General features: G+C 50.0%; 6 protein-coding genes, 1 long non-coding RNA gene and 1 other non-coding gene across 14 annotated transcripts; 5 read left to right on the top strand and 3 right to left on the bottom strand.

Annotated features, from left to right (window-relative positions):
- Window positions 1–16041: 16041 nt before the first annotated feature.
- GLYCTK (glycerate kinase) lies at window positions 16042–21538 on the bottom strand. Of its 3 annotated transcripts, none has more exons than XM_047096396.1 (5): window positions 21383–21538; window positions 18815–19230; window positions 18440–18591; window positions 17627–17802; window positions 16042–17291 (listed from the first exon to the last, which is right to left on the bottom strand). In XM_047096396.1, the coding sequence occupies exons 2-5, from the start codon at window positions 19189–19191 to the stop codon at window positions 16425–16427; spliced, it is 1572 nt and encodes a 523-aa protein (XP_046952352.1). In that variant the 5' UTR covers window positions 19192–19230; window positions 21383–21538; the 3' UTR covers window positions 16042–16424. The 3 variants fall into 3 exon arrangements, with proteins under 3 accessions (XP_046952352.1, XP_046952353.1, XP_046952354.1); XM_047096397.1 differs by having other exon boundaries at window positions 21411–21538; XM_047096398.1 differs by having other exon boundaries at window positions 21424–21538.
- A 19901-nt stretch (window positions 21539–41439) lies between these two features.
- WDR82 (WD repeat domain 82) lies at window positions 41440–60645 on the top strand. The gene is made up of 9 exons (XM_047096326.1): window positions 41440–41648; window positions 46128–46225; window positions 49205–49271; window positions 54301–54400; window positions 54887–55003; window positions 55257–55412; window positions 55851–55920; window positions 56714–56856; window positions 57845–60645. The coding sequence occupies exons 1-9, from the start codon at window positions 41488–41490 to the stop codon at window positions 57872–57874; spliced, it is 942 nt and encodes a 313-aa protein (XP_046952282.1). The 5' UTR covers window positions 41440–41487; the 3' UTR covers window positions 57875–60645.
- PPM1M (protein phosphatase, Mg2+/Mn2+ dependent 1M) lies at window positions 58884–75453 on the bottom strand. Of its 5 annotated transcripts, none has more exons than XM_047096324.1 (12): window positions 74946–75453; window positions 67318–69356; window positions 66530–66653; window positions 66139–66393; window positions 65561–65673; window positions 65149–65233; window positions 64924–65042; window positions 64699–64762; window positions 64362–64469; window positions 64104–64252; window positions 60038–60161; window positions 58884–59618 (listed from the first exon to the last, which is right to left on the bottom strand). In XM_047096324.1, the coding sequence occupies exons 2-11, from the start codon at window positions 67539–67541 to the stop codon at window positions 60041–60043; spliced, it is 1362 nt and encodes a 453-aa protein (XP_046952280.1). In that variant the 5' UTR covers window positions 67542–69356; window positions 74946–75453; the 3' UTR covers window positions 58884–59618; window positions 60038–60040. The 5 variants fall into 5 exon arrangements, with proteins under 5 accessions (XP_046952280.1, XP_046952277.1, XP_046952278.1 ...); XM_047096321.1 differs by lacking the exons at window positions 58884–59618; window positions 60038–60161 and adding an exon at window positions 62800–63732 and having other exon boundaries at window positions 67318–68411; window positions 68696–69356; window positions 74946–75450; XM_047096322.1 differs by lacking the exons at window positions 58884–59618; window positions 60038–60161 and adding an exon at window positions 62800–63732 and having other exon boundaries at window positions 67318–68411; window positions 68731–69356; window positions 74946–75450.
- A 198-nt stretch (window positions 75454–75651) lies between these two features.
- On the top strand, window positions 75652–86177 carry TWF2 (twinfilin actin binding protein 2). Its single transcript, XM_047096325.1, has 9 exons — window positions 75652–75793; window positions 79416–79493; window positions 81765–81943; window positions 82324–82419; window positions 82632–82736; window positions 82881–83006; window positions 84735–84885; window positions 85020–85141; window positions 85577–86177. The coding sequence occupies exons 1-9, from the start codon at window positions 75769–75771 to the stop codon at window positions 85742–85744; spliced, it is 1050 nt and encodes a 349-aa protein (XP_046952281.1). The 5' UTR covers window positions 75652–75768; the 3' UTR covers window positions 85745–86177.
- Window positions 86178–87498: 1321 nt separating this feature from the next.
- On the top strand, window positions 87499–93557 carry TLR9 (toll like receptor 9). The gene is made up of 2 exons (XM_047095530.1): window positions 87499–89416; window positions 90314–93557. Exons 1-2 carry the CDS (start codon window positions 89198–89200, stop codon window positions 93404–93406), a joined length of 3312 nt encoding a protein of 1103 aa, XP_046951486.1. The 5' UTR covers window positions 87499–89197; the 3' UTR covers window positions 93407–93557.
- A 6126-nt stretch (window positions 93558–99683) lies between these two features.
- On the bottom strand, window positions 99684–113876 carry ALAS1 (5'-aminolevulinate synthase 1). Its single transcript, XM_047095682.1, has 11 exons — window positions 113745–113876; window positions 112538–112757; window positions 109375–109602; window positions 108421–108570; window positions 107782–108004; window positions 106443–106627; window positions 105708–105887; window positions 105193–105357; window positions 102413–102681; window positions 101573–101735; window positions 99684–99992 (listed from the first exon to the last, which is right to left on the bottom strand). The coding sequence occupies exons 2-11, from the start codon at window positions 112734–112736 to the stop codon at window positions 99832–99834; spliced, it is 1923 nt and encodes a 640-aa protein (XP_046951638.1). The 5' UTR covers window positions 112737–112757; window positions 113745–113876; the 3' UTR covers window positions 99684–99831.
- TRNAQ-UUG (transfer RNA glutamine (anticodon UUG)) lies at window positions 100033–100117 on the top strand. The gene has a single exon. It is a non-coding gene; the product is annotated as a tRNA-Gln (tRNA).
- A 120-nt stretch (window positions 113877–113996) lies between the features above and the next one.
- LOC124523797 (uncharacterized) lies at window positions 113997–116654 on the top strand. The gene is made up of 2 exons (XR_006965099.1): window positions 113997–114190; window positions 114517–116654. It is a non-coding gene; the product is annotated as an uncharacterized LOC124523797 (long non-coding RNA).
- The last annotated feature ends 22230 nt before the right edge of the window (window positions 116655–138884 follow it).

Here is a 138884-nt window from a genome sequence, read left to right as displayed (position 1 = left end):
CAGAAGCAGAGAGCCTGGGGGCAGGAGCCGGCTGTGGACACAGCTCCTGGAATGAGACAGCACAGAAGGAGGGTCACAGGATGGCTTTAGGGACTAGGCTACAGCACCACTTGTCCTTCTGTCCCGGGCTGGCTTTTCTGATTCTTCAGGGGAGTCAGGGATTCCTGCCCCAGGCTCCCCACACGGCAGTCTCATGGCAGGAGTCTGGTGATGATCCACACAACTGCGCCTATTAGGAATGAGCTTCTGCTGGGACTGCCCCCTCTGTGGGACCCCGGGCTATGCAGGCGCCTCAGGCTGAGGAGAGACCCCCTCCACCAGGACAGCCCCAAAGACACGACAGGGTCTAGTGATGTGTCCCAGAGATGCCTACTGGCAGACAGGGTAGGTCTGCGTCCCTCCTTCTCAGCCACCACCCGTCCCCCTGAGAGACTTGAGGAGAAGGGGGCAGGAGAGGAGGCACCAAGGCTGCTCCTGCAGCTGGAGTGAACACTGAGCAGAGAACCAATTCACACCAGCAGGGCAGGCCCATAACTCAGCACCACTTGGTCATCTCGTGAAAGTGTTACTCCCTCTTCCCCATGAACATCGTCCTCTGGGATTAGCCCTGTGTCTGTGTTGGATGTGAGAGGGACACAGTAGAGCCTGCTACCTGAGGCCAACAGGTGAGTTCTGGGGCCTAGGCTGAGGCTACATCACTGGGCAGCCCACACCAGGAGGAGGACAGTGTCCACCCATGTAGTTATTCACGGTTGTTATCAGTTAGTGACCCATTATTGAGGAATTGGTGTGTGTCGTCAGGTTTATGCACATCAGGCCGTGAATCCTCACACCAGCCCTAGAAGGTGCTGACTAGTATTGTTTCCCCTTTTACAGGGATACTGAAGCTCAGAGATGTTAAGCTGTCTTGGGAAAGGGGATCAGCAGACCCACCAGAGGGGTGGGAAAGAGTCAGAGGCAGAGCTGAGGCCACTACTGGGTAGAAGACACCGCAAATCTCCAGGTTTGGGGGCTCAGGGTGAAACATTTTTTATAATGGCTGGAGCCAGAGGACTGGGTGCCCAGGTGGCAGGGAGCTCCCTGTCATAAGTGGCATGCAGGAAGAAGCCGGATGGGGCACTTGTCATCCTGCATCAGAATGGAAATGGAATAGCTGTCCAGAGGATATAATATCCTAAGGGGTCAATCCCAGCCCCACCCCAGCCCTGGAGGGTGCAGAGAAGGCAGCATCTCCCAAGTAGGGATTAAAGGGGGGAGGGGCGCCTGGGTGGCTCAGTTGGTTAAGCTTCGACTTAGGCTCAGGTCATGATCTCTCTCTTGCGGTTCATGGTTTCCAGCCCCGCATCAGGCTGTCTGCTGTCAGCACAGGACCTGCTTCTTATCCTCTGTCCCTCTCTCTCTCTCTGCCTCTCCCCCTCTCAAAAATAAACATTTATTTATTTTTTTTTTCAACGTTTATTTATTTTTGGGACAGAGAGAGACAGAGCATGAACGGGGGAGGGTCAGAGAGAGAGGGAGACACAGCATCGGAAACAGGCTCCAGGCTCCGAGCCATCAGCCCAGAGCCTGACGCGGGGCTCGAACTCACGGACCGTGAGATCTTGACCTGGCTGAAGTCGGATGCTCAACCGACTGCGCCACCCAGGTGCCCCAAAAATAAACATTTAAAAAAATGTTTATATACTTTAAAAAAAAAATTAAGGACAAAAGGAGACACCCTGTCCAGAATTATCCTCCTTGCTCCTCCCTAGAGGTGGCTTCCACATTCTTAGTGAGAAATTTCAGAGGGATGGGGCACAGATGGGGACACAAGGCCGGGAGTGAATACCCCCAATTTTGCATCCTAGGCACTTCACTTGCCTCACCCTAGTCCCAACCCTGTGGGGTCTCAGAACCCAAGCCCACTCCCAAAGCCCCTCCTCAGGGGGTCCGGGCTCTTCTTTCCCCACCCCTACAGCCAACCAGTGCACCACGACCAACCCTTTCCATCCCCAAACATCCCTCAAGTCCAGCCACTCCTCCCTGGCCTCCCAGCCACCAGCTAAGAGTTACCAGTTCCTTTCCTACCCCGGAGCCCTGCTCAGACCCTTCCATGGCCCCCCCAGATCTGGCCCCTCACTCTCTACACTCCCTCCCACCAAAAGGAGGCCCTTTTAGCTTCCGGCACACCCCAGGTACCTGACCCCCGCCTCTCCTGGATCATATTCATTGCAGCTCAGACATCTTTCCTCCTGGGTTGGGAGTAAGCACACCTGTGCTCCACTAGCCGTCACAAAACCATGTGGCCAGGGCGATTAGTATGTCTGCCTCCTCAGAGAGACCAAAGGTGCCATGGGGCAGGGTCCAATCTAGCCCACCCAGCCTTGTGTCTCTAGCCCTGGCTCTGCTGGCTGGCACAGAGGAGATACCTAGTGAGCGACAAACGGATGAGTGAAGGGGATGTGACCAATGATGAAGTTTTGGGGTGATCAGGGATTCATGGGGTTTGGAATTCTTGAAAATGCCCTTGGTGCAAAAAGGTAATTTTATTAAAGCATGGGGACAGGACAGGGAGAGCTGCACTGGGGTCATGATGGGTAACTCATCATTATACCCTCAGGTTGGGAGGGGGTCAGTCAGGGATAGAGTAAGTCTCCAAGGAATTTTGGAAGCAAGGTTTCCGGGATTTTGAGGGGCTAGCTGTTGCTAGGGAAACACCATTTATTACCGTTTAATAAAACCTCAGTCATGAGACCCTTCAGATGTATACTGGGGGCCATAAGCTTGGAGTATGATTGCCAGCATATATCTTGGGGCAGTTGAGATACAGTAGACTTACAGGATCCTCGAGGTTGGGATAATGTTAAGCTAAGATGCTCTTTTGCCCCCAGCAAAGTGTCATCCTTGAGGCAGCTGAGCTCCTAGAGGGAGGTCACTCTGCTGGTTTCAAGGACCTGTCAATGGGCTGTAGGCATAAGGGAATTTAATTTTTCATTTGCCTTAGTTTCCCACATCACCATGGCAAACACCTAAACCCCTTTCCTTTGTTCTTGGGTAGCCAGGAGTGTCCGAGGAATATCACACATATTCCCCCCGGTGGAGGGGGCCGGGGTGGGGGGCAGCGTGCTGTCAGCCTGTATTTGCCCTCAGCTTGCCCCATGCTCCCTCATCAACCAAGGCTGGGAGGGCTGTCCTACACAGGTGAGTCCTGAAGCTGCGGCAGGAAGTGGGTTTGGGGAGACATCTCGGGCAGGAGACTGATGAGGCCAGCAGGTCCCCTGCAGAGACCCCAGACTTGTGTGGCCCCACTCCTGCCTTGAATCGCAAAGAGAGGGTCTCAGAGCCACGCACCTGCAGCAGAAAGGAACAGGAGTTAGAGACTCGAGCCAAATGGAGGGGGTGATTTAGGTGGATTCCTATAGGTCTCACCACCGCCTCGGAGTCACACATTCCCCTTTAGCAAAGCCATTTGCCAGTCTTCCTGGGGACCACCATGGGTGTGAGGGAATCCAAAGGACAAGCCACGATGCACCTGCACCCGCCACTCTCAGCGGGGAGGATGCCTGTTGGTGGCCTTGTACTCCCCCCTCCCCTGGCTCCCCCAGCCTCCCACCACCCCTGCAGAGAGTGCAGGTTTCCCTGGGCCCTGCTGACCTGGAACCTCTGGCTATACAGCTCTCTGTGGGTGGTCCAGGCCTGCTTGGCTCCAGACCCCTCCCCGACCTCCCTGGCGGGCTTCCAGGCCTCAGAGGAAGCCACCGCCTTTGCCACCACAGTTACCACCGCCACCGCTGCTACAGCGAAAATGCAATTACAGCAAACAGCCATCGCCTCACTTGAGCCTCGCCATCCACACCTGGAACTAATTAACTTAATTAGGCCTTAATGAGCTACACTGGTCGGAAGGCCTATTTTTACTTAATTATCCCCTAATGTGCTTGGCATGGAGGAGCGAGGGACCTGGAGGATGGCTTTGGTGGTAGCAGCCACCTCCTCTCCCTGCAGAAGGGATACCCAGGAGTAATGCCCGTCTGCCATGAGTGGGCCCCAAGGAACTGAGAGTCTGGACAGGGGAGTGAGGCAGGGGCCATGGGCCACATGTGTAGGGACAGTGCCCCTCCCCCAGCCCCATCATTCTGGCTGTCCTGCCTCAGCTGAGGCTGAAGGGATTACTCCTCCAACTGCCTCCAGTGGGGAGGCCGATGCCCAGAGACGTCAGTGGCTTACTTGAGGACGCACAGCTAACTCGTGGTGATAGAAGTGAGTAGTCCCAGACACTCTGAAGGAGCATTTTAAGCCATGGTGGGGTCCTGTAAGGGTGGGCTCTAGACCCTCCCACACCAGGCCTGGTAGGGGAGGGCAGAGGATCACCTGGACAGCTGGCCTCCAGGGTTTCCAAGGCAACACCATCCAGCCCATTTGGACCTTGGCTCAGAAAAGCCAACTTTGTGGAATCGGCTTACTTCTGCAGCCTTGGGGTGAGCTGAGGTGGTCTTGGCTCACCCGGCAGATATGAAGGAGGCATTGAAAGCAGGGTCCTTCCCAGCTGGCCCCTGCTTTGGTCCTTCTGGGGGCTTCCAGATGGTTGGCTCATTTGAATCTCTGGGCTCCTGGGGCTGGATGGGAACCTTGGTTCTTGTGTCTCTGCTAAAGATGAGTCAGCTCCCTTTGTCTCTGGAACTCCAGACTTAAACCTGACAACTATCTCCTTGGTGCCTCCAGCCCTATCCAGCACTCGATCTACCTCTCGCTAACCAGTTCTTCCCACTATTCCCCTCTTCGGAAAATGGCCACACCATTGGCTCATGTGCTCAAGCCAGGAACCGAAGAGCTGCCCTGACAACCTTGGCACCCCACAGCCAACCATCAGGAGTCCTGTTGGCCCTGCTTCCAAACCATATCCCAGGTGCCATCTTCCTGCCCCCTCCCAGCAAGCACCCCAGTCCCGGCCGTCATCCTCTACCATCTGGACAGCCGTGCCCTGGTCTTCCAGCCTTCACACTGCTGCCACGGTGATTTTTAAAAATCAGTTCCCAGTTTAAACCCTTTAACGACTTCCCATCACGCACAGAATAAGTCCATGGGCCTCAGCCTGAGCTGTAGGGGCCTGCCTCCCTGATCTCATCCACCTCCTTTCTTCTCTTTTCCTTGCCCCAGTTATGTGAATTGTTCTTCAATGCCTCAGGGACTTTGCACTTGCTGCTCGTCTGCCTAGAATGCTCTTCCCCAAATCTCTGGATCCCTAAGATCTTGGCTTAAATGTCACCGTAGCCTTCCCTGGCCCTATAGCCTAACGTGTCCCCCAGCCCTAGCACCACACTCTGAGCAGTAGGATCTTCTGCATCACACTTGCATGATACTGTTCCTGTCTCTCACAACTGAAGTATAGGCTCCAGAGGGCAGGGATTGCATCTGTCTTGGTCCCTACTGAATTCCCAGCCTAGAACACCATATGCCTAACACGTGAAGGGGACTTTTTGTTGAATGGATGTTAAGAGAATTCCTTGACCCTCCCACAAACAGCCAGAGTCCCCAGCCCCTTCCTCCAGCTCCCCAGAGCCTACCCGAATACCTCATGCCTGAGGATGGCATCCCCTCACCTACTCTGGCCTCCCAGCCTCTACTCACACTGGTACCCGAAGTACATCTTCTGTGGACTGAAAGCCTTGCCTCCCCCAGGCCTGGCAGGTGCTGCTCTTCCTGACCAGAAGGAGAGGGTCAGATCTCTACTCAGTGTGGCCCTTAGTCTTGGCTCTTCCTGGCACTTATCTTTGCCTACCCTTTGGAGGACACTCCTTAGGCCTGAGTCTGTCTGAACTCTGAGGTCATAATCCCCTGGAGGTAGTTACCCTCACCTCTGTCTGCCCATCCCTTCCCATCCCTGCCCCAGTAGCCAGGCCCAAGGTGTTTGGTCCATAGTCAGCAATTAGCAAACAAGTCAGCCCCACTCTGACCACACTGCTGTAGACCTAGGGAGGAGGTCAGATAAGAGCAGAATCCAGCCATCTGGGGGTATCACCTATAAGATGGGGCACCACTGATTGGGAGAGTCTAAGATGGCCCCCAGAGCCCAGGGATTCCCCAGTTCAGAAGGGCAGGAAGCCCAGCCTGGAACAGGCAGAATTGCCAGTCAGAGCTGTCTCCCCAGGGGCCCCGACCACTAGGCAGGGCCCAGGTGGGACATAAAGGGGAGGGACAGCTATGATGACATAATTTAGAAGGAGGTTAAACAGATGTCAAGGTGGGCCCCACCTTCCCGGGGGGGGTTCTGGACAGTCCCAGGATGTGTGAGACCATGGGTCATAGACTCTCTCCTTTCACACAGGGAAACTGATGCCTGGGGGAGAGGATAGCCCAGGTGACTGAGCCAGGCAGGGAGGAGGATTGCTGAGGCCTGATTTAGGTTCCTCTTGGTGGCCCCAGAGCCTCAGTTTCCCTACTGGCACAATGGTGGCACTGCCTCCCATCTTCCCTCACTTCCCTGCTCCCACTGCCCAGGAAAGCTGGGAGGCTCACTAAGGGGAAGGGAAAGCCATGGATGGTCTCCCTGCCTCCCAGCCTTGTGCAAGGGAGGGGAGGCTGAGGGAGCAGCAGTCTGGGGACCCCTATGATTCTCTGCCCCCTCTCAGAAAAAGGAGCCTATGGAGCAGGAGACCTCCCTGAGGCTGAGGGTGATCTGACTGGGCTTGAGAAGTCTCCAGCCATGCTGGACTGCCTCTTAGGGTCAGCGCTGCCATGATTGGCTCTACCACCTCGCTTGCTCTGAGCCTCAGTTTCCCTACTAGTCCAATGAGGATAATAGTAGTCATTCCAGTCCTTCCAGTCTGTGGCCTCATAGGGCCACCATGAGCAGCCACCAGGCCAGTGGATATGAGACGGTGGCTCCTGTGAGCAGCAAAGCCCTGAAGAGAGAAAACACATCCTGCTAAGGGTGGCATCTTAGGGGCAGAGGGGCCTGGAGTGCTCAGGCTCCCAGTCTCATTCACCCCAGCCAAGCCAGAGCCCCTGCCCTGCCCTGGGGTTCTGGGGGTGATAGCATCTGTAAGCGATGGGAGAGGCAGGGTTGGCCAGGGACACCCTCAGCCCTGGCAACTGCCATTCTGCCCCCCCACCCCCACTGACTCTCCTGTCCTATGCTGTCTGTGGCTGCCTACAGTCACCCCACACACACAGTGGCTGCTGCCTGCCTGCCTCCCAAGCAGAGGCAGCTGCTCCGGCCTCCATGCTGAAACCAAAATTGAATGAGTTTTTCCACAATGTCGCCTCCCGCTGACGGCTCCTAATTGCATGTTGAAGCCATGTGATGGAGCCCAACTTACACTAATTATGTCATTACCCTAATTAAGTAAATAGTGTATGTGCTAATTGGCAGAAATCTCTTTGGGGGATGGGCAGGGGGAGAGGAGGCCGGTATACCCTGGGCTTTCACATGGGTGGGCTGGAGGTAACAGAGGTAGGGGATGCATTTCTTCCCTTGGTTCTACAGGTCCTGCAATCACCCAAGGGTTTGGGGAGCGCCCTTAGCCTCCACCCCGGACAGGCTTGCCCGTGCTCCAGGGGAAGAAGCACAAGGTGCTAAATAGGTGGTCGGAGACCCAAGCCGGAGGCCTGCCGTTGCCCTAACAGGCTTAGCCTTAAACAAGCCTTTTCCCTCTCTCGGGTAGATCCCCTTGCCCAACCCCACCACCACCTCAGCCAGCCCAGAGCCTGTGGACTCTCAGACGGTGGGCACAGGGGCATCAGAGAGAATCAATATCCTGGCAGGACTAACCATGCCACTGCCATCCATCTATGGGGCATCAGTTATATGCCTGGCCTGGGGCAGCAGGAAGGAGAGAGGCTGATGACAGAGCAAAGCCCTAGGCCCTGATACAGCACCAGTGTGAACCAGTAAAGGAACAAACAGGGCTGGCATTCCCCAGAAGTCGTGTGATGTGGGAAGATCTAAGGAAGTCTGGAGGGCTTCATGGAGGAAGAGGAATTCACCTATAAGGGAGAGGAAATCAGGGCTTCAGAGCTCAGATCATCTTTCACCATGTGATTTCCCCCCCCCAAATTTATAAGTTTATTATTATGACATTCATTTAATTTCATTTTATTGTACTTGATACAAGAGGTTTTAGTTGTTGTTGTTGTTTTTTTTTAAGTAAGCTCTACACCCAACATGAGGCTTGAACTCATGACCCCGAGATCAAGAGTCACATGCTCCACCAACTGAGCCAGCCAGGTGTCCCTCACCATGTGATTTTTTTTTTAAGTTTACTTATTTATTTTGAGAGAGAGAAAGAGAGAAAGAACAAGAGAACAAGTGGAGGAGGGGCAGAGAAGGAGGGAGAGAGCCAATCCCAAGCGGGCTCCATGAGTATAGAACCCGACGCAGGGCTCGAACTCATGAACCAAACCTTAAGATCATGACCTGAGCCGAAATCAACTGTCAGATGCTTAACTGACTGAGCCACCCAGGGCTCGAACTCATGAACCAAACCTTAAGATCATGACCTGAGCCGAAATCAACTGTCAGATGCTTAACTGACTGAGCCACCCAGGCGCCCCTCACCATGTGATTTTTAAATGCCACACTTAACTGTAACCTTCAGATGGGGGTTAGGAGGGATAAGAGAGAAGTCATCTGAAGGACAGCTCCACATGGAACTCCAACCCATGTGAGGGCACTGGGGGACAGAAGGAATGCCATCCCTGTGTCAGAGACCATCGCATGACCAGGGCCCCCATTCTGCCCTATCTAAGCCAATTAGCATGGATCAGCCTACAAGTGGGGGCCCCTATCCCTGCCCTGTCCCTCATGGGGCTGTGGAGAGGGTCCAAAGGCAAGAATTCAAAGCCGTGGCACTGGGCCTGGGGCTAGGGCCTCCAGCAGCTGAGGCTTCTCAAGCCAGGGAGTGGCTTCTCCACTCCCTGAGAGCCAGGATGGGCTTCTCAAGCCCATCTCCTGAGTGTGCCCAGCTGCCACAGCGTGGGCATCCCTGCTCTCCCAGCTTTACCCCACCCGCCTCCTGCCAGCTCCACAGACATATGCTGCAGCTCCACACCCAGCAGACACCACAGGCTTGCTCTGGTGGGCAATGGCTTCCTGCTTCTCAGGCCGAAGGAGCAGAAAATGAGTGGTGCCTAGCCCTGGACCAGCCAGACTCTCAGGTGGCCTTGGCGAAGGGCCTCCAGTTCTCCAGGCCTCGAGCTCCTAGTAGGTGATGTCCGCTCATTCCTTGCCTGTTCCAGACCTTCATTCACTCCACACAATGTGGTCTGGGCTTCCTCAGACTGGCTCCAGGAGCCAGAAATAGATAGGAAACCATCCTTTCAGCCATCATGCCTGTAACTTTACTCTCAAATGGTCAAGAAAAAAATTATGATCTCTTTCTCTCTCTTTCTTATACACACACAGATACACACACACACACACACACACACACATACACATACACAGAGAGAGAGAAAGAGAGAGAGAGAGAGGGCAAATACATACAGAAAGCAAGTGAAGCAAAATATTAACAATAGTTGCATATGGCCAAAAAGGGTATATGCGTCTTAGACTATTCTTATTTTGACAACTTTTCTGTAAGTTTGAAATTATTTCTAAATAAAAAGTGGAAGGAGGGAACAAAGGATGGAAGGAAGGGAGGGAGAGAGGAAAAGGGGGGAGGAAGATTCTTTCCTTTCTCTAGATTCCAGGCTACTGGAAGGTGTAGCTAGACCAGAGGCAGCTGGGTTGATGCGGCCCTGCTTGGTGGGGCTAGGTGGGCTTCCCTGAGGCGGTGGTAGGGAGTAGGGCTATGCAGAGACTAAGGGGCATGTAGCTCTCACCCTTTCCGTGCAGGGTGGGATGGGGGGGGGGTGCTGAGTGTCTTCCTCTCTTCCAGTCATAGCATCAGGCCAGCCCACGGCTCCCTCCCCTTCTCCTGCTCTCCAGAGAATGAAAGTGCTCTGGAATTTCTATAAGGAGTCTCCAGTGGGACAAGAAGAGGAACTTCTTTTGGTCAGAAGGCTTAGGAGGGCATTCTGTGCCTCTGGGCATGAAAGGAGACTGGGCCAGCCCAGGGCACCGTACCCAGGACCAGAGAGGGATGGGACAGCTCTGGTTAAGGCCAGCCGGCCTTCCCTGCCCCGCTGCAGCACTATCACAGACTTGTGCCTGAGCAGCCCATACTAGCCTCCCTGGTGCCCTTGGCTGTCACAGCAGTGCTTAGAAGGGAAGTGGCTCATTATCCTCTCCCGTCCCTGGCAGAACTGTGGGGTGTGCAGAGGGAGGCCTTTGCTGCTGATGGGCCTGTTGAGGGGCAGAGCTCTGGACCTGCCCGGCCTCATCCCCGAAATGTCCCCAGCTCCCCACACCCTTCATCTCCATCCCTCCCCTTCCCCCACGGTGCCCACCACTCCTCCACCTCCCCTGCATCCCCAAATCCCAAATGCTTTTCCCTAAAAGGGGACTTGCCCCACCCAGCTCTCGGGCCAAGCTTCAGACCCCATCAACCATCCCCTCCCGCAAAGAGACAGCAACGCGGTCATCCTGATATGTGGTCAGTCCCTGCAGCCGCTGTGTTCCGAACTCTCTCAGAAGGAAGGGGCCCTGCCCACTCTCATAGCCCATCCCCTCTTCCCTTGACCTCAGGCTGCCACTTCAGAGCCTGGACCGCCCCAGAGTGGACCTGCCCTCCATTCAGGAGACTCTGTCCAGGACGCTCAGGACTGCGGCACCCAGAGGTCAGCAGGGGCTGATTCCTCCACTCGGACACCTTTGTTCTTCTCCCGCCTTTGTCCCCAGGCCCGGTCCTCCCAGCCAGCCCACCCACCAGCCCAGCCCCTTAGCCCTCGCCTGTCGGCCCACCTCTCCCTCCCATTCCTCTTCGTGGCCTTTGCCCACCCAAGTGCCAGAGCAGGCAGAGGACGGGTGGGGCCCCCTGCCCACCCCACCCGGCCCAGCCCCCAGCCCGCAGCCGCCCGCAGTCCTGCCTGTCACCCGGCTCCCTCTCTGGCCCACGCCCCTCACTGCGCGGCCCCTTGAACAATCTCTCCCCTTCGGGTCCCCTCCCCACTTCCTTTCCCCTCCGTGCCGGCCCTACAGTCCCGGGAGTCAGGCGCGATCTCCCTGCGTTCCCCTCCCTCCCGACTCCTCCCTCACCCTCTCCCTTCTCTCCTCTTCCCCTCCAGCCTCCGCTCCTTCCCGCTCACTCACCCTCTCCCTCTCCCGCTGCCCCCCTCTCTCTCCCCCACCTCTTTGTTTCAGCGGAGAACTGGCTCCTCGGGACAGTTCCCACACTGCAGTGCCTCTGGTGCGGAGACAGCGCCACCGCCACCGAGGTGAGCGGGGAGCCGGGACGCCGGGCGCGGCAGCCAGAGCTTTGGGGGGCGGGCAGGTGGGGACGCCGGCAGTCCGGTGCGGCGCCTCCCGGCCAGGGGCAGCAGGCACAGCAGTTGGAGTGCCTGATGCCCTGGCGGTCAGCAGGACCCGAGGGCAGAGGGGCAGCCAGTTGGCTGCTAGGGGCAAAGCTGCTCGGGAGCTGGCAGGCTCTTTCCCTGACCTGGTGCCTGGCTTCTGCCGGTGGCCTTGGGCTGAGGGGGACCCGCAGAGGGGCCTGATTGGGTGGGCGGGGGCTGGTCTGCCCGGAGTAGCCACTCCTGAAGGTTCGAGTGTATGCCCAGTCCTGGAGTCCAGGGCTCTGAACCCTGCCTCTGGCAGGGCTGTGGCTGTGAGGTTGCCCACAGGGCTGTGACCCTTGAAGTGTCTGTCCCTGCTGGGGTTTTGGTTGCTGGTCAGGGACGTGCTGGGCTGCTCCCACTGCCCAGGTGGGGGGTGTGGGCAGAGAAGGAGAGATCTGCCCCCTGCCACAGTCTGGCTGTTTTCACCCCATGCTCCTGACCACCAGACCCACAGAGGTACATGCGGGGAGGGGCACTTCTCCCTCTGCTAGGGGTCTCTGACCAACTCCCTCAAAATAGGAACCCCAGGATGGCTTCACCCACCGTAGCGAGCAGTAGGGATTCAGGCCAGAGCCCAGAGATGTTCCTGCGGTCAGCTTCCTGAACTGGACAGGGAGGAAAGTGGGGGGCAGGGGGAGGAAGAGAATAGGTGGAGACAGAGCCCTGGCTCTTTCGTGAGACTACAAGTGCAATTACTGGAGATGACCCAGGGCTACCAGGAGATCCAGAGACCCTGAAGCTGGGCAGGTGGGTGGGAGTGGATGGAGGGGGCAGAAGCCACTGCCGGGGCCCCGCCCCCTTCTCAGCTGGAGCTAGGGATGGAAAGGCAGAGCTACACGGGGACAGAGTGTGTTGCTCACACTTCTCCAGAGAGGCCAGCAGGGTGGCTCTGCTGGCTGCCAGAGGAGAGACAGGAAAGGCTGGGAGTATGCAGGGGCCAGGGGGTGGATCTCTGCAGTGGGATGCATCCTGGGGGTCCAGCCTCTGGCTATCTGGCCAGGGCAGAGCCAGGTCCTACAGCTGCCTGAACCCTCAAGGAGTCAGCAGTGGACAAGATTGTGGGGGGTAGTGACCCATAAGGCAGAGCTGCCAGTGGTATTTGTCCCCCTAGGACTGGTCAGATGGGGTACTTGTTTCCAGGAGCTAACTCTCCCTTGCCCTCTTCCCTAGCCAGAGCCTCCTCATCTGAGCAGGCAACAACCCCAGATGGACCAACATGTACAGAGAGGTGGAATCAGAACTGTGGCCATCAAGTATCAAGGGCCCAGGTGGTCCTCCATAGCCCAACCCATCCAGCCTCTACAGTCTCAAGGGCAACCCAAGCCAGGGGAAGTAGGAGAACAAAGCCCCAGGACTGGTCCCAGTGATTACCCAGAGAGCAGTCATCCCTGTCTCAGGAAGAAAGGCCACTCTTCCTGGCCTGGACTCAGCTGACCACAGCTCTGTGACCCCACTCTCATGCAGTGGCCTGCCTAAGCCACTGGCTTTACCCTGAGTGGTCTGTCAGTATCCCCCCACCCCTACACACCCCCTGCTCTCCCCTAGCACACCCCAAATTCTCTCACTCAGCTAGGGACTCCTAGCCTGCAGTGAAGCCAGGTCTCCCCCACTGCAATCTGGGCCTCATCATGTCCCTCACACGTGCTCCAGATCCAGAGGGATCAGACTGCCCTCTCCATTTTTTTTTCTGAGACACGAGGGGGCTCTCTCCCAGGCTGGGTCAGCTTACTCTAGCCTCAGCTGACCGCCCCACCCCCCGCCACCATACATTGGTTCTGTGACCTCTCAGGACACTGTGCACCCCAGAAGCCATTTAAAACTCAAATACCAGCCCCTGTGAGTGCCAGCCCAGTGCCAGAGGGCCTCAGTCAGTGAGCACCAAGGCCTTACTGAAAGGATGCACCTCTCCCTCACCTGTGGCACCTCCTCCACCTCCCTGCACATCCCCAGGCATCCCCCACCCCTGCAGTAAGGAAGGCCTCAGCATCTGTCATGAAACAGCCTCCCAGCATCGCTCCTTGCCAAAATCCCCATGAGGCTTGCCACCACTGTCAATGTGAAGTCCAACCTTTCAGCCAGCCAGGCACACAAGGCCCTTTGCCAATTGGCCTCTGCCAGCCTTTATGGCCTCCTTGCTTGACCAGATCTCCAGTAGGTAACCACACCAAACTGTGTCCTCACCCTAGGGTGGAGCAGAGCATGACTCAGAGGCCTGTTCAGGAACTGGCTGTGGGTTGAGCTGGACACACACGTGCCCACACGTGTCCCCCCCACACACACCCATATGGATATGCATATGAATGCACACGCACACCTGTGTAGAAGCCCATCACCCAACTGCACGTGGTTTTCTACCAAATTGTACCCGCAGTGGAATGTGGAATCTGCACCAGGAAGGGACTGACGAATCTGTTTTATGGTTCCCAAGGGTAGTCATGTCACCATCTGCAAGCCCTTGAGAAGCAGCAGGGAAGCAAGAGTGGATCCCTGACTCTGGCTGAGCTCTCTCTGGGTCCCAGGGTCTCTGAGCCCCTGTGAGTGGGCAAGCAGGTCCTGACCAGGCTTTCCTTCTGGTTCTGTGGCAGACTTGCTGTGCAGCCCCAGACAAGCCACCTTCCCTCTCTGTTTCTCCAGCTATAAAACAAAGGGATTTGGGCTAGCTGATACCTAAGGGCTGTCCAGGTACACTGCCCAGCTGTTTTCAGTTCATGCCAAGTACAGGGAATGAAAGGGCCTATAAAGGTGGCAGCAGTGGGGGAGGGGGGCACCCTACATAGCAAGTGCCTCCAGCTGGGAATGGAAATGAGGTGGGCACAAGGGCAAGAGGAACCTGAGCCAGGACAGACAGAAGCAAAGAACCACAGGATGGGAGCAATTATGACCCATAACTGAAATTTATGGAGCAAATGGTTAAGTCCTATTGAACAGTCACCATACAGCGTTTATCTCGTATTTGCATCTAGATTGAGGCCAAGTACATCTTTTCTCATCTTGGGGATACCAAATGAGCAAATCTAATGGGCCAGGCCCAATCCAGCCCCTGGCCTCCCAGCCCCCACAAACATAGGTGTAGGTCAAGGGCCAAAGCAGCACAGGAGAGACCTCCGGTGAGACCCCACCCACACCCAAACCCCTCAGCAGGCATGCAACAGACCTAGTGTACAAAGCAGCACATCCCTATCCCCGGCCACCCACATCTGTGTGCTCACATGCCAACACACACACACACACACACACACACACACACACACACACACATGCCGTAGACAAGGCAGACAAGGCCCTGCCCTCCTATCCTGCTCTTGCCTGGAACTTGACACCAGCACCAACAGTCATGTCCGCATAGGCAAGGATTGACACAGACAGGGCATATCTAGAGGTTACCAGAGGAGCAACAAGGCACAGGCATTGCCACGTGGGGGCAACATTCCCTAGACTATGGCATCCCCCCCCTCCCCCCCCCCACCGAGTCAGTGGGAACTCCATGCCAATACAGAAAGAAAGGAAACGGTGCCCTGCATCACAGAGGGGTGCAAACTCCCCTCTTCCCTAAGCCTCCCTGGCCTCCAGAGCCTGGCTCACATTGTTGACTTCACCTTGTCCCCAGGTCATGAACAGTCTGCAAGCTGGGCTGTCCAGAGCCCAAGTGGGTAAGGGAGGCTCTTCCCAGGGGGAGAGCATGCCAGCCTTGGCCCAGAGCCCCTCACACCCTCAGAGAGGAAGGGATAGCTGGGGTGGACGAGGGGGCCAGCAGGAGCAGCCCCAGGCCTCGCTGTTCTCTATGGCTTTTTATTCCTATGTGATTCTACTGCTCACTCATATAGGGATTGGAGCCGTGGCGCACGGCGGGGGCGGCCAGCGAGGGCTCGGATCCTGAGCAAGGGGGCCCAAAGAGAGGTAGCTGCTAGCCTAGCCAAGGGAACCTTTCCTCTGTTGCTCTCCCTACCCCCACCCCCACTGACCTCTTCCCTGGCCAACTGTAACAGGAGAATGGGCAGGTGGGCTGCTTGATCCCATCAGTACTCTGACCCACTATCTCAGCGCTGGAGACCACCACTGCAAGGCTGGCACTGGGAACTGGACTGTGTCCCAGAGGAGCAGCTAAAGGAACTGGGATGTTCCACCTGGAAAAATGGGCCTGACACAAGAAAACAAGGTCCAGAATCCTATGTGGCTGAGAGTAGCCCGTGGGCAAACAAAGGGCAGATCAACCAAAGAAGGTGTGGTCTGTGCCTAAGGGTTTTCCAAACACAGAAGGGAAGGACAGACTTAGTGAGTAGTAAGCATTTACCCAGCAAGGCACAAAGCAAGCAGAAGCTGGAGATTGCAACAGGGAGGCCACAGGGGAGCCACAGTTGGATAGGTGGCCAGTTGCTTTCAGACCCCACAGTCTGCAGTCCTTAGGCCTGTCCTCCCTCTCTGCTTGTCCCCATTGAATGTGTCAGAAGCCAGGCTCAACCTTCCTAGGCTCCTGTTTAAGTGAAGCAAGTGCTGAGTATACCCTGCAGAGCGGGGTGTGGGGAACTCCTGTAGGGTCTTAGCGCTGGGGCTGCAGGCTGATCCCACTCCCCTTCCCAGCAGTTCTGGGTGAGTCTTCGCTCAGAGGGAAAACACATGGAGAACCCATAGTGTGGTTCTTTTTATTTGCAGTCCTTGCTTTACCCCACAGAAAGGACACTCAAGAGCTCAGCAGAGGGGCTGCCTGGGGGTGGGCGGGGAGAAGACTGGGAACAACAAACTGGCTAAGGGGCTCATCCCAGTCCTCAGAGATACCTGCTATCTGTCCACAGCAGAAAGTAGGGAGAAGAGAGCCCCCATCTGCCAGTCCGGTTGGCGGAATGAACACAGAGCAGAAGCCATGGGTGTGAGGTATAAGGGCCAACCAAGCAGCCTGGGCCAAGGAAAGAAGGAACCCTAAGGCCTGGTGAGGCCTTGGGGACCAACCCTGGTCGGCCCCAGGATGCTGTCCTGTAGGCCTCCTCTGTACTCCTAAAACACAACCTACACCATCACCGTGGCCGCAGGAACAGGAGGTGGGCGTCCATGACATTGGTGCCAGTCAGCCCTGTGTGCAGCAGGTGCACCCCACCACGAAAGCAACGGAAGAAGGTATGTGAGTCATTGTGAGATAGGAAGGTGGCCACGTCCAGGCCCTCAGCGGCAGCCTGGCTGGCCAGCTCAGGCATGACCCAGGCCCCAGCGGCCTCTGTGGGGCCATCCTGCCCATCGGTGCCGCCACTTAAAAACAGCACATCTACAGGCCCCAGTGGCCGTCGTCCCAGCTCTACTCCAACACGCAGGGCCAGTTCCTGGTTCCGGCCACCCTTTCCTGAGCCCTGCAATTGCACTGTGGGCTCACCACCAGCCAGCAGGCAGACGGGGCCCCTGGCCCTCACCACAGCCTCCAGAGCCTCCTTCAGCTGCAGGTCTGGGAGCTGGAGCTCAGCTGCCAGCTCACGGAGTTGTTCAGCCTCCTCCGCAGAGGCTCCAGCCCCAGCCAGAGTGAGGCGGGTTCCAGCCACCTGGGCGAGCAACCCGTAGAACCGGGCTATACTTTCCACATCGCCCTGCATGGCTGCGCTCAGCACCACAGCCTGGTACCCCAGCGCCTCAGCCTGCCGCTGGGCCTCGGCCAGTGCCAGCGCGTTGGAGCCAATGATCACGTTGAGTACGTGACCACAGGTGTGTGGCCCATGAGGGTCAGAGTCAGCCCGAGCCAGCACAGTCTTCACGGAACGTGGCAGGGCAGCACGAAGGCCGTAGCGATTGAGGATGTGCAGGCAATCTTGCACGTTGTGGACGCTAGCCACGGTGGGGCCGCTGGCGATCACCTCCACAGGGTCCCCCACCACGTCTGACAGAATCAGGCTCACCACCTGGGGTGGGGTCGCAGAAGCAAGGCTCAGTCCCTCCTGGCCCTCACCGTATAGCCACTGAGGATAAACCACCACACGCCCCCTACCATGTATTCACACACCCTCACACTGCCCAGTGCATTTTCTTACCCACTTCTAACCCCTCTCAAGGGGGTTTGTAGAACGTGTGGCCACTTGGACCCCCCCCCATTCCTCTCTGAGGCCCCTCTCAGCTAGCCCTGTGGACTCCCACACCAGGCCCCTGCCAATCTGTCTGCTGTTCTAGGCTTTCATCTCCCTGGTGCATGTGGGCTCCTCCAGCCCAGGGCTGCCTGGGGTAGAAGCAACCCATGTACCTGGGCAGGGTAGGCAGCCCGAGCCAGCCCCCCACCCTTGAGCTGGGACAAGGCCTTCCGGATTGTGTTCAGCTCCTGGATGTTGGCTCCACGGGCCGCCAGCAGTTTGGTGAGTGTCTGCTTTTCCTCCAGTGTGACGGGTGGGATAGGGGCTGGCAGCAAGGCTGAGCCCCCACCTGCAGAGACAGTGAAGAAGTTGGGCAGATGGGACAGAACTGCAAAGGAACCTCCCCACTCAGGGAAGCAGGCAGGCAGTGCCCACATTAGGGAAGGGGATGCTGGAAAGGTGGGGTTAGGGTGCCCCCGTGTGGACATGCAGTGACCATGTGTACAGTCACCACACCCTGGGCCCCTGAGGCTGTGCCCTGCCTTAGGGTAGCCTAGGTCCCAGCAGGCACTAAAAGAACTATTCCGTAAGAACTTGGAATAGGGGCTGCCCCTCATCCAGGAGGAGACAGTGAGACCAAGGAGGAGCTCCGTGGGAGCTAGAGACCTGGGTTCTAGCCCCAGATCACATTGGTAAGAGAGCAGCAACAGCAGGGACATTTTCCCTGCAACACCCTGAGTTAGATGTTCCCTATGTACCCCCTCATGGTCACCCAACAGGGTCAGTCAGGGGAGGACCCCACAGCTCCAGGGAGGCCAGATACAATACCCAGGGCCACCTGGGGGTCAGCCATCCGGGTTCCTTACTGCCTCCCTTGCTCTTGTGACCTCGAGGGCTCAGACCAACCATCTCTCACTGACCTGGTATTTGGAACCACCACCACCATCCCCCAAACTGTCCTGAATGAGCCAATCTGGCACCCATACCTGAGATGAGCACAAGCAGTAGATCGTCAGCCGTGAGGCTTTCAGCCAGCTGCCGGATGGCCAGTGCGGCCCGGAGTGCATCACGGTCTGGGAGGTTGTCCTCTGCGCCCTCAAATACCTGGACACAGCTGTGTGGCTTCAGCAGCATCTCCCTGAAGAGACAGAACAGACAGCAAGAGATGGGGTGAGCTCCTCTCCTTCCACCTGATTTCCCAGCTGTACAGGTGAAGGATGCCAACTGGCACCCATCCTGGAGCCAATCTAGACCCAGAAGGAAAGGGATGCTGGTGAGGAAGGGAGGCCCGATGGGGCCTGAGTTTGGCTTAGCTTCCCTGCCCGATGGACAGTGGGCAGCAGCCCCCCAAGGCTCCTTACTGTTTGCCAGCATGCTCCATGGCAGCACAGATCCCCTTGGGAACGCTGATCACACCCTGCACGAGATGCTGGCCCAGTAGCTCCTCAGCTGCAGCTGCCATGCCCAGCACAGCCTTGCCAAAGCCCACCAGGTAGAGGTTTTGCCGCAGCTGAAAGCTCCGGTCCCGCACCTTCAGCTGCCCACCACCAGGATCCAAGGACAGTGCCCGGCGCAGCATGGGGCCTGGAAGCACGGCACCCACAGCGCTCTCAAACAGCTGCCGTGCCTGCTCCGCGAGGGCCATGCCACTGGCCAGCCGGACCACTGCGCCACCCAAGAGGAGTGGGCGCAAGGGGGCTCGGGCCAAGCAGGGCAGGACCTGCAGGACTGCAGCCATGCCCCACTGTTCTCAGCACCACCTGGCACCCATGGCTGCCTAGGGGGAAGAAAGCACCAGTAAGGCCGCTGCAAGACCAGAGTCACCCCCACCACCACCACCACAGCTACCTCTCTGAGGGCTTGGGGCCGCTGGACCCCACAGTGGCTGCTGCAATGGGCCATCTGCCAGTCCAAGACTTTCTGAGGCCCTCAGCTGCCTCATCTAACTCCAGTTCTCGGAGCCCAAGCCCGCCACCTACCATGTCCTTCTCTTCTGCAGGCTCTACTCTGGCCCTCTGGACACTCTGCCCCGGGTCCAAAGGTCCTGTTAGCTGAGCCCTCCCCTAGGCCACCCGCTTCGCTTCGGCTGAGAGTTAATCATTCATAGAGGGAGCAATTCCTCTCATTGGGCTCCCGCCCCACCCCTTTTCCACCCCCTTCACTTCTAAGCCCTCGTCCAGGAGCAACACCCCTTTCTGGCACTCCTTCCTTGCCTGTTTACCACTTCTGTTGCCAAGAGGCTGCCGGCTGTCCCACCAACTGACCCTGAGCCCGATGACCTGTAGCCTGCTCAATTTCATTAGCTCATGGATCTGGTCTGGGAAGCCTAGGTCTGTGTGGGGAGGCTGTAGGCTCACAGGAGCACTGACAGGCAGACCCAGAGCACATCCTCAGGACACACACCCTGAGGAATCCCAGTGCTCAAGGCCAGTCCAGCAAAAGGTTTGGGTTCAAGCAAGAAATGGCAGCAAAGACTGGCTCATGATGGAACCGCAGATAAGTCCCTAGACCCCACAATAAGGCCATATACCTTGGGGCCCACACTGCAGGACAAAAAAGGACACCCTTCCACCTACTTGGCTAGCTAGACCCACCTCTGCTAAGAACATGCCTTTCACTCTGACCTAACAAGACAAGTCTTGGGTCACACCACCCACAGGAGTGAGAGCCGAGTGTCTGGAGCAGGAAAGGCCAGGCTTCCAGAACTGAGGCCAGTCATTTTCCCCACTGGGCAAGGTAAAGGCTAAAGTAGCCTCAGGGTGAAGGTCAGGAGGCTGTAAAGGAATTCAGGGACAATAAAGCCCCAAAGAGCTCATCTCTAAAAAAGGCATCTGCTTTAACAATGCCCACCATAAATGCTGACTGCACAAGTATGCACAGAGCAGGGGAAGGAGGCTGGGAATCAGGCTTCAGCTCTACCAAAGAGACAATTCCTTTTCTCTCACTGGACCTCACATACAAAATGAGAGGTGGGATGAGAAGATTAACGCTTTCCACTTGACATCCTTGGTCTCTCTGAAGCTGCCCACTGTTAACACAGAAAACCTGAGCCCCACTTTATCCCACACTCAAAAAACCTAACAATGTGTAGTCCTCAGCCACTTAGCCAGCATGGTTCTCAGCTTTCCCGTAAGACCAACGCTGCCTGACTCCAGCATTAAAAGGAACACAGAGGGTGCTGACATATGGACTCTGAAAAATGGGCTCAACTTTTGCCAGGAAGCCCCTGGGGATGGCCCATTAGGCTAGGAACCAAAAGCGGCTTAGAATCTAGCAATAGCCTGACAGCCTGCATGAACTTTGTACCTCTTTCCCAGATGGACACAGGCCTTGCCACAGTACACCAGAGCTCGGGGGAGGGAGGGGGAGAGGGGTGTTCAAGGCAAAGGTTGCCAGTTAAAATATAAGATGTATTTGAATTTCAAATAAATCAGATCTTTTCTTTCTTTCTTTCTTTCTTTTTCTTTTCTTTTTTTTTTTTTTTTTTTTTTTGAGAAAAAGAGAGAAAGAAAGAGCAGGGGAGGGGCAGAGAGATGGAGAATCCCAAGCAGGCTCTGCCCTATCAGCAGAGCCTGACCAGGGAGCTCAATCTCACCATCCTGAGATCATGACCTGAGCTGAAATCAAGAGTCCTACGCTTAACTGACGGAGTCACCCAGGTGCCCCTCAATTAGAGATTTTTAAAATACAAGTATGTTCCATACAATATTTGAGGCACACCTACACTAAAAAAAAATGTTACCTATCTGAAATTAAATTTTAACTGCACGTCCTGTATTTTTACTTGCTACTCTTTATTCACACACCCTCTCTCCCTAAAACTCCCAGGTACTCCAGAGATAAATCCGGAAACACCGAGAAGACCCTCCTTGACTCCTCCTCGCCACCAAGTGGGGCTGGAGCCACTTCCGGCCTTTTCCTGCCCGCACATGCTCCGGAAGTAATGTCATCCTCTACCGGCGCCTTAGACCTTTCCGAGGGAACTTCGCTGCCGCGTGATGTCCGGTAGTGACCCGAGAAATAATGGCCCGCCACCACCTGGACCCGCCACTGCCCGGCCCAAGGACTTCTTCCATGGGCCCTCGCGCCGTGGACTCACCGCCCCACCGCTCTGGGTCGCGGCTTCCGGTGCCGGAGACCGGAAGTACTCGCGGGTAGGGCGGAGCGGAATCAGGAAGTGTGGGGTGAGAGGGGGCGGGGTTGGGGTGCTGCCGGGCGCAAGCTGCCGTGGGAGGGGGATGTGAGGTTTGTGCGAGTGGGAACTAAGGCGTTTCCTCCGCTCGGACTTTTGGGAGGCTTGGGTGGAGCCACCTTCAGGCTGTATTGCTTTCATCTCTGCAACGGGGGCAATAATCTCTGACTCACCCAATTGCCGTAAGCGTCCCCTCTATCCCGTAGGATCCCATCAGTCAGCAAATACATTCCTTCCTCCTGTTAGGTGCCCGGCAATAGACTGAGCAAAGGGACTGAGAATTACGATTTCCCCACAATTCACCCTTTCTGGAGCCAGATTAAATCATCCCGGCTCCTCTCCACCTCTGTAATCCCACAACTCTTTTGTGTTCACCCCTCTCCTCCGTGGCCAACCAATTGCATGAACCTCGAGCACACAAGCTGCCTGTAAACATGAATGACCCTGGGTCTCCCTTACTCTCTCCATTCTCAGCCTGTGTCCACCCTTGAGCCTGACTTGATGCCTTCCCGCATTCAAAAGACAAGTCCTGACCAGACTCCAAAGACACAAAAGAGTTGTTGGTTTTTTTTTTTTTTAAACTGATATTCTCCTGGGGAGATGGGGGGAGGGAGTTACATCACAAATCACACAGCAGACTTTCTAAAAATCTTAAAACATATCCCCACCACCACCACCACCACCAGTTTCCTTTTGCAGCTGCCACATCTCTCCATAGGTCTCCAAACCATGCTCTGTTCTCATGAACTCCTCCTAACCCCTTCCCAGCTGTCTCCCTGGATTTTTCTTTCCAATTATAACAGAGGACCTTTTATTCCCTGTCACCCTCTCCCAAACTTCCCTTCTCCATCATCAAAACAAAGGCACCTTCAGGAGAATCTGCCCTCCTTAGATGTGGGGAGATTGTCAATACTTAAAATTTCAGTTTTTCCTTGCTGATAGTAAGTAGTCTTGGTTCAGCTTGCATTTATTCATTCCTCCAGCATTCAGCAGACATTCCCTGACTTTCTATGTAGGTCAAATGCTACAGCTACTGGGATGAGTAAGAAGTGGTACTTTGAGTTGAGAATTTTACTCTGCTTTCGTAATTGCAGACCCCCATTACGAAGGAATGTATATTTGAGCACCTCTCTCATTATTTAGTGCCAGAGACTCATGAACAAATACCATTTACCATGCCAATGCTGTTCTGTCAGACTGTAAGCAGGAAGACTAATTATACCCATGTTTTAAATCCTTCTCCCACCCCACTACTCACAAGATGTATTTAACAGCAAGGTTTAAATGCCCACTGGACTCTGAGTTCTTGGAAGGTGGTGACTTGGTCTAATTTATATTTGCATCTCTACTGCCTTGCATAGGACCAGGCACTAATAAAAGCTGGAATTTCTATATTTTTTATCTCCCACCCCCACTTTCTTCCTTTCCTTATTTTTTTAACGAATTAACAAGAGAACAGTGAAGTAAGCACTCAGCTACAAAGTGCTGCAGACCCAAAGTAGAAAATATTTCACAAAAGGAAAAAAAATGGGGCTCCTGGGTGGCTCAGTCGGTTGGGCGACTGATTTCGGTTCAGGTCATGATCTCACAGCTCGTGAGTTCAAGCCCCGTGTCGGGCTCTGTGCTGACAGCTCAGAGCCTGGAGCCTGCTTCAGGTTCTGTGTCTCCCTCTCTCTCTACCCCTCCCACGCTCACGCTCTGTCTCTCTCTCTCTCTCTCTCTCAAAAATAAATAAACATTAAAAAAAATTTTTTTAAAGGAAAAGAAATAATGGTAATAACAAGTAGAAGCCTTCATGAAGCAGTGGGATTTAGATCTAAGAAAACAATTGGGCTCATCAGAATGCATACACATACCTTGATAGTAGGCATGAATATGCCTATAGTCTTTTTAAGTGCACTTTGACAGTAAGTATCGATGTCAAAAATGAGGGGGCGCCTGGGTGGCTCAGTTGGTTAAGTGTCTGGCTTCGGCTCAGGTCACGTGTGAGCCCTGCATCCGGCTCTGTGCTGACAGCTCAGACAGAGCCTGGAGCTTGCTTCGGATTCTGTGTCTTCCTCTCCTTCTGCCCCTCCCCCACTTGCGCGCGCGCGCGCGCGCGCGCGCGCGCTCTCTCTCTCTCAAAAATAAACATTAAAAAATTTTTTAAATTAAAAAATGTGACAGGCAACTTCAGTACAAGGAAATAACTGGTTGTGTAGACAAAGATGATGTAGGGAAGGAAAAAGACTTTGTCCTCTATTCTCTTAGTTTCAGTGGTTGAGGCCCTAGGAACTAAATTGACAGAAGACAGATCAACAGAGGGAAAAGTTTATTTCATATGTATATGAGGGGCTCAGAGAAATGAAGTAAAAACCACAAAGAGGCCAATAGGCCTGAGAGCTTATATATATATATATATATATATATATATATATATATATACCAGTTTAAACAAAAAGCAATAAATTTGAAAGATGTGACGAGACAAAAGGGGTTCAGACTTGTGCGGGTAATAAATTGTGGGAAAGTGTATATATATTATATATAATATATGTATATGTATATATATAATATATATATTATATATATATGGAAGATATATATATAAAATATATATATATTATATATATGGAACTAATAGAAGATAAGGATTGCTGTTAGTAAGATTTGTTTGTATGATTCACCTTTGGCATTGGCTCTCCCTCTCCTGGTACAGGGAGGACTCTTTCTCATTGGAAATTTATATCCTGCTTTTATGGAGGAAGGAGGAGGGCAGGGAGCCTTTTCTGCATCTGTCCTGAAATTTCTTCAATTCAAAGTAATCTTTATGCCAAAGTGGCATATTTTGGGATGGCATATTCTGATCCCCTTTAAATGGACATGAGATATCCAGCCCAGAGTTGTTGTGAGTATAGAGCAATCTAAATATCCATTGAGAAGATAATTTATACAAATAAGTTATAGTACGTCTAAACAGGTATTTAAAATGGTATTCTAATATTATTAAGGCTTACATATGTGTTACTTTTTGCAATGCTATTCTATGTTTAAAAAAAACTGTTGAAAAGATAATTTACCGATTGGGTGGCTCCATTGGTAGAGCATGTGACTTTTGATCTCGGGGTTGTGAGTTTAAGCCCCACATTAGGCATAGAGCTTACTTTAAAAAAAGAAAAACAACCATTTAAGTCAAATATATAAGCCTTATGCATTACTAGAGCAAGCTGAAGGAAAGAAGGCATGTACTGGGGTACATTACTTATACCCTATTGAGGGAGAATTTACTGAATTTATTCATCAGATTAAGCTTTAATTAAAAATTTTTTAAGTTTATTAGTCTTGAGAGAGAGAGGAGAGAGAGAATCCCAGGTAGGCTCCCCACTCTCAGTACAGAGCCCAACGTGGGGCTCGAACTCAAGAACTGTGAGATCATGACCTGAGCCAACATCAAGAGTCGGATAATTAACCAACTGAACCACCCAGGTGCCCCTGGATTAAGCTTTAATTTGAATGTTCCCTTTTAAAGTTTTTTTTTTTTAATGTTTATTTATTTTTGAGAGAGAGAGAGAGAGAGAGACAGAACACGAGTGGGGGAAGGGCAGAAAGAGAGGGGGAGAAACTGAATCTGAAGCAGGCTCCAGGCTCCGGGCTGTCAGCACAGTGCCCGACTCAGGGCTCAAACTCACGAACCGTGAGATCATGACCTGAGCCTAAGTCAGACGCTTAACCAACTGAGGCACCCAGGTGGCTCTAAAACATCCCCTTTTAGAGCAAAGGAAGAGGTTGTTCCTGGGTGAGGTTAGGTCATCAGTGACCAGGGGAAGATGGCAGTAATGGTACCCATCTCCACTAACAGTGCTGAATCTCAGGAATTCAACATGGGTGAAGTACTTGGTCCCTGTAACTCTGAAATCTGCACACCACCACCCCCCGCCCCGCTCCCCGCACACAAGCTCAAAGAGGTCATCAGGGTAGTGAATGGTACAAATTTGTGAGATCAGTGCTCAGTCTTGGGCTTTCTGACCTTGGAACTTTGCTGTAAATAAGCCCTGCTTGTTGAGAAAGCTGATCACAAATGATTGCTGCCGTTTGAGGTTTCAGATGCCCGTGGAGGTTTGGAGTGTTAGTGCACATTGCCAGTCCGGCAGAGTCAGCAGCCGTCCCCCTCAAGTCCCTGTCCCTCTATCGACATTCACCCTGTTATCCTCCAACCTCAAACCATGGTGGTGTGTGCTAGTGCTATTTACCACCTAAGTCCAGTTCTCTCCCCTTCCAGCACTTCCTGGCCCTCTTGTGGTTGAGAAGAGTCATTCAGCTAGTTATGGCCAACCGGTGGCATAGCGAGTAGAAGTGGTGTGGTTCATTTCTGGGCAGTTAACTGCCCAGGTGAAACCTTCCTGAGCATTTTCCCCTTGGGCTTAGCAACTGACAACCTTCAAGATGGTGGCTTTTTTGCCAACCTAAAACCTGAGTGACAGATGGGAAGAGCCATCCTGCTAACCCACAAAGGACAGGTATTGAAAATAGAAAGTGAACCTTTGATGTTTAAAGCTACTAAGATGTTGGGGCACCTGGATGGTTCAGTCATTTGACCATCCGACATTGGCTCAGGTCATGACCTCACAGTTTGTGGGTTCGAGCCCCGCGTCGGGCTCTGTGCTGACAGGGTGAAGCCTGCTTTGGATTCTGTGTCTCCCTCTCTCTCTGTTCCAGCCCGACTCATGCTCTCTGTGTCTAAAAAATTTAAAAAAAATTTTTTTTATTTTAAAAAAGCTACTAAGATGTGGGAGTTTGTGTTATTGCACCATAACCTAGCCTATGCTGGTTGATATGTACACTTTATCCTGTTGCAAGTTAGTTTCAGAAATCAAGACCTGCATTTTGGAATCTTGATCTACTTTTGATATCAGATCATCTGGAAAATGTTGGTTCTCACTGGCATTCATCTTGCTAGATGCACCAAGAGATCAAGAACATCTTGCTGTATATTCAAATTCAGGAGAGTCTTGTACACTAATCAATACCACAAGGCAGGAGCACAAAGCAGAAAGCAACTTTCATGAGGAGAAATTCTTTGCATCAGTCTTGGGATTCTGTGGTGGGGCAGATTTTTATTCCATCAGTTCATGTGGCCTCTAGGGTTCTCTTCCTTTACTGCATTTTAATTGTGACTAGACAAAGGTAAATGATTGCAAGAATTCAGGACCAGCAAGAAATGTAAGATTGATGTAGAACCAAAAATAAAAATAGTGAACATGAACATGTTCCGTCTTTTCTCCAATAAGATATACTCAGCTTGGTTATTCAATGTAAAAACTATTGTGAATTATTATACTGCATCCATAAGAGAAACCTTAAAATCCGCTGTGAAAATAAAGCAGTGATTTTTTTTTTTAATTTATGCAAAACCTGGGATAAATCAGGCTCTCCATCATCAATTCCAAACTGGAGGCAGCTGCCTTCTCAGGGAGGCACTCCTGGTTTCCATGGCCTCCCTTCCACTTATCCTTGACATCGTGGACCTCTTCCTTAGCATTCAGCCCCTAATGCCTCACGGAGGTGGCACCAAGGGGTAAAGAGATCCCTTTTGGGGGCTTCCAGGGCCAGCTCTACAGTGAGTTTTCAGGAGCCTCCTCTTCCACCCTCCACCCCTGCTTTTGTCTCTGCAGCACTAGACCCTTCTCCAGGTCAGGCCCAAGGTGGGTGCTCTGGGAGACCCCAGAGATACCAGAGCTCCGATGTGGGGATGGATAGGGTCCTGAGGCCGGAAGGAGTGGTGTTTTCTTTTTCTTTAAGTTTTTAAATTTTATTTATTTTGAGAGAGAGAGAGCATGAGCCGGCAGAGGCAGAGAGAGAGGGAGAACCACCCAGGGTTCAAACTCAGGAACTCAGATCATGACCTGAGCTGAAATCAAGAGTCGATGCTTAACTGACTGAGCCACCCAGGCACCCCAGCAGTGGAGCTTTCTTAGGTGAAAGCTGTGAAACACCATAGGCTATTTTTCTTGCAAGGAGGGGTGGGGGGTATAAATAACGCTCCCAGAAGCAGCACTGCTGTGACAGATCCGGGGTTGCCAAAGCACTGCAGGTTGAATTGTCAGAAAGGATTTTTAAGCCTTTTAAAATAGTTCTGTATGTTTAGAGGCAGAGGCCCTGGGCCTCTAGGCAATTCTTCCTGGATCTGAGCAGTCTAGGTTTATCTGGGAAGAACCCATCCCTTCCTTCCAGAACAAAAAGGCATTGTTTACCAACAATGGACTTTGTTAAATGTGAATGACTACCTACCCTTTGCCCTAGAAACTGGGCTGGAACTTTCCAGTCAGAAGCAGAGTATGAATCCAGACTCAAGGCTTATTGGCTGTGTGACTTTAGGAAAGTTATTTAACCTCTCAGTCTTCATCATTAAAATGGGGTTAAGAGCATTAAATAAACAATATGTTTCTAGTGCATGTAGACAGGCTCAAAGTTGTGGCTGGGCCAGCTTTGTGGGTGTGGGACCTGTGTAGTCACACAGGGAACCAAGGTCAGAAGGGTCCTGCACTCGAAGATTGAATATTGTCAAATATTCTACCGTTGCTGTCTAGCATTTCTTAATGATTTTTTGAGGAGGGGCCCATATTTGTATTTTGTACTCGGCCCTGAAAATTATGTAGTCGATTTCAGACCTCCTCTTTTCAGACCCCCTGGTCCTAGGGCTCAGGACCTCTCTGAGGAATTCCAGTAGGTGGTCACATGTTAGGAGGACCAGTGTCCAAACTGGGGGCAGGGCGGGGGAGGGGGGGAGCAGGGGTGGCACTGTGGTTCCTGGGCAGTACTGAGGCTGTAATGAGAACATCTGAACTCCCCCGCTATGACAGGCATGTCCTGGCCACTGGGCCCAGGAGAGCTCTTTAGGCAAGAGACCTAGAAACCCTCCCTCACTCAGTAGCTGAAGGCCACACTTGGGAGTCGTCCACAGGCTGATCCCTTGGGGGAAACTGAACACTGCATGTAATTCAGGCGTGGTACAAGCCACATGAATTATATGAAATCAGCCCCGGGTTCCTTGGAAAAGGAATGTTACCTCCATGCATGGCCATCATTATTTCCTATTGGTGGTCGTGAAATGAAGCATTCATTTAGCAAAAGCAGGCAATTTGTCAGGTGAGAAGTGTTCTATGTGAACTGAGTGTGACAGCTGAAATGTGCTATACGGAGTCACCGTGGGTTGCAATTGTGTTCCAACATTCTGCTTTTCTCTGTGGTGATTATGTTCACACACACACACACACACACACAGACACACACAGCCTTCCCAAAGAAGAGTCACACAACTGTAGTTATTGTGAGGGCTTGTTTAAGAAGTTGAGGGGGAGTAGAAAACACAACCCCAGAGTGTGCCACTTGGGCATGTAGATTGTTTTGAACTGAAGGAAATTAAGCTGACTCAGGAAAACCGCCCAAGGAATTCAGATAGAGGGCCTGTAACAGGAAGAGAGCTGTTACCAGAGATAACTGTTTACATCAGAAAGACTTATCTGTGGGGTGCCTGGGTAGCTTAGTCCCTTGCCCGTCCAACTCTTGATCCCAGCTGTCGTGATCTCACAGTTCGTGGGGGTAAGCCCCCGTGTTGAGCCTCACGTTGACTGTGCAGACCCTTCTTGGGATTCTCTCTCTCCAAACAAACAAACAAGCTTTTTAAAAATGCTGTTTAAAAAAACAGAAAACTTATCTGCCTCGCGTGACAAACATTTGTTTACCAAACATTTGCTCTTCTCATCTTCTTATGAATTGTCTTTCTCCCCATTGAAGCCCTAGCCCCCCACCCTTTTCTCCATGGCTCAGCATATGGTATACAAACCTCAATTGCCAGGGCACCTGGCTGGCTCAGTCAGAAGAGCATATGAGTCTTTTTTTTTTTTTAATGTTTATTTATTTATTTTGAGAGAGAGCTAGCAAGCTCCCATGTGAGTGGGGGAAGGGCAGAGAGAAAGGGACAGAGAGAGTCCTAAGCAGGGATTCTGCGCTGTCAGCACCAAGCACGACTCAGGGCTTGATCTCACGGTTCATGTGATGATGACCTGAGCTGAAATCAAGAGTCAGACACTTAATCTACTGAGTCACCCAGGTGCCCCAAGAGCATGACTCTTGATCTCAGGATGGTGAGTTTGATTCCCACATTGGGTGTAGAGATTACTTTAAATGAATAAATAAAAACTTAAAAACAAAACAAAAAAACCCCTCAGTTGCCTGACTGCCTGAAGGGGCCAAGGGCAGGCTACCCCCAAAACGTGCCACTTTGGTATATTGATTATTTTAAGTAAAATTTACTGAAGAAACAGCCTATGCAAGAAGGACACTCAGACCCTCCTCTGTCCCCCTGAAAGCAGAAAATAAATCTCCCAGGTGAAAGGTACCCTCCCTGTACCAGGAGCTAAAGAGACACCCTTCTCACCAGAGATGGGAAATTCAGAGCCCAGAAGGCTGTATAAATAACTCTTGTTACTTTTTACTAATTTATGACCCCAGCCCAAATTCTGTTTAGAATTTCTTACTAATTGAGGCTCCCAAAGTTAAGTTTTCTTTGTTCCGTCAATTCCTCACAGATTTATTGTCTCTTTGTCTAAAGAGTATGAAAACTGCCTGCCTTCATCATTTCTTGAAGTCTCAATTCCATAACTGGACTTCTGTACACGCGTAATGAAACTCTGGTATTTTTTCCTGTTCGTTAATCTGTGTCATGTCAATTTAATTCCTAGTCCAGTTGGAAGATGTTGAGAGTAGAGAAGAATTTTTTCTTCTCTTCAGTTGGTGTAGTTGGCAGGATACTTTAATTCACTGGACATCGCTCGCTCCAGACACTGTAGCAGCTGAGAGATCCTGGACATCCAACATCCAACATCCAACTGGCAAAAGGTAAGATCTCTTACCATGTCAGCCTCCTGGAAGCTCTACAGAGTCCAATGGAGACAGAGTGGTGAGAATCTTTTTTTCTTCCCGTAAATTTAGATTAGCAGGAGAAAATATTGTGGAACTAGCTCCTTGGGCAACTCTCAAGCTGACCTCAGAGACTGTTGAGTTAAAGAGACTGGCCATCCATTTAAACAAACTTTGCTGTGGATCCTCTATGTAAAAACAGAATGAGGTTTTTCCTTTTGTTCTGTGTCCTAAGAGTTTGGCTTTGTGACCCATGAGAACATTTTCTCTGATTTCTGCCTTCAGGAGGGTACACTTACTGAGGTCCACTTTGGTGGCCTGTCAAATAGAGACGCATAGTTACAATTTGCACTCTGTCTGGCCAGGCCAGCTTGCAGGGGAATTTGTCATAAAAGGTCCCAGACCATAAGGGGCCTTTGTTGTCCAAGCTTTGTTGCTTGGCAGTGCTACAAAAATCCCATCCCAGTAGCACCCACCCAGTGTCACAAATTAGAGGGTCTGTGACTGGAGGCATCTCACCATTTCATGAGAGACCAGAGACATCCTTATCTCCTGTGCAACAGAGGTCTTTGTTCTAAGACTAATTTTGGGAGTGAACTTTTGGATCATGGGGGTTATATCATATATGCCCTCTCTGGACATCCCTTGTATCTTTGGTTAAACCATTAAAAGGCTTATTGGTTTGAGTCCCTATTAATAGATCCTATTCATCAATGGCCAGACATTGACTATATTTGAAAAAATATAAATTGACTATATTTGAAAAAAAAAATCCTGTATAAAGGACTCTCAGTTGTCTTATTGGAATAATAGCTAGGCTTAAGGACTGCTTTGACAAGATAAAAATTAGACTTAAGACAAATGACCACATCTAAACTAAGTTTCCTTTCTTAAAATCCAGATCTCAAATCTGCCTATTTTAACTTCCCTTCCCCTACAAGATTTGCAGAGAGCATTCCAGCTTCATCTCTAGGTTCAAAGTATACAGGCTACTCTTGTAAATGCTGAAGGCCAAAAAGTGAATTTAGCAGAAGCAACTGGGACAGGCAGTAGGGCTCACTTTGCTGTAATCAGGTCTGCCAGCTTCAGGCATTTCTATGCAATAACCTTCGCAGATGTATCCTAGACACTCCCCCCCAAACCATGCCCCCCACTTCAAAGAATTCATATCCCTTGAACAGCAGCGGATCTTTTGAATTATAAAGCCCTTTTTCCTCCACTTTCAAAAGATCCTACCAAATTTAGAGAAGAATTAGAAAGATTAATTGCTATTCACAACCCTACTCACAGAGACCTTGACTGGCTGCTAAGGGGAGTTCTTCTGACCCAAGATTAAACCGGTTATTAGACAGGCCAGACTAGCCCCTGAGAAAACCCCTTCCACAAAAGAAACAGGTGATCCACATTTCTCATAGGCCCTCCTATAAATGATCTGCAAAAGGCCAGTATTCAGAGTCAAATAGAAGCCTAGGTTAAACTGTGTACTCAGTACTCAGAAAGAAGGCTTTTGTTAAAATGCTTTATGCAAACTTTACAAAGGCATAAATCTTTTGATTCTCATTTTAGTTAAAAATCTCTGTGATATAAAGAAACAAATTTAGTTTAAAAGGTGGGCTAATCCCTTAATATTCAGGCTATAATCCAGTTCTTTGGGGAATTAAAAACGCCTCTGTTTTACAAATATATATATAAAATGAGAAATTCAGCCTAGAAACAAGTCACAGCTGACCTATCTTTACAAACCTCACCTATTTCTCTTAAAATGTTGATGGATATCGTACTTTTTTTTTTTAATTTTTTTTTTAACATTTATTTATTTTTGGGACAGAGAGAGACAGAGCATGAACGGGGGAGGGGCAGAGAGAGAGGGAGACACAGAATCGGAAACAGGCTCCAGGCTCCGAGCCATCAGCCCAGAGCCCGACGCGGGGCTCGAACTCACGGACCACAAGATCGTGACCTGGCTGAAGTCGGACGCTTAACCGACTGCGCCACCCAGGCGCCCCTACGTAGGCTCTATACCCAACATAGGGTTTGAACAACCCTGAGATCAAGAGTCACATGCTCTGCCAGCTGAGCCAGCCAGGCACCCCTGTTTATGGATAAAAGATCAAGCTACTGGAACAAAATTGTCCTATACTTAGAAAAACAACAACAACAACAAACAAATTTGTGCTCTTTCTCTGCCCCTTAAAGTTATTAATCTTCTGTCCTTGAAATGACATAGCCCACAACTGCCTAAGAATAAAGGGAAAAAAGGAGGGTGGGGAGTAGACCTTTTAAAATACAAGCTGCTAAAAGGGCTCTTTTAATGGCACCTCTGATATGCTCCAAATACCCACCTTAGAGAAAACATGGATACTTTCTCTGTAAATTTTCTACCCCCATCTTCTCTGGGACTTAAGAGCCATTCATTGAAATTCTTCGTTTTTTAAGTATATTTGTTTATTTTTGAGAGAGAGAGAAAGAGAATCCCAAGCAGTCTCCAGGCTAATAAACAGCATGACAAGGGGCTTGGCATGGGGCTCCATGTGGGGCTTGAACCCACCTACCATGACCTCATGACCTGAACTGAAATCAAAAGTCAGAGGCTTAACCGATGCAGCTACCCAGGCGCCCCTCCATAGGTCATTCTAACTCAGAAATTTATCTCCAAGAATTGGAATTCATAAGGAGCCCTCAGTTTTAGAAGCTATATTGTTTAGGAGAGGTTCCACTTTAAACTGTATAGCATGAAATTTAAAATTTAATAAACGGGCCAATCTTAACCCTATTGTGGTATTAATTTCACAAAATGTAAGTGTATCAAGTCATCAGGTTGTACATGTTACTTAATGTTATATGTTAGTTATATCTCAATACAGCTGGGGGGGGCAACTTTCTAACTAGCTTAAACAATAAGGAATAATTGTTATTTCATGTAACAAGGGATTTCAAGGTAGGACGCTGTAGAGTTGGTGTGCAGGTCACAAAGACCCTGGGTCAGTGTCCTAGAGCTGCTCTAACACGCACACAAAGTGGGTGGCCTAAAACAATAGGGTTTTATTGTCTCAGTTCTGGAGGCCAGTAGTCCAAAATCAATTTGTCACCAGGGTCATGTTTCTCTGAAACCTATAGGAGACACTCCCATCTCTACTTCCAACTTCACAGGGCCACCTTCTGTCTCTCCCCTCTTCTCTCTCTCTCTTTTTTAAGTTTATTTTGAGAGAGACAGAGAGTGCAGGCAGGGGAGGAGTGGGGTGCATACAGAGGATCCCAAGCAGACTCTGTGTTGACAGCGGAGAGCCTGATGTGGGACTTGAACTCACACACCGTGAGATCACGACCCGAGCTGAAGTCAGATGCTTAACTGACTGAGCCACGCAGGAGCCCCTCTCCTCTTCTCATAAGGACACCAGTCATATGGGATTCAGGGCCCAGCCTACTCCAGTATGACGTCATCTTTACTAATTACATCTGCTGCAACCCTGTTTCCAAATTTGGTCACATTTTGGGGTGCTGGGGGTGGGGACTTCAATATATCTTTTGGGGGGGGGACACAATTCAATTCATAACGGACCTTTTTCATCTTTCTGCTCTGCCATTCTCATCCTGCTGGCTTGCCTTTAGGCTGCTTTCCTCATGATCAGACTTGGCTACAGGCATCACATCCAGCACAACAGTGTCCAATGGATGAAGAGGGATCATTTCTTCCTTGTATTTCTTTTAGAAGCAAAGAAACTGTGAGGTGCCTGGGTGACTCAGTCGGTTAAACATTTGACTCTTGGTTTCAGCTTAGGTCATGATCTCACAGTTCGTGGGTTCAAGCCCCTCATCGGGCTCGGGGGCCTGCTTGAGATTCTCTCTCTGCCCCACTCCCTCTCCCCCCCATCCCACAAATGTGCACTCTCTCTCTCTCTCTCTCTCTCTCTCTCAAAATAAATAAGCATTTAAAAAATAGATAAGCATTTAAAAAAAAAAAAGAGGCAAAGAAATCTTCCAAGACCCCTTCCCCCGCAGACTTCCTCTCATTTCTCATTAGCAAAAATACCATCACACTGGCAAGCCTAATCCCATCACTGGAAGGGAAACAAGACCACCCATCATGATTGGTTTGGATCAAGGGTTCTCAAATTCCAGTATGTATCAGTATCACCTAGAGGGCTTGTTAAAACAAATTGCTGGGCTCCACCCCCAGAGCTTCTAGTTCAGTAGGTGTGGCACAAGATCTGAGAATTTGACTTTTTAAAAACTTTTATTATTTTTTTAAAAATTTTGGGGCACCTGGGTGGCTTGGTCGGTTAAGCGTCCGACTTCGGCTCAGGTCTTGATCTCACGGTCCGTGAGTTCAAGCCCCGCGTCGGGCTCTGTGCTGACAGCTCAGAGCCTGGAGCCTGTTTCAGATTCTGTGTCTCCCTCTCTCTCTGCCCCTCCCCTGTTCATGCTCTGTCTCTCTCTGTCTCAAAAATAAATAAACGTTAAAAAAAAAAATAAAAAAATAAAAAAATTTAATGTTGGGGCACCTGGGTGGCTCAGTTGGTTGAGCACCCGACTTCGGCTCAGGTCATGGTCTCGCGGTTTGTGAGTTCGAGCCCCGTGTCAGGCTCTGTGGTGACAGCTCTGAGCCCGGAGCCTGCTTCGGATTCTGTGTCTCCCTCTCTCTCTGCCCCTCCCCTGCTCACGCTCTGTCTCTCGCTCTTTCAATAATAAATAAACGTTAAAAAATTTTTTTAAATAAAAAAAATTTTTAATGTTTTATTTATCCTTTATTTCTCTCTCAAGGATAAACGTTAAAAATTTTTTTTAAATAAAACATTTAATAAAATTTTTTTAATGTTTTATTTATCCTTGAGAGAGAGAGAGACAGAGCATAAGCGAGGGAGGGGCTGAGTGAGAGAGGGACACAGAATCCGAAGCAGGCTCCAGGCTCTGAGCTGTCACCACAGAGCCCGATGCGGGGCTCGAACTCACAAACCACGAGATCATGACCTGAGCTGAAGTCGGACGCTAAACCCACTGAGCCACCCCGGTGCCCCTTGATTTTTTTTAATGCTTACTTGTGAGAGAGAGCAAGTGGGGGAGGGGCAGAAAGAGGAAGAGACAGAGAATCTGAAGCAGGCTCCGTGAGGTTAGCTCAGAGCCTGATGTGGGGCTCTAGCTCACAAACTGTGACAGCATGACCTGAGCAGAAATCAAGAGTCGGATGCTTTACCGACTGAACCACCTGGGTGCCCCAAGAATTTGACTTTTTTTTTTTTAATTTTTTTAAACGTTTTATTTATTTTTGAGACAGGGAGAGACAGAGCATGAACAGGGGAGGGTCCGAGAGAGGGAGACACAGAATCCGAAACAGGCTCCAGGCTCCGAGCTGTCAGCACAGAGCCCGACGCAGGGCTCGAACTCACGGACCGCGAGATCATGACCTGAGCCGAAGTCGGCCGCTTAACCAACTGAGCCACCCAGGCGCCCCAAGAATTTGACTTTTTGACAAGTTCTCAGGCAAGGCTGATGGCTACTGGTCCCAAGACCACACTTTGAGAACCAGTGGTTTAGACTGAGGATTTATCTCAGAGGACTAGGGTCAACTCTTGGAAAAGGCATTGCTATCCAGAGGAGGGAGGAATACCTGAACAAAATCAAGATTCCATCAGAAAAGAGCCAAGAGGGGCACCTGGGTGGCTCAGTCGGTTGAGTGGCCGACTTACGCTCAGGTCATGATCTCGCGCTCCGTGAGTTCGAGCCCCGTGAGTTTGAGCTGTGCTGACAGCTCAGAGCCTGGAGCCCGTTTCGGATTCTGTGTCTCCCTCTCTCTGACCCTCCCCTGTTCATGCTGTCTCTGTCTCAAAAATAAAAAAATAAAAATAAAAAAAGTAAAAAGAAAAGAAAAAAGAAAAGAGCCAAGAGGAGGAAGCTATTGAGCAGGCAACCACACAGCGGCCAAAGAACAGCTAGGAAGAGACAAGGAGTGTGTCCAGTCAGGTGAAAAGAGTCAGAACAGGAAGATGTCAATGGAGCCATGGAGAAGAGATTAGGGAGTGGTCAACACCATTAATGTCACAGATAGGAACAGGAAGGTAAGCACTGAACAGTGACCATTGGATTGGACCACTAAAATATCTTTATTGATGTCAGAAAAAGCAATTTTATTTTGAAGACAACACGTAGGAACAGTTATACAAAATGCAAAATATTTACATATCATTATCTGCTACTGATGCCAAGTGGTAGCACTAATTTCTAGGGCTGGGATTGGTTTTTCTGGAATCCAGGTAACTAGGTGATTAATAAGAGACCATGGAGTTTGGATTTACTGCTAAACAATAAAATAAGTTTACTGAGACAGAACTCAGTATTCTGAGCTCAAGTTCAAACATAGCCACATCCTGAGTCCTAAGTTAGACGAAAGGCCATGATTGTGGGGAATGGTTTGCATATCCTCATCTATTTACCTCATCTCTTTGTCCACACATCTGTCTCTGCATATGTTCAGATATGTCTACTAATCCATCAACTCCCACCTACTCCTCTCTATGCACATTTATTGTCAAGCTTCACATATATACATAGGTATCTACAGACAAATCCAGGTTCTGCCACTTGCTACTGGAATACCTCTCTTGGCCTCCATTTTCACATCTATAAAATGTAGATAATTGCATCTCTTATAGAGTTGTGAGGATTAGGTGAGAGATCACGTGTATAAATAAAACTGCATATGTATGCAAGGCAATCGTTATTATGGCTACACACCCTTTACTTTCTCCACATGTAACATTGTCAGCTACGACTGATTTCCAAGTGTTGGATGGCTACGGTTTTTAAAATATATTTATACTGATTCCAACCATGTTACATTCTGGAAGAAGGAAAACTATGAAGGCTCTATAAAGATCAGGGTTTGCCAGGAGTTATGGTGGGGGTGGTAGGGATGAATCGGTGGAGCACAGAGGATTTTTAGGGCTGTGAAAATACTCTGTAGGATATCATAATGATGGATACTTGTCATTATACGTTTGTCCAAACCCATACAATGTATAAAACCAAGAGTGAGCCCTAATGTAAATTATAGTTAGGGAGATTTTGATGTATCAATGTAGGTTCATCCTTTGTAACAAATGTATCACTCTAGTGGGTGTTGTCGATAATGGGGGCTGCTATGAATGTGTGGGGACAGGGAGTATACCCGACATTTCTGTATCTTCCTCTTTTGATGTGAACTTACAACTGCTCTAAAAAAAATTAAGTGTTAGAAGAAAAAGAGAGAAAATGGAAAAAAGGTAAATGGGCCAATCAAATATCTGAAATCCTTTGGCTAAATTCATCTATTCAATTAAAAATACAAATTGAGCCAGGGGTGCTGGGTGGCCTAGTCGGTTGAGTGTCTGACTCTTGATTTCAGCTCAGGTCATGATCTCAGGGTCATGGGATCAAGCCCCTTGTTAGATTCCGAGATGGGTGTGGAGCCTGCTTGGGATTCTCTCTCTCTTCTCGCTGGCCCTCTCCCCTGCTCACTCTCTCTCTCTCTCAAAAAAAAAAAAAAAAAAAATTGAGTCAGACCCTGGCCGGACCCTAGATAAATTGGGAAGCAAAATTACTTCACAAACACATGATGGAATCATATGTAGCCACTCAAGATGTTCTGTACTCATTGACCTAGAAGATAGATGTTCATACTATTGGATGAAAAGAGTAGGTTATAAATATTAAATTATGAGCCCATTAAAAATATATTTCAAGGAAAAATCTGAAAAGTTCTACATCAAAATGGTAAAATTTATGTCATGTATATTTTACCCTAACAAAAACCAATGTAACAGCAGTTACTTCTGGATGCTAGGTTTGTTTTTCTTGTTACTAATTTGTATTTTTTAGTGTCTCTGCAATGAATATGTATTTGCTTGTGTGAAAACTAAGTAAATAAATAAAATAATGATTTTGTCTTAAGTTTATTTCTTTATTTTGAGGGAGGGGGAGAGGGAAAGAAAGGGGGAGGAGATCAAGCGGGGGAGGGCAGAGAGGGAGATTCCCAAGCAGGTTCCGCAGAGCCTGACTTCACAAACCACAAGATCACGACCTGAGCCGAAGTCAAGAGTCGGATGCTTAATGGACTGAGCCACCCAGGTGTCCCGATTTCTTTTTTTTTAAGTAGGCTCCATGCCCAATGTGGGGCTGGAACTCACAACCCTGAGACTGAGAGTCACACACTCTACGGACTGACCCAGCCAGGTGCCCCAAATGAAATAATGATTTAAAAGAAAAGGAAAAATAAAAAATTAAGTCTGACGCTCTTCAAGAAGTTTGATGCACTTCTGACTGCAGCAGTCCCGTCTACCCATCCCCCACTGGAGCCAGCCTTTCTGGGTCACCTTTTAATGTCCAGCCTTTAAGGCACTGTTGGACTGGAAGCTAGGAGAGCCCCACTCTAACAGGGCAGGAAGCCAGACGAGGAATGTGAAACAGGCTGAACCATTTCAGGACACTCTTAAAATATGAAAAAATGACTTTTCCATCCCAAAAATAATTCAGGGAGTCAAGTCTTGGGAGGAAACTTCAGTCTTAACAGTGAAATCTGGGAAAGGTATAGGGAGTACAAAACTAGAAAAGATTTTCTTACAGCTGACAACATTCAGTTGTTTCTATCTCTGGTTGTTTTTGTTTTCCGTGGGTTAAAAGAATTCAAACAAATGGTATCTCACTTGATGTATTCAACTTCTTGGAAGTTCCAGGACATGGCACCAAATCTGTCCTTATTGCCATTTAACCATTCAAAGCAGACTCTACATCAGCCTTTCCAGCCTGTGAAATAAAGGAGGAATTGCTGGGAAGTGAGAGCTCCAGGGCACAGAGGACTTTTCTTCTATTGCTTCGCAGTTTGGAAAGTTGCCATCCATTCAGGTTTCACTCAGACAGGCTTTTGCCAGATCCCAGAACAAATTGTAGCCAGAAGTTCTGCTCTTTGTGTGAAGGCAATTGCAGCTCAGACTTAGCCATGATCTTGCCCTCTCCCTTCAAAGAACAACTTCTTTTTATCTGTAGGGATCCTGGCTTTCCTTTTACCCAGGGACGTCCCTTAGTTCTTTCTAGAAAGATTCAACAATCCCAGGGTTTCTGCTGTCTTTTTACCATTGTCCAGGTTATATCTGGATCTCTGGATATCACATCTTCTTTTTTTTTTTTAATTTTTTTAACGTTTATTTATTTTTGAGACAGAGAGAGACAGAGCATGAATGGGGGAGGGTCAGAGAGAGGGAGACACAGTTTCTGAAACAGGCTCCAGGCTCTGAGCCATCAGCACAGAGCCTGACGCGGGGCTTGAACTCACAAACCGTGAGATCATGACCTGAGCCGAAGTCGGACGCTCAACCGACTGAGCCACCCAGGCGCCCCTCACATCTTCTTAATATCAGTGATTTTAATGTTTAAGTCTTTCCTTTTCCTTTTTCTTCCTCTTTAGCCACTGCAGTTTAGCAAAGCAAAATAAACAGGCCTGTCTCCATTGTTAGAGACCTCAGGCAATTAATCTTTGAGTTGCTGCATGCAACTTAGAGATCTATGAACTCTCATACGCTGCACTGAGTTTGACCTCTTGCACAGAAAGTTAAAGCCAAGGTGCCTGCCTGGTACCTATTTTGTGATCAGATATCGCTTTCCTTCGTTAGGGATCAACTTTCCTTCCTTTTAAGGCAAAAAATCTTTTAAACAAACCAGAGGGTAATGCAGCTGTTTTACATCTTGAACGTGGTGGTGGTTGCACGACTGAACATGGGTGTCAAAACTTATAAAACTACCCATTTAAAAGGCCAGTTTTTACCGTACATCAATTATACCTCAATTAAGAACACCACCAACAATTTGGTTTACTACCCTGGAAAAATGTGCAATATACAATACTAACCTGGGGGGAAGTGATGGTTGCATTTATAAAGTTTATGTAGATATATGAATAAAGGAGGAGGAAACTGGGAGAACTTAATTTGTTGAATAAGAGATAACTTTCCTTTTTAAGAATTTCTTTGTAATCGATGCTATTAATTTTGAGGCTGTAAATACATCTTGAAACTTAAAGGTGAGTGATTATAAAAATGTGTGGAGCTATACACTTAAAATTAGTCCACCTTATTATTCACTTTACGTTATATGTCAATTAAAAAGTTTTTATAGAAGTCTTAAAAGAAAGTTCTGGGCAGTAGTTACAAGGGTGTATATCCAAATGAAAAAAAATCACTTAAAATTTGTGCAGTCTATCGTATAATACAGCTCAAAAAAACGAACAAAAAATCCCCCAGACCCTGAAACTGAAACTATGCTTGCGCTGTGGTGCACTAGCAGTCAAAGCCCGCCAGCGGTTAGCGCACTAACTCACCCCCAGGCCGCCGCTCCAGTGGCGTAGCCGACCCTCGCAGTACCTGCTCCCAGTGGCCTGCGATCCCGCACAAAAGCCCACGGCTTCCGGGCACCCTCGGCCTTCCGGCCCACCAAAGGGAAGGCCGTGGACATCCCCGCCCCTCGCGCCCTACTGCCCGTCAGGGAATCGCAGCCTCGGGCCACCCCGCCACTCCATTCCTCGGCGGCCGCACTGACGTCACCGCCCCACCGCCCCTTCTCGCGCTGCCGTTCCGTCCCGCCCCCTTTCCCGGCGTGCGCTGCGGTGAGGCTCCTCGCCCTCAGCTTCTGCCTGTCGTCCCAAGATGGCGGACACAATGAGCCGGCGCCGCGCCGGTTGGCCTTGAGGCGACTGTGAGGAGGAAAGGTCCGCGAGATCCCGCAGTCCCGGCAGAAGAGCGCCGCACGTGCAGGAGGAGGAAGGGGTGGAGGCGGCCCGACTGTCGGCCGCCTTTCCGCTCGCCGCCGGCGCGGCGCCCGCCCCGCCCGGGTCGGCCCCTCGGCAGCCAGCCCGCCCGCCCGCCTGCTGCCGGGCCCCGCCCCAGCCCTGCGCCGCCGCCACCGCCTCCAGCAGCCGCCGCCATGAAGCTGACCGACAGCGTGCTGCGGAGTTTCCGCGTCGCCAAGGTGTTCCGCGAGAACTCGGACAAGATTAACTGCTTTGACTTTAGCCCCAACGGCGAGACGGTCATCTCGAGCAGCGACGACGACTCCATCGTGCTCTATGACTGCCAGGAGGGCAAGTGAGTGCGGCGGTGGCCCTGGGCCCGGGCCCGAGTCTGTCCGTCCCTCCCTCTCTCCCTCTCGTGGCCCAGCGCTCGCCCCGCCGCCCGCCCCCGGCCCCGCCGCCCTCTCCGGCCTGTTTTGCACTCGCTGCCGCCAGGGCCGCTTCATTCCGAAGATGTCCAGGAGACCTTTTTAAAAATAATAATAGTGAGAGTGATACTACCATCGTTATTATTTTGCTTGCTTTCGGCCTCCTGGAAAAGCGCTTCCGTATCGCTTGCCAAACCCCACCTTGACCTTGACCTTTAAACGCCCGGTCCGCCCACCTGGGCCCCAGCAGGTAGCTTTTCCGCTCCTCCGACTCTGTCAGAGGTGCCGGTCGGCTCTGGCCCCCCGCGCGGAACCGCAGAGGCTGCGCTCCTGCCTCAGTCAGCAGCGTCACAGCTCGCTCTCTCTGCCCTCCTCGGTGACCTCGATTCAGCCCTGGCACTCCGCCCATCCCCTGCCCCTTAGCTTCCCGCCGCCTTCTGCCGGAAGGCCGCGTGGGTTGCAGTTCTTAGCTGTCAGGATTTATTTGTTGTGCCTCTTTGGGCCCCCTGTCTTTTTCTTTCGGTTCCAAATCATTCTTTTACTCCCTCAGACCCATTGCCCACATTTGTAGTTAACTTTTTAACAACATCAGAAACTTCCTTTTTGCCAAAAAAAACTAACTTGGCTGTCCCATCCCGACCTGAATGGGAACCTACTAGGAAAACATAGCATCCCAAAACAATTTTATGTTTCCTCTTATATATATTTTTAAATTACACTTTATGGTCCAACTGGAATTACCAAAATTCAGGGTCTGATCGTGAAATTTCTGTGTTGCCACTAAAGTCTTATAAGCACATTTTTGCCTTTTTCTCTGGGGACCGTGTCAGCTTCACCTCACCCTTTATAAACCTGCTTTGCTTTCTCGTTACTAAATCGTGAACTCCTTTGGAGCAGAAAGTGGCTTAGGCTAGATTCGATTTCCCTCAGCCACCTTCTTCAAGCAGGCTTGTGGCTATTTGGTATAATTCAGTGGCTAGTGGTTTTGTCAGATTTCATTTTGTTACCTAATTCCAGATCTTATTTTTTGAATCGTTGGGGTTTTCTCTGTCTTTTCCAACTGTTCTTTTTGCCTTTTGTTTTGTTTTAAAACCGATGTCTTCTGTAAACTTTCTTTGGAACTTGTCTCTTCGTTTGTGAATTCGGTTATCTAAAGTAATGTTGTTTTGGTCTAAGCTGTATCTTCTTCCCAATTTTTTCCCACGGGGGCTATGGAAAAGTATTATGTAACTGGCTCTGGATCTGCCTGCAGTATGCAGACGAGTGGCCTAGAGTGGTGGTCCTAAGGGAAGAGAGCATTGTTAGCTGGACCAGTGCTGACTTGAGTCAACGTTACTCATTTAGTAGATGTATTTCTGTCCAGGTTTGGTCATTTGAATCAGTTTGGAAGAGAGAGTATCATATAGAGCTGGAGTTGGGATTAGGATTGTGGGTTCCTGGGACTAGAAGTAATTTGAAGCTGACTGGCTTGAAATGTTGAGTGCTTGTGCACAGATTGGAACCTCTACCTGGAACCTTGATGATGGAGATGTGTGTTCTCATTCAAACGAGATGAAGGTTGTGATAGCCTTCTTAGTAGTTTCTCTCTAAGTGTGGCATAATTTCTACTTGTTGGGAGCAGTGACAGTTTACTTGAAAGTAAAATGTTAATTTTATGACATGCAGTTTATTCACTCATGTAGCTTTTTACATAATTACAAACTTACAGGAAAGTTAAACAGTATTTCAGAGATCCATATCGTCCAATAATCAGTTACATTTTACCTCTTTTGCATTACAGCTCTCTGTTAAGTATTTAGGTATGCATTTTTTAATGAACCGTTAAGAGAATAAGTTGGAGGTATCAAGCCCCTGATCTCCAAACACTTCAACATGGATTTCCTCAGCACAAGGACATTCTTTTACACAACCAGAGCACAATTATCCAAATTAGCAAATTTAGTATTGATATAATAGTATAGGGCATTCTCTTTTAAATTTTCTCTTATCAATTAATTGTGACCTTATTTCATTGTGGTCTGTGGCAAGGGAGTGGCTTGGTAGTTAGGAGACCTGGGTTCTAGTTTGGCTTTGTGACCAGGTATGTGACATTGGTTAGATCACTTCTCTGAGTATTAGATGACCTCTTTTGCCTTTAAGAGTCCATGATCCTAAGGGGTAATGTGAGGAAAAAATGTGCCACTAGTATAAGTCAAACCAACATTGGTAGAAGAGTACTGTTTCCTTGGAAGTCATAGTATCTCTACTAGATGGTACTAAATGTTAGAATTTGGGAGTTTGAAGATGGTCAAAACAAGATTCTTTATACTTAATATTCTCCAGTTTTTTGTTCATTTTGTCCGTTGTTTTTGTTCATCCGTTGAGTGATTTTTCAATTTGAAAGACTTATATATTATCTGCTAGGTGATGAAAATTTTTCATAATATTTTTTATTCATGCCTGATCACCAGAATCGTAGTTTGTGGAAAGAAGCTTACCAAAATATTCATGGAAAAATGTTGTGCATGGGCTTTGTAAAGATCCTCTGAAATGGATGCAAAAATTAGGATCTTGTTTTCAAACTAGGAAGTGATATGAGGTAAAAGATTTCTGTTATTAAAAATAAATCTCAGGGGCGCCTGGGTGGCGCAGTCGGTTAAGCGTCCGACTTCAGCCAGGTCACGATCTCGCGGTCCGTGAGTTCGAGCCCCGCGTCAGGCTCTGGGCTGATGGCTCAGAGCCTGGAGCTTGCTTCCGATTCTGTGTCTCCCTCTCTCTCTGCCCCTCCCCCGTTCATGCTCTGTCTCTCTCTGTCCCAAAAATAAATAAACGTTGAAAAAAAAAAAATTAAAAAAAAAATAAATCTCAGGGGCGCCTGGGTGGCGCAGTCGGTTAAGCGTCCGACTTCAGCCAGGTCACGATCTCGCGGTCCGTGAGTTCGAGCCCCGCGTCGGGCTCTGGGCTGATGGCTCAGAGCCTGGAGCCTGTTTCCGATTCTGTGTCTCCCTCTCTCTCTGCCCCTCCCCCGTTCATGCTCTGTCTCTCTCTGTCTTAAAAATAAATAAATGTTGGGGAAAAAAAATTAAAAAAAAAAATAAATAAATCTCAGGTTAGTGTTTGAGACAAATAGGCCATACATAAGTGGAACTAAAAACTTTCCTTATTCCATACCCTTTAACATTGGCTCTTCAGGATATGTCTTCACTATTTTAGACTGAATTGTTGGGATAAGTAAGCTTCTTTTTCCACTTGTAGAAGTAAAGTCAACTATTTTTTGAGAGCAAGAACACATGTATGTGCATACATGTGCTCGCTGTTTACCACACAGTAACCCCACAGCAGAGCCCAGGGTAGGGGATTCAACAGGGTAGCCTTTGAACTGATCTTTTTAACTAAGCTTTCAGTTAAAGGTGAGAATGGAAAATTCAGTGCATTTGGAAAGAGAAGCTTGTTTGGAAATGAGTTTTGGGTAGGGAAACCCTTGACCTCACTGACATTAACAAAAATTGAAAGTGCAAATATTTGAGTTCTTAAAGCTGCTTGGGTAATCTGATTGTTTAGCATCTAGGCTTCATTGAGAGGGCGAATTTTTTTCTTTTTCAAAATTGGAACTCTTTGTAAACATTGGTATACAGTTTATAAAATCCTCCTATACCCAAATGTAGAACATTGTGAGCTTTTGGTTAAAGATTTTACTGAGATCAGTTTCAGTTTGATCTTTGATTTTCAGGGTCCTATAGAGGAAGACATTGAAGGAAAAGGAACTTCATATGAATTTGTAACTCCTAGCTTAGAATTATGTGATTTTACATTAAAAAGAAAAGAACTAATGACCAGTTTTTTTCTAGGGAGAATCAGCCTTGCCTTCTAAAAGCCTCAGTAAGTGCTTTGGACTTGTAGAATAGGAAGGATAGATAGCTTCTGCAACTGCAGGTTATATTAGGAAAGACAAGCAGTTTTACATCTGGTTTCAGTTTTGATAAATCATTTGTTTCTTCTTGAGAAAAGATCTGGTTTCTAAGTGAATGGCTCAAGAAAAGTTTGGGCCTCACTAATTTAACGTATTCCCATATCCCTCTTTGTTATAAACTGTGACTTGTGTTTTGTATGCCTTTCTTTTCCAAAAAGATGTACTTTTTCTCAAAACTTACTTCTGAACATTGTAGTAAAGACTCAGTTGAGCCCTCAGATTTACTTCCACTTCCTAACCTCAGCATTTGTTGTTCAGAGGTGAAAGTCTGTTGCACTTGATTGATTCCATTTGTTTTCTCTCGTTTGGAAGAAATTGTGTTTCTTTCCAGTGTTAGAGCTTCCAAAGAATTCTCATCCTTGCCACATCATTCAGATTCTTCTGTTTATATGAAGATCCTAGGTTTTGGTGATGGAGGATTTTGATGGTTTTCTTTCTCTGTCCATTTCCTCATCAGACCAAAGAGAACCCTGTACAGTAAGAAATATGGTGTGGACCTCATCAGATACACCCATGCAGCAAACACAGTCGTTTACAGCTCTAACAAAATAGACGGTAAGCAAGCCTTCTTTTTAGGAAGTAATGGTTATGATTTCTTTTGTTAAGTAGTTCTTGGAATCTTTGTGACGATTTCTGCTTTGCTTAGAGTTTCTGTAATTTAAACATATTTTCTTAAGATGTTAGCAATTGTTATGACTGAAGGGATGCTGGAAACAAGCCACCAATACTTTTGAAGGACTTGAAATGGAGTATGAAAGGTCTCTAGATTAGAATGGAGAGTGGGTATAGGAAGCAATGAATTATATTTATAGTTTGTACTTCTTTAAACTTGAAAGAATACTTTTTGAACAAATAAAAGGAAAGACTATTTGACATACAGCAAGTGGCAAATAACCACGAATGTTTGAGCTGTGGTAGTTTAGGGACCTTAGATGAGTTTTTGGTGTATGCTCTACCTTTCATGGTCTGTGTCATGAAGGACAGTGTATTGACCTTAATTATGTTTAATTTTAGGGACCATTTTTAATCTGAATTTTGTCCCTTTTCCATTTTATTTTATTTATTTTTAAAGACTTTATTTGTAAGTAATCTCTATACCCAATGTGGGGCTCGAATTCACAACCCTGAAATCAAAAGAGTCACATGCCCTTCAGACTGAGCCAGCTAGAGGGCCCTTCCCCTTTTAACTTTTAAATAAAGTTAATGGCTTTAAAGAGTAAAGAGTTATTTTTATAAATTAAATTTGTGAATTTCTTTATCTAATAAATGATCTTGATCTTGTTTTTACCTGCATTTATTTCCCCTGGGATAAGTCATTCTCAGTTGACAGTTCATCTTGGTAGTTGAGAACTTTCACCTTAGGACTCTTTTTTTTTTTTTTTTTTTCCATTTATCTCACTGATTTATTGATTGTCTCGCTTTTTATAGTAAGTTTTTTTTTTCTTTTTTTAAAATTTTAATGTTTATTTTTGAGAGAGAGACAGAACATGAGCAGGGGAGGGGCAGAGAGAGAGAGAGGGAGGGAGACACAGAATCCAAAGCAGGCTTCAGGCTCTGAGCTGTCGGCACAGAACTCGATGCGGGGTCCCAGCCCACAGACTGTGAGATCATGACCTGCGAGATCATGATCTGAGGTGAAGTCGGCCACTTAACCGACTGAGCCACCCAGGAGCCCCTGCAGTTAAGATTTTTCTAATGTCATCCACAAAGATCACTTAGACTGCTGTTTTGGCTATGCTTATCTCAGAGCAGATGGGCGGAAGTCCTTTTTTTTTTTTAAATGAGACTTTTCTGCCTGTACTGATTTTTAGTAAGTATATCATTTCTACTTTTCATGCCTCTATTTCAGAAGTGGTTTTCTAAGTAAGCAGTGCAATTGATGCTTTTGGACAAGAATATAAAACATTAGGATCCTGAGGAAACATATCTATGTGATCACCTGAATGACTGGTATACTTCTTCTGTTGGGGTGATTAAATGTGAGGATTCTCCAAATATGGTGCAAAATGAGGCAAATGTGTGGCACTTGCAGCTTTGCTGCCAGGCCTCTGCTGGGAGGATGTTGCCTTTCCTGTCTCGAGTGCATCCTGAAGAGTTCCTCCAACGCTCCGTTTCCTTTTGCCTGATTCCAGGCTGAGGTAGTAGTTTGTACAGTTTGAGGGTCTATGATACCACCCGGTACAGGAGATAACTGTACAGGCCACTGCCTTGCCAGGAACAGTGCACCAGCTACTGAGTGGGGCGGAGAGGATGGCGACTCCCTGCTCATCTCTGGGAAACCAGGTAATGGGGAGGAAAGTCTTTTTTCTGCTTAGGGCAGGTGAGTAGTTACTAGCAATAGAACATCCAGGAAGACTTCATAGTTGTCATTCTAGAACTTTGAAGATTTTCAAGGAAAACTATATAGAGTTCAGTTTTGGAACATACAAAGAGTGTGGTTTTCCCTCTCCCGAGTTAGACGCCCTGTTACTAGAAAGTACCCCTGTGAACAACTGGAATGACTTGGTGCTTTCAGCCTCTTTGTTTCTGTGTCTGTTTGCCTCTAGAATGTTCTTTCTATGCTTTCCTATCTATATTGGCACCATTTCCTATTGCCTTTTTCGCAACAATTGCTTCCTACTCCTAGTCTTTTGCAAGGCATAGTACTTTGTAGTTCTGTTCTTTATGGCACTTCATTCCCTTTCCACCGCCATCTTTTTGTTTACTTTTTCAGGTAGAATCACTTGGTTTTTAAGAGTGTTTGTCTTTTTCTCCCCAAGCACAAATCTCTATGATTATTCTTTTCTTTGATATTGACAGAATCTCGCTGCTGTGACTTACTGATGTATTTATGAGTTTAATTTTTAAATGTTTTAAGATCTTTTTAACCCAATTTCCTGATTTGTTCTTTTGGACACTTTATTATTATTATTATTATTATTATCAACTGACTTCTCTCTGATGCACAAAGTACCAGTGGATAGCTGGTTAACTTAAAAAGTAGTAGGACGTTACTTCTGTTTCCATTTGTTTAGTTTTGATGTAGATTATATACCCAATTAAAATTTAGGTCCCTAACACGCTGTTGGAGAACCCTGGACAAAAATATTATGCCAGAGTTCAGCCTGATCCTCAGTTTAGCATGGCTACTTAATTCTTTGAACCTGTTTCCTTAGCAGCTAAATGTTTTCCTTTAAGGCTTGCCATTCTGTGAGCACTGAACCTATTGTGCTTTGTGGGGGTGGTGCAGGCAGGGTATATTTGCAGGACGGGTTGCATTGTAACTATGCAGAAGCCAAAGATTGGTGGTAACAATGATTTTTAAAAATTGCTGTATATGCTGTCAACTTAAGAATGAACTCTGCTTTTGAATTATGTGAAATCTGTAGTGCCCATTCTTCAGCTGTGGAGAGGAATTACTCAGCCTTACTTATTCACACCTTGCTTGAGTTATGGAAAACAATAAATTTTTTGGCCTTGTTTTCAAGATGAAAATGTACAGTAATTCCTTTAAAAATAATAGGGTATCATCATGCCTTATTTGTCTTCTTGCAGATACTATTCGTTACCTGTCTTTGCATGACAACAAATACATCAGATACTTTCCTGGACATAGCAAAAGGTAAGACCCAGATGTTACAGAAGTAGTTCTTTTACCCCTGAGGTTACCCAGAGACTAGGAGAGTAGAGAGATTTTATTAGTGAACTAAAGCTAGTTCCTTACTGCTGTTTGGCATTCCTCTTAGTCTTCTCTTGTTAACTCTCCCTAAAACAGTCAATACTTGATTTACTGAGGTTGTGGAGGCAGGGGTAGGACTTCATAGATAAACTGAAATCTCAGTTAAAACATAATTGGGGAAAAAGTGTATTAAAGACACTCAGTGGAAACCTATGTAGTACAAATTACATTTATCATTGAGGAACCCCAAATATTAGATGTCCCTTAATGAAAGGACCATTTATATGTGAGGCCTCTTCCAGTACTGGTGGCCCCATTACAGCAGGCCCCTAGTCTTCATAAACATGTTCCATGTGGAGATCTTAATGAGGATGAAAAAAATAATAATAAATAAAATTGTCCTTTGTGACTTTTGAAAGTCCAGAAGCTTGTTTCCTTATTCTGTTTTGTAATGCATTTTGTTTCCCTCTGTCTCGTACCCCAGTTCCCCCAGTGTTTTTTCTTCAAATATTCAAGTTTGGGTTGAGTGTTAAACACATTTTCCTTTGGATGATTTTTTAATCACTGAGGGTATTTCCTCCTGCTTATGTTTACAAACATACATTAACACAGTACAACTTGGAGTGGTACAGAACCTTAACAGGAGATGGACCAAGAGCACCCTGTTTTAGGCTGCACTTTTGATTGGGCAGAGCATATCTATGTTGCTGAAGGTGAGAGCTGACAGCTATTGGTTACTGGTCCCAAACAAACAAATGATGGCTTGTGATAAGTAGATGTTTTTGCTTGTTTGTAGTCAAATTAATGTTCACAAATGATTTGATTGTAGTTCTTTGAAATTCTTTCCAATCTTCCTGATTATCCAGCTTTTTGATGTCCTGATTCTCAGGAGATAACTTTTTGCCCTTTTTTTTTTTTTTTTTTTTAAGAAAATCAAGGCCATCCAAAATGAGTTCTTTTCAACTTCCTTGGAACCCTTTCCTTGAAAAGAAGCATCCTTTCTTCCTTGACAAAACCAACCTCCTTCTTTCTACTTGTTTCCATCTTCTTAACTAGACTTTTCCTTGCTTCCTACAAACTTACTTGGTCTTCCTTATCTTAAATCTATTTCTTGAACTTATCTCCCACTCCTTTTAACTGTCAAACATGAAAGAATAATCTGCATACTCCCATCTCCACCTCCTCTCTCATTCACTGTTTAAATCATTTGGTCTAGTCCCGGGATCATTTATGGGGCTTTTTCCATGCTGTTTTACTCCTCTTTCCCTGCTGTCTCCAGTTAAAATCTGTCTTTGGGGGTGGGGGGTGGGGGTTGGTTTTTGGGTTTTTGGCTTTTTTTGGTGTTCAACTTCTCAGTGACTTTTTTTTCCCCCCTTTGGCAGTCTACTTTCCCATTTTGGTTTCACTCTTGCAATTCTTGGCCTTTCTTTCTCCTTTTGACTCTAAAATAAGTAAGATTTCACCCTAGCTTTTTTCCTGTCTTGATATTTTCTCACATCTTCATCACTAATTTCATTTACCTCTACTCAGATGACTTCCCAAATCAATATTTTTAGCTCATGTCTACCCTGATTTCCAGACTCCATTTCCACCTCCAGGTTTTATATACATCTACATGGATATCTCTTTCATGCTCCCACCTGACAGGTCCAGCATACCATCCCTCGTTACATGCTGTGGGCCATATCCTCTCTGTCGGCCTCATGTTTCTTTATCACTGTCCCTTCTAATTATCCTAACTCAAAGCCTCTGTTCCCTGTTCGCTTTCTTTCCCTTGCTTTCACATCTAGTAAGTTGTTAATCCTATTGATTCCACCTAGGTTTAACCTAGTGTGTCACTCTCCTTTTCTTCGGTCCTGGCTCATGCACTGTAAAGTGAATTACAGTCAAATCCTAATTAATCTCCCTATCCCTCATCATCCTTCTTTAGCATCCTGTATTACAGTTCCAACCACTTCATAGTCTATCTATATCTCTGTGGAGAACTTTAATAGTTCTCCATATCTGTCTGCCCCTTCCCCTTGGAGTGAGGCTTTCCTCCCTCTGGTTGTGACTCATTTTCCCAACATTATCTTCCACCACTCAAGTTGAGGTGAATTCTGGGCTGCTTCCTAGACATGGGCCTCATGCCTTCCTGTCTGGCACTTTTTCTGTAAAGACATCTCTCATTGAAATCCTGTCCACCACATGTGGTGCTTCTTCCAGAAAGCCTTCTCTGACCCTCTCTTGGAGTTCCCTGGACTGGACAGTTAAGCTTTCTTAGAGTTGGGCTATTTTCGTGTTGTTGTTTGTTTCTGTTTTTGTTTTTAAGTTTATTTATTTTGAGAGAGAGAGAATAAGCAGGGCAGGAACAGAGAGGGAGGGGGGCAGAGGATCCAAAGCAGGCTGTGTGCTGACCGCAGAGGGACCGATACGGGGCTAGACCCATGAGATCATGACCTGAGCCAAAGTTAGACCGACTGAGCCATTCAGGTGCTTCTAGAGTTGAGGTTTTACTCCTCGTTGTATTCTCTTCACTTCTCAGCATAGAGCCCAAGATAGACTTTCTCTGAGCTTTTGACCTGAATACAGTGACCTAAAATTACATGTACATATGCATTCTGCTCACTGTTTTATTACCGCCTCAGCATTCCCAGGAAATTTTGGCTTACGGTATCTTTAAATGTTTAAGTTGAGGAACTAGTATGGATGTTAATTGAGTTATATTGGAAGAAATTTTTCTTTAGGTAAAAATTTAAAGAAAAAAAAAGTACATTTTCTCATTTTCTATTCATGGCATAAATTTGAATGCTTTCCAGTGGAACTAAAACCTTCTGAACCCCTTTCAGTGTCATCCAAAACTTGAACCTACTCTATTTCTATATAAAAGATCCATTCACAAATGAGCTGTGCAATTTGGTCATCTTTTTGACTTCAAACTTTTATCAAATGAAACAGCACAACACCAACATTTCCTTTATAATCTTCATCTGTGACACCAGCTTCTATATCTATGAAGTGTTTTACGGCCAAGCCAGAATTCAGAACTACTCTTCCATAGTCCAGAAGGAAGAGTTATCCAAGTGTCTATTTCCACAAGGGCCTTCTCTATAGGTGGTAATATAGACTCATAGGCATTATATATACAGGTCATAGCTTGTGGCCCTCAATGAAACTTCACTTGGGGCTTTGGTAGAGCCACATGCTGTCCTTCATTGCAGGCCAGGCCCAAATGCTTGGGAGGTGGCTGGTGTCTTCATAGCAGAGTGGCAGAGTGAGAATATGAGCAAAGGGGACAAGAGAGCTCGGGAGCCCTTGGAAGAAATGTTTTCTAGTGAGTGACTCTTAGTGGTATAACCATAAAAGGGGACTCATATCAGAAATAACAGTTGCTATTAGCACAGGCCTGTGGCTTGGCTTAGTAAGTAGTGCCCAAACCAACAGCCTCACCATCACCTGGGAGCAGGTTCTCAGACCTACTGGATTAGAAGTTCTGGGAGTGGATCTCAGTAGTCTGTTTTTTTTTTTTTTTTTGTTTTTTTTTTCAACGTTTATTTATTTTTGGGACAGAGAGAGACAGAGCATGAACGGGGGAGGGGCAGAGAGAGAGGGAGACACAGAATGGGAAACAGGCTCCAGGCTCTGAGCCATCAGCCCAGAGCCCGACGCGGGGCTCGAACTCACGGACTGCGAGATCGTGACCTGGCTGAAGTCGGACGCTTAACCGACTGCGCCACCCAGGCGCCCCTCAGTAGTCTGTTTTTAATCCACCCTCAGATAATGCTGATTGTACTCAGGTTTAAGACTGTTAGTATAGTCCACAAAATTCTAGTTAAGTAATTAAGGATTTTTTGGTAGGTTTTGTTTTTTAATTGAGATATAGTTTAGTACCATAAATTCACCTTCTTAAAGTACACAGTTCAGGTTTTTAGTATATTCACAGAATTGGGCAACCATCACCACTAATCCAGAACACTTTCATCACTCCCAAATAGAAACCCTGTATTCATTAGCAGTCACCCCCCATGCCTCCTCCTATAAGTTCCCAGCAACCACTAATCTTTCTATATCTATAGCTTTGTTTATTCTGGACATTTTTTATAAATGAATGAGACAGTTTGTGCCCTTTCATGTCCACTTCTTTCACTTACCATGTTTCCAAGGTTCATAACATGTTGTAACATGAATCAGTACTTCATTTCTTTGTATTATCAAATGTTTCATTGTATAGAGACACCACATTTTGCTTATCCATTCATTAGTTGATGGGCATTTGGGTTTCCACTTTTTTGCTATTATGAATAATGCTGTTGTGAGCATGTGTGTACCTTTTTGTATGGACATAGGTTTCCATTTTTCTTGGGTATATACCTAGAAGTGGAATTTCTGGGTCATATAGTAACTACCTTTCACTTTTTGAGGAACTATAAATCTTGCAAAGCACCTGCACCATTTTACATTCCAACCAGCAATGCATGAGGCTTCTGATTATTCTTTTTTTTTTTTTTTTTTTTAACGTTTATTTATTTTTGGGACAGAGAGAGACAGAGCATGAACGGGGGAGGGGCAGAGAGAGAGGGAGACACAGAATCGGAAACAGGCTCCAGGCTCTGAGCCATCAGCCCAGAGCCTGACGCGGGGCTCGAACTCACGGACCCGAGATCGTGACCTGGCTGAAGTCGGACGTTTAACCGACTGCGCCACCCAGGCGCCCCGACTTCTGATTATTCTAATAGGTGTGTAGTGGTGTCTCCTTGTGGTTTGCTTTGCATTGGAGGCTTAACATTTTTATGCTGTAGCTCGAAGTTTGTTTTTTCATTATATTAGATGCTTTTGGTTATTCCAGATTGTTTATATGTGTATGTTTCTTAAAACGGCAGTGTTGGGAGAACAGGTATATATAATGTAGCTAGGCAGGTAGAGTGGTTTAGAGTTCACATCCAATTTTTGCAAATATTATGCTTCAACTCCTATTTATCTTGATGCATTGCAGGGTGGTGGCCTTGTCCATGTCACCTGTGGATGACACTTTCATTTCTGGGTCTCTTGATAAGACCATTCGACTCTGGGATCTCCGGTCTCCTAACTGCCAGGTAATGGTACCTCACAGTTAAAGTTTTCTATGGTAGACACTATCATCAGCTCTTTCTGTCAAGGAAAGGAGAAAGTACTCGTTCCATTCTGAGATCCCAAAGTCTTTCTAAACTTTGGAGAAAATCTGTTTTCCTGGTAGGTGGCTGGTAATTAAGCTAATACCCTAATCCAGTGCATATTGCATTATGCTCTGTGGATTTTTGCTTTCAAAACCATTTTCCTGAAACCTGTGAGCTATAGCTTTTACGCTCAAAGAATTTGTTTTTATTTGGATTCAGTGTCTATAGAGTTGTACAGTTAGGGTTGATGAAACCAGTTGTATGGAGACCTGTTTGTAAAAAGCCTTATTTTAGTTAGGTTTGTTTGCTTTTTCCATTCTCTGGGTAGGTATCTGTTTGTGTCCTTTCTTAGTTTTCATTGGAAAAAGTAAATTACATGGTGGTAAGATCCTGGGTTCATTAACCTTTTTTCTTATTTTTTCATAGGGCCTCATGCATCTACAAGGCAAGCCAGTTTGTTCCTTTGACCCAGAAGGGTTAATTTTTGCTGCAGGTGTCAATTCTGAAATGGTCAAACTTTATGACCTTCGCTCTTTTGATAAGGTAAATCTTTGAATCTTTGAGCTATCTTCATATCATGGAGGTTTTGAAGGGTAAGATGAGAGCCTTTTCCATGATAAAAGGAGCCTTTTCCATGTCTACCTTCTATGTGGTAGACACTGGCGAATGTCAGAGCAATAGTTCTTCCTTGCTTTTCCTAGCCAAAAAGGAATCTAAAGGGACAGAATGAGAGTTGGCTCTGGCAGAAGGAATATTGATGGGCCTTGGGCTGGGGCTGCTGTTTTTATCATTTCAGGGGCCATTTGCGACTTTTAAGATGCAGTACGATCGGACTTGTGAGTGGACAGGACTTAAGTTCAGCAATGATGGTAAACTCATCCTCATCTCCACCAATGGCAGCTTCATCCGTCTCATCGATGCATTCAAGGGAGTGGTGATGCACACCTTTGGGGTGAGCTGACAACCTTTGAGCATGGCTGTTTCCATGCTTCTCCCTCCTGGGCTGAGAATTGTGGTAGCTGGTTGATGGAGACCAGTGGTTATCCTTGACTCACTGATGGAAGCATGGACATGCATTTTCATTCTGAACATGAACTAACTTCTCTTGGATTCTGAGACATTCACTTCTCTCACATAGTGTCCCAAGTTTGGAATTTAGATACAAAGTAATTCCTTGCCATAATAATTTTCTAGTTGCATTGAATATGGAGTTGGGGATGGGGGTGAACTGTAAAGGGTGGCAGCTGAGTTTGGAACCTTGGTGGCACTTTGCATGAAGAGGAGAGGGTTTCATGGAAAGGAAGGTGATGTGTGTGCTGGGTAAGTGTTTATAGGCAATTATTTTATATTAATAGGGCTGTGATAAGAGAACTGTTCTGCTTTTTTTTAGGGTTATGCCAACAGCAAAGCTGTCACTCTGGAGGCCTCATTTACTCCAGACTCCCAGTTTATTATGATTGGTAAGCTTTCTTTATCCCCCTTGGGGGGTTATTTCTCTGTACTGTGTATTTTTTTGTTTGTATTTTTGTTAGTTTTAACTAATTGAAATACTATCTATTATCCTCTTGATGGGTGTTCTCACCTATCTCACCACAATGTGTAGTCTTATGCCAAAGGTGCAGTGTCTTTATCCTGATTTTGACTTCTTTACTGGGACCTGGCATTAATGTTGGTTGGACCAGCATAAGAGTTAAACTCCACAAGCACAGTCTTACTAATAATACTAGCTTTCTGATTTAACCCTGCATTCGGTTTTCAGTGGCTTGGTGTTGGTGGGATGTGATGGTATTTAGCCCCCTCCTTTTTTAAAAAATTTTTTCCTTTAATGTTTATTTTTGAGAGGCAGAGCACAAGCAGGGAAGGGGCAGAGAGAGAGGGAGACACAGAATCTGAAGCAGGCTCCAGGCTCTGAACTGTCAGCACAGAGCCTGATGTGGGGCTCAAACCCACGAGCTGTGACATCATGACCTGAGCCAAAGTCAGACACTTAATCAACTGAGCCACCCAGGTGCCCCGTAGCCCCCTTTTTAAATGAGAAAACTAAAGTTAGAGGGGAAATCACTTGGATGGGAACAAATAACTAGGGTTAAGGTCAGTTTCCAAAGTGTCCTTTCTTCACTGCCCCTTCTCCCTCAATTTCAGATGAGGGCCAGGTCCTGAAGCTTGACTTTTCTCCAGATGTCAGTCTGTCTTTCCCACTTTTCTTTGCATTGTGCCTTGAGCTGTTGTATTTTCCCTTATCATTCTCTTTAGGTTCAGAGGATGGCAAGATCCATGTCTGGAATGGAGAGAGTGGTATAAAAGTAGCTGTGTTGGATGGCAAACACACAGGCCCTATTACCTGTTTGCAGTTCAACCCCAAGTTCATGACCTTTGCCAGCGCATGTTCCAACATGGTATGTGAACACAGGAGATGTCTTCCACATAAGGGCCCTTTCCATTTGGGGTGGTGGGTGCTTCAGTGAACTGTGTCCTAAATAGGTTCCTGATAAGCATCCAAGTTCATGTTTCTCAGCTGGTGGCTTCCCTGGTTCACCTCCTATTATCTGATCTCTGGTTGGACTTGGCTTTCACTTTCACCCTTATTTCTATGATCTGGGATCACCTGTAAGCTCTGGGAGACCTCAGGCCCATTTTTGCTATAGCCCCTGGTTTTATGACCAAACTACTTGGGACTATGCCTAACAATTTTTTGGCTTCTTAAAATACTTCGAACCAGCCTATTGTGGCTGCAACCTCTCTGTTTGCCATTTCTTTCAGTTTATGCTGAATTCCTGAGAAATATTTACAGTTGATCATAACTCACTACTTAGCGTTTCCTCCAAGTTCCTTGTGTTTCTAGGCAATGCTAGGAGAACAAAGCGTCCGTGTGTCTCAGCCTCAAGTTTCTTTTTAGCATCTCTTAAGTATACCTGGGAATTTGAGGATGAGGGATTTCACTACTAGCCTACCCAGAACACATTGCCCCCTCGCTCTTTTTTTGTTGTTGACACTGAGGAAACGATGTCAGAAAGAAATGCAGCAAAACCACCTCAGTCCCTGTCACTTTTTTACAGCTTGAGAAGGAGAGGGCATGTTGGAGGTCACCTGGCAGATTGGCAGTAAGGCCAGATACCCACCTCCCCAGACAGCTCTTTTGTTTTTCCTTACCACTGGACTACGAAGGTAGACAGTGTTGGAGACAGAACCAGCTTACTTTTGCACAGAGGGGGAATGTTTTTCCACAGATTGTCAGAATCGGTTGGTCATGAGGGAAGGCCACCAGCCAAAATTCCTCCACTGTTGGGGTTGGGCACCTTGATGCTGGGGGCACGGTGGTGGTAAGAACCCTGAGTGAGGAGAGAGGCTTGGCTTTTAAAAGTTGATTTATGTTTCTCCTTCCAGGCCTTCTGGTTGCCCACCATCGATGACTGACCTTGGTGCTGCTCGGCTGTTTCTGTACAGTGAGGGTGGCCAACAGGAAAAAACTCAGAGGGGACTGAGATAATGGATCGGATCGTTTGACTGGGCTGGAGAGCATCCTTCCACACGGCCTTCCCATGGATGTGCTGTACATCTGCTCAGAAGAAAAAAATTACTTTGCCGAGCTTCTTCAAAAAAGACTGTTGGTGTGGCAGATTCTGTCAGGACTTAGATTTTCCCGCTGTCACTGCACTGAGCTCCTCCAGAGGAGTGACCAGATTCATGATTAGGGTATACTGGGGCCCTCGAGACGCCTTCAATTTTGAATGTATTTGCTGCTGAGGAGCCGGTGAAGTTAATTCTGCACATCCCTTCTCCCACCCCCATAAATGCATGGGAAGCCACAGTTCTGGTTTTGAGATGCTAGGGAAGCTCAGCACCCCTTGCCCGCACCCTGCATGTCTTGTTACTGGGTCTCCCTGTGTCATTGTGGCAATATTCCACACCCATCATGTTACTTAGGTGCCAAACATTTACAGAAATAAGTCTTCATATATCTGGGGGTCAGAAAGGGACAGATAAACAGAAAAGGACCTTGCTTGCCAGGAAGCCTAGCGAGTTAGTCACGTGAAGGTGGGTGATCTGGGCACGCCTCAAGGCTCTGAGTGTTGGATGGGAGATGGCCCAGGAGCCTGAAGGGGAGGGAAGTGGGGGTTGCAGGTGAGTTCCATGGCTGGGAGGTTTAGCAGTAGCCTGGTGTGATCCCCCGTCATGAAGACAGACCTGCGGTCTTTCTGGGTGCCTACCAAGCTTGGTTTTGTACAAAAGCAAGGTGGGAGTCTATTTTTGTACATGAGATACATCATGCTTTCCTGTGGGCCAGTATTGTGGAGTGAGTCTGAGTTGTTTACACTGATGCCTTCCCTGCCCACCACAAATTGTGTACAGAGTCTCCAGATGATACCACCCCTTCCCCAGCTCCCAAGCAAGAGCTGGCTGTAGGCCTGTGTTATATGTTATATTTAGCCTTTTTATATATGACATGGGGTTTCTGTTGTTTGTATTTTAGCACAGTGTGTACACCTTCATTTAAATATATCCGTGTGTGCATACATATATATGTATATGTATGTATGCATATATATATATGTATATAAAATATCTGTCATTTCTCAGAGTTCAGCAGAAAGAGGTCGAGTCCTGCAGCCCGAGAGAAAGACTGCATCCTTGCTAATAGTGTTTGCCACAAGTGTTAGTGACTCTTCCCTATTACCCTTTTTTCCTTTGGGAGACAGAATGAAGCAAAGCTTCAAGTGTTTGCTGTTCCCACGGCAGCTAACTGAGGGTCTTGGGATAACTTCCCTTGTATTCCTCAAGCCGCACTTTGGGGCCCTCTCTGCAGTATTAGCCCCCTTTTTGCTCGGTGATGCTCTGTCTGCGCTTGTACGTGTGTGACAGTCACTTTTGCATGCCCTTTGTGCCTGGCTTCCGGCATCTGGGGACAAGATGCTGGAACCAGAGCATTTTCAGTTTGTCTGAAGCTTCTTTTCCAATTACAGGTCATTCCTGTTTACCTGGTATGTCTGCTTTCTTCTTTTCCTTGCCTTCTCTTGGAACAGGGAGAGGTCTTGATCAGGGTTGAAATGAGCTACAGCTGGCTCATGGCCTTTCCTTCCCCTGCATGGCCTTCTTAGAGCAGTACCAGTGGCATGTTATTTCACGAAGTTCTCAAACATTTAAGTAGGTCATAGGTTCTCTGCAGATACAGAAACAGGCTCCACAAGGTTATGACTTGCCCAAGAGTACATAGTTGCTAAGGGGGAAGCAAGCCATGAACTGCCTTTGTTCAGCAGCAGAAATAGGCTGTAAATTGCCAGCAATTACTGTTTTGTTTTGTTAGCAATTACTTTTGACTTGTTTCTCAGAGGGCAAAGGGCATACATCTTTCCAAAATGTCGACTGGAATCTGCAGCTTTTCTGCAGTGCCACCCACTGTATATAGCTCTGCCTTATCAGAATGGAGAGACTTCTAGAAACCAGATGATCTATTACTGCCCACTCCTGGCTCTCCAAAGTAGAAAATTCATGGTAGGAGTAACTGTTCAGAGTGCTTGAGACTGGGTTTATAAGAAGGGCTGCCTAATAAACATACCTGCAGCCAGAGCAGCCACTTGCCTGTCAGCAAGGAAGAGGATTCCTCTCGAGAGTTCTTGTGTGTCCAAAGCTGAGGTACCACGTTCTTTGGAATAGGCCCGTCACTGCCCCTCTTTCTAGGGACCTGTGGCTACAGAGCTGGCTCCTAAGTTGGGAAGGAAAGGGGAAAGCTACAGCTGGAAGTGATTGGACGTGATGTGGTAAGAATAAGGCAGGATAAAGGGAGCAGAGGGGCTGGGGCTGCAGGGGTGGAGCCAGTGGTGTTCTAAGCTCTCTAGGATGGGAGGGGCGCACCACACTTGAAGAGTCCAGGCCAAAGCCACCGATTTATGTGGGACACTGCACTGCTCAACCACCAGCCAGTGGGGGATTTTTTAATTTTTATTTTATTTTTTTAGATAAAACTTCCCTGTTGCAATCATAATTAATGCTTATTGAGGAAATTTGGGGAATTTTAAAGTGAATCAGTTTGCCACCCAAATGCTACCACTGTTAATCTTTTGGTGTTAAATGTTCCTCTAGAAATTTCTGTGCATAGATTTTTGGTGTGTTTACATAGTTGTTATTCTACTGTATATACAATTTTATGTCCCTTTTGTACTTAACATATAAACATTTTTTCCATGTTACCAGTCTTAAACAGAGTTTTATGGTTGTAGCTTTTCTGTTGAGTTTCCATAGCATTGTTTGCCTGGTTCCTAGAGTTGGAGGGAGGGATGGGTTGTCTCCTGTTAGTCCTCCTGATTCCCTTTGGGACTCTGGTAATGCTGTGTGGATGGATTGTTGGGCTCCCTGGGACTGCCTCTGCCTGCCCCTGGTGACCAAGGCCTGTCAGCTGTTGGGAAGAATCCCTAGACCCAGACAGACCTCAACGCATAGCAGCCTGGGTCTCCTCAACAGCAGGCTCTAATAAGCAGCCACAGGGCCAGAAATGAGGGACTGGGAAGGGCCAACCGGTCTTGGTCTGCAGACTCTCTGGCACGTACCTCAGGCTGCCTCTCATCCCTCATTGTTACCTCGACACTTGATCAGATTGGCAGCCTGTATCTAGAATAAGGTTTGTCCTGCTAGGTCCCGGCTTCTGTGGGGCAAGGGTAATGGAGCCTCTTCTTTTGAGGCTCTTGCACCAGTTCTAGCAGAAGGCCTGGCCAGTAGCTTGATAACCCACTGCTTGGCTGGTGAGTTGGCAACTCCTATAGCCTGTGCACCAGCTCGGTATCCTCAGAGCTGCGGGACCTGCCGCCTGCCACTTTGGCCACGGTCATCAGCCAAGGATCATGAAGAGCAGCAGAGGGAACATCCCAGCTTGTGAGTGATAGGCTCACAACGTCAAGGAGGAAGCGTCCCAACCCCCCCCCCCTTCCCCCCTTGCCCAGCCTGGTGGGAGGGCTGCTGCAGCATTTGGCTCTGCTGAGACGCACATGGCTGACCCTGCAGTCGCTCCTGTCATTTGTGCGTGCTTGCAGGTGAGAGACGCACCGCGCCCACTCCGGGGGCCTCAGCCTTGTGTGAGGAGTGAGAGCAGGCAGTGGGCTGGATCGGAAGCAAAGCCAGCAGGCTGCAGGGGCGAGCTGCCTCAACAGTTGTGGGTGAGGCAAGTGCGGGATGCTGCCCACACTCTGCTGGGGGGCAGGGTGGTTGCTGAAGACAGAGGAAGTAAAACTGCAGGCCTGTTAAAGCACACTCCTGTGTCTGCTAGCCGCCTAACTAGAGCAGGCCCAGAGAGGCTGCCCAGTGGTTCTGGGGCCACCAGTTTGTCGGGACCTCACTGTGGAGAGACGGAGGCCCAAGAGTGCTGGGCTGTGGGACAGGACTGTGAAAAAGGGGAAATTTCTTCCTTTCTCTTCCCTGGAAAAGGTATATAGGAAATGGAGTCTAAAATGAGTTAATTGGGAGGCGCCTGGCTGGCTCTGTCGGTAGAGGAGACTCTTGATCTCAGGGTCATGAGTTCAAGCCCCACACTGGGCATGGAGCTTAAAGAAAATAAATAAGATGGGCAAATTAAGAAAAATAAGGGGCGCCTGGGTGGCTCAGTCGGTTAAGCATCTGACTTTGGCTCAGGTCATGATCTCATGGTTTGTGAGTTTGAGCCCTGCATCAGGCTCCCTGCTGTCAGCACAGAGCCAACTTCAGATTCTCTCTCTCTGTGTGTCCCTTTCCCACTCCTGCTCCCCCTCTCTCTCAGAAATAAACATTAAAAAAATAAATGAGTTAGTGGACAGGAAAGGGGGTCTGAGAGCCTCCCCAGTTAAGTTAAACACTAGTTTTATGGTCAGTTGTGCTGCCACCTAGCCCATGTCCCTCCTGGCCCCAGGCTAGGGTTGTGAGTTGCCTGGTTAGAATTCATCTCAGTTGTAAACTAAAGTAGGAATGTATCAGGGGAGTTCAGTAAGGCTGAGGTCAGAAAGGTGGACACCTTGTAACTCAACAAATACTTCTGAGCACCTGAGCTTTGGCAAGTGCTAGGTGATAACAGTCTTGCGGGGAAGGTGAAGAACCAAGCTGCTCATCAAACACCGAGTGACTTGTCTCTAGCTAATTCTCGCTTTATAGAAACTGGCATTCAAACCCAAGTTAAAGGCACCCCTTCTGGTACATCAAGCCCAGAGCTCACAGATGGTGGTACAGACCTTTCTGTTCCCTGGACCACAGTTCTCTCACAGGGGCTCACCCCATACCAGGAACTAGGGAGGCCCGCAGAGAAATGCAGTCCTGACTACAGGCAAACTTGCAAGGTGGAGCAAAGACTGATTCTTTGGAAAATAACAAGAAAGAGCAAAAAGTATACTATAATGTCAAGCTTTACAGCAATTCATGATTCACAAGGGCTCTTCCACACAAACATTTAACAATAGGGAGGTGATGGGGGGGCGGGGGCAACAAAACCAAAGGCGTTGGGGCATCAGCTGAGGGCAGGGCTAGGGCCAGAGAAGAGTGGTCAGAGGACATCCCCTGCTCAGCAAACTCTGGGATCCTCTTGCTTCTTTCTGTTCTGCCCCAACTTTAGTCCCAGGGCCTGTGCCTCACCTCCAGTGGCAGAGGGAAGCAGGGCAGGACCTGAGCTGGTCTCCCCAGGGGCTGATATGGGTTCAGCAGATAGGAAGCTGCCCACAGCTTTCCATAAGGCACCATGCATGGGCTTTGGTGGTTACTGAGTAGATACCCTGACATTTATGGTTTAGGAGACCTGAATCCAAACAGGCTTTTCTGCCCCTCCTGGCATTCTTAGCCAATGCCCTTAGTCCAGCTGTCCCCATCTGAGAATAACACTGGGCTGCTAAGGACCCTGTCAGAGGAGCCTCACGTGGGTTTCCTACGTTGTAAAGGGATGTTACCATTGATACTGTGCTCTTTCCTGCCTGCCAAAGAGGGGACCTGAGGAGCTGGGCTCTCCGTACTCTTCCAGCTTTGACTGCCTGGTATAAATGCTCCCCATGAAATGGGTGGGGTTGGGGGGTGTCAACCCATTGTGTCTGGCGGCAGGGCAGGTAGGCCTGCTGTGGACCATGGTGGAGGGACGCCCAGGCTACACCCGGCCCTGGAGTGGTTCTGGGATGTGGCGTCTGAATCCTCAGTGGCCACTGCTCCTTTGGCCCTGGCTGTGCAAGGGAATCACGAACACAGAGATGTCATCGTAGGACACCTGCCCTTCCTCTGTGAGACCGTCGTCCTTTCCCTGTGTGCTATGTATCAGCATTTGGGCCAGCTCCGAGAACCTGTAGGGACCAACTGCAGATGCACTTCGGGGCCAAAGCAAAGAAGCAAAGCCAGCCCTCGGAGAACTTGCTGCACAGGGCTGGATAGACACATGGGGACCCAAACAATGCGGTCCAGCTGTGGGGCCAGGCAAGCCTCAAGCATGGGAGGGCCACAGGTCGGACCATGGAGATTTTTAGTCTCAGGGATTTCTGAACCCAGAGATTTTGGAGACCCACAGTCACCCCGCAGAAGCTTGAGACAGCCCCGATCCTGACCACCTGCCCTGAGATGAGTTCATTGTCAGTGCTGTCTCCTCAGCCATAGCTACTTCCTGGTGTTGCTGCTGGTACCGACCCAGGCACAGGCAGGTCCCCAGAAGCTACAGTACCTGTGTGGGTCCTCTCGGTTGCCAGGGAGGAAGCTCCGCACTAGCCGTGCCACCTGCTCATTGGATAGGACATCCCAGAGCCCATCAGTTGCCATGACAACCACATCCTCCTCCTGCAGCTCCAGCTGGTCCACATCCAGGACAGTCACCTGCAAGTTAAGCCTGAGGATCCTTAGCACTCCCTTCCCGGGCTCCTGCCAGCCTCATCGTCTGCCTTTCCGGGCAGACGGAAGCTGGTGTGGGCTATTGCCCACTCACCTGTGGGACAGAGAGCAAGAAGGGCTTGAGCTGAATGTTTGTGTCCAGGACTCTGAGCTGATGGTCTCCCAGGCCCCGGGAGACGGCCAGTGTTCCCAGTAACCGAGCCTGGGGACAAGGGAGATGTGAGGTGACAGCAAACAGCCCCAGAGAATGTGCAAGTAAAGCACACAGAAGTGTACTGTGGCCCTTGGGTGCCCTGGGTTGAGGGACAAACATCCTGTAGCCTTGGAGCAAACCCCATGACCCCAGCCACAGCCCCCAAAAGGGACAAAGGAGCTCCCACTTCTGCAGGGGGCAGTTTAAGAGGGGCTCTTAGAGGGTGCCATTCACTGACCTGTCTACCCTGCCCATGGATCAGTGGGTACTTGAGATCCGACTTCTCCACACACTTGTAGCTCCTACCAGGAGCAGACCCAGCATCAATCCAGGCCCTAACCACCCCTCATCTCCCCGCAACACAGAGCCCACCCTGTCCGCGGGGAAGAGGACTGCCCCAAGCCCACACACTGGGCCTGACGCTAGGCCTCTCCCCACTGTCTCCCAAACCCACCCCGCTCACCAGCCTCTCATGTGGTGATCCCGGAACAAAACCTTCTGCCCTAAGTCATCCCCCTTCAGTCGCCGAGGGAACTCCAGTCGGGTGAACTCACCAGCCAGAAGCTCAGGGTAGACAAAGGCCTGGGGGTAGGAAGGCATGCTCAGATGAGGCTCTCTCTGGTGGCTTCTGGTGACCCTAGATTCAGGAGTTGGGGCTCCATAACCTTCCTCTGCCAAAGGCACCTACCAGCTGCTGAATCCGCTGCCGCTCAGTCTCCGGGGTGAACTCAGAGCTCAGGGGCCGAACCTCATCTTTCCGTACCAATATGGCCCTGGATGGGGTTGGGGAAGAGAGGGAGAGGCCTGTGGAGCAGGCTCCACCCTCACTCATGGCCTTTCCCAGCCACCAGGGACCAGCTCAAAGCCCCCCATGACTACCGACAGCCTGCAAAGTAAAAGCTCAGCCCTTGGGCCTGGCGCTTGAGCTGTCTGCCCTCCCTCAGATTTGCTGTCCACTCATACCTGACACACCAGGTACACAAACAACTGAGCCAGTCAATCCCTACTTCCATCCCTCCACGTCCAGCCCCCTTTCACTGTCCCCACCACCTCTGGTGCCTGCCTGCCAACCCCACCCTGCCTATCCTCCAGGTACTCACCTGCTATCCCCGGCATTGGCCACATACAGCTTTCCCTGCAGGGACACAGCCACCAGGGCTGTGCAGCCGCCCATCTGGCCTGAGGCCTCCAGCTCCCGCCCGATCACCTCATCCTGGGGCAAACCGAGGCCACTTTAGCTGCTGCTTGTACTGCTACCATACCACTCTGTCCCCGATCCCCACCCTACCATTCACTTCCCCACCAACAAGCCTAGTAGTCACACCCAACCCAAAGTCTGGCTATGACTCCAGGATCCCTGTGGTTAGGAGATCTAGATGTATTCCTTGGGAGGGAGGGAAGTCCTATTCAAAACTGAGGAAGGGAAACCAGCCCCTGCACCAAAGACCATCAAGGTGCACAACGTACGATGCAGGTAAAAGCCCCTAGCACATACTAGGCACTGGATAAGTGGGAGGGGTTAGTGATGGCAATGATGACCATTACTAACAAACCAACCAACCCAATCTTGTCCTCCCAGTGCAAAGATCCAGGGAGACCACCACTGTGTGCAGGGATGCTCCACAACCCAGCGTCCCACAGGTGCCCGGTCCCTTCCCCAGCCAAAGGCCACACTCACACATTCCTGGAAGGCACTCTCCAGAGCCCCGATCACCAAATCTTCCGCCCTAATGCCCTTCTCTTCCACAAACTGGGGATCACTGGGACAGATGCTGTGGCCGCTGAGGTGCATGGGGGGCTGAGTGGCCACCATGCCCTCTACCACGGCCTCCAGCTGCCGGCGGAGGCAGGAGTGCAGGGTGTTGGCAGCCAGGATGGCTGCAGCTGGCCCACCATGCCCATCAAACAGTGCCCAGTAATGACCTGTCAGGAACTGTACAGGAAGGGCTTGGTGTCAGGCTCTGCCTGGCTTCCCCAGTTGTCCCCCCACCTGGCATGGGAAACTAGAGCAAGAACCTGCAGTCCCGGTCCCAGCCTGTTAAGACCGGCTCAGGCCCAGGTGCACTCACCTCCTCTGGGCACGAGGTCAGCCACTCCTGGTCCTCTTCAGCCCCAAACTCACATCTCCGGATGCACAGCTGCCCACAGGCTGCCTGATCCTCATTGAACTCAGATTTCTCCGCATTGATGATCCTGAGGCCAGTAAGTGATCAGAGACCCTTCAGGGACACACCCATGTCCCCACGGGCAGAGACCAAAGCTGGTACATAAAGGGAGGAGCCCTACCTCTGAAGCAGCAGCCCCTATGCTGTCCCTAACACACACCTGGACAAACATAGTGTAAGTTTCCTAACTGTTCAGTAACCTCAGGGTAAGACAAAACTCAGGGCCCAGCGCCTCTGTGCTGACCTGGGCTGAGAGGTGAGGGTGCGGCTGTCTGAGGAGATCTGGGGCTCCTTTGCCAATCCTCCCCCCCATCTCGGCCAGATTCTCTGTCCCATACAGCACAGGCCACAACCCAGGGTGAGATGCTGCGTGCGTGTGAGGGGTATCTCCAAAGCCCGCGCGCAGTGTTGGAACTCCACCCAGGGTCCCTGTCTCATCTTGGAAGCCCCAGAGGTGCAGGTCCTTCCCAACTAGTGAGCCTCTCTGAGGGAGGCTGGAGTCCCCAAGAAAAGGCTGCGGTGGGACCGGGGGAAGGTGTCAAGAGTCCCAGATGAGGGCAGAAGGGAGGTAGCCACAAGGTTGGGGGACGGGAGCACTGGCTCAGCTTAGGCTGTTTTCCAGGACGGCCCAGCAGGGCCGGCACGGAGGCCCGGGATCGGGGTGGGGGCGGGGGCCGCGACGGGGCACTCACTCGGCGTAGCCTGCGTTCCACGGCAGTGCGCGGCCCCGCGCTGGACTGCGCACGGGCCGGACGTCGGGGCGGCGCGGAGCGTCGGCGGTGCCGGGGCCCGAGCCGGAGCCGCGCAGGAAGCGGGGCCGCCGGTAGGGCACGGGGCTGGAGCGCGGCCTGGGCGGCCGCGGCGCGGGCAGCGGACCCCCGGGCAGGAAGCGGCGCCGGAACCAGCCGGCGGACATGGCGCGGAGGCAGGGTGCTGCCGCGCGGGAGGAGGAAGCGGGCCGGGGGCGGGGACGGGCCGGGGAGGGGCGGGGCGGCGACGCCCCCAAACTCCAGCCTCCCGCGGGGAGTGCACGAGCGGCTCGGGCGCCCTCGGGCTTACCGGGGCCCCTGACGACCCCAAGAAGCAAAGGCTGTTGGCAACCCCACTTCACAGGCAAGAACACTGAGACCTCCAGAGGCGAAGTGGCTTGCCCGCGTCACGCAGCCACCCGAGCGGGCGTAGTGCTGCGCCACACGCGTGGGGTGGTGGCCTTTGCAAGGGAAAAAGTCCTCCTCGTCACCCAGCGAGGTGATGGGGTCATTCCGAACGTAGCCGAGGCCTGGAGGCTGGGTCCGCGTCCGTGGGGGAGCCTCCGGCCTCCTCCCACTGGGCCCGGACCTTGCGCAAGGGTTAGATGGGAACAGGATGTGCCTGGAGGTGTCAGACTGACACGTTGAGTAAGAGTCTCAGAGCACAGGGTTCCCTCGGGTGGCCCTTCATTTCCCGCCCATGCAGCCTGTCACCGTCCACCCCCACATGAGGCTTGGTGGCCACCCTGGCGTTCCTCAACCTGAGACTCCTCTCCACACTTCAGGGACAGCCTCCCAAACCACTGCCCCTCCAGTCAAGATGTCGTCTCTGGACAGACAGCAGGATTCTGACTAGAATGTTCGTGACTGGTAGACAAGAGGAATTCATGGTCCCCAGAAAGCTCCAACCAGTCCAAGTTCAGACCTGGAACTAAGGGAAGTGAAAGAATTCATCCCTGCTGGAGGCAAGATGCTGCAGTCTCTTAACCCCTGACCAGCTGTCACCGTGCGGTCAGCAGCAGTGTCTCCCTTCACACCTGCAAGTTAACAGAGTGCTCTGTCACCCTTCTGTCACTTAAGCCCAACTCCCTGTGCAGCACTGTTATTTCTGTCTCTTGAGGAGGACTCTGAGGCCCACAGAGGGGAAGTGTCCTGATGCCCAGGGCTCTGCTGTTTCCATTATGACAGTTCAGCTGACTCAAACTCCCCACAGGGGATTTCTCTTCCCCTTTCCTCTTCCAAAAAGGCAGGCTTGCCAACTCAAAGCCCCTGAGGCCCAAAGCCCAGGGTCCCCAGGGAGAGCTTCAGGAGGAGTCCCTACCTTTGTCTGGGCTCCCAAGCCTAGCACATGCTCACATGCTGGGTGCAGCAGTGATGGAGGTTGAGTCCCAGCTCTGATGGCGAAGGCCTGGTGGATGGTGCTTGTTCCAGCTGGCAAGGGGGTGGGGGCAAAATCAGAGAAAGCTTCCCGAAGGACACCTGAGCTACGGTCTATCACCGGGACAGAAATGGACCAGGGACCCAGGGTGGGGCAGGCCCAATTCAGTCTGTGGGGTCACCTCTTCATCCCTACCAGCCAACAGCTCAGAGGTTTTTAGTCTAAAATGAGAGGAAACAACACAAGCACAGTCTTTTCTCCATGCCAGTGCCTTGGACTTCGTGGGTGGGATGAATCCTGTCCTTTGAAGCGTATTCAGAGAAGCTCCTGAGATGTCACAGGTGGTCTGTTGCTCAGTGTAGCTGTGGAGCCCTATGGCAGTCCCTTCCTCCCTGTTCCAAGGAGGCCTGAGTGTCCCTTCAGTGCCACCGAGGCTCCTCTGGCTTCTAGGTGGCTTCTGGGAGCCTCTGCTCTGGCTTGGATCCCAAGGCTGACTTTCTTAGTTTTCGACCTAATTTTGCTGAAGCACATCCTCTAACAACTCTCCAAGAAAGGATGACTGGAAGGTCATTTCCTGGATCCTCCCAAGTCTGAAAGGGTTTGCCTCAAAAAAAAAAAAAAAATTTTTTTAAAGTAAGCTCTACACCCAACATGGGGCAAAATCCTTTGTTTTTGACTGATATTTTAGCTCAGAGTCTGACTTCTCTGTTCATTGTCTTTTGACTGTTGCTTCTGCTGCAGTCTAGGGCCCCTCTCATTCCCAGACCTTTAGATTGGTTGTTTGCCTTTTTCTTTCTCCAGAAGTTTCTAATCTCTTCTGTCTCTGGTGTCTGAAATTGTAGGGGAGGTTCCTTGGGGTGGGTCTCTCTTCATTCTTGGGCTGAGCCCTCCCTGGGGGCCATGCAGCCCCCCACTTCCCAGTGACACCCTTCTCCTAATTGTTCCAATGAACGCAAGCTTGCCCCGCTCCTGGCCTGACACCTCTCCTCAGCTAACTCCGTCCGCATGTGACAGTTTGGAGTGGGGAGGAGCAAGTTTAGCAAAAAAGAAAAAGATTTTTATGCTACATTTTTTTTCACTCACAAGGAGAATAGTTTTTGTTGAGTCCCATGACTTAAAATTCAAAAGGTGGGGCTCCTGGCTGGCTCATTTGGTGGAACATTTGATGCTTGATCTTGGGGTCGTGAGTTTGAGCCCCACTTTGGGCACAGAGATTACTTAAAAAACAAAAACAAAACAAAAACTTTTTTAAAAACCCACAAAATTCAAAAGGTGTAAAGTGTATTTAGTAACAAGTCTCTCCCACAACCCCATCCCCTGGCCATGCAGTTCCCCTCCCCGGAGACATCTAATATTACTAGTTTCTTGTGAATCCTTCCAGAAGTGCCAGGTGTTCTGTAAAAATTCAAGCCAAAAAAAAAATTACCTATAAGACAAGAAATAATGAGTGTTGGCAAGGATGTGGAGAAAAGGGCACTCTTGTGCACTGTTGGTGGGAATGTAAACTGGTTGCAGACACTATGGAAAACAGTATGGAGGTTCCTCAAAAAATTAAAAATAGAACTATCATATGATCTATCAATTCCATTTCTGGATATCTATCTAAAGAAAGTGTAATCAACATCTTGAAAACATATCTGCACCCCCATTTTCACTGCAGCATTGTTTACAACAGCCAAAACATGGAAACAACCAAAATGTCTACTGTCAGATGAATGGTTAAAGACAATGTGGTACACAACCACACACACAGGAATATTATTCAGCCATAAAAAAGGACAGTCTGCCATTTGCAACAGCACAGATGGACCTTGAGGGCTTTATGCTAAATAAGTCAGACAGAGGAAGATAAACACTGTATGATCTCACTTATATGTGGAATCTAAACAAAATTTCAAATCCATAGGCACAGAAAATGGACTGTTTGTTGTCAGAAGTGTGGGGGCGGGGTGGACAAAATGGGTGAAATTGGTCAAAAGGTATAAACCTTCAGTTATAAATAAGTGCTGGGCGGGGGCACCTGGGTGGCTCCGTTGATTAAGCATCCAACTTCAGGTCATGGTCTCAAGGTTCATGAGTTCAAGCCCCATATGGGGCTCTCTGCTGTCAGCACAGATCCTGCTTCATTCAGATCCTCTGTCTCCTTCTCTCTGCCCCTCCCCTGCTTGCTCTCTCTCTCAAAAATAAATATATATTTAAAAAAATAAGTTCGTTCTGTGGGTGTAATCTATAGCATGGTGACTATAGTTAATGCTGCTGTATTGCATATTTGAAAGTTACTAAGAGTAGATTCTAAAAGTTCTCATAAGAAAAATAATTATAACTATGTGTGGTGATGGATGTTACCTAAACTTATTGTAGTCATTTCACGATATATACAAATATTGAATCTTGTTGTATACAATGGGATTTGTAAATTATATCTCAATTTAAGTAATTTAAAAATTACATATATATAAAATCTTTCCTTCTCCCCTCCTTTTCTTTCCACAAATGATAGCATACTCTGTGCCATATCCTATACTTGAAATTTTCATAAAAGATACCTCTTTTTTTGTTAGTCCTCGAAAAGCTGCCTTATTGTTAAGGTTACAGAGTAGTCTCTGCAAAAATGCAGACTTTATGTAGCTAGCCCCCCAGTGATGGACATTTAGATTGCTTTCAGTTATTTGCTTTACAGTTTTTTTGTGGGGGCGATATTGATAGGATCAGTTCCTAGTAATGGAATTGCTGGATCAAAGGCATTTGTTGTTCATAGCAGCACCATTCACAATAGCCAAAAGTGGAAACAACACAAATGTCATCAGCTGGATGAATGGATAAACAAATTCTGGTATATATGCACAATGGAATATTATTCAGCCATAAAAAAGAACGAAGTACTGATATGTGCTACAATGTAGATGAACCTCCAAACAATTATGCTAAGTGAAAAAAAGCCAGATATAAAAGGTCACATGTTTTATGCCTCCATTCATATGAACTATCCAGAATAGGTAAATCCATGAAAATAGAAAGAAGACTGGTGGTTGCAGGGACCGGAGGAGGGAGGAATGGGGAGTAACTGCTTAACAGGTACGGTTTTCTTTTGGGGTGATGAATTTTTTTTTTTTAAATAGGCTTCACACTCAGCACAGAGCCCAATGCAGGGCTTGAACTCACAACCCTGAGGCCAAGACCTGAGCTGAGGGGAGCCTGGGTGGCTCAGTCAGTTAAGTGTCCGATTCTTGACTTCGGCCCAGGTCATGATCTTGCGGTTCGTGAGTTTGAGCCCCTCATTGGACTCTGCACTGACAGTGTGGAGCCTGCTTGGGATTCTCCCTCTCTCTCTCTCTCCCTCCCTCTCTCTCTGCCCTTCTCCTGCTTGTGCTCTCTTTCTCTCTCTCAAAATAAATAAACATAAAAAAAAAAAAGAGCAGAGATCAAGAGTTGAACACCTAACCAACCGTGCCACCCAGCACCCAGGCACCCCAATGAAAATGTTCTAGAACAGGAGATGGTGGTTGCACAACATAGTGAATGTACTGCCTTGATCCCTTTAAGATGGTTAATTTTGTTATGTGAATTTCACTTCAATTAAAAAAAAAGGGGGGGTATACACATTCACAATTTTGTAGATATTGTTCTACATGAAGGTTTACTCTTCCATCAGCCTATTTTCCCATAGTATTTCATTAAGGTTTTTAATCTTTCTCTATAGATAAAAATATGGAAGTCTAAGTTTGATTTCCATTTATCTTATTAAGAAGGGATAACCAATTTCTATAGGGCTGAGAGACCTATTTGTATTTCTTTTTCTGTGGGTAGTCTGTACTCTTTTACCCCATTTCTTAGTGAGATTTTGGGGTTTTTTCTTATTGATTTATGAGAGCTCTTTACTTTGAAATGAGTTACAAGTATGTTGTTTGTAGCCAATTACAGTTTATTGTATTTTGACTTTGATGGTGGCTTTTTCCATGTAGACTTTTAATTTTTTAATGTTTATTTATTTTTGAGAGAGAGAGAGAGAGAGAGAGCGAGAGAGAGAGCAATTGGAGGAGAGGCAGGAGAGAGGGGACAGAGGATTTGAAGTGCACTGACAGCAGACAGCCCAATGCGGAGCTTGAACTCAGAAACCATGAGATCACGACCTGAGCCGAAGTCGGACGCTCAACTGATGAGCCACCCAGACACCCCTAGACTTCCAATTTTTTTTTTAATTTAATATAAATGAATTTACATATTTTATTTTTTTTTCTTTTATGCCTTTTGAGTTTGGTGACATACTCAGAAGGCCCCCTTCACTCCAAGATTCTACAAACTTTTCCCTTTTTTCTTCAGTATTTTTATAGTTCACTCTTGTTGTTGTTTTTAACATTTAAACTTTTGATCCACATGAAAAAACCAGTATGTCCTAATAATTTCGATGGCTGACTCTGTGTTGAGAAACATCAGAAAGAATGGAGCAATCAACCTGTTTCTGGATACTGTGTTCATCCCAGGACTCATCTGAGGAGCCATGTGCAGCTTTCTCATCTTTCTGCCTGAAACCAGATCTCAGCCAGAGATGGAGTCTGTTTGGGTACTCTGCTGGCCCTTGGGCTCCCTGCCTGCATCCCAGGCTCTGAAGCTGAGTGGGACTGTCTCCCAGTGCGTTTCCTTCCCTGGTCAAACCTTCATCATTGAGGTGTGAGATTGTGATGGAAGGCTCAAGGGCCACTGAACAAAAGGATTTCTCCTCCTTTGTTCCATATCTTGAGTATGGAAACTCAAGGAAACTAAGGAAACTAACCTAAGGAAACTAAGGTTCTTGTGGACACTCACTACCTTGTCGACCTGCATCAAATCACTTCATCTCTCCAAACCTCAGATTCTTCAACTGTAAAAGAGAGACAATAACACCTACCTCCTAGGGTTGTCAGGAGGATTAAATGTGTCCAGTGCATAGTAAGTGTGCAACATAAAGACTCTAATTATTTTTAAGCGGACTCTATGCCCAACATGGGGCTTGAACTCATGACCCTGAGATCAAGAGTTGCACGCTCTACTGACTGAGCCAGCCAGGTGCCCTGAGACTCTAGTTGTTTATTCATTTGTTTAGTTGGCAAATAATTCTGAACACTTACCAATGCTGAGCACTGTTCTAGGTGTTGGGGATACAGCAGGAACAGAACTTAACTACTGGTAAAGGGAAGACAATAAACAAATAAGCAGGTAAGTATATGTATCAGGCAGTGATGGGGAGCCTGGGTGGCTCAGTCAGTTAAGTGTCCAGCTCTCGATTCCAGCTCAGGTCATGATCTCACGGTTCTTGGGTTCAAGACCAGTGTCGGGCTCCATGCTGATGGTGCAGAGGCTACTTGGGATTCTCTATATATATCTCAAAATAAATAAACTTAAAAGAGAGAGAGAGGGAGAGAGAATGATGTAGGCAGTGATAAGCCAGGCAACAGGGAGACCTTACAGTTAAGGTAGTCACAGTTCATTCAGTGATAGACATTTCTACAGGGAACATAACTTTATTGTTTTTCATTAACCTGTTTTCTTGGCTAATTCCTATTTCCAAGAAGTTGATGCTCTTATGCTTCTGTGGAATTGCCAAGTGCTCTGATGGAAGTGGCCAGGTCTGAGAGCTGATGTAACTGTTGGCTCTGTGTTGCTGCCCCATCTGTGCTGTGGCAGGGCTGAGTTGGGGACTTGCCTGTGAGCTATTCTCCCAAGGGCAGGCTGTGAGGCCACACAGAGTTTTTAGTTTCTATTGTGAGTTCTGGGGTCAAGGTGAGCACTACACAGGTCCAGTTTTCAGGGTGTGCATAGGAAGATAAATAAGAAAATACTTCAATTGTGTGTTTGTTGTACTCTCAGGAGATGAGAAGCCCAGGGCTTGGGGCACACAGAGGAGGGTGCAATGCTACTTATTCAGCATGGGGTAGTGAGACAGTGAGCAGGGAGTTCAAGCTGGGGCCAGATGCAAGGCAGGCCCCATACTCCATCATCAATTCTCAGCAATCCCAGCCCTCAAAGGTGGCCTCCTTCCCAATCTTCCCAACCAAAGTCCTGAGACAGGCTCTGTGGTCTTGTGCTCATCCCTGGCTCAACGTGGCCTGTAAGATACATTATGTTGATTGGCTGGTAACAGCAGGGCTAATGCCAGAGAAGGCAAAGCTGCTGGGTGTGGAGCCAGAAGTAGATTAGGAGTTGGGAAGTTACTCACTCGGTCAAGCTCTGGCCCTCCTTCAACCTCTGGGCCTTTGCACATGTAGTTTCCTCTTCTCAGAAAACTTTTCCCTCCGCTCTGCCATGTTGACCTCCAGGTCTCCACTCAAACTTCACCTCCTCCTAGTGGCCCCTTGCCTTCTGGGCAGGGCCCTCACCACCACAGGTTCATTTGCTAACTGCCAGGTAGGTCAGTCTGGCTCCCACAATCAGGGCAGGGCCTGCAGCCAGGCCCGCCTCGAGGTGCCAGTGCGTCGCAGGGGGCGCTCAGGAAACGTCTCTAGGAAAAGGGATGCCGCTCAAAAACACAGGCGCTTCCATCCTCATGCAAACCCCTTCCCGGCCATAAGTGAGGGTACGCGCGGATCTCACGCCACTTGGAAGCCCACCTAGATTGGGGCGCAGAGACTCGCGCGCGCACTCCCGGACGCGCCCCGGCCACAGACCCGTCGGCTCACGGTCTATAGGCACACGCGCGCTAATGAGTGCGCCCACGGATGCCCGACCACACGGAGGCCCCGTTCTTCCCCACAAACAGGCACGCGCAGGCGCGCGGACACGCCGATCAACTCCGCGCGAAAGTCTCACCCGGAACAAGACGCACGGTGCGCGCACGCGCGGCCCCGAGTCCCCGCCCCCTCCCGGCCTCGCCCGTCGGGGGCGGGGCGCTCTGGGCCGGGTCCTGCGGCACCGCCCGGGAAGCTGCGCGAGGCTGGGCGGCCGCCGGCACATCCTCCTCCTCCTCCGGGTCCAGGCGAGCGGAGCGGGTCCAGGGCCGAGCCGAGGGCTCCAAGGGCGCTGGTGGAGCGGGGCACGGAGCCATGGCGCACCAGACGGGCATCCACGGTGAGGGAGGATGGTGGGCGGCCAGGGAGCCGAGGGTATCCGCTCGAGGCTGCGCCCCCTCCCCGGCGCTCAGCCATTCTCTCCTCCCTGGCACCAGCCTAGGGAAGCTTCCTGTTCTCTTTTGCAGCCGGCGGTCGCCTGGGGTGGGCACATATGGGGGCGTGCGACTTACTGTGCATAGTTGGGAGTGGGTGTGCATGTACACAGCTGTAGTGGAAATATCTGTGTGCCCATCTGAGCGTGGATGTGCTTGTGTGTGCCTATCTATATATTTTTGTTCCTTTCTGGGGGTGGGTGTACCCGGATGTGCACATCTGGGGGCGTGTGCACGCATGTGCACTTGTGTGTACAGTCCTGGGTGTGCACATCTGGATGTGACTGCTTGTGTATGTCTAGGGTCATTCATGCACATGCACTAATAGCTGATTGAATGGACACTGTCGCATGGAACCATCTTTAGGCATCAGTGTTTTGTGACTGTGTGCACATGTCTGTGGGTGTCTGTGTGCACAGTTTGAGTACATCTCAATGTGCATTTGTTACCATGGATGCATGTAGCAGATGTGTCTGTGTAAGGATTGTATGGGTTTGTGTCTGTATGAGGAGGGGTCCCTGACCTTTGACTCCTCCCTGGACCCTCACATACTTGAGCAAGCTAGACTGGGGAAAACCTGGGACAGGGCCTTCAGAGTGGGATGGGGAGAGTTGCCAATCTGACCTTGACCTCTGACCTCCCTACCATTTTCCACTCTGATCTCCTGAGTCTGCCCCAGCTAGGGTTAGAAGGTGCCAGCTCCAGGCTGAAGGCAGAGAAAAGGGTCCAAATATGGGGTTTGTGAGGAGGGTCCTGGCTTTAGAGACTCCAGGCCAGCTCTCCCTACCCCAAGCCTCTCCAGCCTAGAGCATCATCCCATTCCCCAAGGGCTTAGTTTCCTCCTTACACTGGCTGGGGAGAAGCAGGAGCCAGGTGTCCTGACCCCTCCGGGGCCTCAGTGTTCCCCTCTGTCCCTAGCCTGGGAGGACTTCCTGGCCTGTGGGAAAAGCCCAGGCTGCTTGCCCAGACAGCCTGGTGGTTTGGCCATCAGCCATTCCTCCCACCACACCAGGATCCCCAGCCCGGGGACACCACCACCATCGACCAGCCTGACTGCCTGGATCTTGACTTGGCTTGTGGTTGTGGCCGCTTGGTGGCTAGACCGCCTAGAGGGTTTCCCTGGCCTCGCCCCACAGGACCAGAAAAGGCCAGAGTCTGGGTCAGGGCCAGCCTCCTACCAGGTGGGCCAGCTTCTCCAGAAAGAGCTGGAGGAGCTGGAGGGGTGGCTTCATGACTCAGCCCACAGAAGGGAACACTGCCCCCTGGACCTGCCCCTTCCTTCCCCTTTGTCTGGTCACTGCTGCTGCCTCCATCTGGAGGAGATCGGAAGCTGTGGCCCCTGCTCCCTGCTCAGGGCTGACAGGTCCTGTGGCCAGGGCTCTGCCTCACTCCTTCATTTCCCACATGGTGAGACAGGCCTGGCTAGGGGATCACTGGGAAGTGCCCATGAGCAGCTCTCCCCTTCCCATTTCTGGCCTGGGGAGGTGGAAGCTGAGATCGATTGCCCTGGATGCCCAGATGCCAGCCCAGTGTGGCCATACCTGTGGATCTGGTGACCTCAGAGCAGGGCGAGGGACGGGGGGGAGGGAGGGACTTGTAACTTGAGGCTATGGGGTAAGGGGAGGGCAGGGCAGCAGAGGCAGAAGGGTGGGGGTGGGGGGAGCATGAATCTTTGATGATAGAGGCTCTGGTGTCCCAGGCCCGGCCTCTGGATTATTGATGGTGGCTGAGGAGTCATGGGGTGGGGGGCGGGGAATGTCTCTTCCACTACTGGGGTGTCACTTTGTCTTAGTAACTCTAGAAGGGGCGTGGCAGCCTCTCCCTTAGGGGAGCTTCTTGGCTTTCCCTCCCAGAAGGTCTGAGCAGGTGGAAAGGGCAGTTCAGCACAGCCTGCTCTGCCATCATTACAGTAGTAAATTTACAGTAGTAAAATTTTAAATTTAACAATTATTCGTAAAGTCCGCACTACTGAGCATTTTTTTCCCATCGACTCCTTAGCACAGCCCTCTGCACCTTGAGAGTATTAGCTCCACAGTATAGATGAGTCTGAGGCTCAGTGAGGTCAGAGGTCACACACAACTATGGGAAAGGTGGAGACCCAGAGGCCAGGCTTTTCCTCAGGGATTTGCTTGGGGTCTGCTGATAAGCAGCCCTGTCCTCGCCCAGTGGGACTGTGTCTCCATGCCATGGTACTTGGTTGGGACCCTGCTCCCCCAGAGGCCATGGAGGATGGTACACAGCCTGACTTCTCAGGCTCAGGGTCACCCTGCATGAGGGGCCCCTGAGGACATGACCAGAGTTTGTTTTCCTAAAGGCCCCCACCCCCTGCCCTCAAGCTGCCCAGTCTGGGCCCTATAAATACTCTCTGACCTCAGCTCTCCAGCTGTGTTCCTGCAGAATTCTTCTGACCCCTGGATAGCCTCAAGGTCATGCTGGCCTGGCCCTAGCACACATAGAGACCCAAGTCGGGCCCCTCCTCACTTGAACTTTGGTTTCTGTGTCTTTACCACTGGTAGATCTGTGACGTTCCTGGTCTCACCTCTGTGTTTGGGTCCTTGGTCATTGGCTGTCATCTTCCAGCTGTGCCCCAAGGACCAAGACAGGGTCTGTTTTGGAGAGTTCCTGATTGCCATTCCTCCTCTAGGAGCATTCTGGACTGCCTAAGGGCTGGGGACTTAGTGCCCCTAGCAGGGTTGTGCTAGGGCAGGGCTGTGCTAGGGCTGGGCTCAGGACCTCTCAGGGTTAGGCAGCCTGGCTGGTGGGCTGGGTGTGCATGCGTGTGTGTTTGTGTGTATGCTTTGTACATCTTCTTGCCTGGACAGATCTTAGCCGGGTTCTGCATTTGCCTATGTGTTTGTTAGCACTCTGGGGACTGTGTTCTTGTGTATGTTTGTGTGTCGAAATGTGTGTGTCCATTTATGTTTGACCAGCTGAATATGTTGTCATGTGTGAGGGTATTTGCATTTCTCCTCCACTGTGTCACATAGATGTTTATGTGTTACATTCACATGTGCTGGACTGAGCACGTACCTGATGGCACATGCAACAGGTGGTGCACGTGTGCATGTATGTGTGCGTGTGATTGCATGTGTGTGTTAACGGACATAGTGGTCAGTGCATACTGGGGGTATGTGTTCATGTATTTCTGTGTTTGTGGATATGACAGAACTGGGAGTGTCAGAGGCCACTTCAGTGCTGGGCCTTCCTAGGGGACAGGGGACAGTTGGGGGCCATTCACTCTGGTTAGCCTGGCCTGGCCCAGAGCCTGCCCCATCCTTGAATGTGCTGGCCTATCCCTGCCTACCCTGTCACCAGAGCTATCTCAGCCAGCAGGCCACACTGCTGGCTAAATTTGGGAGCTTATGTTTGTGGACCGTGTCAGGTTCCCAGTCACATGGGGGGGCCATATTTAACCCGGCTCCCAGCTCCACCACCAGACCCCACAGGACAGAGCAGGCCCTGAACGTGTCCCTGTCCACCCTGCTCACGCTGCCTGCTTATCCCTCACCATGTTTCTTGTTCTTGTAGCCACCGAAGAGCTGAAGGAATTCTTCGCCAAGGCACGGGCTGGCTCTATCCGGCTCATCAAAGTCGTCATTGAGGACGGTGAGTGCCCCATACTGCCCCCTTTGATAAGCTAGGGCATAGGTGGGGGGCTAGACCCAGCTGCTTCTCTGGGAGCTGCTGGGACATTTGCCTCTAGCCCCTTCAGGACCTCACTTGCTCCCTCTGGGGACTGGAGGTGCTTTGTAGGAGAGCGTCACTGGTGGGCATGATCATTACCCCTGTTACACAGAACAAGAAATAAAAGCTGGGACGACAGCAAGGAGGGCCCTGCCCAGAGGTCCTGTCCACCTCCCCAGAGGCTATGTGGGGGTCAGAGGCCTAGCCAGGATGCTATGCTGGGCATGGGAGCAGGAGATCAGTGAGGCCAGGCACTGCCCCATGTGGCGAGTGCCACTCACCTCCCTCTATGATCGGTAGGCTGGCGTGGCCGGGGGGGAGTCCCAAGGAGAAGCTGGGGCCCTGCCCTTGGGAAGTGCCCCTACAACAGGGCAAAGGGACTCGTGCCCAGCTTGGTTTGACAACATGACCGGGGGATTCCAGGCTTGGCTGAGCCTTGGCCGAGCCTTGGCCTGGACACTGGGAACCTGAGGTTTGCACAGGGTGGGTGCTCCTCATATTGGGGTGGGAGTGGGTGAGCTTGAGCTGAGGCTTGAAGTGGGGGGAGGGTTTGGGGAGGTAGAGGATGAGGCTGAGGCTTGGTGGTGACTCCTCCCCTTCCCTTCGTGCTAAGGGTTGTCCCTAGAGGTGATGGGTACAGACACTGGGTGTGGGCTGGGCGCCCCATGAATCCTTGGTAGCCAGCAGTAGTGGGCCCTTTAGGGCCACCCCCCCAAATGGGCTTGGTGCCCAGCTAACTTTTCACCCGTTGAATTGGTACAAAGCAAGTTCTACCCAGACCCAGAATTCACCCCAGACTTTAGTGCCAGAGCTGTGCTGGATTTTGTCCGGGGTCCCCAAGTTCAGATGCCCTCAGAGGTCAGGTCGTGGTCACTGTAGTAGGTCAAGAATGAAGGCTTCCCGTGGTGACAGGCCACAGCCTCCCTGCCCCCTGAAGAGATAGACTCATCAACCTTAGCTCTCAGCCTTCCCTGTCGCCTCCCAGACAGGACACCTCTACTAATGTTTACCAGGAGGAATCTCTAGGTGGGTTCTTATCTCTGTTCTGCATTTTAGTTGTTGGGGCACCTGGGAGTCCCCAGGAAGGTTCAGGCACCTTGACAGGGAGCCACTGCCCATCTCCTACTGAGTGAGGCTTGAGCTCCTTCTAGAGTATCCGTTAATTCCACTTATTATGTAAAACTTCCCATTTTGAAAATGTTGGCAACAAATTAAACACTGTTGGCAGTACTGTTGGGCCTACTGCCTGCTGGTTTTCACCCTTGACCCCATCTGAGTTCTAGGAGGATAGGCAAGGAGTCCGAGGCCTGCAGAGAGGCAGCTGGGCTGGTGGGCCTGGCATGTTTGGCCCTCATCAGGAGGGCCTGGTGGTCAGGTACCCCCTGGCCAGGTGTTGATTAACGCTTGCCCAGGTCTTCTGCCACCCTGGGACTGTGCACCCCTGGGCTGATGTTGGGTGCCCACCCAAGACCCTGTGGGTGGATAGGTCAAATATATGTCCAGCCTCAATGGCCCATTCAGCCAGTGTGCACCAGCCAGGGAGGTGGCCGGCCTATTGACCCCAGGCGTTAAGAGGTTTGTTAATTTGGGGGGGAGGGGACTACAGCTGGCCAGTGGCAACAGGGTACAGATTTATATAGTATCTGATAAGAGCCCCTGTCTCCCTTTTTCCCACATGCTTTTGCTCTGGCAGGTCCCTGTGGCCTGAGGCTAGGCCCCACCTCCCTCAGCACAGTTGTTCTGAGAATGGTGTGCTGCGGGTTCCCCTAGAATCTTAGGCCAAGGGAGGAGGGGAGCAGGAAGTGACACAGTGGGGCTGTGCCTGAGCAGCCATGCCAGTGGGGTGGGTCTGAGTGTGTGGGTGATTGTGAGGGGACTGCATTGTTGGTGGCTGTGGGCAGTGCAGCCACATGTCTTCTCGTGTTTGTCCATGCTTAGTTATCTGTGGGAGCATTCTCGAGGCCATTTCTGTGCATATGTGTGTGCGTTCATATAGCTGGCAGCTCTGTGCTTCATTCATTCGTTCGCTTGTTCGCAGATTCAGTCACGTAGCCTCATCTTTCAGGGACTTGGGGGCTCCAGGGAAAGGTGGGTGGAGTGGCCGGCAGACCTGAGCCCCAGCCAAGAAGGCCCACGGTCTGAGGTGGGTATGGGAGATGGCTACTCCTTGGCTCACCCGGCCTCTGCCCCCAGAGCAGCTCGTGCTAGGTGCCTCGCGGGAGCTGGCGGGCTGCTGGGACCAGGACTACGACAGGGCCGTGCTGCCGCTGCTGGATGCCCAGCAGCCCTGTTATCTGCTCTACCGCCTGGACTCGCAGAATGCCCAGGGCTTCGAGTGGCTCTTCCTCGCCTGGTCACCTGACAATTCTCCTGTGAGTCCTAGGGATCCCTGCCCAGTTCCCAGACCAGGGGAGAGGGGAAGCTGGATCTGAATGAAATAACAAGACCCTGCCCTGGGAAGTCCAAGGGGAGAGATACCAGGTCCTGCCTCAGAGTCTGAAACAGGACAAGGCCCTGTGCTTGGAACCCGATGTCTCCCAGAGGCCCCTCAGCCACCTCAGCCTGGCTCTGGGAGGCAGAGATGTTGGGCTGGGGAGGCTCCACCCACTCTTGTCCTCGCACCCTGCTGCGCCCTCTGCTGGGTATATGGGCACAAAGCGATGACCTGGTCCCCACCCAGAGGCTCTGGCCTGCTTCTCTAGAGAGACAGCGCTGCCCGGATGGGTCTCACAGCTTAGCTCCTGTCCTTCAGGTGCGGCTGAAGATGCTGTATGCAGCCACACGGGCTACAGTGAAGAAGGAGTTTGGGGGCGGCCACATCAAGGATGAGCTCTTTGGGACTGTGAAGGTAGGCTCCCTAGGCCAGGCCCCACCAAGCTGGGATCACAGGCCCACAGAGTGTGGGATGTTATGCAGGGTCACATAGGAAGTGGGTGCCAGGCTTGGGGAGGAGTGGAGAGGGCTGGGAAAGTCCAGGGGCTGCAAGCTGGGGTGCTCAGTGGGCTTCTGCCAGCCCAGCAACCCAAGGTGCCCATTTATGCTTCTGCATCCACTGGCCAGGATGACCTCTCCTTTGCTGGGTACCAGAAGCACCTCTCGTCCTGTGCAGCGCCCGCCCCGTTGACCTCAGCTGAGAGAGAGCTTCAGCAGATCCGTATTAACGAGGTGGGTGCACCAGACCAATGGTCGAAAGTCCCACCCTGAGGCCCTCCAGGTAACGTTAGGCCCAGCTGGCCGGGCCTGTGCTCCAGTGGGGCTACACCCTGGTTAGGCAGGTAAGGGCCTCACTCACTCTTTACTCGTCCCCAGGTGAAGACGGAGATCAGCGTGGAGAGCAAGCACCAGACCCTGCAGGGCCTCACCTTCCCACTGCAGCCGGCAGCCCAGAGGGCACTTCAGCAGCTCAAACAGAAGACCATCAACTACATCCAGCTGGTGGGTGCCTGTCCCTGCCCCAGGCACACATGCAGGGCACACCGTGCCCCTCCTCTGCTCTTGCTCAGACATGTGCACAGATGTGCATTCAGTACCCAGTCTGTCCTCTTCAGCTCACCTATGTACTTGCGGGGACCCACTCTCCCCCCTCCTGCTCCCCTGTCTCTCCCTGTTCCTGTTTGAGTGCAGACGCCTCATACAGTAGATGCAATGTGTTCCCCTGCCTTGCCCAGTCCTTGCTCACATGCAGGGACATGTGTGAGACACTGTCCCTCATTCTGCCCTTCTTACTGTGTACACGTACTCAGCCTGGAGTTCACACTGACTCCTCAGACCTGAGCCCCTTCCTGTCCTAGACTCCCTCTGCAGCTCCCCTGACTGCCCCCTTCCCCAGGTTGGGTCTTTCTGCTCCAGTGGCCTAGGCTTCCCGCTTTCTTTCTTTTTCTTTTTCTTTTTTTTTGAATGTTTACGTATTTATTTTTGAAACAGAAAGCACGTGCTCATGCATGCATGAGCAGGGGAGGGGCAGAGAGGGCAAGAGAGAATCCCAAGCAGGCTGTGCGCTGTTAGCACAGACCCCAGCACAGGGCTCAGTCTTCTGAACTGTGAGATCATGACTTTAAATCAAGAGTCGGGGAGCGCCTGGGTGGCTCAGTCAGTTAAGCATCCAACTCTTGGTTTTGGCTCAGGTCATGATCTTATGGTTTGTGAGTTCGAGCCCCTCGTTGGGCTCCACAGTGACAGTGCAGAACCTGCTTGGGATTCTCTCTCTCTCTTTGCCCTTCTCCTGCTCAAATGTGCTATGTCTCTCTCTCTCTCTGTCTCGCTCTCTCAAAATAAATACACAATTGAAAAAAAGGGGGGGCACCTGGGTGGCTCAGTCAGTTGAGTATCCGACTTCAGCTTAGGTCACTATGTCGCAGTTTATGAGTTTGAGCCCTACATGGGGCTCTCCACTGTCAGCACAGAGCCTGCTTTGGAGCCTCTGTCCCCCTCTCTCTCTCTCTGCCCCTCTCTTTGCCCCTCCCCCACTCATTTTAAATAAAACATTAAAAAAATAAAAAAAGAAATCAAGAGGAGGACGCTTAACTAACTGAGCCACCCAGGTACGCCTTCTTTTTTTTTTTAATGTAAGCCCTATGCCTGTGAGTCCTGGGTGGCTCGGTTGAGTGTCCGACTTCATCTCAGGTCATGATCTCGCGGTTCACAAGTTTGAGCTCTGTGTCAGGCTCTGTTCTGACAGCTCAGAGCCTGGAGCCTGCTTCAGATTCTGTGTCTGCCTCTCTCTCTGCCCCTCCCCTGCTTGTGCTCTTTCTCTTTCTCAAAAATAAGTAAAAACATTAAAGCCCCAACGTGGGGCTTGAACTCACAAGATCGAGTCACATGTTCCGCTGACTGAGCTAGCCAAGTGCTCCTAGACTTCCCCATTCCAAGCAAAATGATGTGTCCCCCAAGAGGCCTCTCCCTCAGGTGGAGACCTTCCCCACTGTCCTGTCCAGTGCCCCTGGTGGGACTTCCTCCTCTCGTAGAGCTTTCAAAGACAGAGGTGGGGGCTCAGGAGTAGCCTTTTCGCGGGGACCCCATGGTGGATGGCCACTGAGGTGGGGAATCCTGGGAAAGGGAGACCACAGTCAGACTCCTGCCTGTCACCTTGGGGACTTCTTGTTTGCTAGGGTGGGTCCGGGCCCTCTGCTGCTCAGGCCCTCACCTCGCCCTTACCCTTGGTAGAAGCTGGACCTGGAGCGGGAGACCATTGAGCTGGTGCACACAGAGCCCACGGAAGTGGCCCAGCTGCCCTCGAGGGTGCCCCGAGATGCTGCCCGCTACCACTTCTTCCTCTACAAGCACACCCATGAGGGTGACCACCTTGAGTCTGTGGGTGAGTGGCCACAGCAGCGCCCCCACGCCCGTGGCTGAATAGAAGCAGCACTGGCCTATGGCTGGGTGGGCTTGCTGCAGGGGGCGTGGGTCAGCAGGTCCCCCAGCCTCTGCTCACGTCCCCATCCCCCACAGTGTTCATCTACTCGATGCCGGGGTACAAGTGCAGCATCAAGGAGCGCATGCTCTATTCCAGCTGTAAGAGTCGCCTCCTCGACTCCGTGGAGCAGGACTTCCAGCTGGAGATCTCCAAGAAGGTGGGTGCCCATTCCCCAGAGCCTCATCAACCAAGGGGCCTTTAACACCACCCTCCACATGGGGCATTGGAGTCCCAAGACAGTGGCAGGGCAGGGGTCATTATTGCCTTGTGGGATGGACGTGGATGAGGCCCAAGGGGTAGTAGCATGTGTTCCCAAGATGCCCATCTGACTGGTGGCATGGACAAGCCCTTGTCTTGGCTGCCCATGACTCTGCTCTCCCAGGGTCTGAAAGGCAGATAGGGTGTCACCAAGGCGTGCAGGGCAGTGGGCCCCAGCAATGTGTTCCTGGAGGTGGCATTTCAGGTGGGGGGATCTGGGAGGAGACCCCAAGGCTAGAGTGTGAGAGGTCAAGGGGCTGCCCTAGGAGTGGAGGTGACCAAGGGTGGTATGTGTCGGGGGCCCCCCACCAGACCACTGCCTTGCCCCATGCAGATTGAGATTGGAGATGGGGCGGAGCTGACAGCCGAGTTCCTCTACGACGAGGTGCACCCCAAACAACACGCCTTCAAGCAGGCCTTCGCCAAGCCCAAGGGCCCAGGGGGCAAGCGGGGCCACAAGCGCCTCATCCGTGGTCCTGGCGAGAACGGGGATGACAGCTAGGTGGCTGGACCTGAGCTGCCCCGGCATGTGGACTGTGGGGCTGTGTGCCCCACCGCTCCCGGCCACCTGCCTCCTTCCCAGCCTGGGCTCCAGGGGAGGGTTGCTTCTTGTGGGGCAGGAGGGCTGCTGACAGAACACTCTTGCAGCTTCTGAGAGCCACTGGAGCTGGCATTTTGTGACCTTCCCCTGTTGCTGTCCCTGCCTCTCATCTGTGTGCCCAGGGGGTCTGGGGACCCTGCCTGCCTGGCTCAAGGGCGCTGGGTAGGGAGCCTAGAATGAGCTTGGCCCCCAGGGGAACTGAGACTAGGATCCTAGCACATCCCAGAAGCCTTGGCCACAGGGGTGGGTTTAGTCAGGGCTGGGGTAGGGTGTCCCTGCAGAATAAGATGGTTGAATGCTGTATTTTTTAAAGAATAAAATATTTTTAAATCAACACCTGAGTCTGGCCCTGAGGGATCCACCTCTGACACTGGGAATCGGGAGGCCCCGTGTATGTAACTGCATGCTTTCACCTTCGAAGCGGGTCTGTGAGCCTGTTAGGTGGGGCTCCAGCACTCCTGGCTACAGGTGTATGGGAAGACGTGTGTCTGTGTGCGTGAGAACACAAGCCTCACACAGGTCCCCTTGTTGACAGGAGCTTGGCCCAAAAGGCAGGCACACCTTCACGGTGATATGGAGCATCTGGGTGTATTAGTGTCCTGTGGCTGCTGTAACAAAATACCATAAGCTTAGTGGCTTAAACCCCCACATATTTACTATCTTAGCACTTCTTGTGAACCTAACAAGGTCAAAGTCTGATAGGGCTGAAATCCAGTTGCTGGCAGGACTTGTTCCTTTGGGAGGAGTGGGGGGAGCATCTGTCACCTTGTCCGGCTTGAAAGGCTGCCTGCATTCCCTGCTCCCATCTTCAAACTAGAGAGGTGGTATCTCCGATCCTGCTTCCCGGTCACATGCCTCCTTGAGTAGTCAGACCCCCTGTGCCTCTGTCTCAAAGATGCTTGTGATTATATTCACCTCCCCGCTTTCCAGATACTCTCCCCGCTCAGGATCCTTCACTTCCTCCCACCTGCAAGGCCCCTTTTATCCTGTATAGTAACATATTCATAGATTCTGGGGATTAGGATGTGGATCTCCTTGGGGCATTCTTCAGTCTGCCACACTGGGTACATTCTGCCTGCTGGGCTTCCTGGCCTCTTTGGGGCTGCGGCATGGATCTTGGACCTCTGGATCTTGGTGTCTCCAGTCCACACGTGTGTGTGTGTGTGCAGACCTGTCAGCTCGTTGGCCCTCTCCCTCATATTTGCGTTTCTGCCCACAAGGGTCTGGCTCCCTGGTCCCAGGGTCTCTGGGAGGGACTCTTTAGGCTTGGGATTCAGTGGGAGCCAGAAATTCAGTCTGTACCTGAGAAGGGGGTGGGAGACCCCTCCTATGCCAGGTGGGAGGTGTGTAGGGATGGAGACATGAGGGGTCAGTGGCTGGGACTCAGCTGCTGAATGGGCACTGTCCTTTCTTTGGGGAGCACATCTTGGGCTGGGGCTCAGGGGAGTGTCCCATCCCTGAGGCCTTTCCCAGCCCCTACTAAAGACCCTAGAATGGGGCGCCTGGGTGGCGCAGTCGGTTAAGCGTCCGACTTCAGCCAGGTCACGATCTCGCGGTCCGGGAGTTCGAGCCCCGCGTCAGGCTCTGGGTTGATGGCTCAGAGCCTGGAGCCTGTTTCCGATTCTGTGTCTCCCTCTCTCTCTGCCCCTCCCCCGTTCATGCTCTGTCTCTCTCTGTCCCAAAAATAAATAAACGTTGAAAAAAAAAATAAAATAAAAAAAAAAGACCCTAGAATTACAAAGAGGAGAGCTGGAACCCTAGTTAGGATCTAGAGAGGGTGGCCTGTCCTCATCCATCCCCAAACACTGGTTCCTAGGTGGGTAGGAAGACCGTGCCATTACTCCCACACTGCTAAAGCCCTGGGCCTGTGTGCCAGCTGGATGCCTGGCAGCCTGGAACCTACCTTCCAGGATAGCCACCCAGAGGTGGGCATGGAAAAGCAAGGGTAGCAGGTATCTAGCCCAAGCCAAAGCCCTATTTGTTCATTCATTAATTCATCCAGCCATCATTCAGAGACATTCTGTGCCTGCCCAGAGCTGAGTGCTGGAGACTCATGGGCTTAGCAAATCGTGACCACCTTATGATGTTCTGGGCACTCTCGGCCCTGGGTATACAGACAAAAAGAGTCTTGCCATTAAGAAGCAGACATTCCAGCAGGGAAATAAGACAAACTACAAGAAACCATGGAAAATCAATGGTATGACGTGTTAGCAGGTAAAAACTTAGGACGAAGAAAAGCAGCAGGTAAAAGGGGCTTAGGAGTGCCAGATCCAGGGTGAGAGGTGTAAAAGAAGGTTGGGGAAGGCCTCCAGAGGGTAATGTGTGAGCTGAGATATAAAGGGGGCAATGGAAGGGGCCATGTGAATATCTAGGAAAAGAGCTTCCAGGCAGAGCGAACAGTAAGTCCAAAGGCCCTGGGGTGGGAAACTGCATGGGACTATTCAAGCCAGAGAAAGGAGGCCAGTGTGGGTGGAGACCAGTCAGGGAGGCAATGGGAGGCCAGATCCCATAGGACCTTTTTGGCCATTATGTAGACTGTGCCTTTGATTCCAGAAAGGGCCAAGGAGGAGTCTGAGCAGAGGAAGGACGTAACGTGACTTAGAGGCTCAATGTGAATAGGCTGTGGGGTAGGAGAGCAGAAGCAGGGCAACCCACGACTTGGTGGTAACTGCACTGGTCTAGGAAGAGATGATGGCGGCTCAGGCCAGGCCGGTGAATGTGGAGATGGTGGGCGATGGGCAGATTCTGAAGGTGGAGCCAACAAGACTTGCTGAGGGGCCCAGGTCACCCTGAGACTTTGGGCCTGTTATGATCTACTGGGTCAGAGGGAGCATGTGAAGATCCACCCAGCTGGCCCAGCTGTGGGGTGGGGTAGGTGCTTGGACAGGCCCCCAGGCACACTGGGGATGCAGATGAGGAGGCCCTGCTCCTGGAGGAAGTGGCTAGCTGTGGTGGAGGCAGGTGCAGCCTGGCTGGGGCCAATGCTGCTGTGCTCCCGGGTATGTCAGGCCCTGTGGAGCTCTGGGGACGGGGCCGCAGGGACAGGAAAAGGGCAGATGTGGGAACCACTGGCCCGAGAGAGCTCCCTTTGGGGCAGGGGCCGAGGGGCTGAGGTGTGAGGGTGAGAGTCTTCTTGGGACAGGGTGCCCTGACATCGGGTCAGCACGCCCAGCCCACGTCCAGCACTGCCCTCAATTCCAGTTTCTCATTGGCCTGACGCTGGGCTCTGGGCCTCTGTCTCTCCCTGATAACAGGTGTGAGGCCCTCTCCAGCTGTGGCACACTGTTGGGATAGGGTGGGGGGCAGTGGGGGAGTGGAAAGAGGAAGGAGTGAAGGGGCTGTCTACGTCTGCCTATGCAAATGGCCTCTGACTCACCACACCACCCACCACCTCTCGCTGTGGGCAGGATGGGGGCGAGGGAGGGGGCTACTGTGTTATTTCTAAATTCTCACTTCCTCTGTTCTCTGAGCCTACACTGTGGGAAGGGTCTGCGAGCTCCAGGCATTCTTCTCTGCCATCGCTGCCCAGTCTGCCATCCAGACCCTCTGGAGAAGCCCCTACTCCCTGTCATGGTAGGACAGCAGCCCTCAGGCCCCCAGGGAAGGGGGGCAGTGGGAAGTGGTGAGGGAGAGGCGGGTTTGGTGGCTGCAGACAATAGTGAAGGGGGTTATCCCCCAACCTGGCCCTGGGGACACTCACTGAACCCTGAAGATATCAGACCAGGCGCCTTTCTCTAGGCAATGAGACCCAAACCCATTGTGTGGATAAGAAGGCTGAGGCCTAGGGCTTCAATCAGTGGAGGCAAGGGGGCTACAAGCAAGGTGGACACGACAGGACTAGGCCCTGTCTGGCCCGTTGCTGCCCACCCCCTCTGATCTGTTCTGACCTACAGTGGGTTGAGTGCTTGGGCTGGGAGAGGTGGGTAGAGGGGGAAGAGCTGGGCAGTGCCCATCCCAGCCAGGGCCCTGGGTGGTCCTCAGCCTGGACCCCAGCAGAAGACCCTCATTCTTTCCTGGGACTTGGCCAAAGGGAGAGGGAGGAGTTGGGGGAGGTTGGTGGAGGACACAGGGGGCTTTTCAGGGTGGCTGCATGGAAGGGAGCCAGATGACTTCTTGCTCAGGAAGGAAGAGAAATGACCTCTGAGGAAGGAAAAGGGAAAGTCAGGGAGAACCTGGTGGGCCTGTTGACTGCCTGCCTGGCTCTCCTGTCTGGCTGGGGTTTGGTTTTGAGTAAAAGTTCTAGATCGTGATTCTGGATTCCAGGTTGCAGAAGCAGTTCTGAGTTGAAGGCTGGGTCTGAGACTTGAGTCTAAGTTCTCCGTGAGGCCTAGAAGTGGGGTGGGTGCTGGGCAGAGAGGCAAGAGCCTCCCCGGGGAAGGCTTGGGGAGAGGGTTTAGGAGCCCTGTTGGGAGACCCCAGGAAGGGGGGCAGGTGGATTTGGGCTGGGGCTGCACACTCACAGTCCCGCAGGGCCCCTGCCGTGGCGCCCTGCACCCCCTGTCTCTCCTGGTGCAGGCTGCTGCGCTGGCCGTGGCCCTGGCCCAGGGCACCCTGCCTGCCTTCCTGCCCTGTGAGCTCCAGCGCCACGGCCTGGTGAATTGCGACTGGCTGTTCCTCAAGTCCGTGCCCCACTTCTCAGCAGCAGCGCCCCGTGGTAACGTCACCAGCCTTTCCCTGTACTCCAACCGCATCCACCACCTCCACGACTCCGACTTTGTCCACCTGTCCAGCCTGCGGCGTCTCAACCTCAAATGGAACTGCCCACCCGCCAGCCTCAGCCCCATGCACTTCCCCTGTCACATGACCATTGAGCCCCACACCTTCCTGGCCGTGCCCACCCTGGAAGAGCTGAACCTGAGCTACAACAGCATCACGACAGTACCCGCCCTGCCCAGTTCCCTCGTGTCCCTGTCCTTGAGCCGTACCAACATCCTGGTGCTGGACCCTGCCAACCTTGCAGGGCTGCACTCCCTGCGCTTCCTGTTCCTGGATGGCAACTGCTACTACAAGAACCCCTGCCCGCAGGCCCTGCAGGTGGCCCCGGGTGCCCTCCTTGGCCTGGGCAACCTTACACACCTGTCACTCAAGTACAACAACCTCACTGCGGTGCCCCGCGGCCTGCCCCCCAGCCTGGAGTACCTGCTATTGTCCTACAACCATATCATCACCCTGGCACCTGAGGACCTGGCCAACCTGACCGCCCTGCGTGTGCTCGATGTGGGTGGGAACTGCCGTCGCTGTGACCACGCCCGCAACCCCTGTATGGAGTGCCCCAAGGGCTTCCCGCACCTGCACGCTGACACCTTCAGCCACCTGAGCCACCTCGAAGGCCTGGTGTTGAAGGACAGCTCTCTCTACAACCTGAACCCCAGATGGTTCCATGCCCTGGGCAACCTCATGGTGCTGGACCTGAGTGAGAACTTCCTATACGACTGCATCACCAAAACCACAGCCTTCCAGGGCCTGACCCAGCTGCGCAGACTCAACTTGTCTTTCAATTACCACAAGAAGGTGTCCTTTGCCCACCTGCATCTGGCTCCCTCCTTCGGGAGCCTGCTCTCCCTGCAGCAGCTGGACATGCATGGCATCTTCTTCCGCTCGCTCAGCGAGACCACGCTCCGGTCGCTGGTCCACCTGCCCATGCTCCAGAGTCTGCACCTGCAGATGAACTTCATCAATCAGGCCCAGCTCAGCATCTTCGGGGCCTTCCCTGGCCTGCGATACGTGGACCTGTCAGACAACCGCATAAGTGGAGCCATGGAGCTGGCGGCTGCCACGGGGGAGGTGGATGGTGGGGAGATAGTCCGGCTGCCATCTGGGGACCTAGCTCTGGGCCCACCGGGCACCCCTAGCTCCGAGGGCTTCATGCCAGGCTGCAAGACCCTCAACTTCACCTTGGACCTGTCACGGAACAACCTAGTGACAATCCAGCCAGAGATGTTTGCCCGGCTCTCGCGCCTCCAGTGCCTGCTCCTGAGCCGCAACAGCATCTCGCAGGCAGTCAACGGCTCACAATTTATGCCGCTGACCAGCCTGCAGGTGCTGGACCTGTCCCATAACAAGCTGGACCTGTACCATGGGCGCTCTTTCACGGAGCTGCCGCGGCTGGAGGCCCTGGACCTCAGCTACAACAGCCAGCCCTTCAGCATGCAGGGCGTGGGTCACAACCTCAGCTTTGTGGCACAGCTGCCGGCCCTGCGCTATCTCAGCCTGGCGCACAACGACATCCACAGCCGTGTGTCCCAGCAGCTCTGCAGCGCCTCGCTGCGGGCCTTGGACTTCAGTGGCAATGCCTTGAGCCGGATGTGGGCCGAGGGAGACCTGTATCTCCGCTTCTTCCGAGGCCTGAGGAGCCTGGTCCGGTTGGATCTGTCCCAGAATCGCCTGCATACCCTCTTGCCACGCACCCTGGACAACCTCCCCAAGAGCCTGCGGCTGCTGCGTCTCCGTGACAATTATCTGGCTTTCTTCAACTGGAGCAGCCTGGTCCTCCTCCCCAGGCTGGAAGCCCTGGACCTGGCGGGAAACCAGCTGAAGGCCTTGAGCAACGGCAGCTTGCCTAACGGGACCCAGCTCCAGAGGCTGGACCTCAGCAGCAACAGCATCAGCTTCGTGGCCTCCAGCTTTTTTGCTCTGGCCACAAGGCTGCGAGAGCTCAACCTCAGTGCCAACGCCCTCAAGACGGTGGAGCCCTCCTGGTTTGGTTCTCTAGCGGGCACCCTGAAAGTCCTAGATGTGACTGGCAACCCCCTGCACTGCGCCTGTGGGGCGGCCTTCGTGGACTTCTTGCTGGAGGTGCAGGCTGCAGTGCCCGGCCTGCCAGGCCACGTCAAGTGTGGCAGTCCAGGTCAGCTCCAGGGCCGCAGCATCTTTGCACAGGATCTGCGCCTCTGCCTGGATGAGGCCCTCTCCTGGGACTGTTTTGGCCTCTCACTGCTGACCGTGGCCCTGGGCCTGGCCGTGCCCATGCTGCACCACCTCTGTGGCTGGGACCTCTGGTACTGCTTCCACCTGTGCCTGGCCTGGCTGCCCCGGCGGGGGCGGCGGCGGGGCGCGGATGCCCTGCCCTACGATGCCTTTGTGGTCTTCGACAAGGCACAGAGCGCGGTGGCCGACTGGGTGTACAACGAGCTGCGGGTACGGCTAGAGGAGCGCCGTGGACGCCGAGCGCTCCGCCTGTGCCTGGAGGAACGTGACTGGCTACCCGGTAAAACGCTCTTTGAGAACCTGTGGGCCTCAGTTTACAGCAGCCGCAAGATGCTGTTTGTGCTGGCCCACACAGACAGGGTCAGCGGCCTCTTGCGCGCCAGCTTTCTGCTGGCCCAGCAGCGCCTGCTGGAGGACCGCAAGGACGTTGTGGTGCTGGTGATCCTGCGCCCCGACGCCCACCGCTCCCGCTATGTGCGGCTGCGCCAGCGCCTCTGCCGCCAGAGCGTCCTCCTCTGGCCCCACCAGCCCAGTGGCCAGCGCAGCTTCTGGGCCCAGCTGGGCACGGCCCTGACCAGGGACAACCAGCACTTCTATAACCAGAACTTCTGCCGGGGCCCCACGACGGCAGAGTGACCGCCCAGCACCCCAAGCCTCCTACACCTTGCCTGTCTGCCTGGGATGCCGGGCCTGCTGGCCCTGCAACACCACTGCTCTGCCTCCCCAACTCCCATCCCTGGCATATAGCAGATGCTCAATAAATGCTACTAGTAGGCTGAATGGCTAACCCTGAGCTCACTGAAGGTGTGAGTGGGAGGAAAGAAGGGAGAATTCGCCAGGCTTTCCTTCCTAAAGTGAGGAGGGACGAGAGGTGATTTGAGAGAAATTGAAAGGAGAAAAAGGGAGGGCCCACAGGACACAGGTCTGCAGGGGAGGGAAGCTGCTAAGGGCAGCTGCTTGGTCTGGAAAGCAGGCTGGGTCTCCTGCCCCTTTTAACCCCTCCCCATGTGTCCTGCTGTCCCCAGGCTGGGTCAGTACCTCTCTGTTGTATATTGGTCTCAGGATCTGTCTCCCACACCTGCAGGACTGAAAATGGCTTGAAGGCAGAGAACTTAATATATAATTAAATAATATAAAATTTATAAATATATAAAATATAATATATAAATATATAATAATAAATATAAATAATAATAATAAATATAAAATATATAAAATATAACATATAAAATATATTTTATAAATATAAAATATAATATATAATTAAATAATATAAAAATAAATACAAATTAAATAATATATATGTATATATATTATACTTATATAAGTATAACATATAAGTATACTTATATATTATATATTAGATACTTATAAGTATATAAGTATAATATATACTTATATATTATACTTATATAATACTAATATTATACTTATATATTTAAAGTTTATTTACTTTTGAGAGAGGGAGAGCACAAGAGGGGTTGGGAGTGGGGGGAGGGAGTGGGGGAGGGGCAGAGAGAGAGGGGGACAGAGGATCTGAAGTGCCATGAGATCGTGAAGGAGCACCACGAGATCATGACCAAAGTCTGATGCTTAACTGACTGAGCCACCTGGGTGCCTCAGACCTGCTTCATTTCTGCCCCCTGGCAAAGTCCTGAGAAGCAGCAGCCCTGGGGAGCATTCATTCCCAAGCCAAGGGGGAAAGCTTTGTCGGGAGTTCAGAGGGACATTTGTGCCCTCTGGTGGCCATGCCTGTGCTGTGCCTAAGAGGCTGGCCCAGGCTGGGGAGAGGCCCTCAGGTAGCTCCCCAAAGCAAGGAGCTGGGAGCCACAGAAGATTCTAGAGTGAGCTCACAGCCAGTCCCCTTCTGTTTTCACCTAGAGTGCATGCTGGGTCTCTGTTCTGACATCAAAGGGACACCTGGGTGAGCCACGACCTGGCTACAAAAGTGGGCCTGCCTTCCCTGCCCTTGCCTTTCACAGCTGATTGCATTTAGGTGGGAGACACAGCCACATCCGATGAGGGTGAAGTATGTGTGTGCATTTCTAGTTTTGATATCCAGTGTCGTGTCGGGTTCCAGACATTGCTCGAAGCACCAATGACCAGTGTTTGGAGACAGACTGATAGAGTCTGCACTCAAGTGTGTGGGGAGTTGTGGGTCATGTCAGGCCTGGAGCCTTGGAGGTTGCTTTGTCCTGGGTTGCTGCTTCACTGTCCCCACAGCTGAGCCTACCTTTTGAGGAGAAGAGACATGTACAGCCAGAAAGTTGGAGCTGGGACCTGGGGTGGCAGCAGAGTGGAAGCAGTTTGGCTGGCTCGGGACAGTTGGAGGCCAGCCCAGTTGCTCCAGGACTCTTAGGGTGGAAGACTGGAGCTGGCCACAGTCTTGGCTGGTCTTGCAGCCTGATTGTGGGCAGCCCTGGGGTCAGGGGGTGGGGTGCTGCTTTTGCCCCCCGCTCCAGGGCATAATTGGGAAAGAAATATGGGCCACCTTCCTCTTTCTGACTTGGGCACAGGGGCTCCTATGGCAGGCTGGTGGCCTCTGTTACCTGCTTTCCAGCTGGAAAGACAGAAAGGTCTGAACTACCAGTCAGAAGTCCCACATAGGACAGCCTGGGTCGCTCAGTCAAACAGTTAAGCATCTGACTCTTGTTTTCAGCTCAGGTTATGATCTCACGGTTTTTGTGGGGATCAAGCCCTGCATTGGGCTTCATGCTGACAACACGGAACCTGCTTGGGATTCTCTCTCTCCCTCTCTCTCTTCCCCTACCCCCCCACCACTCTCTCTCAAAATAAATAAATAAACTTAAAAAAAAAAAAGTCCCACATGGGCTCTATCCTGCCTCTTGAGAGGGCCTCTCAGCTTCTGGAGGAGCAGGCAGAAGGAATGGCATGGCCCCACGTACTTCCTTGGCCTGTGCCTGGGGAGAAAAGAGAACAAGAACTTTCACTCAGGCTGGAGTCTAGGGGAGGCCCTTGCCAAACAGCTCTTAGGCTGTTCCGGCCACACCTAGGAGCAGGAAGCAGGGCCCAATCCAGGGCCCCATGTTTTGCATGCAGGGGACACTATTTGCCTATATCTCAGGACAGCTGAGTCTGTCCTCAGGCAGTTCCCAGACGGAACCTTCATGTACCCACCTACCTCATGCTCACAGTTCTGGTTCTTTTGGGGCCTCAGATTCAGAAGAGCATTTTAGAGATGAAGCATGGGGGCTATGGCAGAATGACTGTTGGCTTAAGTGAGTCTGAATATACATGGCCCTAGGTTCAACCTACAGAAAAAAGTTCTGCTGTTGTCCCCAGGATCAGAAGGGACAGAGCTCCATTATCCCAAGTCCTGGGCTTGGGTGGGACTGCTGAGAGGGACTGCCATGGCGCTGTGTTCAAGAAGGGCACCTGTGGCTGGCTCCAGGCCCTCTCTTCTGCACTGCTGGACGTGGAGCATGAGCACCAGCTGTGGCCTGGCTCTGTAAGGCTGGGGAAGAGTGGCACTCAAGTCAGCTCACCTGGGCTAAGTACTGGCTCTGCCATTTGGATTATCTTGGGCGGTGGGCGACCTCCCCTTTGGAGCCTCAGTTTGCTCATCTGTAAATAGGGGTGGCCGGGGTTACTCTGCAGGCTGTTAGAAGGCTTGGTGCTAACGTGTGTGAAGGTCTGAGAAACTTAGCAGTCCCCAGTCATCATTATTAGGTAAGGGGCTCATGCTGATGTGGCTTTGCTTTTTCATCTCTGTACCCAGAGACTGACCCTCCACCTGGAGCACTGAACGGGTTTCGGAGGCAGATGTGATTGAATCAGGGGCACAGGAAGCTGGGAGCAGGACCCTGGTGTTGCCTCCTGTGCTTTTTGCTGTCATGGGGCAGTGAGTACTAGACAAACAGAGGTCTGGGCACAAGACTTAGGGAAATCTGATAGAGGAAAACTTAAATGTAAGGAAATTCTCCCCGCTAAGATTGGAAATGACAACTCAATGACAACAACTCAGCTCAACGACGACAACTATCTTTTCCCTCAAGGATACTGTAATGCTCCTGACGTCTCCATATTCTTGGAAGATTTCTATGATATCACACATTTCTACACTCAAGACCCTATTAGAAGCCCAGCTTCTCATTTTTAAGCAGTTCATGAATCCCACCACTTCCTGCAGATGGTACTACCATCCTTTGTTCTCGTAACCCCGAGTAGCAGTGAGGAGAGAAGGAAGATGACCAACCTCGTTGACCCAGCTGGCTCTGGGTATTATGAGAAGGAAGGGAAGTCTTGCTAAGTATTCAGAGAGAAACATTACCCAGGCTGGAGGAACAAGTCACACTGGGAGGAAAAGAGGTGGAGGGAGTTCCCGGCGTGGGAACACGGGGTGAGTTGGGGGCGGGGGGGACAATGGGAAAGCCCAGCCGCTCATGTGGGAACAGGGCTGGGAAAGCAAGTGAGACATGTTTCCTGAGCAGAAAGGAACTGTGTGGTGGTTGCGAGGTGATGTTGCCTCCCATCGTGCCCAGCGGCTGCCTAGATGTGTGGCTTTATTTGATGGGACCAGAACGCAGCCCCTCTCTCTAGGGCCAGTCCTGGAGAAGGGTGCACCCCAGGCAGGAATGCCAGTACAACTGTCTCCAGGGAGGAGAGATCCACAGCTGCCCTACTAGAGCTAAGAGAGAGGAGCAAGGCCGGGCATTGTCTTTGTCCTCCAGCTGCTTGGGGTTCTTTCAGCTCACCTATGTTTTCCAGTGAAGTAGATTTGGTATGGGCTGAATGCGTACTCTCTGAATTCATGTATTAGAGCCCTGACCCCAGTGTGGTGACATTTGGAGGTGCAGGCCTTTGGAAAATAATTAGATTCGGTTATGAAGTGAGGCCCTCATGGTGGGATTAGTGGCCTGAGAGAAAGAGGAAGAAGACCTCTCTCTGCACATTCTGAGAAAAGGTCATGTGAATTTATGGCAAGAAGAGAATAGTCTGCAAGCCAAGAAGAGGCCTCTCACCAGGAACTGAATCTGTTAGCACCTTGATCTTGACCTTCCCAGCCTCCAGAACTGTGAGAAATGGATGTCTCCTGGTGTCTGGGGTGTTTTATTATGGCAGCTACAGTGAAGAAAACCCCCTTTCATTCAACACACACTTGCTCAGTGCCTGCTGTGTGTCAGGTACTGTGCTGGGCACTGGGGATATAGAAGTGAGGAGACAGAGCACATGATCAACAGGGGAAAGTCACTGCAGGTAGTGACCGGTGCTTGGAAGGGCAGCACAATAGGAGGTCAAGTGACAGTGAGAACACTAGAGGGGCTGGGTTGCCTTATCCCGGGGCTCAGGAAAGGTCTCCTCAGGACTCTTGACCTATGTAAAGAGAGGCAGCCATGCCATGATCCAGGCTAGAAAAATCCGGGGAAGAAACAATGGCTAACAGCAAGGCCCAGAAGCTGGAGCGCACCTGGGAGGTCTGAGGCCTAGGAGAGTGCATCAACGCATGAAGCAGAGTGAACAAATCGAGAATGGAGGTGGGATGGGATCCCGACCGCAAAGAATATGGTCAGCTTGTGTGAACAAGCTGGAATTTAATCCTAGTGCCACTGGAAGGCCCAGGAAAGTTCTCTGCAGGGGAGGGACATAATACACTTTATAATTTTAAAAGCTCTCTCAGGCTACCGTGTGGGGTCGAGGCTGGGGCAGATGCCAGGATGATGGCACACCTGAGATCGCAGTAGCAGAGGTGACAGGAAGTGGACTAGCCTGACACATATGTCAGAATTTATAGGACTTTGCCAACAGTCTTGTGTGAGAAAAGATAGCGGACTTCTCCATGACGGACCAAAGTAAGTGGGTAGATGCTGGAAGACAAGGGAAGAGAAGGCAGAGGAGTGGGCAGGCCGAGGTGCCTCTGGACCTGTGTGGTTCGAGGTGTTCGACAGCAGTCAGCAGCGACCAGCTGGAACTGAAAGCCCAGGGCTGGGAGAGATCACATGGCATGAGGGAAGTGCTAAGTGCAATTAGAGATGAGGCTGGTGGGTGCCCAACATTCAAAAAGGGACCAGTTCGTGAGAGAGTTCAGTGTTCAGGAGAGGCTGGTAGCACAGGTCAGAGAAGGAAGCTGTGAAAAGGCCAAGGACAGACACCGCAAAGACCACTGGGAGAGCCAGTGAAAGGAAAAACATTGGATTTGGTTAAGATAGAGACAAAATGTGGCTAAAAAAAAAAAAAAAAAAAGTAGCCTCCGCAGGCGCAGGACAGAGGACCAAGTGAGGCAGCTGATCGGGAAAGAGGCAGAACAGAGGGGACGGGCAGTAGCCCAAAGGGGGTCTAGACTAAGGGAGAGCTTGCTTATTTAGTGGGTGGGTGACAAAGCCTGCTGTAGGCCAATGGGAACAAATTCATGACCTCATGACTGAGGAGGTTGGAGGTGGTTGTAGGAAGGTGCTAGAAACCATAGGACCCAGAAAAAAAAGCAGGAGTCAGACAGAGAAGCACGGACACGTGCACTGTCTCTGCAAGGGACATAATCACCAGGTATAGAGGGCAGACGGGCTGGAGGACTCAGTGGGGACAGACAAGCAGTTCCCTTCTGACTGCCCTACTTTCACAGGGAAGCCTGAGGCCAAGGCAGTAGCTGAGAAGGGAAAGCAGGGAGGGAAACCGCTGTGGCAGGACCACAATTAGAGGGGAGGAACTGGAGTGAAATGGCCACCACGGGGCCTGGCCTGCTCAGGGCCCCTCAGGTGCAGGGCTGGGGTGGCAGTGGGCAGTGAAGACAAAGCTGGGTTCACGCCGAGCAGGAGGGTCTGCCACCCCAGCCGGGTCCGCAGTCACTACCAGAGGACCAGGACATGCCCATCATTTCACGTATCTCAGCAATACAGACCAAGTTGAAAGGCATGAAGAAAAATGATTTTTCTGATTCAGCGCTCAGTAACAGGACCCGTCACTTAAACAAGAATTTATTTTCAGGACTGTGCTTTTACTATAGATTAAAATTTAATATAATTTAATTCACATATAAAGACAACTCTGGAGACTATGTGGATATGACACGGCCTGGGGTTCAGTGAGTAACTGAGGTCATGACACACTCAGGCCTGGGCAGATACCAACTTGCTCATGCCGGAGAAGTAGGATTTCTCTCTTTCACTCATCACTTCAAAATGCAGTGGCCTCCTGCAGAAGTTGCACTCGGCTGAGGAATGTGGCTTGAGTTCCAGACCCACTCTCTTCCACGTGGCCAGCAGATTCTCTGTGAGGAAAAAGTTTTTAAAAATTGAAGGGAGTGGGGCGCCTGGGTGGCTCAGTTGGTTGAGCGTCTGACTTTGGCTCAGGTCATGATCTCACGGTCTGTGGGTTCGAGCCCCGCGTCGGGCTCTGTGCTGACAGCTCAGAGCCTGGAGCCTGCTTTCCAATCCTGTGTCTCCCTCTCTCTCTGCCCCTCCCCCGCTCTCACTTTGTCTCACTCTGTCTCTCAAAAATAAATAAATATAAAAATAAAAAAAATAAAAAATTGAAGGGAGTATGCATGCAAGAGAAATGCAAACATTGGCCTACACAAAAAGTCAAACACTGGGGCGCCTGGGTGGCTCAGTCAGTTAAGCATCTGACTTCAGCTCAGGCCATGATCTCACGGCTCATGAGTTCGAGCCCCACATCGGGCTCTGTGCTGACAACTTGGGAGCCTGAAGCCTGCTTCAGATTCTGTGTCCCTCTCTCTCTCTGACCCTCCCCTGCTCGCACTCTGTCTCTCTCTCTCTCAAAAATAAACAAACATTTAAAAAAAAAAGTCAAACACAAACGTTGCCAGTGGCATTATTTTCATAACAGTCAAAAAGCAGCAACAACTTAAATGTCCATCAACTGATGGATAAACACAATGTGGTATGTCCATACAAAAGATTATTCGGTATAAAAAGAAAGTGAGGATTCAGGCTACAACACAGGTGAACCCTGAAAACACTGTGCTGTAAAGAAGTCAGGCATAAAGAACCTATGTAGGGTATGATGCCAGTTATGTGAAATGTAAAGCATGGGCAAATCCACAGAGGCGGAAAGGGGTCAGCAGCTGACAGAGGCTGGGGAAAGGGGATGGCGTGGCTGCTCATGGGTATGGGGTTTCTCTCCAGGGTGATGAAAAGGTCCTGGAATCAGATAGTGGTGACGGTTACACAGCATCATGATGGACCTAAGACCCCCAGAACTGTGTCCTTTAAAAGGGTGAAATTTGTGGTATGTAAATTATATCTCAATAATGCGGTTTTAAGGCAAGCAGGACCACCTGAGGAGGCTCAGGAGGCAGAACCAACCTGTGGCTGAAAGCAGCTCCTGGATCTCTGCCTTCAGGTTGGACATGGGGGTGCTGAGTTGGGTTGTACAGAACCACAAGCAGTATAAAACACTGAACAATTACACTTATCAGAAGGTGTTAGGCGGGGGGGGGGGGGGGGGGGGAGGTTGCTTCAGGACTGCACCTCAGGGGAATCGAAGCCCCAGGCCGAGCTCCAGAGGGCCAGGGCAGACTAAAGCCTTCAGAAGCCTCTCTCTACTCCCCAGCTGTCACCGTATATCTTTGAGTCACCCTGACAAGGGGGCAATGGAAACGGTGGGTGGATGAGCAGGCTCCCTCAGAGCTTCTAAAAGCAGGCATATACCCATTAAAGTGAATCAAACAAACGTCTTTTACAGTTTTATACCATCTGAGAGCATTCTTAATTACCTGGAGAAAGAAACAATTCTGAATGCCTTTGAAGGGCTTCGATTATACACACTGCAAAGACAGCTTTATGCAACTCTCCAGTGAGGAGGTTCCGGCACTCTCCAGGTACTCACCAAGGAAGTAGTTCATCATCTGCGGTGTGTGGTGAGGAGTGGGGGCGATCCGCAGGAGCTCCTCCCCCCGGGGCACTGTGGGGTAATTGATTGCTTGGACATAGATGTTATGTCTGCTCATTAGTTCATCACACACTTCAGTGTTTTTCGCGGCATCTGCAACCTAAGTTTGACAACAGAAGGTAAGGTCACAACAGTGTGGACTGCCTCTTAGCAGCAATTCTAATGCACACAGCACTCAGGAGGCTCAGGCTCAAGCAGCAGTGCAAGCCTGCAACTTAAAGGGCCCAGCTGTGCTTAGTATGGTCCGGGGGATGGAAACCACGTAAGAAGCCAATTTCACACTGATCTCCCTCCCAAGCTTCAACTTCAGTTGATGCCAGCTAATTCTCCTATCCAGGGATGTGCATACCGTGGGAATGAAGCAGCTTTGATTGTACTAGCTGTATTAATTCTACTAATTCAACTGTGACACCAACAGTCTACTATTTACAGTGGAAAGGGCAAGACCTATTTCAAAATTAACTGAATAAAAAGCCATACTTCAAAGCGAGCCAAGTTTAGGCTCCCGGAACTTTTCAGACAGAAGCTTTGTGTTTACCCTTTTAAGGCCAGTGTTGCGGAGAAGGAACCTCTGCTCTAGCCTGCTGGGTTCAAAGCCTTCATTTTCACTGTGAAGTCAGCCAAACGCAGCAACGAGCAGAGGGCCACTGACTACAGCCCCCTGCCCCAGCAGCCCCCCTGCCTCCCTCAACTTCAAGAAGGCACGAAACAGAACATCTCACACGTCATGTGCAGAGGCACAGCCCCCAGCAAGTCCAGTCACAGACAGGTCATTACCCGGACAGGGATGATGTGACTGGGGCAGTGGACAACTGGGAGGCCCGCGTCCATGAGCATCTGCCTCATGAGCTTGACGTTGCGTTGGTGCTGGCGGCGAAGCGCCCGCCCCTCAGCACTCTTCAGGATCCGCACAGACTCCAGGGCTCCAGCCAGCAGCATGGGCGGCAGGGAGGTGGTGAAGATGAAGCCAGCCGCATAGGACCGTACTGTGTCGATGAGAGAACTCGTGCTGGCGATGTACCCTCCAACACAGCCAAAGGCTTTGCCTAGGAGAAGACAGCCACATTTACTATAGCAACTGCCCCTAAATGTACCAGCAAGACGCTGCACAGCCTTAGAGCATCTTTGTCTCCTCAATGTGCCCTAAGACTATAAAGTAAAGGGATGTCCACCGATTTCTGAAAGGGAGAAAGTTGAGGAGGTTATGAAAGAAAGGGTCCTCCCCTAATTCACATGGCCACGCTGGTATCTGACTAGGATCAAAGGACAGGTCTCCACAGCAGGCCTAGCACTGAGCGACCCATCCCGTGCGCTTGAAGAGCATGCCGCTGTGTCTCTTCCCACCCGGACTGGCTGCTCCCCCAGTGGGCAGGGCGCCACCTCCCACGTTGTACATGGTATGTGGTGCATGCTCTCTGGGACAGGATCGGAATCGTGCTGCTGGCAATGTCCTCTTGCCGTGAGCATTCCCCCGGAGGCTAGAATGTAACCCAGCTAAGACATCAACTGTTTTGGTGTGACCAGAATGGTCTCCTACCTAAGTAAACACTGAACTCGGACAAGCAGCATCGCCCAGAGAAAAATGAAAACTCAGAACCTGTTAGGGTTGATTTAGGGCCCACCTCACTTTTTGATTCTCCTCAAATCCCTTTGTATAATCAGTAGCTCAAGTTTCAGGATTAAGGGCTCGAGAAGAGTCCTTCTAGATGTTAACATTGTGTTCTGTAATTAACATTCCTGCTTGAACCCCACATAGGGCTGGGTTGGTGTAAGCTCTTACAGTGGAAAATTTCTCTCCAGTCTGTTCCAGCTCACAATGACTACACCTTCACAAAGCCCGCATCACAAGAGCTCTTTGAAAGAAAATGGTTGCTGTAATTAGGACATACGAACAAGTGCTCTTCTCCTGGCAGGGGCTCTACCCTGAGACCCCTGACCTCTCCTGGTTTGCCCAAGATTCTCAGCCCCTAGACAGTGCTGGTGGACACTCTTTTAGGCCCGCCCTTCCTTAATGCAGGCTGTAAACTGGCATTTCAGCAGAGTGCTACACAGGTCTCCAACTGCCTTTTTTTTTTTTTTAAAATGTTTATTTACTTTTGAGAGAGAGAGAGAGACACAGAGCTCGAGAGGGAAGGGCCAGAGAGAGAGGGAGACAGATAATCTGAAGCAGGCTCCAGGCTCTAAGCTGTCAGCACAGAGCCTGATGTGGGGCTCAAACCCACAAACCGTGAGATCATGACCTGAGCCAAAGTCAGACACTTAACCGACTGAGCCACCCAGGAGCCCCTGCCTTACTAACTTTTGAAATCTTCAGAGTTTTACAGTTCACATTTTCATCTTAGACTCCTCATAGGCAAAGAGAAGGTCTATGGTAATTGCTTGCACATGTTTACTTATCTTCTCCACAAAAACTGAGGTAGGGCTTGTTAGCTCCCTTATACAGGTGTCCCTACTTTTCAAAAGTTGTTATGCCACTTTGCTTTTATGAAAGACCTACATTAGTACTTGGTTTTCACTCACCGGAAGAAATCTGAGAGGGCTTTCACTTTTATGAGAAAAAGTGGAAGGTGAAAATAGCCTCCAGTGTTTGGCACCGCGTACCCCAAGCAACGAAAGTGGCCCTGCCCAGCCCTATCCCCGGGAAGCACAGGCGGCACCCCAGCGTCAGGCCACCAGAGCTTTGATCTGCGTCTGTGAGCACCTGTGTCTTTGCTTTATGCCATCTTGTGTTACGAAACGTTTCAAAGGGACACTCCACTTTCAGGTAGTGGGGAAACCTGTATCGGTGAGGAAACTGAGGTGCAGCTCCAGGTTACACAGCCAGGGAGCTATGCAGATGGGATTTATGGCCAGCAGGCAACATGGCTACAGCGGCCAGCCCCATGAGATAATGCTTCTCACCCAGGAGGAGCAGATACAGAGTAGCCAGAGTGAACTGCAATGGTCTCCATGTAGTGGGCACAGAGCTCAGTGCTTCACACACCTGAACCCGTAGGTCCCAACAAATGCTCTAAAACATGGCTAGGATTCTTCAATATAATGGAACAATCTGAAGTACAGAGAGTAAACGCTGTTGCCATGTAGCTAGAACGGCAACTATGTTTGGAATGAGCTCGGATGGCAACAAATGGTATTTGTCATATTAGGCTGTGAGATTTAATTCTGGGAATCATGCCTCCACGATTCAAGGGATTCTGCTAAGCTGTGCCACCACCGAGAATATACAAACTCATCCAGAAAGTGGCCCAGGCTTTAAATGCTATCACACTGTCTCTTCACCTGACCCCAGTTAGTCCTGGGGCCTTGATAGGAAGATACAACTTTATTTTTTTAAAAATTTTTTAAAGTTTATTTCTTTTGAGAGAGAAAGAGGGGCAGAGAGAGGAGAGAGAGAATGCCTAGCAGGCTGTGCACTGTCAGTGTGGAGCCCGATGCGGGGCTCGAACTCACAAACCACAAGATCATGACCTGAGCGATGCTTAACTGACTGAGCCACCCAGGAGCCCCAGGAAAATATAACTTTAGTGCAGATTACAGAATGTGCAGAGTATACATACCAAGCGTTCCAGAAATGATGTCCATTTTGGGCATAACTCCGTCACGATCACCAATCCCTCCACCTCGAGCCCCATACAGTCCCACGGCATGGACCTCATCCACAAAGGTGATTGCTCCAAACTCATGCGCCACATCACATAGCTCTTCCAGTGGGCACACTGCCCCTGAGGAAAGAACACAGACTGCCTTGAAGAGCTTGCTACTTCACAAATTTCTGCTTGGTAAGAGTCAGTCAGAACAAAACAGCTTATGTTCTAAAGATATCATTTTTAATACTGGGAAAGACAATGAATTTCCCCCAGTTTCTAGTTTATCTAAGGTTCTCAGAGCCTAGTAAAAGCCAGAATAAAAAAACCTACGTTCCCTCAAACCTATACAATGTCCACCAAATACGAATTCCTAGCAGAATGAAAAGAAACTGCAAAAACAAAATAAACATTACACTTTATTTAAAGAGTCCAGGCCCAGCTTGTTTTTCATTTAAGGTTTCAGACTGGCCTCTACTTAGACTTACCATCCATTGAGTGGACGGTTTCAAAGGCGACAATCTTGGGGACTGAGGGGTCAGATCTCTGTAACAGTTCTCTGAGGTGGCTGACGTCATTGTGGCGGAAGATGTACTTTGGCACTCGGCTGTTCCGAATCCCTTGGATCATGGAGGCATGGTTCCCAGAATCAGAGTAAATCTCACAGCCTAACAGGATACAAAAAACCTCACTATTTATCAAGCCATCTGCACCAAAGACAAATTATTTCCTAGACAGTCAGGGACAACAGACTTTGCCCTGAAAGTGCTGCTTTGCCCAGTAGGAAAGACACTGCTTGCCAGTTTCTTCCTGGGAAAACCATGAACTAGTGCTTCTCTTTTGAGAAGGCCCATAGGTGTAGAATAGAATAACCACTGGGCAGACAACCAATCTGCTCTTAAATCTGGCCACCTCATTCCAAACTTTATCAAAAGATAACTACCAATGATTAACAGAATTCTCCAAAGGATTTTCCTAGCATACAACTCACATTTGAAGCAATTAGCTTAAGGACAGCCCTTCAAATCTGCTTCTTCATTAGTATCATTTGCTGCTGGAACTTTTCATGTGCAGTGAGCACTTGATGCTCAATTCAAGGAAAAATGCTCCCAGATACTATCACTGCTCTTAACTGTTTTTGGTAAGCCCTCTTTGTTGTCAATATCCCTGCTATTACTAGGAAACTCAAAAAACTCTAAGGCACCCATGACAGGCTTCCTTACCCGGCATCATCCTAGCCAGAGTGAACAGGGTCGAGTCGTTGGCCACAAAGCAGGAGGAAAACAAGAGTGCTGCATCTTTCCCATGTAAATCAGCCAGCTCCTGCTCCAGGTCCACATGGAATTTACTAGTTCCTGAAATATTTCTAGTACCACCTGCTCCAGCACCATGTTGTTTCAAAGTGTCCCTTTTATTTAAAGAAAAAAAAAAATTGGGGAGGGAGCAGAAAATAAATCTCATGGTTCTGAACACTATGTGAATCATTCCTCTCCCTAGGAGCTAGGATACTGAACCTTACATTGATCTAGCACTCACTCATGGTGAAACCAGGAGCCAGAAGTTTCAACTGACTTCATCTTCAGACTAGGTGGCATTTGGTGTCAACACCAGGATGATGATACCCTGAGGATAACTCCAGGGATCAAAAACAAGTGTTCGTTTATCAATCAACTAAGTACTTAGTATTAGCTGAGTTAATTTACTAAGGCTTCTTTATTCTGACAAATACCCTTCTCTCCAAACACATCAGTCGCTACATGGACATCCTGGATGGCGGTTACCTGAACCTAAACCCTCTGAAAACCAGTCACATAATGTTAGGATTTATCTATCAACACACCTCAGACTGGACTCTCTTTAGCAAGCCTCCTTGGAGACTTTGACAAGCAACTCTCTCAAGTGTCCTCAGCCAGGCGAACCTCCTAAAGAACACGAATGACAGGATCTACCATCTTTTTAAATGTCTTTTTGAAGTAGCTTTTCCTCCAGTGCTGCTAGATTTATAGCTCTCCATCCGAAGTTTCAGTAGGGATGCCTCTGTGCAAGGCTGCCTGGTGTTAAAGGCACACTCACTTAAGGAGTGGTAGTGGGTGAATAGACAGGAGCAGTCAATGAGCCAATAAACTTGAACCCTCATACACAAAGGGGCTCTACGAACTACTTGTGCGCTTTTAAAAGTAACCCGCAGAGGGGCGCCTGGGTGGGTCAATCAGTTAAGCGCCTCTTAGTTTTGGTTCAGGTCATGATCTCACGGTTCATGGCTTCAAGCCCCACATCGGGCTCTGCACTGACAGTGTGAAGCCTGCTTGGGATTCTGTGTCTCTCTGCTCTCTTCCCCCACTTGCCCTCTCTCTCTCAAAAATAAATAAACATTAAAAAAATTTTTTTTAATTAAAAAAAGTAATCTGTAGATATTTTCAAAGGCTGAGAATAGTATTTTGCTATGGTACACTTTCAGCTGCTAAATATTCCCCCCATAAAAGATCCAATCCCTCTAAATCATCAATGTCTTGCCAAATAATTGGCAATTTCAGCGGTATCTGAAAGCTGAGGGCTACTTACATGACTGCCCCACACACTCGTGGATGGCGACTCATTCCTAGGTAGTCATTGCTACACCAGACCGACACCTGCTTTTTGGTGATGAGAGAGTCCGAATAGTCATCCGCCATGGGAAAGATGTGTGCCCTCCGGTTCACAGTTTTAAAAACTCGATAGGTATGGTCATTTTTTTTCTCATCAATTTTCTTCTCAAAGAAACGATCATACTGAAAAGTGGAAACAGCTAAAAACCAAAGATGGGACAGTCTGATGGTTAGGAAGCACATCTGGGCTTTGGCAAAAGACCTGGGTTCCAACCCCCACTTGGTCATCTAATGGCAGGGAGTTTCTGGACAAATTAATGAAGTACTCATGTGGGCAAGTTACATGACATCCTCATCTTGAGATCGTGAAGCTTTCAAATGAGACTGTGTATGTCAACTGTTTAATACAGGGCTAGGGCACAGAAAGGTAGGTATTAAGGGACAGAAGGCAGGTTACCAACAGGATTTGTATTTACTATGGCCAAGAACACCTACTTGTATCAAGCAAAACGCATAGCTTTTAATCCACAACTCACCATGCAATCTTGTATTTAATCTAATGTATGTTTACGTTAAAAACCCTCTCCTGCATCAGGCAAATAATGATGAGACGTACATTTTGGCAAGTTATCTTGAAGAAGATGGGATACTCTTTCTGGTCTTTGCTTTCGCATGATATCCTGGAAGTTCTTCAGCAACCCACTTGGCTCCCCACTGTCGGTCTTCACACTAATCACACTGGGGTTCACTGAGGTTTGGGCAACCTCTGTAACAAAAGTAACAAGTGAAGGGAACCAACATTCTATTTTGAGTTCACAATATTGAATTGTCAAAATATTGTCAAAAGTGAATTACTGTCTAGTTCACCAAAAAAAACTGATCATAACCAAAGTTAGTAGTAACTGAGTGTATGAAGTTTTCTCCCTCCCTTTTATTTCAATGGTCAATGCCTGGTGTTGTTTTCTTTTGTTTTCAGAGCTACCAGACAGCTTTAATAAACATTAAAGTCCAAAGCTTTCTAGCCGGTTGGCATGCCTTCCCCACCTTCCCACTCCACCCAACCCTAATCTCAATTTTCTTCATGGAAAACAATTCCAGCCATATGCATCATTTCTGCTGGTGAGGTTTTCTGGGGACCCTGGGTGCTCTGTGGACATAGCCACAACTGGAATTAAGGTTGCCTCTTAATCACCATCAGTAAGACACACAGCTTGGGAGTCCTAAGACCATCAATTATTGCAGTATTATTTTTTTACCTTTTATCCCACCAGATAGCAGGAAGGAAAGAAAGAAAGGGCAGTTTTGTAACAGCTTACACCATCAGGGTATTTTCAGAAATGAAGCAATTACTATAAAAGGTGGTCATATCCTACACACACACCAGGAAGAAAGTCCCACATTTTGTCATATGGTCCTCGGACTCCTATCTTGATGACCTTCTTCCTTGGCCCTAAAAGAGGAAGTTTCTATACAAATACTACCCTAATAAGAGCTCATACATAAATCTGGAGGATCAAAAGAACCAAAAGGACCTCTGTACTCCTCCTAATGGTTCCAGTCATCTGTTTACCTTTCCTCACGGCATGCATTTCCTGCACATCCTCCTGAAGCTCTAGACTGGCTTTGCAGAAGACGCTGCTGCCCTTCTGGCTCATCTGGGCTGCCAGGAAAGGGCATCTGCTCGCAGTGCCCTGGCTTGTGGCAAGGGAGGGATGTCCAGACGGAATCTGTGTGCCATCTGGAGTCTGCTGGGATCCATCAGGAGCCTGCTGACCCTCGGCTTTGGCAGTTTTGTCCTCTGGGGGGTGAAATGGAAAAACTGAAGCATCAGATCTGGTTGCACAACACGCAAGAAAGCCCCTTGTTTCTTTCTCTTATTGCCTCACAGAGAAGTTTTATACTTACTCTACTCCCACATTTTAGGCACAAGTTGACTTTTATTAGATTCTGCTAATTGAACCGTTTTCTCATCTGCCTCACTGGAATCAATGTGCCTGTGAGGAGTTAATTGGCATGATCCAGTTACCTTTCAAACCCACAGTATTTTTCCCTTATAAATCCACCAAAAGTAGTATTTTCTAGTTTCAGACAGCCAACAGTTCTTGAGATGGATTTCAGTAAATCTACCCTAACGACACACAACATATTTCAGGAGGGGACACACTCTTGAAGGTAAGGAGAAATGTTCATAGAATTTTTTTCTCTGCTTATATATATATTTTAATTTTTTTTATGTTTATTTTTGAGGAGAGAGCACGAACAAGCAGGAGAGGTGCAGAGAGAGGGAGACAGAGAATCTGAAGCAGGCTCCAGGCTCCATGCTGTCAGTCCAGAGCCTGACGTGGGGCCTGAACTCACAAACCCGAGATCATGACCTGAGCTGAAGTCAGACACTCAACTGACTGAGCCACCCAGGTGCCCCTCTCTGCTTATATTTTCAAAACACGTTCTTGACAAAAAGGCTTGCTGTTGCTTAACATACAAACTACTGATTTTCTTCTTAACAAAAGAAATTAGGCTAAAAGTGAACTCTTTACATTTTTGTCTAACAGAATTCAAAGTATTAGTATATGCCAAGAAAAAACCACATGGATATCACATACACAGCATCTACTAGCTCATCTAAATGCATCAAACTAGTTCACTGACTTAACACAGTTGGCTGGTAATTGTGCTTCTACTCACAATGACTCTCCTTTCCCCTGAAGCAAATTCATTCACCTTCCTTCTAGTAAAGTCTTATTCTGCATCTTCCTGGAATACTGTGAGTCAGAGGCTAACTTCTACAACTTGGTAAGATGTCTCAATGCAGTTTTCATTAAAATTTTCTCTAAAATCAAAAAATTGCTTTGAAGTCCATGTCATTCATTATAAAAGTAATACACATTCACTGTGGGAAATCTAGAAAAAAAGCATTCTATCATTCAAAACATAACCACTGCAGGCATCTTAGTAAGTTATGTTTTTTTAAAAACATATTTTTTTACATATGTGCAAGTTTAAAAAACAGTTTTACTTATTCTGCATGTGCTTGCTTATTTTGCCCTTTTCATTATAAAGATCAAAATAGCCTGTGAATATCATTTGCAATGGCTGCAACATCTATCAAGTGAACAAGCCACGTTTTACTCAACTTCCTCTATACTAGGGACAGAATAGTAAAAGAGGATCTTGACTATTCAGGAAAAACACATAACTAACTCCTAAAAGAGTAAAGAGGAAAAGAAATCCTACACAGGATTATATCCTTTCTGCTTACAAAAAAAAAAACAAAACACTCCTTTCTTACAAGAAACACATCCAGAGAACACACCTAACAGAGTTTACAAGGTAAATTATTCTCTAGGATTAAGTGAAACCTGAAAAGCCACATCCTCTCCTGGTAGAGCCAGAGAAAAACTACATCCAACTCTGATCTCTTTATTAAAAACAAAATTTAGGGGCGTCTGGGTGGCTCAGTCAGTTAAGCGTCCGACTTCGGCTCAGGTCATGATCTCACGGTTCGTGAATTCGAGCCTCATGTCAGGCTCTGTGCTGACAGCTCAGAGCCTGGAGTCTGCTTCATGTCTGCCTCTCTCAAAAATAAATAAACATTAAAAAAATTTAAAGAGGGGCGCCTGGGTGGCGCAGTCCGTTAAGCGTCCGACTTCAGCCAGGTCACGATCTCGCGGTCCGTGGGTTCGAGCCCCGCGTCAGGCTCTGGGCTGATGGCTCAGAGCCTGGAGCCTGCTTCCGGTTCTGTGTCTCCCTCTCTCTCTGCCCCTCCCCCGTTCATGCTCTGTCTCTCTCTGTCCCAAAAATAAATAAACGTTGAAAAAAAAAAATAAAAAATAAAAAAATTTAAAGATTCATACATAAAATAAAGATACATGTATTAAAAAAATCACTAATGAATTCTATGATTCCATTTATGTGAGGCTTCTAGAGCAGTCAAATTCAGAAACAGAAAGTGGAATGGTATTTGCGGGGGGCAGGGGGGGGTAGTTAGTGTTGAATGAGCACAGAGTTTCAGTTTGGGATGCTGAAGGGCTCTGGAAATTGGATGGTGGTCGGGCTCTGCACTGACAGTGTGGAGTCTGCTTGGGATTCTCTCTGTCTCTCTCTCTCTGCCCTTCCCCTGCTCTCGCTGTTTCTGTCTCTCTCAAAATAAATAAGCTTAAAAAAAATTTAAAAACATATGAATGTACTTAACACCACTGAACTGTACATACAGTTGGTAAGAAATGGTAAGTTTTATGTTAGGTGCATTTTACCACAATAAAAAAATAATTTAGAAAAGAAAAAAGTTACAACTTTAAAAGCCAAAAGCTTCCACTCAATTTTGCTGCAAACCTAAAACTGCTCTAAAAAATAAAGCGTATTTAAAAAAAAAAAAAAAAGCCAAAGAGCCAAATATTTAATGAAGGAAAGGTTGAACTGGAACATCCCAACTTTACATTTATGTGAATGAGGTACTGATGAACACTAAAACTCCAACAGACATCAAATACAACCCATAAACCTGTAAGGTACACACTGGCCACCATCTCACCTTTCCAGATGGGTAAACTAATAGTGCATACTTGCAGGGTTAGGATGCCAACTGTGAGATAGTCCATGCAAAGAATCAAGCCTGACACAGAGTAACTCCCTCTGTTACTGTGCCCCCATCACCGCTGTGGACTAGAAGTGCTTCTAGTCTAGTGATGAATGCTAACACTGCCACCTCCTACTTTATTGCCAATGACACTTACTCTCATTAGCCGGAGGGGTTTCTTTGACCTGCTGGCAGTGTACTGTTGAAGTGGACAGGGCCCGAGGGGCTGGCTTGGCCCCAACTTCCATCATCTTAGGGCAGTTTTGGGCATAGAACAACAGAGATTTGCCTGCCTTCTGCAGAAAGGCCTGAGGCACTCTGGATAAGAATGGGCAGCGGCGAACAACAGTCTCCATGTCCGAGAGGGTGCACTGATCCTATAGAAAGACAATGAGTGACATCAACACTTACTAATCAGGCAAATACTACTGCAAGGTCATTGGGTTCAGGTGTTGCCCACAGTTTATAGCAAGGGTACCCTGGGATATAACAAGTCTCACATAATAATGTCTAAGGACAGCATTCATGTGGGACTCAACTAATTAGTGGTGACCATACTCTACCCAGGTCACCAACTTCTCCTTTCATTCCCCAGCTCTACACAAAAGCACCTGCAAAGCAACTTTACCAAGTGAAGTAAATACCGATGATTAACCACCAAGGGGCTGAGACAACAAGGGACAAGTCAGGAACAGGTTTGGGAGGTCAGAGGCTCCTTGAGGAAGATGCACAGTGCAGATAAAACACGTTGGCACACACCCAGGTGGAGAAGTGAGGCTAGGGAAGAAGTCACTGTCATTCATCCAGGCAGAGGACTCCTAGGGATCCTAAACTGCTCCTGGTCCTCACATCCCCAGACCCCAGGAAGGCACCCAGCTGGGCTCTGGGTCCCAGAGGCAAGGATTTCTCTGAGGTCATCCCCCACAGCTCTAACACGACTAAACTGAGAAAGGAGGGGACATAAAGAAGGGCAGGAAAACGAGGGGAAGTACGGTTGGGGCTAACTGGGGAGAGGCAGGAACTATAAAATCGAGGGTGTTGGGTCTGGAGTTAGATCGTAGTCCTGGGCGGGGAGAGGTCAGAGGTTATCCGGGGGTTGAGGGCTCGAGAATAACGGAAAGAGTATGAGAAAGGAATTCTAAAGAAGCGGCCAGTTAAATAGGAAATGTAAGGAGGGAGCTGAATAGGGTACACTGAGGCAGCCCAATGGGCTAAGAATCTGGGAGATGAACGCTGATCCCGAGCAGGCAGGTGATGGGTGCTGTGGGGGATGGGGTCCCAACGTCCGGGAGAGCGGGGCGCGGGCTGGCAAGACACGCGGGGACTTCCTTGCCCGGCGCCGTACCCAAAGCGCGGGCCCTCACCTGCGCGGGGGACTGCAGAGGCGGCGACGGCTGTGGCGGAGTCGGCAGGCACCCAGGCCAAGCAGAACCAAACCGTTGCCCTTGTCCGCGGGAACCCTCAGGCCGCGAGCGGCGTCGCCCTAATATACAGCCAGAGTGAGCGCCGCGCATGCGCCATGGGCGCGGACTTCCTCCGCGCAGGCGTACCGCGTCGAGCTCTTAGCGTAGGAAGGGCGGGGCCCCTACGTGGGCTTGGCTAGTCGGTTGGGACCTGGGCTTTCCCGGATCGCCTGCCAAGAGAAGGAGGGGCACGGTAGTGGATCCTACACCCTCTTCTTGTTTCTCTACTAACTGCACTATGCTTCAGAACCCTGTAAAAGGGCAGAGTCGGAGGGGAAGTGCCCCTGAGGACAACTGGGACGTTATAGGGTTGTAGAAACTGGTGCCTTGGATATAGAAGAAGGAGGGTAAGGAAGGCGTTCCGGACCACGGTCTAAAGCAGGATCCGCCCTGTCTGTGACGAAGGGCTTCCCAGAAGAGGTGGGGGTGTATTTGCCCAAGGATGGAGTGGTTCTGGGGGTGATGTGGGGAGAGGGTGAGGCTGGAGGGGACCCCTCGGAGTCCGAGATGAAGGGACTTAATCTGAGGCAGAGAAAGGGCAAGAGGGGCTGGGCTGGATAGAACCCGTGTACTACACAGCTCTGAGCACTATCTGGAGATAGTGTGGAGGCGCAAAGCCTGACGTAGTTAGGGTTTGACACATATTATTATGACTTTTTTTTTTCCATCGCAGGCAGTCCGAAGTCTCTTGCTGGCCGCCTTCGGCACCAACTGGGCGGCTCAGAACTCCATCCCAAAGTTCAGAGTTGGGCCATGGCTCCTTTGGGTCTCCCCAGTCCACACCTGCAGGGTAGGGTTAGGCAGATCCCTCTCAGGAACACCAATCTGCTCCACACCCTTCCCAACTTAACTTGAGCTGGGTTGGCCTGGGCCTGTGCCAGGCTCACAGCTGCCCTCCTCCAGTCTTGAAGGGCCATCCAGGTTGCTCCTTCCTTAGCTGGGCATTAATAATAAGAGGGACAAAGTCCAGAGTGATGGTGACTAAGATGTGTCCAGGTACTTCTTAATTCCCTCTCTCTTGAGTCTCCAGCCAGCTGAGAGGCAGGCAAGGGGAGTCTCCACATGCAGAGGAGGCAGCTGGGTCCAGAATGGCACCAGAACCAGTCCAGGGGCCCATGAAGAGGGCTCTGGCCTAGGAGTCCTGGGCCGAGCTCTGCCCCATCCTGCTGAGAGGAGACATGAGGAAAGGTCAGCACTTGGACTCAGACCCAAATGCACCTAGAAGTGGAAATGGTGAAGATGGTGTTGAGTGTTTTGCTCTTCTCTGGGCCTCACTTTCCTTATCTGGGCAATGGGATCATAATCCCTGTTCTACCTGCCTCACAGGACTGTTTGAGTGATCAGAGGTGAAACAGAAGCAGAAAGAACTGGACATTGGAACTAAATACGGGTTCTAACCCTGGCACTGAATCTCACTTGGCCTTGGGCAGGCCACAACCTCTCTGAGGTTCATTTTCCTCATTGTAAATCTCTCCCAGCCCTGCCACTTGTGGTTGGCAGGAGGGTCAGGTGAAGTCATGGATTTCAGAGGCTTATTGTTTAAACCAGCAAGGCTCCAGCTGGGAGTTTCCTGTTTAATAGAGGGAAAGGTTGAGAAACAAAAGAGACTCACTTGGAAAGTGAAATAGAATGTTGTAAACAATTCCAGATGGAGGAGGAGGCTGTTACTCCCCAGACACTGAAGGAGGGGGGATCCCAACCACCAAGAAGCCTTCCGGAAGAGTGGTGCCAGCTGGAAGGGTGGGTCTACATGCAACTGGGAGACTGATAAGTGAAGCTTTCAGTGGGAAAGTCCCAGGCCTGTCCTGGAGGGTTAGTGTGAGTCAGCCTGAATAGCTGGGCTTCAGGGATGCAGCTAGAATGTGAGGAGGTAGGAGAGAAAGGCCATAAAGGGGCCACAGAGATTTCCAGTGTCAGCTCAAGAACCACCACCAGGGCAATGGTCAAAATGCGTATTCGCAGGCAATGGCCCTTTGATTCTGACCCAGGAATCTATATTTTCACCAGGCCTCTCTCTTGGTGATGTGCGGGCAGCATATCTTAGGGCCACATTTTGGGAACTGTTTCCTGAGTGGTTTCCAGTTTGGGATTTTGAAGGGCAAGTACTAAAGCCATGAGTTCTAATCCTGGTTCTGCCACTTTCTGATCGTGAGGTCATCAGCAAAATACCCCACATCCTAAGCCTCTGTTTTTGCATCTGTAAAGTGAAAGTACCTCACCTGTCTCGCTGATGAGTCTGAGTGGGTCCCATTCAGCCTTCCTCTCCTCTCTTCTTCCTTCCCCATTCTTTTTCCTTTCTTCTCTCCATTCCTCCCTCCCTTTTCTCCCTCACTGCTGTCTTGCCTCCCTCCTCAGAGCTGCAGTACAAACTCGTCTTATCACCCTGGCTCTGGGCAGGGAAGACCAAGCTGCTGGAGTCAGGCAAGGTCAGGCTCCATTCCGGGGACAATGCTGAGGCATGACCTCTCCTCCCCCACTTCTTCCCTCCACCCCAGTCTGCGTCATCATCGTCGTCTGGGACTGCTGCACACAGCACTCCTCCAGCGGTCAAGGCAGAAGGAAAATGTCAATCCCAGCCCCAGAATTCATCCTTTTCCACTCTGGGCCCCAGAAACTACTTGTAGTAGTGCCTCTCTGTCAGAGTGAAGGAGCCAACAAGGGACCTTGGACAAGCTTACTGCTTTCCTCTGAGCCTCATTTTCATCATCTATCAGCCAGGCAAGAAATCCCTCCAATTCCCCAGCCCCAGGAGATCCAGATGGACATGGGACAGTTTTGAAGATAAATAAAACCTCTAGCCTGTTCTTCTGATGCTTGGTGTGCCCTTGGTTGTGAGCCAGCCATGCTCCTTGGGATGTTAGTGTCTGTCTGGCTGCCTGGCTGGCAATGAGTGGGAGATCAGCCTTACAGAATGGTTAGAGACTCTGGAAACAGTTCAGCTCTGCCCTACAGAGTTGGAAATGTGAGCTCCAGGGTTAACAGTAATAGGGTCCAATAATTAGCATAGGAGATGGACTCTAAGGGTTGGGCAGGGTGGGAGGGTCCCCAACACCTGCCTTGTGCTGGCCCTTCCTTTGGAGTCTTCTTAGGCTCTGGCCCACCCAGAAGACAGGCCTGGGCCTGGGTTTGTAAAGCCAGCTTTGGAGCAAGGGGTGGGTTCTGATTGGCTAGAGGAGAAAGGGGCTGGATTGGGGCAAAGCCATCAAATGCTCCAGGAGGTGTGTTGGGGGGGGAGTGGATTGCACGTAGGGAATAGTATCCCCTACCCCCAAAGAGCAAACACTATTCTCCCAAAAAGCCTTGGAGGACCCCTGAGCCTAGCCCTCTAGGATAGAACCCACAAACTGTGTTCCAGATATGTTCTCTTTGACCCAGACAGTGCTTTTTAAAAATGTGGATTAGTTACCAACATTTAATAATCGAGATATTGTTACACTGAAATATTCCCAACTTTCCTTGAGGGATCAGCATGCCTGGAGCCCCTGAGCTGGCCCAGGCATAATTTGTTCTCCCCAGTTCTCTACCAGCCCTCCCGTCAGTGGGTCCCCGATCCTTACGACATGTAATGTCCCAGCAATAACATATTTCTGGCTTTGTAGGCATCTGAGTATGTGTCTGTAGCCCTAACCCATTTTAGAGCCAGGGTGACTAAGATCCTGAGAGGGGAGAGGTCTCACTCAAGGCCACATAGCAAGTGAGGTTTGGTCTGCAAGGGGACCCAAGTGTCTTGCTTTCTAAGCCACACACTGGGCTTTTCTGCCCTCACAGCCTCTGGAGGACAGTCTGAGGCAAGGGGTTGGGGGAAAGATCAGGCTGGTTGTGAGGGCTTTCTGGAAGGGACTAAGAGATGAGTTCCCTAGTGCTTGTCCTCATTCAGGCCCCACCCACAGCCCCTGCATACAGATCGGACCAGGGCAGGGCCTGTGAAGTGATGGGTGGTGATGGGATGGAGTAGGCTAAGCCCCTGCCCCTCTGGCCTGTATAGTATTCACAGGATGGAGGAGCCTTGTTCCCTGCCCTCCTGGGATGCTGGAGAGAGACGGCAGGAAAGTACCTGTTTTGAGACTGTGACCAGTGTGGTCAAGGGTGTGGGGACAGAGAAGGGCAGGGAGGGAGACCCACATCAGAGCTGGATCCTGGTGTTGAGGAGATGTTGCCGTGGACAGGTCAGCTAGGCTGAGGGGGCCCCCAGTGAAGGCTGGAGGAGGCTGGTATGGAGGAGGGACATCAGGAGGCCAAGGAGGCTGCGGCTCAGAGGGAGAAGGGGGTGTGTGATGGAGATTGGAGGAGGCTGGAGTCCCAACTAACTGCTGCCAGAGTCCCACTGTTATCAACAATGTGATTATCAACCAAGGTAAGGCCCTTAAATCTCTCTGGCCCAGGAGCATTTGAAGGCCTGCCCAGCACCCCTTCTGCCAGACATTGAGGAGCTGAAGCAAAGGAGGAGGAATAGGGAAAGAGTGAGGGAGGCTCAGAGAAGTGGTACTGGACAAGGGTAACTAGGAGAAGGCCAGGGAGGGATTATAATACTACAGCGAATGGGTATGGCAACAAGAACAGCTCTCCTCAATGTTTTGGCCTTGCGCTGTGATTATGTGCACAATTTCAGGTCCCCTCGGAGCAACCCTACAGGTAAGTGGAATGAGGAGACCCATCCATAGGGCAGAAGCTCAGAATGGTTAAGTAGCTTGCCCAAATTCACACAACCAGCAAGTGGAGAGTGTGGCTTACCTGTTGGCCTTGTGCCTTCTGGTCTAGCATTCCACCCTGAGGAGGATGAGGAAGCTGGGAGGAATAAGACTGGGACTGTGTTGGGGGTCAAGGTCTGAGTGGAAGCTTCTCTCTACTTCCGGGAAATCGGCCTAGTTTGGGTAGGCAGATGGGAGTTCCCAGCCAAGGAGCCAACCAGCCTGACTCTTAGTGGGAGTCACTTACTTTGAGGGACCTCTGGGCAGCCAGTCATGGCCTCAGGAGGGAAGACTCCTTCCAGAACCCACACACTGGTAGACACTGTATTCCTTCTCTATCCCCTGCACCTGGGTTAACAGCTCTGGGCCCAGATGCTTAGCAGTAGGACTCACAGCCTGGCACAGACCCCCTTCTGCCTTCCTCTCTCTTTGGGGCTCCTGGAAGGAGAAAAGGGGGCCCTGGCTCTACAGGTTTTCTGTCCTGTACTCCAGAACTCGCCTCCTTTCTGTCTCCTCCTCTCCCAGGCCTCGTGGACACTCCAGCCTTCTCCAGTGCTAACAGCAATCCCTAAGAACAGCCCATGCCTTCCTGAATTCTGCCTCTGCCATAGGCACAGGCCTGGCACTTGTGCGTGTCTCTGCACCTAATTCCCGAATGTGCCCTACAAAGTGGAGATACGCAACCCATTCTTAGAGAGTGGAGGCAGGATCCTGCTTGTGTTCAGCTCCCAGCTCCGTCTCTGTGTGCCCCCTGGCCTTTGGCAGACAGCACAGCCTCTCTCAGCTTCCATTTCTGCATGCACGAAGAGGGAGTGGTACTTTCTGTGATGGTTGAACTATGTGTCCGTTTGACTAGGCCATGGTGCCCATTGTTTGGTTAAACACCAGTCCAGATGCTGCTGTGAAGGTATTTTGTACATGTGATTAACATCAACAGTCAGATGACTTTAAGAGAAATTATCCTTGATAATGTAAGTGGCCCTCATACAATCAGCTGAAGGCCTTAAAGAGCAAAAACCAAGGTTTTGTGGAGAAGGTCTTTTGCTGCAGGCTGTAACATAGGAATCCTGAGTTTCCAGGTTGCTAGACTGCCCTACAAATTTCAGATTTGCCAGCCTCCAGTCATCTGAGCCAATTCCTTAAAATCAATTTCTCTCTTCATATACCTATATCTATCTTATTGGTTCTGTCTCTCTGGAGAACCCTGACTGATAAACCTGGTGATAAACACACACGGTTGACACAAGGGCTCGCTGAGCCACTGCCTCCGTGCTTGTGGCGGGAGGGATCAGCACCTGGAAACAGCACGCAGTTAGTATTAGCTGGTGGCTACGGATGAAGGAACTGAGCCTCGGCAAAGTAACTTGTCCAAAGTTTCAGAGCTCAAGGCAGTATTTGAGCCAGATCTGCCTTCCCAACGTGTCCTTGCCCTGTCACCCTCCTCCTTGCCAAGAACCTTGGGTCGAGGTGGCTCCCTCTCTCCAGGATCCCCTTTGGGTTGAATGAAAGCCCTCAAGCCCTGGTGGGGGAGGTGAGACCGGAGGCACTGTTGGGGCCGGGCTGGTACTGAGTTAACAGGTTCTTGTGCAAGACTAGCAGGCTTGTGACATGCCAACATTCACCAACCCTAGAATTGCTGTGGCCCTGCTGTGGCCTTTGGAATCGTTGGGGTGAAATCAGCACAGGAGTGATGACCAAATAACGACCCTTCTCTTTCAGGATGGCTTCTTAGCCCCACCACCCACCCTGCAGACCTAGCAAGCTAATCCCTGTGCCTCATAGACTTGGGGTTAGCAGCACAGGGTTCTGCAGGGACCAGGTCAGGGAGGGCAGTGGGTGCCCTGGGATCCTCTATGTCTCCGCTCTGCTCATTGTCATCTATGGGACACAACCTAGTGTGGCCAGGCCTTCTTCCCATTATTTCAAGAATAGCCTCACATCCAGATTTTGATGTGAGCACTTGGAATTCTTATATTTTTAAATATCAAAAACTTAGTTGAGTAGATAATATTTGAATATGGCTAAAATGCAAAGAGTATGACATGGTAAAAGAAAATTTTTCCCTCATTCAAATCTGCCCATAGACACAACCACTGCTTCCAAGTTTTTATGGGTCCTTCCAGAAAGATCCTACTCAGTCATTCAACATTTACCTGTTGACTGCCTACTATAAATGACCTGCATTCATAAAACACATTTTGCTCCTTGTTTTTTGTGTTTAACACTGTAGCTTGGAGAGAGCCCTGTAGCGAGCAGAGAGACTTCTTGTGGCCTACCTCATCTCTAGTTGCTCCGTGGTTTCCGGTAGGTTGCTCATACAAATTCTTGAACGTGCTTCTTTGTATGGGGTGAGGACTTCTGTGGGATATTTAGAAATGAAATCACTAGGTCAAAGGGCAAGCCAAAGGTTTAAATCTTTTTTTTTTAATTTTTAACATTTTATTTATTTTTGAGACAGAGAGAGAGAGACAGAGTGTGAGCCAGGGAGGGGCAGAGAAAGAGGGAGACACAGAATCTGAAGCAGCCTGACTGAGCCACCCAGGTGCCCCAAAGGTCAAAATCTTTGATTCCAGGGTTGTTTTTTCTCTGATATTGAATTGTATGTGTTCTTGTGAGCAGCCTCAGACCCTTGATGAAGTGAAGTAGTTTTCTGGAAAAGGATAAATAGGTTTATTTATTCAGCAAATACTTACTGTGCACCCACTGTTTACCGGGTATTGGACTAGATTTTAAGACAGAACAAGGCAGATGTAGTCCTGTTCTCATGGGATGGATGGTCTAGTGGGGGAGACTATATGTGTATGTATATATACATGTACATACGCATATACACGTATATGCAAATATATACATACATATACACACGCATATATAGTAAATACAAGCCCATGTCAACATGTGACCACAGAATGAGCGCTCACATAGGTGGTCTGACAAGAATAGGGGCTGCTTTGTTTGGGGTTTGAGGAGGCCTCTCTGAGGAGGGGATGTTCTGATGGTGAAGTTCCCCCTCTGATGTTCTGAGGAGGTGAGTCCTAATGGACCAGAAGGAGCCAACAAGGATGGGGGTAGAACAGGCCAGGCTGGGGAATCTATGCCCTTGCCCACCTCCAGCCCTGGCCAGTGCACTTTATAACATGGAAAGTTGGGAACACCAGCCGTCTTGCCCAGGGCTGAGGAGGCATGGGTGTGTTTCATTATATTACTGTTATTATGACAAATATGTGAGCAAGAAAACATGGGCGAGAAGTCTGTGGGAGGTGGGCATGCTCGAATGGGCTCTCTAGAACTTTGAGGACCCTGAGGAGGGAGAGTGGGTAGGAGCTGGAAGGCCTCCAAGCCTCTGAGGCCTCACTGAAGTCACAGAGGCTGGCGTAGCATGAAGGGCAGCAGAGGCAGCCTGGGCCCAACTGAAGGGCCCTGAGAGCCAGCCTAGAGATGGACCTTACTGTGTGAAGTTTGGGATTGGGAGACAGCTCTGAAGCCTTGAGGCTCAACTTCAGCAGACCCTGGGCTTCAGTCAGGGTGGCCGTGCCAGACCCAGCCAGGGGGGGCTAGCATGGGGCAAGGCCACCCATGACATTTACCCAACCTCCAGAACCCATCCGGCTTGAATGCAGCACCCTGGTTGTGACACGGGCTCAGTGCTTCCCTCTAGGTAACTGTCACCATGCCACCCAGGCCCTAGGTTCCTCTTTTCTGAGCTACCCACATCAAGGTCCATTGGGATTTTGCCTTCATTGCTCTGACTTGGGGAGAAGGGTGCTTGAGGGGGTCAGCAGTGCTGGTGGCTCACAAGAGAGGTACTCAATGAGCATTTGTTGAATGAATGGATGGATGAACGAGCAAATGCATGCATGAATGAATAAATGGAATGGGTAAATAAATGAGGATTTGCTGTGGACTGTGTGAATGCATAGGTTTGTGTGGGTTCTCAGGCCCCAGAAATGGGGCAGTTTGTGGGCAGATTGTGTCAGCAAGAGGCAAGTGTGGAAAGCAAGAAGCAGATGGTTGGTCAGCAGATAGCCCAGAGATGGGAAGGGGAATTCGCAAGGTCATCTAACAGGCACCCCCTTGCTTGGGCATTTGTAGGAGCTTGCCCTGGGGAGATTTGTGAGCGCCCACATTCTGAGCATCCTGCCACCACACCTCCTCTCATCCATATACAAGCACGCACTGGGGGGCGTCTGGGGGGCTCAGACAGTTAAGCGTCCTACTTTGGCATGGGCCAGCATCTTATGGTTCGTGGGTTCGAGCCCCACGTAGGGGTCTGTACTGACAGCTCAGAGGCTGGAGCCTGCTTTGCATTCTGTGTCTCCCTCTCTCTCTACCCCTCCCCTGCTTGTGCTCTGTCTCTTTCTCTCAAAAATAAATAAACGTTAACAAGCACACATGGGCCCTCACAGGTGTCTACGCAGCCTCCTCCACACCTCCCTCTGTGCTTGTCCTGAGTCAGGCCACCTCTGATCCTGGGCCTGGTCTGTGGAGCAGAGCTGGCATGGGATGGGGGCTACAGGACAGACCACAGGACAAGTAGTAAGTCTTCCCCATCCCAGACCTTCGCCCCTTCTTGTTGTCTTTCTCCAACCACCTATGTGGCCAGCACATCAGAGGATGACCATGACCGTGCAGCAGGAATGCTCTCATTTACCTCTGCCTAACTACATTTAGAAAATAGTTTTTCCACAGTTTCCCTGCATCTCTGCTGGTAACTCTGAAGTGACAAATCAGGTTTGTGAGTTCTTAGGGCCAAGTTTCTGCCAGAGCAACCTGCTAGTCACATTCAGAGGTGCACACACTGGATATCTCTCAAGTTCATTCATGGTCTCAGGCCCGCAGGTGCTAGAGTCACTGACACCACCTCTGCACAGCCACATGCCCAGCCACTCTGATCATAGGAACAGTAACACACATGCTCATAGCCATATATAGCTGCAAAGTCACATTGTTACAGGCAGGCATGCTAGGGCAGCCACAGTGCACCATGGTTGTGACATTGTCATACATGAGGTCACACACGTGGGCTGAACCATGTAGGGTCACAGTGTTGTGCACGTTACTTTGCCCCTCCCCCTTACTGCTATCCCAACCTCCCAAAGTGCTCACTACCTCCCTGGGATGTGTCATCACCATCCCTTCCCCAACCCACATCCCTGATGAGGTCAAGGCTATCAAGAGCCCTATCCTTCCCTCGGCTTGCCTTTTCTGTGGCCATAATACTCACAGATGCCCTGATGGTCCTGTACAACTCTGAAAACTACCCAACGGGCCTGTGTGGACTCTGGGGCACTACAGTCAAGCTGTGTGATAATAACAGTCTCTTCATTCAGGACCTCAATTTTTTCACCTGTTTAATGGAGGCATGGACTTGGTGGTTCCAAGTCCTTTCTGGCACTCATGATAGGGACAGCTGTGATCCTGTGACCCCTCAAGCACTTCCTGGGCCCTGGGCTCCTTGAGCCACCTGGCTCCTGAGATTCTACTCAAACCTTAAGGCAAATGCCTCTCAATAATGAATGGGCCCCAGTGAGGTTTCCTTGGGAACAAAGGAGAGCCCAGCTATGCTCTCACTGAAGGCCTGATACCTGGCTGTCTGTCAGGGTCACAGAAGGAGCCTGTGAGACAGGGCGCCACAAAGCCTGATCTCTGGGGGACTCACCCACGCCTTCTTACAAGTAACACACTGGCAGAAAGAACCTTCTAGAAAAGCTGCCACATAACTCAACTGCAAGCTCAGGCAGGGTGTCTCAGTACAAGAGACAGTCATTGTTCTGGAAAGGCCAGAGGCAGCCCCTCCTTCTTCCCCTTCTTGTTCCTGATCTTCCCAGACCCCTGGGGTTCCAGCATAACCAGTATGTCCCCCTGAGTTCAGGAGAGGTCAGTAGATTTATAAATCCCCAAAATCTAGTCAGCGTCACCATAGGGAGATTTGTGTACTTTCCAAAGAGTGGTTGTTGAGTGGCCAATGTGTGCCAGGTGCAGTGCAGGAGCCCAGAGAAAATAAACCAAAGTGCACCCTAAGTAGCACTGGTGCAGGACGTTTCACAGTGTTCTCTGGAAAAAAAAAAAAAAGTTCTGTGGTCAAGTAAGTTAGGAAAGCCTATTATATAATTCAGCTGGGCTGAACAAAGGTAAACCAGTTTCTTGCTTGTGGGTTTTGGCAGAGCCTGTATCAGGCTGTGTGCTGCAACAGTGTTCTGGGAGTGGGTGGAGAGAGAGTGTGAGTCTCATTTCCACCCTGCTTTCTTCTCCAAGCCTCTGGCCGGGCGGGAGACCTTGAGCAATGCTGCTTGAGGGGCACCAGGATTCCAGATACAGCAGGGTGCTGGGGAATCTGAATTTCTGCAAGTTGTCAGGAGCTGCCAGGACATCACTTGGAAAACCACTGATCTTAGAACAGCTAGAGGGATCTTTCTAAGGCTAAAACACAGAGGTCCTCCTCTGCTCAAAGCTCTTTTGTGTCTCCCTCTCACTCAGCAGAAGCCACGTCCTCATGGAGTCTGTAAGGCCCCCCCACCTCAATGACACTGTCCCTCTACTTGTTTCTCTGTCCCTTAACCCTACCCAACAAATCCCCACCTGGGGCCTTTGCTGTTGCTGTCCCTTTTGCCCTGTATAATGCTCCTCCCCCAGATCTTGGTGGGGCAATCATCCCTCATCCCATCATTCTCACCCCCAACCCAGCCTTGTACCCCTGCTCTTCCAAGAGGCCCTCCAATACCACTGCTCTTTCCACAGCCCTGCATGTTGACTCCATGAGGCCAGGGCTGTGCTGTCTCATGACTCTGTTCCTAGCACCAAGTACAGTGCTCAGCAAAGGTTGGGGGGACTGTTAAGTGAATGGAGCCCAGGACCCCAGCAGGGCTAAAGCTTGGGCCTCCCAGGCCAGACAGGCCTGAGCATCTAGGAACACCCTCACAGGTGGACTCTGGATGGGGCCCTCTGGTCTGATGCCAGGTCTGGTGCCCTGGGAAGGGCTGGGGAGGAGGGCAGAGGTGTCCAGGCTGGGGCCGTGGGGAGTGGCCCTGTGGATGCCAGGTTCTGTCACTGGCTCTGTGAACCTTATCAGTGCTGAATTGCGTCCTATCCTTGGAGCACTCTGTGTTCCTGGTGCATCTCCCCAGAGGTCATGGAAGTGCTGATGAACTTATGATCCTGATGAGCTCAGAGGGTGTCCTGTGGCAGAAACCAGAAGTTTCTGAGGAACGGGGGCCAGATCTGTCTCCCCACTGCAGCCTCCATTGGCTCTGGCTTGGCCTAGGGGTAATCCCAGTGGGCAGCTGGGGGAAGGAGGGTTAGCCAAGCCCGTCTGACTGCCAGATGCAGAGGAGGTATAGGGAGGTTGTGGGGCAGTGGTACACTCTCCTCTTCTGTAAGGTGGGGGAGGTGTGTTGCCCAGGACTTTCACCAGGGTGGCCTGTCTGATTCTGTGTCTTGTGCTGGCGGTACCCCTGTAAGCCCTCCCCGCTCATGTCAAGGCTGTGTTTGGGTAGCCTTGAATAGCCCCCCACAGGGACTGTGTGAATTTGCACATGATATCAGTGGTGGCCTTGGAATTTTCTGGCAAGCAAGGCTTTGACTTTGGGCCTCCTGCCCAGTGAGCTGACATTAGGCCCTGAGCCTTGTTCTGAATGGCTCTGCCTGGTGGGTAGACTGAGGGCTGGGGTCCCTGGGCCTCCTGTCCTGGCCTTCCTGTGTACTCATACTGCCGAGGCACACACAAGTGTGCGTGTATGAGTATGTAGGTACCTTCAGGAAAAGCCTGCCGGTCTGAGCTCCCACAATCTCCCCCCCAGTGTGCCCTGCTTTTTTAAACTACCATTTATTGAGAGCTTACTGGTGCCAGGCCTGTATTTTAATCCTTACAGCAACTCTGTTCCCTAGGGTTGTGTCTCTCAAAAGGGTATGTTGAAGTCCTAAACCCTCAGTACTTGTGGATGTGACTTTATTCAGAAATAAGGTCTTTGCAAATGTAATCACGTTGAAATGAGATGATACCGGATGAGAATGGACCCCAATCCCATGATTGGTGTCCTCACAAGAAGAAGGAAATTTGGATATGTAGGGAAGACAGCCACTTGAAGAAGGCAGAGAGTGGAGTCATGTGGCCCCAAGCCAGGAACTCAGGGGCTACCAGGAGCTGGAAGAGGCCAGGAAGTGTCCTCTTCTAGAGTCTTCAGAAGGAGGATGACCCTGTCGACACCCCAGCTTTTAAATTTGGGCCTCCAGAACTAGGAGAGAATCATTTTTTGTTGTTTGAAGCCACTTAGTTTGTGTCACTTTGTTACGGTGGCCCCAGTACCCCTAGCTTCTATTATGATCTCCATTGCATGAGGAGATGAGGCTCAGAGAGGTTGAGCTCCTGCCCACAGCTACACAGTAAGTCAGTGTTGTACCTGTGATTGGAACCCAATCTGCATAACTCCAGCCTTTTCCTCATGGACCCCGGAACTATCACCTCCTCCCTTACCTCCATCCCCTGACCCACGAAAGCACACCAATCCCCAGCCTCAGGGGAGACCCCATGCCCTCCCTGCTAGTGGCCTCCAATCTTGTTTGCTGGCTCCTAGACTTTCCCAGTGTCCTGGCTTCCCCAAGCTCCAATCCTACCTACCTACTCTTCCCTCACCACGCCCTGGACCCCAGCATGGCCTCAGTCCATGTGGGAACTCGGTTGCCCCACAACCCAGCATCCTGCCACCCTTCCTGCCATCTCCATGAAGTCATATCTCCCTGCAGCTGGACCCCTTTCCTCCAAACAACCCAGGCCACTCTGTTCTCAGACCTCTCCCTTTTCTGAAGGGGCTTCTTGGGGGCTGTCCTGCTGGGACCTCCATGCTCTCTCTTTGCCAAGCACAATACCGCCGGACAGTCAGACTCCTGTCTTACCCCAGCTCCTTGCCAGTGGCCATAAGACCAAGCCAGTGAGACCTGGCATTTCTCCTTTCCCCATTCCCATGGGTCCCTGACCCCCAACTCTGTCCCAGAACTCCTGAATTCCTACACTTTGCTGAGAGGTGGCTACCACCTCTCCCCAAAGAGGAATAGCCCCCTGGCCGATGTCACCCCCATGTACATCCCCCTTCACCCTGGGCTGGTCACCTGTCACACTTAGGGCTTTGCCCAGTCTGTCCAGTTAAGTACCTCCTCTGAGTGCTGAGGTTTCCAGTCTCACAGAGTGGTCCTTATGAAGGGGAAGGCTGCACCCCTCGCTGGCACACCAAGCCTCTAATACTCCCCTGCTACCTATAGGATGGAGGCTAAGTTCCCCTGCGTGGCCTTTGCGGCCTTTCCTGCTACTGTCCAGGCTCCTGTGGGCAGCAAGTTTCAGACAGACGGTGTCTGGGTTCTAGTCCTCTCTGCAGTAGGGCCTTCCCTGGTTCCCTGCCCCCAACCCGCTTGATCCCTTGCCTTTACCCTGGCCCAAGGGCAAAACTGACACTGCCCAAAGCAGGTGCAGATCTGTTTGGCCAAATCTGACACAGGCCTGGCATGATCTGGCAAATCCTGTGTCGGCCTGGTTGAGAGAGGAAAGGAGGGCAAGGCCATTACTTGCCTGATATTGTGCTGACCTTCCCTGGACAAGCAGAAGTTTGCATAAGAGAGGTCACCGGAGTCCCTGTGTCCATGCGGCATAGCAGGACACCAGCACATGCAGGGTGTAGCAGCTTGTGTTGACGCCCTTCCTGGTCCCCTCCCTCTTACAACTTTCATACACACAAGGCTGACTTCCTTGCTGGTACTCCAGGCCCTGTGCAGAGGGCGTTCTTCCCCCAGATGGCCCGGAAGTGCCAGGCCTGCACCATGGCTATCAGGAATGTGAGGATAAACCCCTCGTCTCCCTTATCTTCAGGTGGGAGGGCCCCAAGGCACGTTCTGCATTGTGTCCCAGAGCTCTCCCATGTAATGGGGCCTCGGTCACCCACAGTGGCCATCTGCTTAATAACATACTTTTCACTGGCTGCTTTCGTTTCTCTGTGTCACTTCCCCTTGCCCTACTGCTGTTTCCCAGAATCACCTCCCAAATAAATTACCCCTGAATCCTTTCTCGGGGCGAGCTTCTGGAAGAACCTAAACTAAGATATGCAGCAAACTAAGATATGCATAAAGAGTCTCACACAGGCACACATACACATGCAGCAGACACATACAGCCATGTAGAAGTGCTCAGTGACACGGCCAGGCACATGTGGTCAGTTGTACTCAGACACGCACACATATGCGTGCACACACAGATACTCTCATACTCCTAGACACACGGACACATCCTCAGTCATGACGCAGACACATGCACACACAGCTAGGCACACACCTGTGTCCGTTCCACGTGTGCTAGAGAGGGGACCAGAATGAACTGACCGGACCCTCCCTCCAGAAGCACAGAGATCCTCAGAAGAAGACCCAGGCCCGGTAGCCACAGAAGCAGAGGATCTGGCCTGAAGGAATCTGAGCAGCTTGAGCCCCATGGGGCCCGGAGGAGAAGCAGCCTTTCCTTCTACCTGTGGAGGGTGGGGGCATTTGAGCCAAGGGTAGAGGGTAGGATTTGCCCTGAGGGCTGAACACTGGGGTGTCCCAGGCAGAGGGAATAGTGTAGACCAGGCACAAGGGTGGGAAGGTCTGGCCCATGAGGTGGGATGGGGTGCAAGGCAAGGCTGGAGCAGGGACAGAGCAGATGGGCTGTGGAGAACCTTGCCTTATTCTGACAACCAGAGGGGAGCCATGGATGGGTTTTGACTGAGGGAGCACACGGCAAGCCCCAGGGAATACTGACAAGTGTAATCATCCCACATCTACGTCAAACCCCTTCTCGCCTCCTCGAGGACCATAAGACAAGTCCCATCCCCTCTGGAATTCAGTGTCTCCCTTGCACAGGTGGATGCTCAGGCCCCACACATATGAGTAATCTGTTGGGGGGTGAACCTACCTGGGACCCAAGGATGACTCACCACAGGAGGCCTTTGTCACCTGGGTGAACCTCTTGGCTCCTGGCAGCTGGGATGGGAGGGGCCAATCCCCAAGGAGCAGGGGAACGGATGGGTGGAAACTAGGCAGTGGAGGTGAGTCCACACCAGGCAAGCTTGTCACTGCCCACCTTAGCCCAGAGGAGCTGTGTATCTCTTCCATCCCATAACTTGCCCTTCTGGGGCCTGGGATGCCATTTCTCTGTGGAAGACCTGCTTGTCCTTGAACCCCCCTTCCCACATGCCTCCTCCTGGAAGCCTCCCGTCTTATCCACAGAGGGACACCCCAGTGCTGAGCTGGATGGAACCCCTCAGAGGATACTCACTGGGCTCAGCTTGCTTGATGGCTCCTTCTATCTGATTCCCCTGATGAGCCAGGCACAAGGGCTCCTGTGTACCTGACCCTCCATAATGTAGTGATCCCAGAATAGGGCTAGCACACAGCTGGTACTTCACAGATGCTTGTGGAATTGAATTTCCTGCTACCAACCTAATAGAAAGCCCTTCTCTCTGAGTCCGGGCATCACTGGGGCCCTTGAAAGGGTGTCCCAGTGTCGCTTGGGTCCAGTGAGTCGGGTGACTGAACTGTCAAAGTTCTGGTGACCTTTCCCTGTGTCAGGCCGATGATGAGTGCCCAGCACTGCACTGGGCAGGGTGACCCAGCAGGGTATGGTTCCTGCTCTACTGGAGCTCATGTTCCCCAGGAAGATGCACAAGAAAGCAATTGCTCATAAGCACCCTGGAGGATGGAGGCAGGAGAGGGTCCCTGGGGTGGGCCTGGAAAGAGGTGTCTCTGAGGGGTTAATGTTCAGGCTGAGACCTGAAGGTCCATGCATGAGACAAGCCATGATCTCAGAGAAGGGCAGGCCAAGCAGAGGAAACAGTCAGTGCAAAGGTCCCTGGGAGGGTCTGAGCTTGGAGTGCAGGAGGCCAGTGTGACAAGATGAGGAAGGAGAGACAAAGGAGGTCTGGCTAGGCTTGCCTCCAGCCACTTCCCTCAGGAAGTCTGCCCAACTACATCCACCCATTGAGACCAGAAGGGCCTTAGAGGTTCCCTATGGATGTCCTTATTGGACAATAGGGAAACTGAGGCCTGAGTTGCCCTCAGAGCAAGTTGGGACCACAGAGCAAGTTGGGGTCAGAGTTGAGACTTGTCTAGTCTTTGGTCCCTGGCCAGAGCATCATAGGTAGATGAGAGCTCCCTTTGAAGGCAGGGCAGGGCTGTCCAGGTCCCCACTGTGCCCAGGGCTTCTTGGTGAGTTACCAGGACCATTACATAAGAATCACCCAGACCCATGGAGTCAGACTCTACAGCTGGCCTGGAAATCAGCATTGAAACCAACTATACCCTGGATTCTGGAAACCCTGTGCCCTAGGCCCTCTGAGCAAGCTCACACCCTTTGATGACGAGCTGGGAGACTCTTCTACAGTCCTGCTTCTTTTTTTTTAAATTAAATTAAATTTAATTTAATTTAATATTATTTAATTTTTTAAATGTTTATTTCTTTTTTTTGAGAGACAGAGACAGAGACAGAGAGTGAGTGGGGGAGGGCAGAGAGACAGGGAGACACGGAATCTGAAGCAGGCTCCAGGCTCTGAGCTGGCAGCACAGAGCCCAATGTGGGGCTCGAACTCATGAACCATGACATCATGACCTGAGCTGAAGTCAGACGCTTAACCGATGGAGCCCCCCCAGGTGCCCCTCTACAGTCCTGCTTCTCACAATGATGGGTGATGGAGGGGGGACATGAAACTACAGGATACACTGGAGCATATTCCTGACTATCAGCATGACTTGGAGTGAACTGGTCCATCATCAAAACATTAATTTGATATTAAAAAGATATTAGAAGAGAAGTAGATGCCAAACCGACTTGACTAAGATAAAATGTGAGACAACAAAGGACTTTCTAGCGTGGGGTCAGTCACTTCGGGACTCTTCGGCCCCCATCTCTGCTTGTTGGGGGTTAAAGTCTTAAGACCCTTTTAAGTTACACTGGGGCCTGAACTATGTAAGGGTTCTTAGTTTTTCCAATATGTGTTAGAATTAAAGGTTCTGGCTGTGCAGGCACACAGACTTGGGTTCTGATCCTGGCTCCCCACTTACTAATTCTGCACCTCAGTTTCTCCATCAGTAAAATGGACAAAATACTGCATCACTCCTGAGGTTGGCGCTAAGACTTCATGTGGCGTTTGGGGTACAGTGACTCTGGTATATTAAAGTTATCAGTTATTTTATTGCTGACCTTATTCGAGGCCAGTTCACTGCACTGCAATTCAGGATTCCCTGGAGGGGGGAAATCCAATTGCCTTCTGACTCTGGGCCCCTGACCCCAGCTTCTCACTCCAAATGCTCTGGGGGCAGCCAGCAGAGTCCTGCTATGGGGCCCAAGGGGCTGTGGCCTGCATCTTCCCGTCTTGCCCCACATCTCTAGAGTTGTGCTGGTAACTCCAACCACCCCCACTCCTCCAGCTGGGCAGTGAGGCACCAGGACAAAGAGTTACCTTGGCTACTGTAGACTGGGTCTATGTTCCCCGTGGCCTCACCAGAAGACTGAAGTCCAAAACGCTCAGTGACTTGCCTAAGACCACAGAGTCAATTCATAGTCTGGGGCTGTGCTGTCCAATACAGTGGCCACTGGGCACATATGGCTGTTACATTGAAGTTAATGAAAATTAAATATAATTTACAATTCAGTTCTTTAGGCACAGTGGCCACATTTCAAATGTTCAATAGTCACATGTAACCAGTGGCTACTGTATTAGCGTAGATGTAGAGAACATTTCCATCATCACGGGAAGTTCTCTTGGTCACTCTGGTTTAGAGCAGCTTGGGCCCAATGGCCTCACCTGGGGATCTTGTAAGACACTGGTACCTGGCCCCACCTGCAAAGGTTCTAAATGGCAGCCAGGGCTGAATACTGCTGCTCTGAAGCCCTGTCAGCATTATCTACCAGGAAGGTTCTCACGTTTGAGTTTAGACCTTTGATGGCATTTGCACCCCACCCCCAGCCCACCTGTGCAAAGCCAAGGCCAGGTGGCCTCAGTTTTTTGGGGTTTGTTCTATCATAGCTGGGCTGCCCTGGGTCCTTCTCTTTTCCCCGGACAATGTGAAGGGGAGGGCCAGCATCTTCCAAGGGGTTGCTTGGGGCTGTGAGAGGGAGGGCATTGGTCATGCTCACGGGAGGACTCAGCACACAGAGGCGTCCACATCTGACTTGAGTGGATGGTGTGGCATAGTGACTCTGTATCTTCACACCTCCTGGAAACTGGTCCCAGATCCACTGACATCACTGTCCCCAGGAATTGCCATAGCAGCTCTAGTCATGCATTCACTGTTTGCAATGTGGAAGGACAGGCTCAAGGTGGACGCTCACCTAGAGGGACACCCAGTGTCCCCACGGGTGTGGGCTTCTTACCAGAGTGGCCAATGCTGTTGGATGGAGGAGTAGGCCTGAGTGAGGACAAAGGCTTGTGGCCCCTTAAACCCCTCCTGCTTTGGGGTATGGCCTGTATTTAGAGAAGTTTGGCTTGTAGGGGTGTGCCATTTCCACAGGGGGTAAGACTGAGGCCCAGAACTGCAATGAGACTTCAGAGGGAAGGTCCTCCTGCAGGGGTCACTCCCAGTCCTGATAGCGTAGCCTCATCTGTGAGGGGTCTCTTTTGGCTCACCTCAGCCCAAGGAGGGGACAGACATGTGGCTAGTCCCCTGACCCGTTGAAACTGTTCCCCATGATTCTTGTCAACATTTGTGTCCTTATAATCTGGCCCTACTTCTGAGGCCATCCACTTTGTCCCTGGTCTCCAGATACTCCACCCTCAATCCTGTCACCAGACCTTTGCCTAGTCTGTTCCCTGCACTGGAATTGTGCCCATTCTCTCTCCTGTCTACCTATGCCCTCTTTGTGCTCTGAAGTTCAGGTTTTCCTGCCCCCACAGAGAAGCTTTCCCCCATTACCCTAATCCCTTCCCCTTCTCTCCTGCTGAGAACAAGTCCCACCCTTCACAGACCTCATTACCTTTTCTTTTATTTTTTTAATGTTTATTTATTTTTGACAGAGAGAGACAGAGCATGAGTGGGGGAGGGGCAAAGAGAGAGGGAGACATAGAATCCAAAGCAGGCTCCAGGCCCTGAGCTGTCAGTAGCACAGAGCCTGACACAGGGCTCGAACTCACAGACCACGAGATGATGACCTGAGCCGAAGTTGGACACTCAACCGACTGAGCCACCCAGGCGCCCCAGACCTCATTACCTTCTGTGAGCAATCTTGTCACGATTCATTTACTTAATTGGCAAATACTTACTGTGACCCCACTCTCTCTGGGGCCCTGTGCTGGGTGCAGGAATATAGTCACATCCTTTCCCTGGAACTGATGTTCTTTTTTTTTTTTTTTTAACGTTTATTTATTATTGAGAGACAGAGAGACACAGAGCGTGAGCAAGGGAGGGGTAGAGAAAGGAGGAGACACAGAATCTGAAGCAGGCTCCAGGCTCTGAGCTGTCAGCACAGAGCCCAACGCGGGGCTCGAGCTCACAAACTGTGAGATCATGACCTGAGCCGAAGTCGGTCGCCCAACCGAGCCACCCAGGCGCCCCTAGAGCTGATGTTCTAAGAGGGGAGAAGATAACAAACCATCAAGTCCAGTGTGCCAGATGGCAATGCCACTTGTGGAAAATAAAATAGAGGGAAGGCAGGTTGGCATTTTAAGTAGGGTGGCCAGGGAAAGCCACACTGAGAAGGTGACATACAAACAAAGTCCTGAGAGGAGTGATGGGTTGAGCCAAGTGGACACAGGGACAATAGCCAATGCAAAAGTCCTGAGATGGGAGAACGCTTGGCACATTCCTATTCAAGGAACAGCAAGAAGACCAATGTGGCTGGAGCAGAGGCAGTCAGGGGAGAGAGGTAGGAGCAGAGGCAGAGAGGTGTCAGCGAGATTGTGGGAACAGAGGAGGTATGTGATGTGGTTGAGGTCACAGTAAAAAGTCAAATGTATTAAGTGGCAGCTCAGTATCCAGCTCTGATACTGATTAATAGCTCACGGAATCCTTCCTCCCCCATTGTGGCAGGTATGTTACGAGTATTTTACAGTCAAGGACATGGAGGCTCAGAGAGATGGTGTAACTCCTGGTAGGTCACCCAGCATGAAGTTGGCAGGGCCTGGGCTCACCCCAAGATATGCCTGACGCTGGGACAAGCCCTGAGCTGCCGTGCTCAGTTTCAAGCCAGGCCGCAGTGCAGGGCTGAGTGACAGAACTGATGGGGTTTTCCAGGCATGGGTTGGACTGGGCTATGCAGGTGGGTGTGATCCCTACCTTTCCTCCTGCTTTCTCTGCCCCACCCTGAGGTGTTGGCTTTTGGGCAGGGGGTCTGGGAGTGATGACAGGGGGACAGTCTCTTGCAGGGGTGCCTACCCATGGGCTTTATGCCAGGATAGAAACATTCTTGCCACAAGGGGGCTTGAAAAAGAAGCTCTCTTCTAGTCCCCCTCAACATTGAGGCCAGCAATGTTGGCTCCTCCAACGTTGAGCAACTTGAGGGACTCCCCCACCATGAGGGACTTAGATAGAAATGGAGTCCAATCTGATGGAGGTGGCACAGGGTGGGAGCTATTCAGTCAAACAGGGGAGGCACCAATCTTGGTTTATGCAGGTTGTGCCAGTGGTGGATCCTGGCTTGTCTCTATGGCGTTGGCGGAATGTGGTGTTGCAATTTTTGGAGACTAAATGAGCCAGAGTGGGTGGGGCACCCCCAGCTCCTCTTCTGATGGGTAAGGATAGAAAATAGTGGGATCTGGAAAGACCAGGGAGGATGAGTAAAATCTTAGAGTGCCTGTAACTTTGAGCAAGCGTGACATTTGAAAATCATTTTACAAAAGGGTTTCTCTAAATTCAGTTTTGTAGACTGTGAGCTTCTATAGACCAAGGGTGTTCCATAGCTAAAATTATACAAACAAAACAACAAAACAAAAACAAAAAACACTACCAATAACAACAATAAAAGAACTCTGATTTTAATGGATAGATTTTTCTGTATTTAATTTTTTTCCTTAATTTTTTCACCTTAAGTGTTTGCATAGCAGGCAATAGAATAGCTGAATAAGGTGAAGTTGGTGGGAAGACTTGAAAATCATCATTTGAACAGTGTTGAACAACTTCTGGGTATATGAATGATACAATACTTGAATTTTTTAAAATGTTTATTTTTTTTATTTTTTTTTTATATTTAAAAAAAATTTTTTTTTTCAACGTTTATTCATTTTTGGGACAGAGAGAGACAGAGCATGAACGGGGGAGGAGCAGAGAGAGAGGGAGACACAGAATCGGAAACAGGCTCCAGGCTCTGAGCCATCAGCCCAGAGCCCGACGCGGGGCTCGAACTCGCGGACCGCGAGATCGTGACCTGGCTGAAGTCGGACGCCCAACCGCCTGCGCCACCCAGGCGCCCCAAAAATGTTTATTTTTGAGACAGAGTGTGTGTGTACCATGCGCATGGCTGAGGCAGAAAGAGACACAGAGGATCTGAAGCGGCTTTTGCGCTGACAGTAGAGAGCCTGATGTAGGGCTCGAACCTATGAACTATGAGCTATGACCTGAGCTGAAGTCGGATGCTTAACTGACTGAGCCACCCAGGCACCCCACAGTAAATGTTGTTTTAAGGAGAATTTTGATATCTAAGTTAAATGAACCTGAACATTTGTAATGTAAAGAAACCTATGCCAAATCACCTTGAAAATGAGATTAAATGTATCTCCGTTTCTTCTTTATGGCCCCAGACTTTTCAGGTCCAAAGGAGAGATCCACTCCTCTCCATGCCAGCTATCTACATGTGCCTTTTTCTGAATATGTTCTGGTTTGAAGGTCCACGTAGACACCACCTTAGGTCTCAGGATGTAGTAAGAAACCTCAGGGCCTGGCCAGATCCTAATCAGTGTTGGAGTCTGGCCAAACTGGTCTGTCCAGGGGAGGTGACAGAAGGTTCCTGAATATTGCAAAACATCCGGTCCAGGTCAGTTCCAGGTTGGGAAGATGCCCGGAGCAGGGTTGAAGGTCTAGACAAGGACAGCCTGGACTTTCCACAGCATAAAGTGAGCAGGGATGGCCTCTAGTGGCCAGGCCCCTAGAAAGTCTCCTTCTCTTTTATTTTTTAATTTTATTTTTTATTTTAATTCTAGTGTAGTTAACATACAGTGTTATATTAGTTTCAGGTGTATGATATAGTGATTCAACAATTCTATACATTATTCAGTGCTCAACGTGGTAAGTGTATCTCTTTACGTATTTCACCCATCCCCCTACCCACCTCTTCTCTGGTAACCACCAGTTTGTGGGGTTTTTTCTCTTTGTTCTTTTGTTTGGTTTCTTAAATTCCACATATGAGTGAAATCATATGGTATTTGTTTTTCTCTGTGACTTATTTCACATAGCATTACACTCTCTAGATCCATTCATATTGCTGCAAATGGCAAGATTTCATTCTTTTTGATGGCAGAGCAACATTCCATTGTATAAATACAGCACCTCTTCTTTATCCATTCATCTACCGATGAACACTTGGGCTGCTCCCATAATTTGGCTATTGTATATAATACAGCACTAAACACGGGGAGAGGCCTATATCTTTTCAAATTAGGTGTTTTCGTATTGTTTAGGTAAATAAAAATATGGTAGTTCTATTTTTACTTTTTTGAGGAAACTTCTGTTCTCCACAGTGAGTGCACCAGGTTGCATTCCCATCAACAGTGCTTGAGGGTTCCTTTTTCTCCGCATCCTTGCCAACACTTGTTGTTTCTTTTGTTTTTGATTTTAGCCATTCTGACAGGTATGAGGTGGTATCTCATTATGGCTTTAATTTGCATTTCCCCTATTGATGAGTGATGTTGAGCATCTTTTCATGTGTCTGTTGGCCATCTGTATGTCTTCTTTGGTGAACTGTCCATGTCTTCCACCCATTAAAAAAAAATCTTTTTTAATATTTATTCATTTTTGAGAGAGAGAGAGAGAGCGTGAGTGAAGGCGGGGCAGAGAGAGACAGAGACACAGAATCTGAAGCAGGCTCCAGGCTCTGAGCCATCATCACAGAGCCTGATGTGGGGCTTGAACCCATGGACTCGTGACATCATGACCTCAGCTGAAGTCGGATGCTTAATCAACTGAGCCACCCAGGCACCCCCAAATTATTTTTTTAATGTTTATTTATTTTTGAGAGAGAGAGACAGAGCACAAGTTGGGGAGGGGCAGAGAGAGAGGGAGACACAGAATCTAAAGTATGTTCCAGGCTCTGAGCTATCAGCACAGAGCCCGACGTGGGGCTCGAACTCATGAACAGTGAGATCATGACCTGAGCCGAAGTTGGATGCTTAACTGACTGAGCCAGCAGGGTGCCCCCTTCCACCCACTTTTAAAAAATGTTTTATTTATTTATTTATTTATTTATTTATTTATTTATCTATTTATTTATTTTTTAATTTTTTTAATGTTTTTATTTATTTTTGAAGGAGAGAGAGACAGAGCATGAGTGGGGAAGGAGCAGAGAGAGAGGGAGACATAGAATTTGAAGCAGGCTCCAGGCTCTAAGCTGTCAGCACAGAGCCCGATGTGGGCCTCGAACCCCACGAACTGTGAGATCATGACCTGAGCCAAAGTCGTACACTTAACCGACTGAGCCACCCAGGCGCCCCTTAAATGTTTATTTTTGAGAGAGAGAGACAGCGTGAGCACACAAAGTGGAAAGGGGGCAGAGAGAGAGAGGGAGACAGAATCCAAAGCAGGCTCCATGCTGTCAGCACAAATCTGGATGTGGGGCTTGAACCCATGAACCCATGAGATCATGACCTGATTCTAAGTTGGTCGCTCAACTGACTGAGCCACCCAGGTGCCGCTGCCCATTTTTAATTGGATTATTCAAATTTTTGGTGTTGAGTTGTATAAATCATTATATATTTTGGATACTAACCCTTTTTTCAGATATGTCATTTACAAATATCTCCTCCCATTCAGGAGGTTGTCTGTTAGCTTTGTGGATTATATTCTTTGCTGTGTAGGAAGTTTTTAACCTGATATAATCTCAATACGTTTAATTTTGCTTTTGTTTCTCTTGCCTTAGGAGACATATCTAAGAAATGTCTCCTTTTCTTTTAGAGATGGAATTTATTTTTTTTTAAATTTTTTTAACGTTTATTTATTTTTGAGACAGAGAGAGACAGAGCATGAACGGGGAAGGGGCAGAGAGAGAGGGAGACACAGAATCGGAAGCAGGCTCCAGGCTCTGAGCCATCAGCCCAGAGCCCGACGCGGGGCTCGAACTCACGGGCCGTGAGATCGTGACCTGAGCTGAAGTTGGAGGCTTAACCGACTGAGCTACCCAGGCGCCCCTAGAGATGGAATTTAT

Source organism: Lynx rufus, unplaced genomic scaffold, assembly GCF_022079265.1.
Source record: "Lynx rufus isolate CCGP_SWC_20201006 ecotype Redwood Valley unplaced genomic scaffold, mLynRuf1.p SCAF_4, whole genome shotgun sequence".
In the NCBI taxonomy this organism is placed as follows: domain Eukaryota; kingdom Metazoa; phylum Chordata; class Mammalia; order Carnivora; family Felidae; genus Lynx; species Lynx rufus.
This window is presented reverse-complemented; position numbering and strand designations above follow the sequence as displayed.

Coding starts and splice junctions, on each gene's coding strand:
- GLYCTK (XM_047096396.1), bottom strand. CDS start 19,191: ATGGCTGCAGTCCTGCAGGTCCTGCCCTGCTTGGCCCGAGCCCCCTTG. Junction 17,803..18,439: donor ACTGCTTGTGCTCATCTCAG/GTATGGGTGCCA, acceptor CTGTCTCTGCAG/GTGGGGGCTCAGCCTTGCTG. Junction 17,292..17,626: donor GGGCTGCCTACCCTGCCCAG/GTACATGGGTTG, acceptor ACCCCACCCCAG/GTGGTGAGCCTGATTCTGTC.
- WDR82 (XM_047096326.1), top strand. CDS start 41,488: ATGAAGCTGACCGACAGCGTGCTGCGGAGTTTCCGCGTCGCCAAGGTG. Junction 46,226..49,204: donor CAGCTCTAACAAAATAGACG/GTAAGCAAGCCT, acceptor GTCTTCTTGCAG/ATACTATTCGTTACCTGTCT. Junction 55,413..55,850: donor TGGTGATGCACACCTTTGGG/GTGAGCTGACAA, acceptor GCTTTTTTTTAG/GGTTATGCCAACAGCAAAGC.
- PPM1M (XM_047096320.1), bottom strand. CDS start 67,541: ATGTCCGCCGGCTGGTTCCGGCGCCGCTTCCTGCCCGGGGGTCCGCTG. Junction 66,394..66,529: donor TGACCTCGTGCCCAGAGGAG/GTGAGTGCACCT, acceptor CTTCCTGTACAG/TTCCTGACAGGTCATTACTG. Junction 65,674..66,138: donor AGAGTGCCTTCCAGGAATGT/GTGAGTGTGGCC, acceptor GGTTTGCCCCAG/GATGAGGTGATCGGGCGGGA.
- TWF2 (XM_047096325.1), top strand. CDS start 75,769: ATGGCGCACCAGACGGGCATCCACG. Junction 82,420..82,631: donor AGCTCTTTGGGACTGTGAAG/GTAGGCTCCCTA, acceptor TCCACTGGCCAG/GATGACCTCTCCTTTGCTGG. Junction 82,737..82,880: donor AGCAGATCCGTATTAACGAG/GTGGGTGCACCA, acceptor ACTCGTCCCCAG/GTGAAGACGGAGATCAGCGT.
- TLR9 (XM_047095530.1), top strand. CDS start 89,198: ATGCAAATGGCCTCTGACTCACCACACCACCCACCACCTCTCGCTGTG. Junction 89,417..90,313: donor AGCCCCTACTCCCTGTCATG/GTAGGACAGCAG, acceptor ACAGTCCCGCAG/GGCCCCTGCCGTGGCGCCCT.
- ALAS1 (XM_047095682.1), bottom strand. CDS start 112,736: ATGGAGACTGTTGTTCGCCGCTGCCCATTCTTATCCAGAGTGCCTCAG. Junction 108,005..108,420: donor TCAAGATAACTTGCCAAAAT/GTACGTCTCATC, acceptor TTTGGTTTTTAG/CTGTTTCCACTTTTCAGTAT. Junction 105,358..105,707: donor AACCGTCCACTCAATGGATG/GTAAGTCTAAGT, acceptor TTCTTTCCTCAG/GGGCAGTGTGCCCACTGGAA.